Genomic DNA, 131,493 nt, shown 5'->3' with positions numbered 1-131,493 from the left:
CACTTCTTTGATCAAATATCTCCTACTTCCTGGAATGCCAGCTCCACTCCTCCCCTAAAGCAACCAGCTATTTTCAAAACTATTCATCTTTCAAGATTCAGTTCACTGATCAGGTCCTCAAGCACCTCAGGAGAATTTACTCCTCTTTCCTCTGTGCACCCGCTGTCCCCAAAGAGCCGTCACCAGACTCATCTGTTGACACATCTCTTATGGCATATACACCTCCAAGTAGACTATAGAATTTAGATATTATGCTTATTGCTAGTGGTCTATCTGTCCTCTAATATAAGTTTCATGAGGGCAGGGCTGTGGTTTTATTTAAAATCCTATTTCCAGTACCTGGAAGAGTGCCCACCACACATTGGGGCAGTCAATCTTTGTTGGATAAACAAGTAAGTAAATTCATATTTTTTTAAGAACTATAGGGCAAGAACTATGTCCTATTTATCTTCCTAGACAATACAACATAATGTACAGTCGACAAATGTTTATGGAAAGAGAACGTAAAGAAAGGGAGAAAGGAATGGATTATTTGACAACTGGAAAACAATGTCCACATTAAGGGCTTTTTGTGCTGCTAAGGAAAGGGATCAAATACTAGACAGATAAGCTGGGCCTATCAAATGCGCCCTTGAATATCCATAGAACACCTACTCGTACATGTAATAATGTATCAGATAGGGAATGAACTAGGTATCTAAGGTCCTTTCCAAGTCTGGATTCCACAGTTCCCAGGTGGTGGAATTTACCTGTCTTCAGCCAGCCTGCTTTTCTCCCTTCCTCCACCCTCAAAGCTCTCCCTGTGTGGGTGGGTAAACTCACTGGCACATTTTCTCAGAGCCCTGCACTGAAATTCATTCAGAGCCAGCACCTTGGACTCATTTACAAACAACGCATGGCTCACACAGAATCTCTTCACCCATCTTGGGCTTCCAACTCTTAACAACATTCATTCTACCCTGTTTAGTCCAAAGACAGCTCTCCTTGACAGAGAAAACAGGAAAAACAGCAGGAAACAAGTTCTGCTTTCTTCACGTTATCCATCAACATCACACCATTGGCCGCAAGCAACACGGCCTGCCTCTTCCTTCTTGTTCTCGCTCTGAAGTTGTAAGTCCTCCATTATCCTGCCCTTAACTTTTTTTTTTTCTTTCTCAAAAGCCTCAGCACACTCTGGCCTTTGGTCCTTCTGTTCCCTGTTAACTGGCCATTGCCTCTCTTTCACATAATTTTTGGTGACAGGTCTTTCCACTTTTTGGTACGTGCCCTTTTTAAATCTGAGTTTCTCAGAGAGAGTGCTTCCATGTTGGCTCTAGATGCCCTCACTTTTGGTCTTCAGCATGGATAACGTAATTGCAAAGACAGACTATAATTTTGAAAGCTTACCTATCCCTTTGAATTCCTCCTTCAGTAATAGAATGATAACCATCTTGTCTTGAATTCATTGAAATCTGCCTTCTCTACGTGTTGAGTACTTGTGTTAGCATTCCAAGCTTTCTGTCTGGCTAGCAGAAATCCTAAAATGCCACAACTACTTCCTCACAAGATTCCCATCACTTCCACGATACCATGAGGAAGAAACTGTATCCTGACGACAGAAATTACCACTTATCTTTGAGTCTCCACATCCCATATTCAAAACAGACCGGAATATAAATACCGTATTTAAATTTTGATCTCTGATCTTTCCTAATTCACAACGTTCCCTTTCAAATATTCCTCTCTCGTCTGTTTCTGCGGCCCCAATACGGAGGCACAATTTCCGTTCCATTTCGGCACCATTATGGTTTCTTACTCGTAGTAATTAAAAGGTCTAACCAGTTCGTAATACAGTGGGGATCACTCACGCAGCATTTATGTAGAAACGGAGACGTCTTCCCTCTGATGACCGGACAGTTCCTACAGCTTGGCTGCAACACAGTTCTTTGGGCGCAAGAGAGGCCCTGAGTGCATGCACGCAGCTCTGGGAGGCGAAGCAAAGGAGTCGTAAGCAGCAGCTTGCTGGGACACGTGAGTTGCAGCCGACCAGTCTCCCTGTAGCCTCTGCTCCAGAAGATGGCACAATGACATGGCAATACATGTACTGAAAAGGTTCCTCGGTTTGCCTTCATTTGCCTTTAAAACCCTCACTTTTGAGCATGTATTTCTGTGAGGGGAAAAAAGAAATTATCTTCCTATGATCCTTTGTAAGCTCCACCGTTAAACAGTGGACTGTTCAAAAAGAAAACGATTCCAATGCAGGGCTTCTTCCTGAAAGAAATACCTAACTTTCCGGAAGCCAACCAAATCGTCAAGTTAAAAATAAGCTCACCAAATTTTTAAAACATTTAACAAAATCACTCTGACGAAAGAATCTCATTTTTTTTTTTCCAGCTTAAAGTGTTTGGAGAGCACAGGAGTTCTCCCGTGTAACAACACACAAAACGAACGTGAGTGCTCAGGTCTATGCCAGGAATGGAATTAAGACCAGCTGCCCCATATTGTCCATAACTACCCCCAGCGGATTTCATTTTCTTGTGATGAGTCAATGGACGGCTTGCTGCTTTGCACCTTTTAAAATCTATCAGTGCAGGGGGGTGCCTAGGCCCTTAAGCAACTGACTTCAGTTCAGGTCATGATCTCTGAGTTCCTGAGCTCAAGTCCCACACTAGGCTCTGCCCTGACCTCTCTTCAGGTCCTCTGTCTCCATCTCTATCCCCTCCCCTTGCCGACTCACATGTGGGCTCTGTCTCTTAAAAATATATAAATATTAAAAAAAAAAAAAAAAATCTAGCAAGCAGGAATCTACTTCTAGGTTCCAGTTCAAGATGGTGGCTGGGAAGACTCTGAACTCCCCTCCACGGAACACACCGAATCACACCTATTAACAGAATGACTGGTCCGGAAGCAAACCGAGCACTGACTGCACAGCTGCTGAACAACCAGGGAAAGAACAGCAGGAGACACAGAGACGTGGTAAATAACTTACCTGACCGGAAGCCCCACCTCAGCCCCGCCCCCTGACACTGTGAAGGGCAGTGGGGAAGGAAGGAAAGTAAGGGAGGGATCAGAAACAGGTCCTTCTGGGCACAGGAAAAAAATGGGGTTTAAAAGAGGAACTAGCACAGAAAAGAGTGCTAGAGCTCGGCCAAGCGGTAGAGGAGTGATGGGAAAGCTCTCCAGGTACACCCTTCGTCGTCCCACCTTACCTTACAAGCCTAGACCAGAGCACGGTGGGGGACCCCCCAAGGGGTGGGTCCGGTCCTCTCGGTGAGCTTGCAACCGTAGCAAGCCCAGGGTCCATAACCCCACATCAGCCCACCTCTACAATAGGGCACAGAAAAAGCAGGTGGTGGGGTTAAAAGAGCTCGGGAGCTGTAGGAACACTCTCTCCCCTGTCGCTTTAAAAGCCCAAACTGATGCAATAAGGAGGGGGGTCCCAACACCGTAACTGATGGGTCAGATCTCACAAAAAGCTTGCAAACCTCCGCAAGCCCAGGCATTGCAGGCCCACACCAGCCCAGGTTGTACTGGGACACCGGAAAAGGCCAAGGTTTCAAAGGGCCAAGGAATTGCTACAACGCTCTCTCCCCCTCCCCCTTAAAAGCCCCAACTGGAGCCGGGTCTGGCTGCCATGGGGCTTTCTAACCCTTCTAACCTGCACTTTTTAACCCTCACAGGGAGCTTGCCACCTCAGCAAGAACAGGGCCCTCAAGCCTACACCAGCCCCAGTCGCGCATGCGCCAGCGCTGGAGAACCGCGGAGGTGGGAAGCCGCAGTTTAAAAGGGGCGAAGAACCCCGGGACTGTTCTCGCCTCTTGCGCCTTAAAGGGCCAGACCAGAGCAGGGTCCAGCACAGGGTGAGCTGTGAGCTTGCAACCTCAGACAAGCCCACACCAGCCACCCTGTAGTGCTAGGGCACAAAAACAAGTGGTGATCTTGTGGGGGGTTTACATTTTTACTTTATTTTACTTTTAAAAAAGTTTTTTTTTTAATTTTGGGTTTTTTTGGGGGGGGGGGTTGTTCTTTCTTGTTCTGTTTTTCTTTTCTCTTTTATTTTTTAATCCTCCCTATAAAAAGTCACAGTTTAAAAGAGTAACTAGTACACACGGCCACAGCTCCAGCCAGCCAGCAGTCACAAAGCACACAGTCTGCAGGAGGGACATCATCCACAAGACCACTCCTTCAACTTTAGGTGGAGAAGCCATTTTGTCTAATCCCTAGAACCAAACACATAAAGACAAGCAAAATGGGGAGGAAGAGGGGCGCCTGGGTGGCTCAGTCGGTTAGGCGGCCGACTTCGGCTCAGGTCATGATCTCACGGTCCGTGAGTTTGAGCCCCGCGTCAGGCTCTGTGCTGACAGCTCAGAGCCTGGAGCCTGTTTCAGATTCTGTGTCTCCCTCTCTCTGACCCTCCGCCGTTCATGCTCTGTCTCTCTCTGTCTCAAAAATAAATAAACATTAAAAAAATTTTTTTTTTTAAAAATGGGGAGGAAGAGATATATATTTCAACAGAAAGAACAAGAAAAAAAAAAAGCTCAGAAAAAGAACTAAACGAACAGAGATAACCAATATGCCTGATAAACGATTTAATAGCTGTAAAGATACTGCACTAGAGAAAAGAATGGGAGAACTCAGTGAGACCTTAAATAAAAAGATAGAAAATATTTAAAAGAATCAATCAGAATTGAATGCAGTAACTGAAGTTAAAAAACACACTAGAAAGAACCAACAGATTAGAGGATGCAGAAGAACGTATCAGTGATCTGGAAGACAGGGAATTGGAAAGCACACAAGCTGAGTGGCAAAAAGAAGAGAAAAAAAGAGGAACGTTAAAAAATGAAGGCAGATTAAGAGCTCTCTTAGACAACATCAAGTGAATACATTACAGGGGTCCCAGAAAAAGAAGAGAGAGAGAAAGGTGTAGAAAACTTATTTGAAGAAACAATAACTGAAAACTTCCCTAACCTAGGGAAGGAAATAGACCTCCAAACCCAAGAATCTCAGAGTTCCAAGTAAGATGAACCCAAGGAGCTCTTCTGTGTCTCCCTCTCTCTCTGTCCCTCCCCCACTCACACCCTGTCTCTCTCTCAAAAATAAATTAAAAAAACATTAAAAAATGGTCATGACACAGAAGAAAAATATGAAAAAAGGATGTAAAATGATAACATACACATAAAATGTAAAGGGAGTAGAAAGGGAAGAGAACTAGAAGAACTATTCTTTTTTTTTCTTTTTTGGATGTGTTTGAATTTAAATGACCATCAAATTAATATGGACTATTATTTACTTAGGATGCCATTTATAAACCTCATGGTAAACACAAACCCAAAACCCATGATAGATGCACAAAGAATAAAGAAACCCAAACAAAACATTAGCTACTCATCTATCACAAAGAAAGACAGCAAGAAGAAAGGAACAAAGAATTATAAAAACAATCAGAAAAAAAATTTTTAATGCCAATAAGTATATACCTATCAATAATTTAAATTTAAATGGCCTAAATGCTCCAATCAAAAGACAGAGTAGCAGAATGGATAAGAAAACAAGACCCATATATATGTTGCCTACAAGAGACTCACCTCAGACCTAAAGATGAATATACAGACTGAAAGTGAATGAACAGAAAAACATTCATCATGCAAAGGTATATGAGAAAAAATCCAGGGTAGCAATACTTATATTAAACTAAATAGACTTTAAAACACTGTAATAAGAATCAAAGAAAGGCATTACATCATGATACAGGGATAAATCCAACAATAGGATAAAACAATTGTAAATATCTATGCACCCAACACTGAAGCACCTAAATACAAAGCACTTAAAGCAAATATTAACAGACATGAAGAGAGAAACTGATGGTAATACAATTATCAGTAGGGGACTTTACCACTCCCCTTACATCAATGGATACATCATCCAGACAGAAAATCAAGAAGGAAACAATGTCTTTGATTGATACAATGGACCAGATGGACATAACAGATATATACAGAACATTCTATCCAAAACCAACAGAATGCACATTCTTTTCAAGTGCACATGAAATGTTTTCCAGAATAGATCACATATGATGCCATAAAAAATACCTCAATAAATTTAGAAGATTGAGATCATACCATGCATCTTTTCTGACCATGATGGTATGAAACTAGAAATAAATCATGAGAAAAAAAATAACTAGAAAAAACACAAACATGCAGAGACTAAACAACATGATACTAAACAACCAATGGGTCAATGAAACAATCAAAGAAGAAATTTTTAAAACACATAGGGACAAATGAGAATGAAAACTCAGTGATTCAAGATCTCTGGGACACAGTAGCAATGCAGGCCTACCTCAAGAAATCAGAAAAATTCAATCTAATCTTCTAAAAGAACTAGGAAAAGAAGAACAAAGCCCAAGGTGAGTAGAAGAAATGAAATAATAAAGATCAAAGCAGAAATAAATGACATAGACACTAAAAACACAATAGAAAAAAAAATCAGTGAAACCAAGAGCTGCTTCTTTGATAAGATAAAATTGACAAGCCTTTAGCCAGACTAATCAAGAAAAAAAGAGAAAGGATACAAATAAATAAAATCTGAAATGACAGAGAAGTAAAAACTGATACCACAGAAATGCAAAGGATTATAATACTATGAAAAAGTATATGCCAACAAACTGGACAACCTAGAAGATATGGATTAATTCCTAGAAGCATACAATATTCCAAAACTGAATCAGAAAGAAACATAAAATCTGAACAGAATGATTGCAAGTAACAAAATTTAAATGGTAATCAAAAACCTACCAAAAAATAAAAGTCCAGGACCAGATGGGTTCACAAGTGAAATCTATGAGACATTTAAAGAAGAATTAAAACCTATTATCTTCAAACTATTCCAGAAAGTAGAAGGAAAATTTCCAAATACATTCTATGAGGCCAGCATTATCCTGATACCAAAACCAGACAAAGACACCACAAAAAAAGAAAACTACAGGCCAATATCCCTGGTGAACACAGATGCAAAAATCCTTAACAAAATGTTAGCAAACTGCATACAACAATACATTAAAAAGATAATTCACCACCATCAAGTGGTATTTACTCCTGGGATGCCAGGATGGTTCCCTATTCATATATCCACGTAACACATTCATATAAACCACAACAACAAAACAAAGCATAAACATTATATGATATCCCAATAGATGCAGAAGAAGCATTTTAGAAGATTCAATATCCATTCAGGATAAAAACTGTCAATGAAATGGAATTAGAGGGAATATACCTGAAAATAATGAAGGCCATATATGAAAAACCACAACTAACATCATCCTTAATGGTGAAAAACTGACAGCTTTCCCTCTAAGGTAAGGAATAAGGCAAGTATGCCCACTCTCACCATTTTTATTCAACATAGAAGAAGTCATAGCCACAGCAATCTGAAAAGAAAAAGAAATAAGAAGCACCCATATTGGTAAAGAAGTTAAACTGTTACTATTTGCAGAAAACAGGATAGTATACATAGAAAATTCTAAATATTCTACCAAAAAATCTGTAGATTGATTTGGGTAATATGGACATTTTGTCAATAGTAATTTTTCTAACTTGTGAGCATGGGATATCTTTCCATTTGTGTCATCTTCAATTTCCTTCATCAGTGTTTTATATTTTTCAGAGTACAGGTCTTTCACCTCTTTGGTTAAGTTTATTCCTAGGTATTTTATTCTTTTTGGTGCAATTATAAATGTGTTTTATAAAATTTCTTTTTCTGCAACTTTGTTGTTAAGGTATAAAAATGCTGCAAATTTCTGGGTATTAATTTTGTATCCTGCCATTCTACTGAGTTTGTTTATTACTCTAGTAGTTTTTTGGTAGAATATTTAGAATTTTCTACAAGAGAAACAAAAGCAAAACTAAACTATTGGGACCACATCAAAATAAAATTTTTTGTATAGTAAAAGATCTGAAACCATAAAAATTCTAGAAGCAAACACAGGTAGTCATTTCCCTGACATTAGCCACAGCAACATTTTTCTAGATAGGTCTCCTGAGACAAGGGAAACGAAAGCAAAACTAAACTATTGGGACCACATCAAAATAAAAAGTTTTTGCACGGTAAAGGAAACCCTCAACAAAACAAAGACAACCTACTGAATGAGAGAAGACATTTGCAAATGACATTTCTGCTAAGGGGTTAGTATAGAAAATATATAAAGAACTTATACAACTCAATACACACACACACACACACACACACACACACACACACACACACAGAGCAATATGATTAAATATTGGGCAGAGAACCTGAATAGACATTTTTCCAAAGTAGATATATACAGATGGCCAATAGATACATGAAAAGATGCTCAACATCAGTATCAGAGAAATGCAAATCAAAACCACAATGAGATATCACCTCACACCTATTAGAATGGCTAGAATAAAAAATACAGGAAACAACAAGTGTTGGTGGGGGATATAGAGAAAAAGGACCCCTTGTGCACTGTTGGGGGGAATGTAAATTGGTACAGCTACTGTGGAATACAATATCAAGTTTCCTCAAAAAAAAATTAAAAATAGAAATATCATATGATCCAATAATCCCATTATTGGGAATATACCCAGGGAAAACAAAAATGCTAACGTGGAAAGATATATGCACTTCTGTTATTTACCATAGCCAAGACATAGAAGCAAACTAAGTGTCCATTAATAGACAAATAGATAAGGAAAACGGTGTGTCTGTATATGTGTGTGTATCCATACATGTATGTATATACATATACACACACATACACATACTATGTGATATTACACAACTACAAAAAAAAGAAGGAGATCATGCCATTTGAGACAACAAGGATGGACCTAGAGGGTACAATGCTAAGTGAAAGAAGTCAGACTGAGAAAGTCAAATACCATAGGATTCCATTCATAAATGGAATCTAAAAAAATGAACAAAAAGCAGAATCAGAACTATAAATATAGACAGAAAATGGATGGTTGCCCAAGGGTGAGGGTATGGATGCAGGGCAAGGGTAAAGGCGAGAGGGAGACATAGACCTCCAGTTATGGAATGAGTAAGTGACAGGAATAAAAAGCAAAGCATAAGGAACAGGGTCAATTATATTCTAATAGTGTAATGAGACAGATGGTAGCTATACCTGTGGTGAACATAGCATAATACATAAACTTGTCAAATCATTAAGTTGTACACCTGAAACTAATGCAACATTGTGCGTCAACTATAATCAAATAAAAAAATTAACTAAAATTTAAAAAAAAGTCTATCAACATAAGACCAAGAGGAAACCACAAAGGAAAAAAGACTGATATATCCAAAGACATAAATATTTAAAACTCAATACTAAGTCAAATAATGCTGTATTAAAAGATCCATAAAAATTAGAATATTTACAACACAGTATCATTACATAGATCTTTTATAAATCAACTATATACAGGGGCACCTGGGTGGCTCAGTTAAACATCCAACTTCAGCTCAGGTCACAATCTGATGGTTCAGGAAGTAGAGCCCTGCATTGCGCTCTGTGCTGACATCTCGGAGCCTGGTGTCGGCTTCAGATTCTGTGTCTCCCTCTCTCTCTCTGCCCCTCCCCCACTCACACCCTGTCTCTCTCAAAAATAAAATGAAATAAAAATAAAAACATTAAACAAAAATCAACTGTATACACACACACACACACACACACACACACACACACACACACACACACACACAGAAGATACAGAATGACCAGTAAACCTGTGGAAAATAGAACGGTTAAGCTCTCCAAATGACGTGTTTTTTTGTTGTTGTTTTTTTGCCTAGGATATAAGCAATGACTTACAAACTACTAACAGTATTAGCTATAGGGCATGCCTCTGGTGGTAATAAATATTTGTGCCACCTTTTGAGAAAGTAATTTGACTACCTACATTAAAACCTCTATAAATGCGGATTACTTTAAACCACCAATTCTAATCAAGGTGTTTGTCCTTATCCAATCCTCAGACAAGTATCTGTATGGATTTTTATTGCAGGGATTTTGATATACAATCATACAGAAAAGTATCTGAAAGGGTGCATGCCAAAATAATAACTGTGGTTATTTACAAATAACCTGAAAAAATCACTAGTTTTTTGCTTTTTATTACTCCTCCATATGTCTACAGTTTCTGTAACAAACACCTCTTTTGTAACAATTTGTCTCATTTTTATTCTCTTTTTCAGAAGAAGAAAGCACTTCAGAAGCACAGAAACTGTGATGAGAACTTTGAGATTCCTTTCCAAAGTTATCCACAAGTCAAAATTTTATTCCAATTGATTCAACAGGGCAGATTAAATGTGAAAAGCTGATGGGAGGCTCCCTTACACAGCAACTCTTGTGTCTTTTCTGCTTCCTTCCACCTACAGAGAGAATTGTTCAAGGAAGATGTTTACAACCCCATACATATTCTAGATAATTTTGGCCACGAAGTCACAATTTTCCCTACCTGCACAATGGCACAATGGCACAATGGTTTTTTTCTTTTTTTAGTGAGACCAAAGACCTGAACAAAATCTTCACTTGGGGAGGCAGGATACAGCAGGCAGTGGAAGAGAAATTCATGCCAACTGTCCTGAGATCCACTAACGTGAGAAGGCATCGCTTTCCCCTACATCAACTCCAGATTACATACTGGAAAATAGCAGCAAGTGAAGAATGTTGGCCCTAGACGCAAAAACCAGAACATGACTATGGACTCTGACGTAGCCAGGCTGGCAGGTGTAGGGCTTAAATGGCGGCATGCCACAGCAGTAAAATGCCTGCAACATTCACACGTTTACAGTCGTTTTGGCGATGCTTCCAGCCCAGGCTGAGGGATTTCGTTTTCCCCATATTAGGCAATGACAAAGACTTCAAATGGACCAAACATTTTATATTAGCGTCAACAGCACTAACGCAGCTTCAGCTGGCAGAAGAGAGGAAAACCAAGCGTATCTACCTTATTTACTCCAGAGAAGCTAGCTGAGCGCCATCTGTTCTCAGCCCCCACCACCCCCAATGCAGCCCTTTCTATACTATACCTTTGTCCTGCTTCGATGAGCCCCCTCAGTCTTGGCCTTAGAACCTGAAGTCCCCACGCTTCCCTGGATACACATTTGGAAAGTCAATTTCAAGAGTGATTGGCAGCACAGAAGATCTCTTAATGCTATGAAGTATTATTAGTTTTGGGGAGATTTCCACAAGATGGTGGCATAGGAAGATCCTGAACTCACTTCCTCCCAAGGACACACCAAATCTACAGCTACATACGGATCATTTTTTTTTCTTTGATAAAGATCTGAAAACTAGATGAACTGCTTCTCCACAAAAAGGATAAAAAGACCAATATTGAGATGGGTAGCAAAGTACAGGCACAGTCTCACCAAAAAACCCCACCCCCAGCTTGGGACCTACAATAGGGATCTCACCAGCCTGGCGCTTCTGCTGGAGTGAGGGGTTGGTCCCAAACCCCTGGGATCTGCACCAGAGAGATGAGCACCCGCCTCCACCAAATATCTGACTTAGAAAATCAACAGGGCTGACATCCAAGGGACTCAAAGTACTGTAGGAGACTGAGATTTTCCATGTAAAGGGCTCAATACAGTGTCATTTGTCCCAAGACCCAGCAGGAATAAACAGCAGTTTGAAAAGCACCTAGACTATACGTGAAAGAGACACATTTACTAACCTAAACATAGCTGCTGGAGGGGTAGGAGACAGCTGAAACTGCCCCCAGAGATGGAGGTGTTGGCAGATGTCATTTTTGGACCCTCTGTCTAGCCCGCTGGCACAGATGGGTGAGCCTGGACACAGAACCCTCCCAGCACTTTGCTAAGACAGCCAGAAGCCAGTGGTCACAGCACTATCTTACCGCCTTGCTGACGCCAGAGAGCACAGGTGGCCATAGCATTCCCCTAGTCCCTGGCTGGAACCGGCAAATTTGAACAGTGGCAGCATTCTCCTGTTCCCCAGCTAAAGTCTATGAAGTGTGGAAGGTTGCAATACTCCCCCAGTCCTTGGCTGGGGCTAACAAGTGTAGCAGTCATGGCATTCTGCTCCCAGCCTAAAGCTGGTACATGCACACAGACAAGGCACTCTGTCACTGCATTTCTGAAGCCCCTGGGGCGCATTCAGTCAAGACATTTTCTGAAGCCAGAGAGCATTCCCCACCCCACTTTCCACTCCCTAGCTAAAGCCAACAGGGACACACAGGAATTCGCCTTAATCACTTGGCCCTGGTGGCCAAGGAGGCTAGCATTGTGAGCTCCCCAGGAATAGAACAATAAGAAAGACAGTTCTTGGAAGCCCACCACCCCCAGGGTACTGTACAGATGGCAGACTGAAAAACAATCCAGTCTTCCTATGAAAAGGCTTATTTACTTAGCTTGGAGCTTCAGCCTGAGGGACAGGCTTCCAAAAAAAATTGAAGACAATGCTTTCAAACTCATTTTATAAGCACTACCCTGACACCAAAACCAGACAAGGCCATCACAAAAAAAGCAAAATTACAGGCCAATGTCCCTAGTGAACACAAATGTAAAAATGCTCACCAAATTTTAGCAAACCAAATCCAACAACACTAAAAGGATCATATACCACAATTAAGTGGGATTTATTGCAGCGATGCAAGGATGGTTCAACACCCACAAATCAATTGCAATATACCACATTAATAAAATGTAAGATAAAAATATGATCATCACAGTAGGTGCAGAAAAAGCATTTGATGCAATTCAACATCCATTCATGATAAAACCTCAATAAAGTGAGTATAGAGGGAACATTCATAACCCACAGCTAATATTAGAGTCAATGGTGAAAAGCTGAAAGCTTTTCTTCTAAGATCGAAAACAAGAAAAGGATGCTCACTCTCCCCCCCCCCCTTTTATTCAACATAATATTAGAAATCCTAGCCAGAGCAATTAGTCAAGAAAAAGAAATAAAATGCATCCAAATTGTAAAGGAACAAGTAAAACTGTTACTATTTGCAGATGATTTGATATTATATATGGAAAACCCTAAAGACTCTATCAAAAAAAAAAACAACTATTAGAATAAATGAATTCAGTAAAGTTGCAGGATACAAAATTAACATATAAAACTCTGTGGCATTTCTATGCACTAATAATGAACAATAAGAAATTTTAAAAATGATTCTATTTACAATCACATCCAAAAAATAAAATAGCTAGGAATAAATTTAACCAAGGAGGTGAAAGACTCATACACTGAAAGATGTAAAACACTGATGAAAGAAACTGAAGACAACACAAATAATGGAAAGTATTTTGTGCTCATATGTTAGAAGGAAGAATTAACATTGTTAAAATGTCCACACTACCCAAAGCAATCTACAGATTCAATGCAATCCCTATAAAAATTCCCATGGCATTTTTCACAGAACTAAAACAAATAATTCTAAAATTTATATGGAACCACAAAAGACTCCAAATATCCAAGACAATCTTGAGAAAGAACAAGCCAGAGGTATCAGGCTCCCTGATTTCAAACGATAATACAAAGCTGTAGTAATCAAAACAGTATGGTATTAGCATAAAACCAGACACATAGATCAATGGAACAGAACAGAGAGCCCAGAAATAAGCCCGTGCATATATGACCAATTAATTTATGACAAAGGAGGCAAAAATACACAATGGGTAAATGACTGTTCAACAAATGGCACCAGGAAAACTGGAGAGCTACATGCAAATAATAATGAAACTAGACCATTATTTTATACAATAAACAAAAATTAACCCCAGATCAATTAAAGCCTTGAATATAAGATGTGAGACCACAAAACTCCCAAAGGAAAACTTCTTTACAGAAGCTTCTTGACATCAGTCTTAGGGATATTTTTTCTGATTCCAAAGGCAAGGGAAACAAAAGCAAAAATAAACAAATGAGACTACATCAAATTAAAAAGCTTCTGAATAGTGAGGGAAACCAACAGAATGAAAAGGCAACCTACTGAATAGAAGAAGGTATTTGCAAATCATGTATTTAGTAACGGTTTAATATCCAAAATATATAAAGAATTCCTCAAAAGCTCAAATAAGAAAAGCTCAAATAAGAAATTGGCAAAAGAGTTGAACAGACATTTTTTCAATGAAGACATATAGATGGCCAACAGGCAAATGAAAAGATGCTGAACATCATTAATCATCAGGGAAAGGCTAATCAAAACAACAGGAGATATCATTTTACATCTGTCAGATGGCTACGACCAAAAGACAAGAATTTAGTGTTGGCGAGGATGTGAGAAAAAGGGAAACTTCGTGCATTGTTGGTAGTGATATAAATTAGCTCAGCCACAATGCAAAACAGTATGGAGTTTCCTCAAAAATTTATAAATAAAACCACCATATGATCCAGCAATTCCATTACTGGATATCTATCTGAAGAAAATGAAAACACTAATTGGAGAAGATGTATGTACCCCTATGTTCATTGCCACATTATTCACAGTTGCCAAGATATGAAAAGAGGGACACCTGGGTGGCTTATTTGGTTAAGTGTCTGACTTCAGCTCAGGTCATGATCTCACAGTTCATGAGTTTGAGTCCTGTGTCAGGCTCTGTGCTGACAGCACGGAGACTGGAAGCCTGCTTAGAGTTCTGTGTCTCCATCTCTGCCCCTCCCCTGCTCACAGTCTCTCTCTCTCTCCCTCTCTCAAAAACAAACATTAAAAAAAATTTTTTTAAGATATGAAAACAATGCTTAAATGCCCATCAATGAATGAATGGATAGGGGCACCTGGGTGGCTCAGTTGGTTGAGTGTCCGACTTCGGCTCAGGTCACGATCTCGCGGTTTGTGAGCTCGAGCCCCGCGTCGGGCTCTGTGCTGACAGCTCAGAACCTGAAGCCTGCTTCAGATTCTGTGTCTCCCTCTCTCTCTGCCCCTCCCCCACTCACACTCTGTGTCTCTCACCTTCAAAAATAAATAAACATTAAAAAAATTCTTTAAAAAAATGAATGAATGGATAAAGACAATGTGGTAGATGTATATAACAGAATACTACTCAGCCATAAAAAAGAATGAAATCTTGTCACTTGTGACAACATGGATGGACCTTGAGGGCACTAGTCTAAGTGAAATAAGTCAGAGAAAGACAAATACTGCATTATTTCACTTGTATGTGGAACCTAAAAACCAAACAAATAAACAAAACAAACAAACCCAAACACACAGATACAGAGAACAGATTAGAAGTTGTCAGAGGAGTTTTGGAGAAATGGGGGAGTGGATGAAAGGGATCAAGAAACACAAACTGGCAATTATAAAATAAGTAAGTCATGGAGACAGAATGTACAACATGGAGAATATACTGAATTATATTGTATTAACTTTGCGAGATGATAGAGGGTAATTAGACTAATTGTGGTGATCAGTTTGCAATGTTTACAAATGTCAAATCACTAAACTATACACATGAAACTAATATAACATTGTATGTCAACTACCCGTCATTAAAAAAACAGTATTAATTGCCCACCTGCAAAAATTATTTGCTCTTCCAACTTTCATTCTACGACTAAATGCAATGCTTTCCTATATAACATGGAGTGGGGTGGAGCATAAAGCATGGAAAACCAATATTCTTATACTCTAAGGTTTTTTAACTTGGTTAAAGGTCACAAAAGTAGAATAGAGAAGCCTACTGAATTAGCTATCATAAATAATAAATAGGTTGCATAGAGAAAAGACAGGATTCCCAAACACCTATAAAGCACACTTTGTATCTACATCTGTATCTAGTTGATTTTCATATAAACAACATCCTTTCAGGGAATTAACTGAACCGCTATGAAAAAGCAGAGGAACAGTATTAGTAAGTAAATCAAGACCAAAGGCATATCCGATAGTGATTAAGGTCTTACAATTAATCTATATGAACTATGAAGAAGAATATAAAAATGAGACCCATCAAGAGAGAAAAACTCAAGAGCCTTTCATTAAAAATAAAACAAACCATTTACACAAAAGTATTTCAAAATTTATTTAAAAGCATGTTCAAAAGAATATAAAAGATTTATTTTTTATCTTTTTCTAAAGTTTGTACCCTGGATTAAGTAGAGCTTAAAATCCAAAAAAATGCCCAAGATTCCCCAAACCTGATCTGAGAATTACGTAAGAGTTAGCTACTCAGAGAGATAAGCCTGTAGCACCCATATAGCTCTTATACACCTGAAAGCAGCAAATGATTCCCTCCTTTTTCATCTTACTAACATGGCTGTAATTATACTTCCAATAAGATGTGAAACCAATGAGAAAAACAGTGCGACATTTCACTGGAAGTAGAAATTAAGTATGAGCTCAGCAATCAGCTCCTGCAAGCATGTGTAAATAATGACAGGGGAAAACGGGTCATTCCCACGTGATCAGCTGAGTGAGTGGGCAGTTGAAGTCAAGGTGAAAACAGTAAGGATAAACAAAGCAGCATGAAGGAAAAGCACTGAGTGATGTTCTTCAAGGTCCGTTGACAAAGGACAGATGTAAGTAAATATTTCTCATACATCCTGGAAGCAAAAGAAAACAAAAATTAGTGCAAGCAGCAAAACAAAATTCAAAACCTTTTAAAGTCCAATCTGAAGCTCCTTCAAAGAATACTCTTCTTACTATATTGAGTTTAATGCCTATTTTTTAATGATTTAATGTCCCAGTGACATGTTTTAATTTTCAAGTCCCATTGCATTGGATTCACAAAATAGTCTCTGTCAACAATGTAATGGCTTGTTGAATGACAGCTCATCAGCTGTGTTCTTAGAGATAGGCTAACATAGGTCACAAATAATAGTGTTCACAAATATTGTCACCCACCTCCATAGTTACAGCAAGGACAGGACAAGCACAGTGTGAAGCAGAACAATTTAAATGGAAATGTATGGAGTAGAATGGCGCCATATTATACAGCAGAAAGCTGACTTCTAAGGGGACCTTGAGTTAGGGAGATGGACTAAATGAGTTCCCTCTGCCCCCTACCATGTGCAAACGATCAAGAATTCTCCATCAGGCTTCCAGAATGCTGGGGCCAAGTTACACTTGGCATTCAGACTATTGCTGTTCTAACATTCTGGGAAACTAAAATCTCAGGTTGCCTCATAGGTCATGGCAAATGCTCAAATGCCCTTGAAGACATAGGATTTAGGGTTCCACAGCATTTCAAAGGGTCTCACCTACTGACATCAAAGAGAATTTGAAGTGATTCTTTCAACATCCTACCCTACGTACCTCATGAAAAGTAGAGGGGTCGAGAAAACCAAAATGTTTTTAAATGTAACAGCAATTTTAAATTATCAAAGAAAAAATACATATATATAAAGCAATATGAGAAGAATGTGACTTAAATGTTAAAGATTTAAAGATAAAGATCAATCTCATTTGTCTACCCAAAATATACTTATTAAAGGCCTACTACTTAAGTGCTTATATGATGTTTCAAAAATCAAGTTTTTCTCTCTTTGGCTTTCATTATTGTTTTGTCATATTTTCTGCCTTCTTCCTTTTCTTCTTTTTGAGCCTTTTACTGATTCCAGTATTTCCTCCAAGCCCTATCTGTGAGCTCTTCTCGATCATTCCCAGGGTAGCTCAAGTGTCAGCAACCAACTTCTAAATAAATGACACAGTCTAAACACCTCTGTATACTAACGTTTTGTCCACTTATTTACAAAATCTTCATATATGACTTCTCTTCTTTCTTTTGTACGGTGTCCTTTGATGAACAGATGTTTCATTTTAATGCATATTTATCATTAGTTTTTGGTTTATACCTGGGGTCTTACAAAATCCTCCATTTTGTAGTCTATTCTAAAATTTAAAAAGTCTTCATTTCTACTTATAAGCCTTAATCCACCTGGAATTAACTGGTTACGATGCCATGTGGGTTCTCAATTTGTCCTGCCAGCAATTTGTTAAACAGTTCATCTTCCCCCAATGATGTGCTCTGCCTTCTGTCATACATCAGAATTCCAGAAATGGCTGGGTCCACCTGGGCCAATTCCAGACAATATTAAATATTTAACTAAGTCCCCATACATATTTCTTTATCTTTAGGAGTGAATTGGCTATTCTTGGTTCTTTGCTTTGATTAGGATTTAATGAAATCTATAGATAATTTGAGAGCTCATTCCTATTTCTACCCATTAAACAAGGTATAACTTCTTCATTCATTTGTTCCTTAGGGTCTTTCTATAAAAAATTTATATATATTTTTAAAGGTTATGTGCATTTTTGGTTTATCTTTTTATTAAATTTTTTGTTTATTCACAATGTATAAAAATGAAGTGAGTTTTTACATATTGATCCTGCATCTACCAACATTGTTGGCTCCTCGTTTATTCTAATAACTTAAATATCAATTCCTTCAGATTTTCTGAGTAAATGATTGTATCATCTATTAATTATAAATGTTTCTTTTCCTTTCAACCTTTATATATGATTTAAAGGAAATGCTTTTGATGTATTTTTATTATAGGATTTCGATCAGTTTATTAGCTAAAGAAATGTCCTTTCTCTTCCTCCTTTGTTAGCAATTTTACCACAAATGAGTATTGAAATGTATCAAGTTGTTTCTTTTTCCTGTATCTATTGAGATGATCATATGGTATTTTTCCTATAATTTATGAGATAAACCATCTCAGTTTTTTTGTTTTTTAATTTGTGATAAATCTGTCAAAATTTGTGATATTTTCAATCTGTTTATGAGTGAGCTTACATACATTTTTTTTCTGTATAGTGTTTGTGTAATTTTGATTCAAGTTATATTCACTTGCTTAATCCTTTGAGAGAATATTTTCTCTTTTTTTCATTTATCTGGAAAACTTTCTAGACATTTGAAATTATCTGTTCCTTCAACATTTCATACAACTTTTCTGCAATATGTCTAGGTCTGGTTTTTATTTTATGAAAAGACAGTGACAAATTAATTTAGATAGTGTTTACATCATTTTGAATTCTCACCAACAGTGTGTGAATGAACCTTTATCCCCACAGCCTTGCCAACAGACAGAGTATATTGCCAAACTTTTGTTCTTTTGCCAAAATAATAGATGAGAAATGGTATTTTGATTTAGTTCCTAATTCGAATTCCTTTTATTGTGATGAGTTCATTGAGTGCTTTAATTCCAAAGATTAAATTTCTTTATTCCTAGAAGTTCTATTTTGTTCTTTTTTCAAATCTTTTTGTTTGTCTTTGTCTCTTGTTTTCCCTTATTGTCTCAAATCCAAAATTTGGTCCATTGAATGTTTTATACATAGCTATTTTCAATTTGGTATCTAAGCATTTTGATATATCAAATCATTTGGTCCTAAATCTTTGTTGTTTGGCCAACCTTCAATCACAGCCACCTGTTTCCTTGTGCCTGTGCTAAGTTCCAATTAGTGTTTTATGCTTGGGATACATCAGTGAGCAAAACAATCAAAGGACCCTGATTGACACAATACGGAACATGCATTATCACAGGGAGAGACTAAGAGTAAACAGTCAACAACACATATAAGCAAATAATATTAGAAAGATGTAAGAAATTGCAGAGTGCCAGAGAAAAGGAAGTGGAGGTTGGAAAACGTATGGCTAGAGCCAGGGATGAGGGCGCAGGTGGCAGCATTAAATAAATGGCCAAGGAAACCTCAATGGGGTGGAATTCTACAAAATGCTTGGAGAATAAATCATATGGAGAAAGGTACAGAAGGAGCAGCCAGTGCAAAGGCCTTAAGGTGAAAGCATCCAGGTCCTTAAGTTTTCAAAGAGAAGCAAGAAAACTAGCATGGCTGAGAGGAATGAGAAAGAAGGGCAGTGGCAGGAGAGCACCAGTGGGGTAAAGTGGGGTCTAGATCAGGTTGCACCCCGTAGGTGACTATATGGACTTTGGCTTTTACTCCATTGGATTTAGAGAGTCATGGGAGCCACTGGGGTATTTCAAGCAGGAAAGTGACAGGATCTGGCTTCTGTTCCAAAGGGATCACTCTTATATTGAGAATAGGTTCTAAGTGGCTAAGTGTGGAAGCAATGAAACCATCTTGGAGACTTTTTCGAGAATCTAGATAAACATAATGGAGGTTAGAAGCAGGGTAATAGTGGTGGAAGTGGTGAGAAGCTACTGGATTGTATATATTTTGAAGGAAAAGAAAAAAAGATCTGTTGATGGATCAGTTATGAGACGTGAGATGGGTTGTACCATTATATAAACAGCAAAGAGAGCAGATGGAGCCTTTGGGTAGAGCGGATCAAAGGTTTCCTTAGTAGGACAATCACGTCCTACCAAGTTTTAGACATGTGAAGGTTGAAATGTCCATTAGACATACAAGTAGAGATGTTGCGTGGACAAATCGATAATGCAAGTCTGGAGTCAAGGAAGAGGTAGAGGCTGGAATTAGAAATGTGAGAGTAATAAGGGGTGCCCGGGTGGCTCATTCGGCTAAGTGTCTGACTAAGTATGACACTTAATATGACCAGGTCATAATCTCGCGGTTCTCGAGTTCAAGCCCTGGGTCAGGCTCTGTGCTGACAGCTCAGAGCCTGGAGCCTGCTTCAGATTCTGTGTCTCCTGCTCTCTCTGCTCCTCCCCTGCTCATGTGCTTGCTCTCTCTCTCAAAAATAAACATTAAAAAATAAAAAAAAAAAAAGAAACACGGGAGTAATAAGCACAAAAATTGTATTTAATGTAATGATAACCAATAAGGCCACCAAGGTATTAAGTGAACATAAAATTCAGAAGGCGGTCCAAGGTGGATCTCTGAGGTGCTCCAAAGGTGAGAGGACAAGATGCAGGGGATTCAGCAAAGGAGAATGAAAAGGAGTAGCCACTGAGGTTGGTGGAAACTCAGGACAGACGAGTGCCCCAGAAGCCAAGTAAACAGTTTCAGAGAGGAGGGAATGACTCGCCGTGACAAATGATGCTGGTACATCAAAAGACGAAGATTGAAAAATAACCACCGGACTTTGTAATGTGGACATTGTAAATGACCATGACAAGAGCATTATGGTTGGATGGATAAGGTCTTAATTCTGATTTAAATAAGTGTAAGAGAAATGGGAACAAAGAAATTAGAAAAGCTAAAGGACAGATACCTCTTGGAGTTCTGCTTGAAAGAGGAACAAAGAAATAGAACAGTAGCAAGAGGGAGGGGGATATCAATATAATTTGTGTCTCTATTTTATGCTGATGGGACTTTTCTAGTTGAGATGAATATTTGATGATTCGGAAGAGAGGGGAGTGTCATTAGAGCAAAGTCCCTCAGTGGGTGGAGGAGTAAGAATCTGGTCTCCAAGGAAAAACAGGCATATAGGTAAGGAGGTCTATAGGGAGGTGGAGTCGGGAGCCTGAAGAAACTCTCATCTTTGTCACAGCTTCCTTCAAGTAAGGGAAGAGCCGATAACCACTTTGGACTTGGTTCTGATTGTCCCACTAAGGAAACTTTAATAGCCTTCACTCTTATCATGAGAAAATGATGTTCCTTTCTTTTTACCCATGAAGAATCTAAGCAGAGATTCAGAGCTCACTTCCATAAGGCCTACCAATGGTCGGTGGTGAACCAGATTCCCAAATTCTCATTCCCTTAACAGCAGTTCATGTGGTATTCATTTACTCTCTCCCATTATCCTTCCCGCAATCCCAGGTATTTTTCTAAGTAGTTTCTAAATTTTGAGAGTTGGTAGAGGTAGAGGAGAGAACGTGCAGAGAGTTCCCAAGTCCTGTCCAAAATCAAACTTCCAGTCGTGTTTCACGACATACAAATTCCACGAATTTGGATAACGTCTCAAACTCACTCACAATGCCCCATTTTCCACATGACTCCTACTCACATATTCTTACAAGGAAGTCAATAATTTGTAAATTGTAATTCATGATGGAAAGATACTGTGTGTTGATTCTTTTCTTGTTCTTCCATCTTGTCCCTATTCTCAATGCCACAGTGATACACGTGGGCACGCGTCATGGAAAGACATGCCCAGTGTATACACTGAAGAGAACTGTTAGATCTATCCATCAATTTTAACTACTAAACGCCTTTCAAGAAAACATCCATAAGATTTCCAACAGATTGTCTTCTCAAAAATTATCTTTTGTCCATCAAATATTTATTAAAGGGTGATCTCTAGAGTTTCCGGGCCAGCAAGCACTTGTTTTGTTGTATTTTACCAGTTTAAAGATCTCTACCTGTTCCATTTCTTTTAGTAGGTACATATGTACTTGGCTTAAATTAAATTATAAAACCCACTATAGTTAGTTTTGATTCTGTATGCATTGCAAACCCTGCAATCATACATTCAGAAGATCTGGTGTGGGTTCAATGATATATTGTGCACGCAAAACACATTAAACACATATTACAACACAGTTGCAATGTTTTCTTCACAGAAATCCAGAAAGACATTTCATTCTCAGAAAGTGCCTTTTGCTGTAGGGTTTTTTAAAAATCATTTTGTAGTGAAAAATTAAATACTGGTTTCTTTGATGTGGTAGTTTCACCGAAAGACTATATTACTAGAGAATGCTTACTATTTTTATAACCATATTGCACTTAAAGTCTTCTTGAAAAAATTTTTTTTCATTTGTTTTTGTTGTAGGGTCTGGGAAAGGGGTGATAAAAAAAAAATCCTTACAGTCCAGGCAATTACCCTGAGAGCAAAGGGCAGGTGTCATTTTTTATTGTGATTGGCCAGAGCTGAAACCTGGACTTTCTCCTTCTCTCTAGAAACTATTGTGGAATTTACAGTAATCACCCTGGCTGACTGCCCATCACACAGCTGAACAGCACACCAAAAAAATAATACCTTGGGAGAAGGCCCAACATATTTTTAAAATTCTCATTGTTTTTACTTTTCAACTTTCAAAGATTTTTTTTTAAGAGACAAGAAAAAACTCACCCAGCTGTTACCACTATTCATATTCCAATGGCCTCCAAAGTGCTCGAAGCCACCTGGTTGACTTTTGCCTTGGAGTCGGTCCAGAAAAGCATTATTTACCCTTTAAAACAATGAAAAATGTGTGTAAGTGGAAAGCGTGCTACAGGGCTGAGAGATTTTTGAGAACCTAAGATGCTGTATGAACTGACCGTGGGGATTGCTTTCCCCTACCCCCACCGCTTAGAAGAAATCTATAGAAACTTCTTCTCACATTAACCATATGACAATATGACAGGCTGTTAAGAGCCATCGGCTGGAGCTGGTGCCAGATGTGGGCAGAGGGGGAACAGTTCTGAACTTTAGAGCTTCATTCCCTCATCTTCTACCAGTTCAACAAGAGCTTTGTTCCTGAGCAACTGTCTCCTTGCGGGCCATGCCAGGTGTGAGCTCCGGAGGCTGAAGGAAGACGGAAGCTTCAGCAAGACCTAAAACGTGAAGGGGAACCCGAAGTAGCTCTGTGGCATTGCTGCTGCAACACAGATGTCCCTCCCATATGCCCTGTACCCCACTGTCAGTCTCACTAAAGTAAATCCTGTAAGTGAAGAGTAGAAGGAAAATGGGAAGAGAGTATAAGAAAGGGGAAATATCAGAAGAGGGAAACTCGACCTTTCAAAAGAAAGAATGGGCAGAGCTTTCCCTCGTGTTTGGTGATACTTGCAGCAACCGATTTCAGAAATTAAATTTAACACATAGGAGGTGAAACCTTAAGGAAAGGCAAGAAAATGATTATCATAAAGGTCAGAATAACCATACGGTGATGGTTGTATTCTACTTCTGGAACTGGCTACTTAGAGGCTCCCCCTATAATTAATCCATGGACTTTCCTGTGTGTTACATATTACAACTTTTGAATTAAAAAATGTAAATTAGGGGTGCCTGGGTGGCTCAATCAGTTAAGCATCTAGCTCTTGGTTTTGGCTAAGGTCATGATCTCATGATTCATGAGTTCGGACCCCACATTGGGCTCTGTGCTGGCCGCATGGAGCCTGCTTGGGATTCTCCCTCCCTCTCTCTTCCCTCCCCTACTCATACTGTGTCTATCTCAAAATAAACAAACAAACTTAAAAAAAAAAAGTAAATTAAAGGCAACACCATGCTCTCAGTTGCCCATGTATTGTTGAGTCTGGGACATGGAAGCTGAAGAAACAATGCTGTAATAGGTACCCTATGATGTCAACTGATTCTTGAGGAGTAGCGTCATTAAGACCATAAGCTTCTTGGCAGAAACAGGTCTGGCGCACCTGGGCGGCTCAGTCGGTTGAGCACCCAACTTCAGCTCAGGTCATGATCTCACAGTTTGTAAGTTCAAGCCCCATATCCGGCTCAATGCTGTCAGCCTGTCAGTGCAGAGCCAGCTTCAGATCCTCTGTCCCCCTCTCTCTGCCCCTTCCCCACTTGTGCTCTCCCCAAAATAATAAAATATTTTAAAAGAAAAGAAACACAGTGCCTGATGCATAGCAGCAGATCAATATATGTTTATGGAAGGAAGGGTAGGCAGGCCCCATTCACAGCCTCCTTTTCAGTCATGAAGATTAACAGAAAGTAGTCATGGTAGGTGGCTATAAGTCAATGACTGGGGAATTTGGGAACCTTGAGGATAATGACTGCTGGGTGGCAAAGCCAGAGGCTGGGTTTGTTTTGTGCCTAGCTAAAATGTTCAGTGCTAGCTAAAATGCCAACTGCACGTTGACCCAGAATGCTCTCTCTGGCTTACTGGGTTGCTATTTTCTCAACAACTTCAAGACCTATCAGGTGGTAGTCACATCTTAGCTGCTAGAAAGGTTTTTCTTTTTTCCTCTCTCACCATAAAGTATACCCAAGTGCCATATTCTAGTCAGCCTGGTTCACTGAAGAGTATGACATTTATGTCCCCTTTTCTAGACTTCTCAGCATGCAGATTGAACAGTATGTTACTGAGCTAGAGACCTGAATATTAAGAGAAATCCGACCCTTAAAAGTAGATCTACCCCCTATGATCAGTAATTGTGCTACTGGGTATTCACCCAAAGAATACAAAAACACTAATTCAAAGGGAAACATGAACCCCTATGTTTATTGAAGTATTATATACAATAGCCAAACTATGGAAGCAGCCCAAGTGTCCATTGATAGATGAATGGACATACATACACACATAAGGGAATATTATTCAGCCATCAAAAAGAATGAAATCTTGCCATTTGCAACAACACGGATGGAGGTAGAGTTATAGTGCCAAGAGAAATAAATCAGAGAAAGACAAATACCATGTGATTTCACTCATATGTGGAATTTAAGAAACAAAACAAGCAAAGGGAAAAAGAGAGACCGAGAGAGAGAGAGAGAGAGAGAGAGAGAGAGGAAAACCAAGGAACAAGCTCTTAACTATCACGAATAAACATGGTTACCAGAGGGGAGGTGGGTGGGGTATGGATAAAATAGATGATAGAGATTAAAGAGTATACTTATGATGAAAAAGAAAAGAGAGAGAGAGAAAACGGATCCTCATCCTCCTTAACCACACAACCAAGGGTATTCTGGATTGCCCATGTGCCTGGGACTGTTTTCATCTAGTATTTTTGTCAGCAAAGATGGGCTTTCCTTCAACATCCCCCATCCACCCCACATCCAAACCACTAGAAGTTTTGTTGACTCTACCCGCTAAACACATCCTGAATTCACCCCTTTCTTTCCATGGCCATCATTCTAGTCCAAATCATTATCCTCTCACGCCTTGCTTTTGCTTCCACTCCCACCCTCTATAATTTGGTCTCCACACAACCACCTGACTAAATTATAAAAGAGATCATGCCTTCCCTTTGCTTAAAACCCTCCTATGATTTCCCATTAGTCTTAGAATAAAATCACTGGCTTCCAAAACCTTGTACTTCCTGGCTCCCGCCAACCTCATTTCACCGTATTCTCTTCCTCACCATCTACAATCCAATCACTAAAGACTCAAACTCCAAAGTCACTCCCACTTTAGGGCCTTTGCATTTTCTCCCATACCAGATAACAGGGGACATCTAAGTGTATACTTTGGACCCCAATCTCTATGTGATGGTCTCTTGTCCTTTCATGTTACCTCTTCATGGAGGAACTATGACCTCCAATCTCTCCCTTAATCTCACCCCGGATGTGTTCCTCACGGTACATATCATTGTCTGAAATACCACTGCTATCAACTTGTTGACTTCTATTTCTCGTCTCCAGATTGTAATTTCCATGCAGTCAGGGATGTTCTCTGCTATTTTACGCCTGTTCCCAGGGCCTAGAACAAAGCCTTCACACAGTGTGCCTTGATACGTAAAAGGTGAATACATGAATCATGCAGGTGCGTGGTCCCCACATCTGTCTGCTTCTCTGACTGTAGTTGCATCGTGAAACCCCCAAAGGTGGTGAGTACAGGCTGAAGAACAGCCCGTCGTCCACTGCTCTCAGTTTGCTCACACACTGGGAGGACTGATGGCTTGTCATGTACGCAAGTGGTATGATTCACCTCTGAGCACCAGTTACTAATAGGACGTCACTTACTAAAGAGATTGAATTCTCAATAGGAATCAAGAAAAACAAACGAAAGAAAAAGTACCTGTTTATATAGTTTTGTTTACTAGCGTTAGAAAGTGCATGCCCTTTACTGCAGTACTCTGGATTTTCTTCTAAGGGTTAATATCGATAAAAACCAGGGCACGTGGGTGGCTCAGTCGGTTGAGCGTCCGACTTCGGCTCAGGTCATGATCTCACAGTTCGTGAGTTTGAGCCCCGCGTCAGGCTCTGTGCTGCCAGCTCAGGGCCTGGAGCCTGCTTTGAATTCTGTCTCTCCCTCTCTCTCTGCTCCTCCCCTGCTCACACTCTCTCTCTCAAAAGTGAATAAAGATTTAAAATATATATATATGTATATGTGTGTATATATATATATATATATATATATATATATATATATATATGGATAAAAACTACTTAAGGATGGTTCAAGTTTCAATGAATTGATTCAATTCACTCCAGTTTGTAGCTCATGGCCCAGATCCTTTCAAGTCCTTGACCCTCATGCTCTGTCTTTTCTTTCTGAGGTTTCAACTTTCTTCTCTTACTCAAAAAGTTATGATGGGTCAGGTCAGGTGCAGCCAAGCTCAGTCAGTATTGGATACACTGAAAAACTTGTGAGGAATACCATAAACTTTCTCTTATAACACTCACCTCTAAACAGTAGAAAGCACATTGTCTTTTTGACTCCAATAAAATTATGTCCCTGGAGAAAATCTGACTTATGTCACACACACACACACACACACACACACACACACACACACACACAGAGTTGGTGTTGCTGCCCTCAGCAGAAATGGTCACAGCATTTTATTCGTTATAAGACTACCAAATGAGTATTTTCATATAATATGGGAAAGCTCACTATAAACTCTAAAGCCCAATACAAACACACACTGTCTTCAAAAACTGATTGAGAACATAAAATATGTGTGTAAAACCTTGATCAGTTATCTCAAAACTGGTTACTGAGTTTATTGCCCAGAGAGATTTCCTATTAAATTTGTATCTATATTTAACTAGAATCCATAAAAAGAGAAAATAAAGTATAGAAAATAAATAGTCCCCCCCCCAATATTTAGGTATGCAGCAGTATGGAAATACACTTAAAGAATGAGGGCCAAGTTTCCTATAACAAGAAAGTAATCTTTTCCACCTCTGATCAAATAACTTGCATTTTTATTGGAGGCCCATTGAAGATGAATTTCTTAGCAACAGGGCCTATTAATGTGACATATCACACTATCTTTAAGATGTTTAAAGCTTTACAATCCAATCAGTCCTCAGAAATAAAGAGAAATAAGGGGGGGGGAGAAATAAAGAGAAATAACTGGCTATCACTAACAACCAGTGTTAAAGAAATACACTATTTAGTTTTAAATTTTTTTAATGTTTATTTATTATTGAGAGACAGAGAGAAACAGAGCATGAGCATGGGAGGGGCACAGAAAGGAGGAGACCCAGAATCCGAAGCAGGCTCCAGGCTCTGAGCTGTCAGCACAGAGCCTGACACAGGGCTCAAGCTCACAAACCGTGAGATCATGACCTGAGCCGAAGTCGGATGCTTAACCAACTGAGCCACCCAGGCGCCCCTATTTAGTTTTTTTAATAGAAAGAATTTTAAACAGAAAATGAGAAAAACCAATAAGAGACTAAGCTAGTTTATAACCTACTTTATTAAAATAAAAACAAAAACAAAGGTAGCAGTAACCGTTACCCCTTACCTAACAAAATAGCCTAACCAGTGTCTCAGAGTTTTGATGTTTTCTTTTAATTGGAAAAAAACATATAAATTCACATTTGACATTTTAAAACTATTTGACTGGATTATGGAAGCACAACAATCCAGTCAAAAGAATATGAGTACCCATCCATAGTTCACAGCTCCAGCAGAATCGGGAGCTTCCGTGAACACTTTTTAAAGTCTCAATTACAAAATGAAAGCACCACAATTTAAAACCACACATTAGCAACAGTGGGAAGGTTAAACCTGTAAGTGAAAGCACTCGGTTTTAGAAAAAGAATTTGCTCCTTTAGATCATGAGAGCCTCTACATTAAATACTTCTGAGATCTTCAACCACACTGCAGTAAACTGGGATAAGCCAAGTGCCCCCAGGAGAATCCTAGAATAAGGATAGATATCTATCCTTAGATATCAGGTATCTATCCCTGATATCTATCTGGTATCTGGTATCTATCCCTAGATAGCAGGTATCTATGATATCAGTATACCAATGTGAGTCAGTATACCAGGCCAATATCAGTATGATATTTTACTGGGTGTTAGGAATAAGACAGAGAGTACTTGAAATTTGCTTCGTGGTTCTATTTTAAGCTATTTTCCCCAATATGTTAGTCAATATAAGATAGTTCTTGTCTGAGCTTTCGTACGAGTATCTCACCATCTGGATGAGTTCAATTATTCTAAAATGGTCTACAAACAGTAAAGGATCATCTCAAAGTATTAAAATGCTTTGTTCCCTGGGAGGCAAATTAAGTAGAACCCAAATAAATAGCTTGAGAGCATGATTCTGTTTTCTAGTGTGAATTTATGCCACCTATCCAGAAAAACTGGATTGTGTGTGTGTGTGTGTGTGTGTGTGTGTGTGTGTGCGCGCGTGCACATGCGCGTAACAGTGGGCATCCTCATATACATATAATACCCCAATAATATAAAGATTAAAAAGGTAATACACGTTCTAAAACACATTCAATATAACTATAGTGATGTCTTAAAACAACTGCAGAAACTTTATAAGTAATTGTTTTAACCAAAGATGCTAATTTTATTAGCCATTTATACCTCTTGTGTTCAGCCTGGTGGGTTTTGGTTCTCTCTTCCTCCTGTTGCTGCCGGTTAAATTCCAGTAATTCACTCTACGAACAATAAAAGTTTTAAAATATGGCTTTCAAGTAACATGGTTGTACAGAAGATACCCAAATCAATTACATATTTAACCTTAGCTGGTATAATATTTCATTTTTGAAACTTTTACTTAAGTACCATTTCCATGTGAATTTTCTTATATAACTAGGTAGCAAAAATGATTGTGCCTCAAACAATAGCTCTGTGAGTGTAAAATCGTAAGATTAAAAAGCCAGTGTGCGTGCTCAAGATATTAGACTAATAGGTACAACATACACAGAGGAAAATGCAATGTGAGTCAAACTCACCTGTGTCTTACAAAGAAAAATCAAATTAGTTCTTGAAGAAATGCCACACAGTACTATTTCCGGGTATTTCTCTAGCATTTCTTTCCCCCAAAATTTATAGTAACTTGCAAATAAATGTTGGACTCAATTTTGTAGTACAATTCCATTGGTAAAACATCCTTCATCCTGGAAAATAACCAACTTACCGATTATTGACTCGTTACTTCTAATACCAGCAGAACTTAGGGCTCCCTGGAGGGGTACTTTGTTTCAGGTAGGAGATCATGTTACTACAACTAGATCTCTGCTTCTGACATTCCAATTATTCTCTTAGAAGAGGCAACTTCCAAACTTTGTTACTCTGTTTCTGATATTAAACCAAAGAACTAGGTGCCAGGATTTCTCCAGTACTCAACTGCCTTCCTTGAGGCAGACTGATTTTTAACCTCTTCTCAAAAGCAGAAAAAGGCAAAGGGAAGAGAGTTATCAGGACTGTGTCATAAATTAATGCCTGAGTCAGAGAATTTTCTGGTAGAGAAAATACTGACACGTCTTGATAAAAACATACCAACACATGTATTTTTAACCCTAAAACTTCCTTAATTAAAAGTATAAAGTAAATCCAAAGTCCAGACTGACATTTTGTATTTTTTTTAACTTTATTCAAAGGCCTTCTGACATGCTATAGTCCTCAAAATAAAGACACTGGTTTTATATACTGTGATATTCCACATATATTACTTGTCAATCCATAAAGCACACTATTTAATTCTAATTCCTATCTAGCACCATCAACAAGGGAAAAAGAGTTTTCTAAATAACTGAATAATATTCACTCAACTATTCTACAGGCATTTATGCAAGCTTTGTGCTAGAGACTCACTTTTCTACAATGGCATGAAGTCATTTATTTCATTTTATTTTTTGTCACTATAATACATGTACCTAGTTTTAAAAGTCTACCAAGCAACGTGCTGGTTATTAATACTACCAAGGCTTATACAAAAATAAAAGGTGGCACATGGGTGGCTCAGTCAGATAAGCGACCCACTAATTTTGACTCAGGTCATGATCTCACAGTTCTTGAGTTCAAGCCCCGCATTGGGTGCTGCACTGGCAGCCCAGAGCCTGCTTAGGATTCTCTCTCTCCCCTGCTGTCTCTGCCACTCCCCCACACACCCTGTCTCTGTCTCTCTTAAAATAAATAAATAAACTTAAAAAAAAAAGAAGAAGCTCCTGTCCTCCCCATCAACCACAGAATCTTTCTTTCTTTCTTTCTTTCTTTCTTTCTTTCTTTCTTTCTTTCTTTCTTTCTTTCTTTTTTAACATTTATTTATTTTTGAGAGACAGAGTGAGGCAGAGTGAGAGTGCAGGAGGGGCAGGGGGGGTGGCACACAGAATCCGAAGCAGGCTCCAGGCAGCCTGGAGCCTGTTTCCGATTCTGTGTCTCCCTCTCTCTCTGCCCCTCCCCTGTTCATGCTCTGTCTCTCTCTGTCCCAAAAATAAATAAAAAAAAAAAAAAAAAAAAAAAAAAACAAAAAAAAAAACGTCGAAGCAGGCTCCAGGCTCTGAGCTGTCAGCACAGAGTCCGATGTGGGGCTCAAACCCACAGACCACGAGACTGTGATCTGAGCCGGAGTCAGACGCTAAACCAACTGAGCCACCCTGGCGCCCCTCCCACAGAATCACTTTCAATTCCTGTGTGTAGTTTCACCTCTCAATTGCCTCCTTCTTAATAGCATGCAAAGTCTTCTATGTCTTAACTTTTAAAAAACATATCTTTTGACTTCCTGCTATGGGAGAAGATTTATGTCTCTATTACTACCCCCATCCCAGTCCCAACTTCCCCTCCCAAGTACATCACCTTCCTCAGCCCTCATCTTTACCACATTTTCCAACATTCACTGTGGCAAGGGAGGGGCTCCTGGGGTCCTACAGGTCCTCATTTAGACTTCCAATTCATCATCATCTTTTCAACCCCAGCTCTGGACGCACCAGGTGCCTCCAATTCCAGAATGGCACTGGGACTGCTTCAACTGGCACCTCACTACATCTTGCAAATGGGTTTTGGCTTTTTCTGCTCTACTTTTCAGCTCCCAAAATTCTGCCGATTTCTTTTCTTTGCTGCAATTGCTGGCCTGTTTTGTTTTTTTGTTTTTGTTTTTGTTTTTTTTGGTTTTTTTTGCTCTTCCTGGCTTATGGCTTTAATTTTTTTTTCCTTTATCGTCTTTTCGATGGGATTTGGGGAGAGGGGGACTGGAGGTAAGCAAATGAAGTTTTTCAAGGAACAATGCTTAACCAGGACTTAACATTTGCAAACAAAAATGTTACCAGAATTCTGCTATTTGTTCCTTACAGTAATTCCCAAAGGTAGGCAGAAAAATAAGGTATTATCTGATGAGTGAATGAATTGAGTGCAGATTATGCTCGTTTTACAGATGAGGGAAAAAGATCAGAAACTCAGTTTAACTTATCAAGAGCTAAATGGCTCATTAGTAGCAAAATAAAGACTAAAGTTTAGGCTTTTTTTGTATCTAGTGTCTCTTGCAAGATGCATCCAAAACAGGCAGTTAAGATTAAGGATAACTCGTCAGGAGTTCATCACACTCAAGTATAAACGCCACACCCAGAAATATAGCACCCACTGACACTCAAAAGTTCTAACAGAGCATATCCAGCCTAAATCAAAATCCCTCTTGCCAAAGGATGCCAACTCTTCTCACATGCATTTCTCCAACAAGCAACTTCTGATATCCAGCCCATCCTAAGTTTAATAACATGAATTCTGAACAAATTAAATTCTCATCAGCTCGAAACATGAGACAAAAACTATACAAGGCATATATTCTGAGTATATGTGAATACTATTATGCATTGCTTTAAAATATTTTTTCAGCCTTGGCAAAATGATTCTGAAATTCATCTGGAAAAAAGCTAATAGGCAATCATACCATGAAAAACCGAAAAGAAAGGAGAGAGATCAGCTTCGCCAAATATGAAAACATATCATGAAACTGCGGCAATTAAAACAATCTGACTGAGGCCAGAAACCCGTGGGAATGTAGTTTACCATAAAGTTGTATGCTAAATGCATGCAGGAGAGCCAATTCAACGAATGACAAGGAACTAGCCAACTGTTGTGAGAAAAATTAAAACTAGATTTTTAAAATATCAAAATAAATTTTATAGAGGTCTAACAGTTGAACTAAAAGATGGAGCCACAGGGGTCTTTAAAGGAGGCAGAGGTAAATTTATTTATAAATGTGGAACAAGGAAGTTTCTGAAATCATCAAGGAAAATTATTGATAAATGTGGTTGCATAAACAATTCAAAGCTGCCACTGGGAAAAATTCCATAAACAAAATTAGAAAACAAACAAAAAATTTTTATAACCCATATAGGCTAATTCAATTATTCTTTCATTCACTCAACAACACCTGAATGCTTATCATGAGCCAGGTGTGGATCTATGTGATGGGGATACAATAATGAACAAGACAGATGAGATCCATGATTAAGAGTTTCTACTCTAGAAAAAGAGAAGCCCACAAACAAGTGGGAAATATATCCAGTTGTAATCCTATGCAGAGGATTGAACACACTGAGGTGAGACTCAGTTACAATTTTAGATCAAGGCTCAAGAAAGGTCTGAGGAGGTTGATAAGACTTCATCTAAACTAATGAGAAAAAAAAAAAAAAACAAAACACAACAACCAAACAGAAAAAGAACTAAAGGATGGGAAGAGAAAATTCACAAAGTACAGATTGCTTATAAATTCAAAATGGTCATCATCTTCACACACAATCCAAGAAATATCGGAACAAGGAGAGAAAACTTTTCTATCATACTGGCAAAAACTAGAAAAGATTGACAGGGAATCAAGTACACTCAAGCACTTTGGTGGTACATCTAAATTAGTGAAAACCAATTTAGTTTTTGAAGGACAATTTAGCAACAACAATCAATGTAAAACATACACATCCTTTGAAGAACTGTTCAAAGATATACGTATAGAGATAGTCACAGTTGTATTACTGAAACAGTAAAAGTTCAAGAGAAAGTCTCTGCCCATTAATAAGGAACTGGACCAGAAAGTTAAACCATCTACATAATGGAATACTATGCAGGAGGTACAAAGAATAAGGTAGATGGGAGAGAAGGAGAGGTACCTATGGGGGGATCTTTAAGATACATTAAGTAATAAAAGGTTCAGAGAACAAACTGATGGCTGCCAGAGTGGAGGGGTTTGGGGTTGGGCAAAATGGGTGAAGGCTCCCGGTTATGGAATGAACAAGTCATGGGAATAAAAAGTACAACATAAAAATACAGTCAATGATATATTTTTTAATTTTTTTAATGTTTATTTATTATTGAGAGACAGAGAGAGACAGAGCGTGAGCAGGGGAGGGGCAGAGAGAGAGAGGGAGACACAGAATCCGAAGCAGTCTCCGGGCTCCGAGCTGTCAGCACAGAGCCCGACGTGGGGCTTGAACTCACACGCCGCGAGATCATGACCTGAGCCGAAGTCGGACACTTAACCAACTGAGACACCCAGGCACCCCCAGTCAATGATATTTTAATAGTGATGTACTGGGACAGAGGGTGGCCACACTTGTAATGTATAACATATAACTTTATAAACTTATCAATTTACTAAGTTGTGCACCTAAAACTAATGTAACATTGTGTGTCAAATACTCAAAAAAAAAAAAATTTTATGGGACAAATAAATAAAATAAATAGAAAAAAAGGTAGGTTCAGAGCACTTTTCTTGGGACTGTTCCGCGTAAATAGAAAAGATACACATATATCCATTTCAACTTTTATCTATAGATGTGTATCATATTTAAAACAATTTTATAAAAAGAAACATACACCAAAATGTTAACTGTGATTATTGCTGGGGAGAGAAGAGTGGAGTGCATGGGCAGGGCAGGAAGCTTTAACATCGTATATAATTTTTGCTTTCTGACTTTTAATCCATGTGCATATATTACTTTCTCATACCAACCACAGAGGTTTATCTGTGTGGGAGACCATTTCCGGCTCTGTAGGTTTTCCTCTATTTAAAAATCCTAATGAGGGCCACCTGAGCAGTTCAGTCAGTTGAGTCCAACTTTGGCTCAGGTCATGATCTCGTGGTTTGTGGGTTCGAGCCCCACATCGGGCTCTGCACTCCTTGGCATTCTCTCTCTCTCTTCTCTCTCTCTTCTCTCTCTCTCTCTCTCTCTCTGCCCTTCCCGCAGCTCTCTCCCTAAAAATAAATAAACGAACTTTAAAAAAAAAAATCCTCATCAATTCATACAGTTTTTAATACATGAAGGTGCAAAAAAGCAAAAACACTACATTACAAAGCCAAGAACTGCCAGGCAGGAAGAAAGGGGGACGGGAAGAGAGTGACATGCATCATCCTATGACAGAGCAAGGCCAGGGAGAGGAGAAAACCCAGAGCAGGCGGGAAACCAGGGCAGAGCTGATGAGGCATCACCATGCAAGAACATTGGTCCAGATGGCAGCGGGGAGGCTCTGGCGTCACCGCACTCAGGGTTATTATTCTATATCTAGCAAAGCGTATTTACTAGGAAGAGGCTGGTTCTCCTTTGGTACCACGAAGGATAATTTCGACTAATTCATTTGTTCTGCTGAATTGATAGCCACTGCAGATGCATCTGCATGCCTTATAAACACATCCTCGGTTCATTTACTGGCTTCTCATACAGAAGTGCAATATCTAGTTGGACAGATACAAATAAGTGGTTCTTGTTCCAAGGGCTGAGCTTTGGACGTTAAGGAAATCAAAATGCCTTAAGCAGGAGGAATGTGACACACGGCATCTGAGGCGCTGTCAAGTCCTGTCCCGCTCCACACCGATTTGCTAAGCAGCGAGCGTTTTCCAGACACCTGGATTCATGCTGAAGGTACAGATGCAAACAGACACAGCTCCACCCTGAAGGAAGCCAAAGTGCAGTGAGGGAGACAGACCCAGAAGCAACGATGAGACAGAGCCCAAAGAAATGTATTGCTGAACACCAGTTCAAGCAATAGGGCGTGGGGCTACAAAGGAAGGGATGCCGAGAAACAAGGAGTAAATGGTGCTGGGTGTGGCTCAACAATGCAAGCATGTCGTGAAGACTCCCAGAGGAAAGAGATCACGTCTCCCCACGCTTCCCACGTCTCCCTACGTTAACAGAGCTCCATCTTAAGAGGGCACTAAAGTAATAGGATAAATAAAATACCATTTTGGAGATGCTAACAGCAGAATCTGCTGTGAACATTGGCCAAAGTGGTGGGAGGAAATGCAGACAACACAGCCATCCATGCCTCTCCCTTTGCTCACGCTTCTGGGGTGTGTGTTGGGCGGGGGGGTTGCTCTTGCCAGAGGATGGGCTACGGGGCTGGGGAGCTCTAAGGATCAGTGCCGGGGCCCAAGCTAACAGCAAGAAGTAGAGGGCTCACCACTTCCTGCCAGAGGTTGTAGAAATCACTTCTCTGTGGTCCATTGAACCAAAGGGTCAACCACACAACAGCCAGGTGTGTGAAAGTTGGGCACTGGAGAAACCTGATGAGGCCAGAAGGAAAGGGATACTCCAGAGGAAGGCTCTCGTGCAGTAACTGAAGACGAAGATAGGGTCATTTTGAAATCATGTCTGAATCCCAGTGAGGCGCGTTCCGACATGGTTCAGCTTGACCGCTTTATGTAAACATTGAAGTGCCATCGCCTGGCCAGGACAAACTTTTCCCAGGAGAGGATGTTCTCTCAACTCAAGAGGAAGAGGACAGTGGAAGCAGGAGAGGTGATGTCATGTTAAAGAACCCCTTCCTTTGAATGTTTTTTAATAGAAGAGAGAGAGCTCCAGGGGGAGGGGGCAGTTCAGAGAACTCCTGCTTTTGGGGCCCCCCACAGGAATACCTTTGCCCAGAAGGGCAAAGATGGCCTTCACTGGGGAACAAAGTGGAAACTACTTCAAGAAATTAAGAGGAGATAACCAAATCAGAGGAAGTAAATATTAATGGGTAAAGTAGGGGAGTCAAAAAATAGCAATAATGGGCATTCCCCTTTTACTAATTATTGTTAGTTCTAGCATTTTAATCTAAAGACATATGGACTTCCAGCTACTAATAATCATTGAATCACACAGCTCTCTCTCAGCCCAGAAATATTGCCTGTCAACTTTCTTCTTTTAAAAAAAATATTTCTCATAAAAGTTACTTATTCATTGTAGAAAGCGTAGAAAGTACAGAAGCGATAAAGCCAGACATAATAATCACTCATAAAATCTCTCTACTGATAACATGTCAGTGTATTTCCTTCATCTCTTGATTTATACACACAGATTATAACTTCCTATCAGCACCCCAGGTCGCATTATCACGTGCTTATCACGTGCCAGGCATTAAGATAAACTTTCTACAATCTTTCTCTCCGCTGACCCTAGAAACAGTATCACGGGGCAAATAACTCTCGTACGTAATAAAGCTTAGGGGGATGAAATAATCTGCACAAAGTACAAGAAGAAGAGGCAGCCTTCAAAATTCACCCAGAGTCTATTTTTAATAAAACTTATTTGTTTCATTTTTATATGGGTGATCACATTCCCATGTCATTAAAACACAGCAGTTGCAGGAGGGGAAGGAAAAAAAAAAAAAAAAAGAGGTTAGAGCGGGAGAGAGCCCAAGCATAAGAGACTCTTAAAAACTGAGAACAAGCTGAGGGTTGATGGGGGGTGGGAGGGAGGCGACAGTGGGTGATGGGTATTGAGGAGGGCATCTTTTGGGATGAGCACTGGGTGTTGTATGGAAACCAATTTGACAATAAACTTCATATATTGAAAAAAATTTTTTTTTAATTTAAAAAAATTAAAAAAAAAAACCACAGCAGTTGCGCCATGGTATTCTGAACTTCAAAATCCTCTCTTACCTCTTGAACAAATGGTTTCAAACTTTCCAGTAATATCATTTTGAAAATAAACAACACTGTATGTACACCTTGTGTTCATCTCTGACCTCTGATTATTTCCACACAACAAACTTACACCTTTTATACCTAATACTTTCACATTTAGGAAACTATAATTTGATATTGTCAAAGAGCCCTTCAGTTCACCTCTTATGCACAGCAGTACAAGGGAGTTTCAGATATTTTTAAACAGCTAATACCTTAAGCTCTCCTTGCCCCAGCACACACACAAATTATTATCCATATTCTGTAAAGCTTCTTGTTTAGTCTTGTGATTATTCTCATGGTTGAAATGTAGAAACAGTCTTTTCAAACCACCTCATTCCCCTGAAAATTTTATTGGAGTTGCACTAACCTCACAAATTAACTTGAACAGAACTATAGTTATGACAATATTGAATTTTACCACTCGGAACCATCACCCATCTCTATATTATTCAAACTGACACGATCATAGGAAAGTTCTGGGGTTTTTTCTTGGCTTATTCACTTTTTTTTTTGGAAGGGAGGGAATGGAGTAATTTCTTTACATAGTTGCTTTTTGATAAGGACTTTTTATTCTATTATATTTTCTAATTAATGTTTGCTGATATTTGAGAAAGTTGTTGATTCCTCTATTTTATAGACTCTCTTAGGCTGTACAGGCAAATTGCTCTCACCCAAAAATAATAACTTATTTCCAATAATTAGAAAAGGTCCGTTTTGTATTTTTGCCTTATCAAGTTAGCTAAAACAATTCCCAAACTTTGTTCCACGCTATGTTAAGAGTTTTCAGCTTAAAAAAAAATTTTTTTTCCATCAAATAACTTTAACCCATGAAGCACTAGGTTAGAATTTCCAGAACAATACTGGTTGGTAGTAGGTGTTGCAGATATCCTGATACTGTTTAGTGCTCTAATATTTCACCATTGAATTAATGTTGGTTATTGGTTTGGAAAACTATATGTATGTTAACACAATCTTTTAAATATCTAGTTGATGATAATTTTTTTTGTTGTTAATTAGTAGTAAAGATTAAAATTTATCAATGCTTGTTTTTGTTGTTGTTGCTAAAATCCAATGGATTTTCTTTCATAACCTACCCTACTGGAGAGAAAAGATATAAAAAGTTATAACATATAGCTAGTCATCTTTATGTTCTTAGAATAAACCTTACTTTGCCTTAGTAAATTATCTAAGAGAAAAAAATATCATTAACTAAAGTTTTCTTTCAAATGTTAATTTCTACAAGTTTCCATGTTTGTGCTCCCTTTATCAGGCTGTGACATACAGAGATTCGAGTTCAATATTAATTCTACATTAATCTCTTTCCTTGCTCAAAAACCATTTGTAAAGCATAGGAAAAAAAAACTGTTCCTTGAAAATTCCAATGAACTTGCCTGTAAAATTTTCCAAGTTTAGCTTGTTGAGGGAGAGTAATTCTCATAAAACTTTACAGATCACATGCATTTGCAATTGTCTGTATGTATTTTAACTCTGAGTCATTTTAGAGTTTTATATTTTCCTATAAAATCTTTCACTTAATCCACATATTCAAATTATTAGCATACCATTATCTCTAGTAATATAAGCTTAATCTTTTCCAAATGTACGGTCCTGGCTCCTCATTTCTAATGTTGCGTATTTGCATTTTTACTCATCTCTTCTTGATTGGACTTGCCATAGATTTGTTCATTTTGCGACCTTATCAAAAAACAAACTGTTGGATTTTTATAACAGCTGTTTCTTGAGGTTGTTATTAATTTATGTTTCTTATCTTAATTACTTCCTTCAGTGTCGTTTATTGTTCTTGTTCTAAATTCTTAGATTGGGTGCTTAATTCATTTCTTTTTTAGTACTGATTGGATTTAAAAGCTATGATTTTTCCTTTCTGAGTACAACATCTCAAAATACAACTTTGCAAGCACGCCCCATAAAATGCTGTCATAATTTTTTGATATATTCTACAATAATTTTCTCTGCCACCCAATTATTTCAGTGTTTTCTTACTTTTTGGCTTGTTTTTACTTTCCAAATGGCTACACAGAAGTCAATAAACATGCAAAATCGGTACGTGCAACTGGCCTATCAGAAGTTTAAGTTCCTGAATGGTAGGAAGGAGGCAGGATAACTTACACAGGGAAACAAGTGTGTAGGATAAACTGGACTGAGTTAGCTGTGCTTCTGAAAGAGCTCCAGGAGGGAATACTGAGGTGGTCATTAAGAGGATGAGTTGGAGAAGTGCAGTGAGAGCAGCTAGGAACGGGGCCCTTTCTCCTCCCACACTTGCACTACACAGGAGACAGCACGGACATGGCCCACTGGCTAACCAGTGAATAGAGGAGGGGTGTCTGGGCTCAGAGAAACGGGACGATGTCCCTGACGCCTACTGACTATAGGAGGAAAAGAGGCTACTCCTCCCAGAAGCCGAGCTCCCACATACCCCACTTGACAGCACGCCCGAACAAAGAAGATAACCAAGAATCGTACATTTAAGAAAGAAAACCACAGGAGATAAAACTTAAAATGGAAAGGAAAAGAGTACAGTTAAAATAGTAAATCGAAAACTTTAATGTTGGTGTAATTACCCTCAATGAAGAGACTAGAAAGAATATGGCACTGTTAAAACATAACATGGTCATGAACAAATCAGCAATCTTGGTAAAGAAACAAATTCAATACATGTGCCAAATAGGCAGAATGGAAACTTATGAAATAAATTAGTGAGCTGGATGATCTAATCAAAGATTTCTCCCAGAACACAATGAAAAAGGCCAAACGGACAGAAAGTATCAGGAAAACAATTAAGATATATAAAGAACAGATTTCCAAAATCCATTTGATACACATCCCAGAAATAAAGAACAGAGACGATAGAGTAGAATAAACATAAAAGAGACATTTCCCTAAAGTGAGATATATATTTTGAAATTAAATGGGTCAAAGGTCATACAAGATTAAAAATAAAAACACTGAGGTGGAGGGGCCAAGATAGCAGAACAGCATGGAAGTTTTTTTTGTGTGTCTCTCATCCCTGAAATACAGCCAGATCAACACTAAACCATCCTGCACACCTAGAAAACTGATTTGAGGATTAACACAACAATCCGCACAACCTGAACCACAGAACTCTGCAGGTACCAGCAGCATGGAGAGGTGAACCAGGGGAGACAGCCGCAGAGGGCAGGGACCTGTTTTTGCTTGCAGAGAGAGGACAGAGAGAGGGGTGAGCATGGAAAGCACCCCCCTCACTGCCCCCCACCCCCCACCCCTCACCCGAAAGCGGCTAGAAGAAAAGAAAGAATACACAAGGCACTGGGAAAAAAAGGGAGAAAGGAGAAAGGAGAGAGTTTAAATCCCATTAAGACTCTATAAACAGGGAGTGCAGAGTCTGAAACTCCGCAGCTCGATACTGGTGGTGCTCTGGTGGGAAGGGCAAATCTCCAGGAGCAGAGAGCCAGGTCCGAGGGGTCCTCAGGCCACACGGGCAGAGGCAGTTGCCCTGCTGGGAGGGTATCTGGTAGAGGCTATTCAGCAGCCCCACAGGCAAAGGTCCCAGTGAACCCCAGAGAACAGCCACATTACCTGGTGCTGGAACAAGGACATTAAGGGGGAAACCTGGCACCAGATGTGTGTTGAGATTTTCCATAACCCCAAAACACCGCTGCTACATGATCGTGGAACTTTTTCTTGAGTGGGCTAGCACCCAGCCGCAGTCTCTGGACATCAGCAGCGCGGTCTCCCAAATGTTCCTGGGGGTTGGCTGGTACTCGGCTATTGCTTAGTGAGACGCTCCCATAGAGGGACTGAGCAGGTCAAAGCCACAGTCCCTCAGAGGTGAGGTGTTGGGAAACTCAGCCGCAGCTGAGATAAAACTTAGGAGGGAAGTGCCGCCTGGCAGCCTAACAGATTGGTCACAGACAGTGTAGAAGCGGGGAGTGGATGGAAGCCAGAGACAAAAGAGCATGATTGCTGGTTGAGGAGAGCAAAGAGTTCTAATACTAGAGACTGGGTAGCTGGGTGAGGCCATTTTTCCCCCTCCCACACATGCGCATACACATCTTACAGGTGCCACAACAATCCACCCCAGTAAGCTGAGCAGCAACATCTAGTGGAGAATGGAGCCATTACACTAAGCCCTGCCCAACTTGGCCAACCTTGCCCTTCAGGAACAACACAAGTCTCTCCACCTGCTTAGTTTATGGACTACAAAGTGCTTCATAGTTCGACTTCTAGGGGAAATTGATGTAATTTCAATTGTACTTCAGTTTGTTTGCTGGTCCATCTATTCAATTTTCTTTTCTTTTCTTTTCTTATACTTGAATACAGAAAGAGAAAAAATTTATTTTTTATTCCCATTTCTAAAAATATTTTTCTTTAATTTTTTTCCACTAAATTTTTTCCTTTTTTGTAAATATTTCAAATTCTATTTTTATACTGCCACAATTTCATTTTATTCTATTACACTGTATTCATTTTTTCAAATTTTCAAACATTTTCCTTTTTTTTTCCTTTTCTTATCTTTCCCTTTATTCTCTAATCTATCAAGCTCTTTTCAACAACCAGACCATAACACACCTAAGATCAAGCATCCTTTATTTGATTTATTTTGTGTTGTTTTAATTTTTTAATTTTAATTTTTTTTTACCTTATTAATTCCTTTTCTTCCTTCAAAATGACAAAGTGAAGGAATTCACCCCAAAAAAAGAATAGGAAGAAGCAATGACAGCCAAGGACTTAATCAACACAGATACAAGCAAGATGTCTGAACCAGAATTTAGAATCACAATAATAAGAATACTAGCTGGGGTTGAAAACAGATTAGAATCCCTTTCTGTAGAGATAAAAGAAGTAAAAGCTAATCAGGATGAAATAAAAAATGCTATAACTGAGCTGTAATCTCCATGGATGCTGCAGCAGCAAGGATGGATAAGGCAGAGCAGTGAATCAGTGATATAGAGGACAAACTCATGGAGAACAATAAAGCAGAAAAAAAGAGGGAGACTAAGGCAAAACAGCATGATTTAAGAATTAGAGAAATCAGTGACATTAAAAAGGAACAACATTGGAATCATAGGAGCCCCAGAAAATGAAGAGAGAGAAAAAGGGGTAGAAGGGTTATGAGGGAAAATCATAGAGGAAAACTTTCCTAACCTAGGGAAAGACACAGACATCAAAATCCAGGAAGCACAGAGGACTCCCATTAGATCCAACAAAAACCAAACATCAACAAAGCATATCACTTCCAAATTCACAAAATACTCAGTCAAGGAAAGAATCATGAGAGCAGCAAGGGAAAAACAGTCTTTAACCTACAAGGGAAGACAGATCGGGTTCAGAGCAGGCCTATCCACGGAAACCTGGCAGGCCAGAAAGGAGTGGCAGGATATATTCAATGTGCTGAATCAGAAACATATGCAGCCAAGAATTCTTTACCTAGCAAGGCTGTCATTCAAAATAGAGGGGGAGATTAAAAGTTTCCCAGACAAACAAAAATTAAAGGAGTTCATAGCCACTAAACCAGCCCTGCAAGAGATTTTAAGGGGGACTCTCTGAAGGGAGAAAAGACTGGTGGGGGGGGGGGGGATGATGGGAAGCAACAAAGACTAGAAAGGACCAGAGACCACCACCAGAAACTCCAACTCTACAGGCAACATAATGGCAATAAATTCATATCTTTCAGTACTCACTCTAAATGTCAATGGACTAAATGTTCCAATCAAAAGACACAGGGTAACAGAATGGATAAGGAAACAAGATCCATCTATGTGCTGTTTACAAGAGACCCACTTTAGACCTAAAGACACTTTCAGATTGAAAGTAAGGGGATGGAGAACCATCTATCATGCTAATGGTCACCAAAAGAAAGCCAGACTAGCCATACTTATATCAGACAATCTAGAATTTAAAATAAAGACTGTAAAAAGAGATAAAGAAGGGCATTATATCATAATTAAGGGGTCTATCCTCCAAGAAGACCTAACAATTGTAAACATTTATGCTCCAAATGTGAAAGCACCCAAATATATAATTAATCACAAACATAAAGAAACTCATTGATAATAATACCATCATAGTAGGGGACTTCAACACCCCACTTACAACAATGGACAGATCATCTAAACAGAAAATCAACAAGGAAACAATGGCTTTGAATGACACACTGGGCCAGATGGACTTAACAGATATATTCAGAACTCTTCTTCCTAAAGCAGTGGAATACACATTCTTCTCCAGTGCCCTTGGAACATTCTCCAGAATATATCACATACTGGGACACAAAGCAGCCCTCAACAAGTACAAAAAGATTGAGATCATACCATGCATATTTTCAGACCACAATGCTATGAAACTCAAAACCAACCACAAGAAAAAGTGTAGAAAAGTAACAAATACTTAGCAACTAAAGACCAACCTACTAAGAAATGAATGGTCTAACCAAGAAGTTAAAGAAGAAATTAAAAAGTACATAGACCCAATTAAAATGATAACACCACAGCCCAAAACCTCTGGGACACAGCAAAGGCAGTTATAAGAGGGAAGTTTACAGCAATCCAGGCCTTCCTACAGAAGGAAGAAAGGTCATAGATACACAACTAACCTTACACCTTAAAAAGCTGGAAAAAGAATAGCAAATAAAACCCCAAACCAGCAGAAGACAGGAAATAATAAAGATTAGAGCAGAAATCAATGCTACCAAAACCAAAAAAAAAAAAAAAAAAAATGATAGAACATATCAATGAAACCAGGAGCTGGTTCTTTCAAAGAATTAACAAAATTGATAAACCCCTAGCCAGTATGATCAGAAAGAAAAAGGAAAGGACCCTAATAAATAAAAAGCAAGATTTAAAGAGGAGAGATCACAGCCAACACAGCAGAAATACAAACAATAACAAGAGAATATTATGAGCAATTATACACCAATAAAATGGACAATCTGGAAGAAATGGACAAATTCCTAGAAACATATACACTACCAAAACTGAAACAGGAAGAAATAGAAAATTTGAACAGACCCATAACCAGTAAGGAAATCAAATTAGTAATCAAAAATCTGCCAAAAAACAAGAGTCCAGGGCCAGATGGCTTTCCAGGGGAATTCTACCAAACATTTAAAGAAGAGTTAACACCTATTCCCTTGAAGCTGTTCCAAAAAATAGAAATGGAAGGAAAACTTCCAAACTCTTTCTATGAAGCCAGCATTACCTTGATTCCAAAACCAGACAAAGACCTCACTAAAAAGGAGAACTATAGACTAATTTTCCTGATGAACATGGATGCAAAAACCCTCAACAAGATACTAGCCAACTGCATTCAACAATACATTAAAAAAATTATTCACCACGACCAAGTGGAATTTATACCTGGGATGCAGGGCTGGTTCAATATCCACAAAACAATTACTGTGATTCATCACATCAATAAAAGAAAGGACAGTGCTCGCTTCGGCAGCACATATACTAAAATAAAAGAAAGGACAAGAACCACATGATCCTCTCAATAGATACAGAGAAAGCATTTGACAAAATACAGCATCCTTTCTTGATACAAATCCTCACGAAAGTAGGGATAGAAGGATCATACCTCGAGATCATAAAAGCCAAATATGGAAGACCCACTGCTAATACCATCCTCAATGGGGAAAAACTAAGAGCTTAAGGTCTCAGTTCCATAAGGTCAGGAACAAGACAGGGATGCCCACTCTCACCACTGTTATTCAACATAGTACTGGAAGCCTTAGCCTCAGCAATCAGACAACACAAAGAAATAAAAGGCATCCAAATCGGCCAGGAGGAGGTCAAACTTTCACTCTTCGCAGATGACATGATACTCAATATGAAAAACCCAAAAGATGTCACAAAAAACTGCTAGAACTGATCCATGAACTCAGCAAAGTTTCAGGATATAAAATCAATGCACAAATCTGTTGCATTCCTATACACCATTAATGCAGCAACAGAAAGAGAAACCAAGGAATTGATCCCATTTACAAATGCACCAAAACCCACAAAATATCTAGGAATAAATCTAACCAAAGAGGTGAAAAATCTACACACTAAAAACTATAGAAAGCTTACGAAAGAAATTGAAGAAGACACACACACACACACACACACAAAAGGAAAAATATTCCATGCTCCTGGATAGGAAGAACAAATATTGTTAAAATGTCAATACTACCCAAAGCAATCTACATATTCAATGTAATCCCTATCAAAATAACACCAGCATTCTTCACAGAGCTAGTATAAACAATCCTAAAATTTGTGTGGAACCAGAAAAGACCCTGAATAGCCAAAGAAGTGTTGAAAAAGAAAACCAAAGCTGGAGGTGTCACAATCCCAGACTTCAAACTGTATTACAAAGCTGTAATCATCAAGACAGTATTGTACTGGCACAAAAACAGACACTCAGATCAATGGAACAGAATAGAGAACCCAGAAATGGACCCACAAACGTATGGCCAACTCATCTTTGACAAAGCAGGAAAGAATATCCAATGGAATAAAGACAGTCTCTTCAGCAAGTGGTGCTGGGAAAACTGAACAGCGACATAGAAGAATGAACCTGGGCCACTTTCTTACACCATACACAAAAATAAACTCAAAATGGATGAAAGACCTAAATGTAAGATAGGAATCCATCAAAATCCTCGAGGAGAAACCAGGCAAAAACCTCTTTGACCCTGGCTGCAGCAACTTCTTATTCAATATGTCTCCAGAGGCAAGGGGAACCAAAACAAAAATGAACTACTGGGACCTCATCAAAATAAAAAGCTTCCACAAAGCCAAGGAAGCAATCAGCAAAACTAAAAGGCAACTTACAGAATGGGAGAAGATATTTGCAAAGGACATATCAGATAAAGGGTTAGTATCCAAAATCTATAGAGAAGTTATGAAACTCAACACCCGAAAAACAAACAATCCAGGGAAGAAATGGGCAAAAGACATGAATAGACACTTCTCCAAAGAAGACATCCAGATGGCCAACCGACACATGAAAAAATGCTCAACATCACTCATCATCAGGGAAATACAAATCAAAACCACAATGAGATACCACCTCACACCTGTCAGAATGGCTAACATTAACAAGTCAGGCAACAACAGATGTTGGGGAGGATGCGGAAATAGAGGATCTCTTTTGCACTGCTGGTGGCAATGCAAGCTGGTGCAGCCACTCTGGAAAACAGTATGGAGTTTCCTCAAAAAATTAAAAATAGAACCACCCTATGACCCAGCAATTGCACTACAAGGTATTTATCCAAGGGATACAGGTATGCTGTTTCGAAGGGGCACATACACCCCAATGTTTATAGCAGAAATATCTATAACGGCCAAGGTATGGAAAGAGCCCAAATATCCATCAATGTATGAATGGATAAAGAAGATGTGGTGTGTGTGTGTGTGTGTGTGTGTGTGTGTGTGTGTGTGTGTGTGTGGAGTATTACTTGGCAATCAAAAAGAATGAAATCTTGCCATCTGCAACTACGTGGATGGAACTAGAAGGTATTATGCTAAGAGAAATTAGTCAGAAAAGGACAAATATCATATGACTTCACTCATATGAGGACTTTAAGATACAAAACAGATGAACATAAGGGAAGGGAAGCAAAAATAATATAAAAACAGGGAGGAAGACAAAAGATAAGAGACTCTTAAATATAGAGAACAAACAGAGGGTTGCTGGAGGGGTTGTGTGTGGGGGGGAGTGGGCTAAATGGGTAATGGGCTTAAGGAATCTACTCCTGAAATCATTGTTGCACCATGTGCTAACTTGGATGTAAATTATAAAAAATAAATAAATTTTAGAAAGTAAAAAATAAAATAATAAAAACACTGAAATTTCTTACTACTGGGGAAGGAGCCAGGGGAAAGGAAGGAGGAGAGGAAAGAAAAGAGGAAAGGTAAATAAATGGAACAGAGAAAATTCAAAGAGTCAAAAAAAAAAAATAAAGAACAGAAAACAAGAAAATATAGCTACAAAGTAAATTATGTACCAAGAATTGTGCAAAAGCACTAGTAATCACAATAAATGAGAATATACTAAATAAAAGAGACTATGATACTGGGTAAAAAGAAAATCGGCCACTTTTTATCACTAGAAATATAATTTAAACCAAATGACACAGAGAGGTTCAAATTAAGTGATAGAAAAAGGTATCGCCAAATTCTAACAAAAAAGCTAGCAGAGAAAATATTAGAATCAGACAAAATAAAAAGACAAAAAAAGAAATAAAGCTGAAAATCACCGAATAGGAAGACTAGTCCATTTCATATTGATAAAAATCTGAACTAAATGACAGGTTTCCTGTAAGTCTCATTGGTTGGAACTATTTCCTATGTCCATAGCTGAACCAATCACATTGAGGAGAATGGAACTCCCAGGAGCAGTTAGACCCTTTTGGATTGGATCCCTGGACCCGGGAAGTGCCTGCCTTCTCTGAAACATGGCCCATGCCAAGTAAAATGTATACTGAGGAAAAAAAAAATCAGTGTTTTAAGAGAAAGGCAGGCAATCGATAGCATTCAATACATCACCCTGAAGTTATCACAACACACAATTTATCCCTTCACAGCATTAATTACTACAAAGTGATTGATCACTATAAATTTAAAAATATAGTGTTTTATTTCTCTGTCTCCTTTTAATTGTCTATCTCCTCCATTAAAAAGTAAACTTTGGGAGGTTAGGGTTCTGGTCTATCCTGCTCTAGCATCTTACAAAAGACTCCAAATATAATAGGAGCTCAATACATGTTTGTTGATTGGCTGGCTGGCTGGCTGGCTGAATACTGGGATAGATTACTCTGAGGTAGATCCACCAGAGTAATAGAGTGAAAAAAAAAGCCAGAAAAGGAAAGTTTTAAAGTGGTATTAAATACTGTTACAGAGTTAGAGAGAGAGACAGGGATTGCAAAAGACCACTGAATTGAATGGTCAGAAGGGATTTACCTTTGGAGAGCAGTTTCAGTATGATCATTGCTAAATATAAACCAGAACATAAGGAACAAAGGGCAAAATGGCTAATAAATATGTGATTACAGGAAGATTACCTTTGTCTTTGTCTTTTTTTTCTGGTAGAAGAAGAAAAGATAGTATCTCTGAGGATAGCAGAATCAAGGAAGGGGTTATTTTAGAAAGACAAGAGTAAGTGTAACTGTTCACATACACACACACACACAAAGTAGTGAAAAGAGAAGAACATATTGAGTGTATAGGGGGAAAGGGGAATTATAAAAAAATTTCTAGAAGAAACTGAATCAAATGTAAAATATTGAAAGGGTAACCTTAAGGAAGAACCTACTGTTCCCAGAGTAATGAAAGAATATGAAAGAGACACAGAACAAAATAAATGTGCTATCATCTCAACCTAACCTAGGTTATTTGCTGATGACTCACTTCATAGCGGGAATTCACTAAATATTTGTTGAATGAATGAAAAGAACAAACACATGAATAGATGTTATGTTATACATGTTTTTTTTCCTGTATCTTCTTACCATAAACATGATCCTTATTTTTTAAGCTAAATCATTGAAGTGATACGGAATGAGACTCTACCAATCAAGAAATGCCCTTCTGTGGACATGTAAATAATAGAGTGGAAAAAAGAAGAGAAATAAAAATAAGGTAAATACCCTTATGTATTCTACTGATACTGAAAACTCTAATGATGGAATTATGTGTATGTCAAAGTTATTCATTTTACTGAAAGCTACAGTAAGTAAAGGGAAATAATTTATGCAAAAGAAACATACGCTCAGTCAATAACCAGAAAATATGTATGTATCAATATTTGTCTAACTCTAGAAGAAAAACAAGATTAAGAAATAAAAAGCTTAATTCTCACTGTTTAAAATAACTGCTCAACCTGAAAATTAAATCCCAGATCTGATTTTCTAATCTGTTGAGCATTCTCTTTGTGAAATGTTCTACTTTTAATGGTTTTCACGTTCCAAATATGCCCCCAAACTTTATAAAGTACTATTTAAAATTCACTAGAAGTTATTTTTATATAAATCATATCCTACGCTGACTTCACAACATTCTCGTCAGTATCTAAACACCTCAGGACTTGATATTGACTTCGAAGGTCACAGAAACAGACTAACATTTACATATCACTTGACAGACATTATTGAAAATACACCACGAGTATATACCAGACTTAGCTTCTATGTGCTAATTACTGCTGACTGTTACTATAATATTATTTAATTGTGCTTTCATTATGAGGTCTTTGTCAAAACAAAGATATTAAAAAAACACCAAGGAATAAAAATGTTTTCTGGTTTCTTCCTTTTTTACATAGTAACTTAATAACTAAATACACAACTTACATTATTTCCTTCAATGATTTAATTATTACCTCCTAGGCACAAAGCAGTTGAGTGACACAATCATTTAGACTGCATGCTGGCAGAAACAACAAACAAGGAAGGGGTGGACCACTGTTGGAAGGAGGGTAGCACTTAGAAGGGTCAAATTATAGCAGTGACGATACATACAGCCTATTTCATAAAACGATTTTACACACAATTGCTATAATAAATTATGTTGTGCAGCAAAGGCATAAGGAAAATAATTTGAACTGAATCAAGGAAATCAAATGGGAGTTAGAAGTCAAGTTAATTGTACAAATGAAGAAATGGCTTTGAGAGAGATTCTGGACGAAAGGACAGGATTTATCAGCCACCAATATGGCAAGTTGGAAAATAATGATGGGGAAGGTAATGGTGTCCAACTAGCTGAATAGTCTATTTTGCTTCTTTAAAGGATCTGGAATGAGGTGGTGCCTTGGAGCTAACCACTGATCATCATCTGATCCCTTGCTGAGGAGCCGCTGGCCCCATCTGAGCAGATGTAGGAAAGGCAGGTATGACCATCAAGTCACAATATTGAATGTTTTCAGTCAACATACCAGAAGTTTTAGATTCTAACGAGAATTACCCTTTAAGTGCTCTTCTTCCGAAGCTCTGCCTTCATTTCCCTGATTTCTGTTGCTCAAAATAATTTGGAATACCTCACAAATTCGTATATATGTGTGGAGTATCTTTTGTTGTATAACAGGTGTATTTTTAGGTGAACATTTAAGCCAGTTTCATAACTTTGTATGGATATCTATTATTCATTATTCTCTGGACATGATTTGTAATTTCATACATCTTTGGTTTGAAAAAATGGCAGTGACAGTGATCACATTTTGCAAATCAGAACTTCTCTGCAAACTGCTGGCCTCCCTCCAGCACACATACTAGATGGCAAACCCCATGAGGCTAAGTGTCATGAGAGTTTTGACCCAAAGTTTTGACCACACCCCACCATACTCTTAAAACACACCAAAATCTCACCTTTTATATTTAATGGGTTTTTTCACAATTTTCATATATATAAGTATTTCTGTTCAGAAAACCTTAAAAATTATCTAGTACTACAATCAAACAATTAGCAGTGAGCAATAAGGTCTTGTGACTACCTTCTGACGTTGTTCCTCCTTCATCTTTTGCAATTTCTTATTTTCTTCTTCCTTTAGAGAATCCTTGTAAGCCCAGCTTCTGGCCTGTGAATGTATAGAAAAAAAAAATCATAGGAAAAACATCGCCACCACAATTTACTAGTCTCCCTACCATGGGACTGGTTCTAATAACTCAACCTCTGTACTAAGCATACACTAAGCTCTCCATACACACTTGCTTACTGAGTGATTTATGCATATCGTCTGAAGATGTCCCTGGGGATATATAAAAAGAAGGCTAGTATAAGCATAATCATCCAGCACATTTTAAAGGATGATCTAAATGTTTGTTTAATTAAGCCTAAAAAAAATGTCCCCTCAGAGATAATCAACATGGTTTATTCTTCTAGTGATAAGGATTGAAACAGAGGAAAGTTAAATATGTTTTTCAAGGATATTCCAACTAACTGGCAACAATTCTAACTAGACTCTGGTAAGGAGAGAGCACAGAGATCCAACTGGACTCAGAATAAGCTAACCAAGGAAGAGGAGACTTTACATCACTTACGGCAGTGTCAATGCATTAAACTGCCAGGCATTTTATTTCTATTATTTTATTTAACCTTTAAATTCTATGAAGTAGATATTATCCTCATGTTGTGAATAAGGAAATGGACTTGGATACGTGAAACAACTTGACAAGATCATGAGGCGAAGATGGATCTAAAACTCCTGTTTACCTGACGCTGAAGCCCCAAATCCACTGTTCTCATCCTTGCCTGGAATGTCCTTCCTTCAGCCCTTCGTACTGCTTTGCTGCTCAGCTAAAATGCTGCTGCATCCAACATATAGAGAACTCAAACAATGCCTCACACATGTAGATTCTGGAAGGTGGGCCTTGCCCAGCAAAGCTATATTCTTCTGTGTGTGTGTGTGTGTGTGTGTGTGTGTGTGTGTGTGTGTGTATAATATATATATAATATATATATAATATATATATAATATATATATATATTCCAAGTAGCTGATCATTTAATATCAGAGAAAAGCAATAGAGACAGTGACTTTAGAAGCACTGACATGCCTACTGCTCATTAATGGTACCCTATTAAATAGCTTGTCAACTGGTGACTGATACCATAGAATTCCAGAGATGCATTTCTTTCCAAGTCTGTGCCTCCCTAAGCAGTACCTGAAACTTATTTTTATTTCTGAGAAGAAAAACAAAGGCTGTTCAGGAACACAGGAGTCATTACTTCTGGCTGAATTAGAGTCTCAAGGGGCGGCCTTAGGAGGACCAACACATGCAGTAAGGTGTCCTTCAGCCCCACTGACCCACCATGGCGCGGTTTCACACACTGGCAAAGTGACCATGCATTCTGGAATTTATGAGATTCCAAGTCGTTTGTCTGTTCATTTGTCATATGCTTTCTCTGCTCACAGTGATTTGTAGCCCACCCTCTGCGGGCAGCCTGATAAGCTAATACGTAGGAAATTCCACTGTTGTCATAAAACTACCAGCAGGCATCATGGCAGCAGACGACATATTTCAGGCCTAGTTCTTCACACTAATAATCCATAAAGCTTATGAAGGCTGGTTCCCGCCTTTTTCCTTACTATAATTTTTCTCAAGCACTTCTTAATTCATTCCCCCATTTATGTCACTGTAAAAACCCATATTATATTCCATCAAATAATAGGCACTTGCCAGAAAGAGGGGAGGCTTTCGGAATGGGATCATCTACAGCACTACCAACTGGAATGTTGGAACTCCAGCTGTGTTCAGCAAGTCCTCACACATTCAAACCCTGCTTCATGGGACAGACAAACATATCCTCGGATTTTCTCTTATCTAAGTCCTAAACACAGGAAGACTGTGATAAGACACTCAAAGTGGAGAGTGGTTCTCCAGTGATCTCTTCCCTTTACACTAGAGAAAGCTAGTCTTTGCCACAAATACTCCACATACGACCTCAAAGAGGAAAATGGACCAGGGGACACAACTTCTGCTCAAGAGATTAAAAGCAGTAGTAAAATACTTGGTGAAAGCAGATGTGATGGCTTAAGTGAGAACCTAAATTCTATTTGCATACCTTCCTTTTAAAGTTCACCACTTATGGACCCCTGAGTGGCTCAGTCAGTTGAGCATCTGATTTCCGCTCAGGTCATGATCTTACAGTTCGCGGGTTCGAGCCCTGTGTCAGGCTCTGTGCTGACAGCTCGGAGCCTGGAGCCTGCTTCGGATTCTGTCTCCCTCTTTCTCTGACCCTCCCCTGCTCGCACTCTGTCTCTCAAAAATGAATAAACGAAATGAATGAAAAAATTCAAAACAAAAAATTTAACCACTTAATTGGTCTTTTATCAGAATATGGGTGCTAGTTTTTGACTCAGAAGAAAAAAAGGAGGGATTAGACACAAAATGGCATTTAAAAGGGCAGTCACATGGCACATCAACTATGAAGAGTTCAAAGTTACTTGCTTTCTTAAGGCTTACCGAGGTAGGATTCCCAGGCAGGACAGGAAGTTTCTGTTCAAACATAACAGGGGGGAAAAAAACCTTTGATCACTATTTTTCTCAGTTCTAAATCCCAGAAATTTCTGTCATTGTGATCACGTACACGAAGTATTACTGTATTGAAAACATTGTATTCACTATCACTAAGTATTAGTATAATACTAATACTAAATTTTTGTTATTCAATTAAAATACACGTTTTTACTTGCTTTACCCCAAAAGCTATGCTTATAATACGTCCAGTCAACAAGTAACATTTAAGCCTCTATGTGCAGGCACTGTCATAAGACATGATCTCTCAGACAGCAAGTCACTAATAGCCTAGTGTGGAAGGCTGATAGGAGGACTGAGGATTGAAACACAGCGTGATGGGTATTATGACAGAAGAAGCTAAAAAGGACATTTAATTAAACTGGATCAAGAACACCTCCTCAAAGTGGGTGACACTGAGTTGTGTTTTAAAGAGTGAATAGGAAACAGACTCAGCAGGGGGAGGGGCAGTGTGTGAACAAAGGAAAAATAGCATTGCAGTAGTTTGTTAAGGGTTGCCGTGAAGTACCACAGTCCAGGAGGCTTAAAAAACAGAAATTTATCGTCTCGCAGTTCTAGAGGCTTGGAGTCCAAAATCAAGGTATCTGTGCTGTTGGTTCCTCCTGAGGGCTGTGAAGAAAGGGTCTAGCCTCTCTCCTTGGCATGTAGATGGCCACCTTCTCCCTGTGTCTTCACATCATCTTCCCTCTATGCGTGTCCATCCCAAATTTCCCCTTTTTATAAAGACATCTTTCCTGTTGGATTACAGCCCCTTCTAATGACCTCATTAGAGGTTGATTACCTCTAATAAAGACCCAATCTCCTAGAAAGGTCACATTCTGAGGTAGTGAGGGTTAGGACTTCCACATATGAATTCTGAGATGGCCTGGGAGATCACAGATCAATCCCTGACAAACATTAAGTCCCCACTTCAAGACGGTGGAGTAAAAATGTTTCTGCACCATCCTTCTCTCGAAAATTATGCTAAATTTAGGGCACCTGGGTGGCTCAGTAGGTTAAACGTCTGACTTCAGCTCAGGTCATCATGATCTCACAGTTCCTGAGTTCAAGCCCTGCGTCGGGCTCTGTGCTGACAGCTTAGAGCCTGGAACCTACTTCAGATTCTGTTTCTCCCTCTCTCTGCCCCCCTTCTCAAAAATAAACATTAAAAAATTTTTTTTAATTATGCTAAACAGAAGAGAAAATGAAACAAGCTCTACATTCAGAAACCAAGAGACATCTGTATTCTCAGACAAAAATCTATGAAGACAAAGTAGATGAAGAAATGGTAAGTGACTAAGAGGAAAAGAGAAAAACAGGAGGTGTTCTGGTAGGGATGTAGGATACCCACAAGAAGCCAATATTCTCCACAGAACAACATGAGGGCCCAAGACATGCATGGAACAGCTATCAAGGATGACAGATGGATGATAGGAAAGTACCTACGCCAGCTCCCACCCTGAGAATTCAGGCGCTAATTCTCCCAACCCAGACAGTAAATCAGAAGTGTATTCTCTGGATAAACTAAATCGGACACACCTAGCACAGAAGGTCACAGTGGTTACACCCAGGTTGAGAATGAAAGGCCTGTATAAAATGCTGCATACTAAGTGGTGAGCCTCTGGGCCCCCTTCTCTGAAGACGTCTTCTGCTCCCCGCACGGTTCCTTCCGAGAGCTAGAAGGGGATATTGCATCCATGAAACAAAAACAGGTTGCTATTTTTTACAAATTCTTTTTACAGAGAAAAAAGAAGTTCTGAAAATAAAAAGATCTTCCCTCCCCTCACAAAAATGTGACCAGTAAAATATTTAGGAGATACTCAAGAAAATGTGTGAGAAAACAGAAAAAAATATACATGTATGTACACACACACACACACACACACACACACACGTCTCTACCCCAGTTCCTGGAACATAGCTCCTCAAACTTTTGTGATTTCCTAGGCCGTCAGGGCAGTAGGAGCATCTTTCGTTCGAATGAGGCTCACTGGGTGCGCTCCTGAATGGGAACTGGTCACCAGAAAGACTAAGCCACAATTAGAAGCTTGGAATTTCCAGACCCAACCATCCCCTCCAATCCTCCAGAGAGGGGAAAGGGGATGGATATGGAGTTAATAATTGATCTTGCCTGTGTGAAGAAGCCTTCACAAAATCCCAAAAGTACTTGAGGGTGGGGAATTTCCAGTTAAGTGAATACATTCACACTGCGAGGGTCACCATATCCCAACTCACAGGGACAGAAGCACCTGCATTCAGGACACTCCCAGACCTTGCTCTAGGTATCTCTTCATCTTGCTGTTCATTTGTATCCTTTATCATATCCTCTAGTAAACTGGTAAATGTAAAAGTTTCCCCAAGTTCTGTGAGTCACTCTAGCAAATTAATGGAACCCAGGAGGGGGTCATGGGAACCCCCAATTTGTAGCCATATTAGACAGAAGTTGTGGGTAACCTGGGGACCTACTACTTGTAATTTGGCATCTTAAGGGGAGAGCAGGGTTGCGGGTCCCTTTACCTTGGGAACCTCCAGATAGACAGTGTCAGAACTGAATTAAATTGTAGGATCCCCAGCTGGCGTCGCAGAATTACTCAGGGTAAAGCAAGTCCCCCCACATCTGTTGTCAGAAGTGTGCATGTGGTAGTCATGTGAGAGGAAAGGAGACACTCAGTGGGGAAAGGACTGGGTTTTTTTTTTTTCTAACCCAATATGCCAAGAAGTAGAAAAAAATGTCAGAGATAAATTAAAGGAGAAAAAAAATTTTTTTTCACAAAAATGAAGATAAATCCAGGAGGCCTAGGATTTCAGTAAGAATTCCTTAGAGAAAATGAAGAGAAATAAATCAAAGAAATAACACAAGAAAATCACCTAGAACTAGAAATGAGTTTCCAGACTGAAAATGAATATTAATGACCCTCATACTAAGGCACGTCATTATGAAATTACAGAATACCAGAAAAAAGAAGAAGATACTAAAATATTTCCAGGGGAAGCAAGGAAAAGCCCTTATATATAAGGACTGAAATTCAGAGGGCCTTGGATTTCTCAAGAACAAATACGCGAAAGTAGAATAGAAAGGCCTTCAAAATTCTGAAGGAAAATGATTCCCAATTTGGATTACTTACCAGCAAATTACAAGCTAAGTGTGTGGGCTGAATAAAGATACCTTCAGATATGCAATGACCTGACCATACATCTTCTCCTGGGAAGCTACTAAATAATATGCTCCATCAAAACAAGGAAATAAAACAAGAAAATAGAAGACAGAAGGCCTAGAAATCAGGGGACCCAACATAGGAAAGCAGTAAGAACAATTCCCAAGATGACTTTAAAACAATGATTCTCATCCTAGGCTGCACATTAGAATTACCGGGGGAGCTTTAAAAGCCCTGAAGCCCAGGCCACAATACAGCAGGATCTCTGGGGGTACGACCCAGGCATCAGTGAATTTTAAAGTCCCCCAGATGATTCCGATGTGTAGAGGAGGTTGAGAACCATTCTGTGAAAGCAAAGTCCCAGAACAACCGCTGTGTGGGAGGCCAAATGAACCACCAGCCAGGTTAAGGCAGAAGAGGGATGTTTCCAGAAGGGAAAGAAATCCGAAACTGACAAGTTACCTGACAGACACAAGACGGAAAACTGTATGGAAATCTGCATCAGAGACACTTTGTGGAACGGTCACAAAATCTGAAGGAAGCCAGTCAAACGTTCAGAGGAAACCAAGCAAATGTTAAAGCAAAAATTTTAAGAAGTCGTAACAGAAAGAAACGGTGAAGTATACTAACTGGCTTGGCAGTGAGAAAAAAATTCATGTAGTCATGACAGTAAGAGAAAGCCTGAAATACTGAATAATTAGGGGAATGGAGGGGAAGGCATACATTAACAAGACCTGAACTTGGTTAGCCAAGCAACAGCAATACATACATTGAAAGGCACGTGGATCCACATAACAAAGAAACCGCTTAGGCGAGTGTGGTGGGAGGAATAATGGCCCCCCCAAAGATGCCCACTTCCCAATCCCTGGAAGCTGGGAACGTCACCTTATCTAGCAAAGGTGACTTTGCAGAAATTGAGGATTCTGAGATGGAAAAGGACCCCGGATGATCCGGGTGGAATCACAAGGGTCCTTGTAAGAGGAAGGCAAGAAAGCCAAAGAGCAGGAAGAAGGCGGCACGAGGAGGAGGGCAGAGGTTGGACGCAGCCACATGCCAGGGGGCGAGAGTGCCCGCAGCCAAGGAGAGCTAGGAGAGGCAAGGGACAGGTTCCTCTCTAGAGTCTCGAGAAGAAGCCAGCCTTGCTGACACCTTGATTTTACCCCCTTCATACTCATTCCAGACTTCTGACTTCCACATCTATAAGACAATACATCTGTGCTGTGTTGAGCCACTAAGTCCTTAGCAATTTGTTGCACCAGCGATGGAAAATTGTTTTATTGAGCCATAACTGACATGACATTATATTAGTTTCAGGTGTACAACATAATGATTCAACGTTCGTGTGTGCTGCAAAATGATCACGGCAATAAGTCTAGTTAGTATCCGTTACCACACGTAGTTACAAAAGTGTTTTTCTTGTGATGGACCTTTTAAGATCTCTCTTAGCAACTTCCAAATACGCAGTACGGTATTGTTAACTGTGGCCACAGGCTGTGCATTACATCGCCAGGCCTTATTTTATTTTATTTATTTAAAAAAAATTTTTTTTAACATTTATTTATTTTTGAGACAGAGAGAGAGCATGAACAGGGGAGGGTCAGAGAAAGAGGGAGACACAGAATCTGAAACAGGCTCCAGGCTCTGAGCTGTCAGCACAGAGCCTGACGCGGGGCTCGAACCCACGGACCGCGAGATCATGACCTGAACCGAAGTCGGACGCTTAACTGACTGAGCCACCCAGGCGCCCCCAGGCCTTATTTTATAAGCAATGGGAAATTAATACACAGAGTTTAAAATACTGGGAGCGGGAGTGAGATTAAAGGAGTGCAAGGGACACAGGCCTTCAAGTGTTGGCTTTTTTTGAAAAAACATGTGGCATGTGGATAAAAATTAAACCATCCGCACGAGGAGTTCCAAGCAGAAGTGAGAGGAAATGGCTGGAAAGGCACAAGCTATAGAGCAGCGCTCCGCAGACATTAATGTGTGCACAAGTCGCCACAGACCGTGTTAAAATTCAGCTTCATACTCAGGACTGGAGTGGCGCCTGAGCTTCATCTACACCCCTCTAGGCTCCCGGGTGAGGCCCACACTACTGATCCATGGACCCTACTTAGAGCAGCCAAGACCTAGATTCTACATACAGAAAGGAGTCGTGAGGGAAGGGAGGAAGGCAGAGGGCAGAAAGGGTTCTGTGCTCAAGCTAAGACATTCTGACTTTATCCTTGAAGATACAGGGAGCCACGGGCAGTGGAACAACCGGATGAGATGTTTTTAAACGACTATTCGCTGTAGAGGAGGCGGCAAGAGGCAACAAAGCAGACTGGAAACCATTTAGTGTACAACCAGAAATATTCAATGATTATGACTGAGGAAGGCGGCCTATTTTCTGGCACTTCTCACAGGCACACACACAGTACAGAGAACTGTATCAATCCATGTGTAAGTAAACACTGTAAGTATCTTTGGTCTGAAGTTCTCTTCCGTATCGCTTAAAGGAATATTCTTGCCGTCTTTTCCACTGATGTAATTATAGACTATGTATTAAATTCCCAGCTGCCCATGGAAGATCCACACGTAAATAAATGTAATAAGAACAACTTTCTCTGAGAAGGTACATTATGTGAGAATTAAATTTTTTAAAAAAAACTTGAAAGCTTGTAGCTTATCACACCCCCATAGAAATGGGGGTCACACAGCGTTGACATTCTATACATTGACCACAGTTAAGGCAAACTACAGGTGTCTTCCTTCCATGTTACAAAAGTGCATTGTAAAGGCGTGTCATTCCTAAAGCATTAGAAATGGTTCTGCAAAGCATTCTCAGAGGAATTCTACGCAGATGGATTAGACAGAAGAAGAGTACAATATTGGTAAAAAAAAAAAAAGTCACTTAAATATATTGAACACCAACAAATTATTAATAGTTTGCTGTCGAAATGGGAGCAGCTATTGAATGCAGTTCATAAAGAATCATCCTGGGTCCAATGCTGTTCCATATTTTCTATTAATAGCTCTGAGGATCTTGTGACTAATGCACTAATCAATCCACAGAAAATGCAGTCCTGGGAGACATTAGTCATGTTATGGACAATATTAAAATTCAGGATGATCTTGTTAAATTGAAGAAACAAACCAAAATCAATAGGCCAGGCACACACGTTCTGCCGGGTGTTTCGTAGGATTCGGGAAGCCTTCAAACAGAGTCAAGACCATCCTGGCAGCCAAGCACCCAGTTGATAAAGTTATCCAATTCCTGTCTTCTCTCCCTCCCTCACGGCCACAGGGTATCTGGACAGACGTCAAGGACTGTCCCTACACAGGATTTAGCTCTCTACCTACAGTTTTCAAGTCTGTCCTTTCATGCCCTGCAGTGAGAGAAGAGAGGACAGATGTGACAGGACCCATGGCAAATCTTAGACTTTGGAGCACCACCTTAGAAGTGGGGGACGAGGGTGGGGGGAGGAACATTTAAACATTTGTAAGTAAGAGTACAATGAACTTATCCCAAGGAGTGTCATAATAGCTTCTTGACATGTTAAATCATGGTCACTAAAGCACACACTTTTAAAAACTTAAACCCATCCTTTCTTTCAGCTACAACCATTTCCAGAGGCATCCTGAATTATACTTACTTTGTTGTCCCCAGTTAACCAGTCAATAAGCAAGGCCCTGCCAACTTCACCTTTTATTTTTTTTAATATAATTTATTGTCAAATTGGTTTCCATACAACACCCGGCGCTCACCCAACAGGTGCCCTCCTCAATGCCCATCACCCACTTTCCCCTCTCCCCCAGCCCCCATCTCCCCTTAGTTGGTTCTCAGTTCTTAGGAGTCTCTTATGGTTTTTTCCCCCTTCCCCTCCCCCATGGTCTTCTGTTAAGTTTCTCAAGATCCACATATGAGTGAAAACATACAGTATCTGCCTTTCCCTGACTGACTTATTTCACTTAGCATAATACCCTCCAGTTCCATCCACGGTGCTGCAAATGGCCAGATTTCATTCTTCCTCGTTGCCAAGTAGTATTCCATTGTATACATAAACCACATCTACTTTATCCATCCGTCAGTTGATGGACATGTAGGCTCTTTCCATTCACCTTTTAAATGGTTCTCTGACCTGTGCTCTCATCTCCATCCTCCCATCCACTGCCCTATTTCATGTCTTTATCATTCCTTACCTGGACTAACGCAGAGCCTCTCAGAGGCCTCTCTGCCTCTCCATTCCCTCAGAGCCATCCTTCACATGGTTACCAGTGTGACCCCACTAAAATACAAACCTGACTTTGAACCTTCCCTGTTTGAAAAGTTTTAGTGCCTTCAGCACTCACAGAATGAGGTCCAAGATCTCCAATGGAGCATACAAATTTCTGCAGTGGTATTCTGCTGGCTTCCCATGTGAGGTATTTCTGGATGTCTTGATGTCTGGGGGACACCTCTAGCATGTTGTGCCCACATCCTGCAGTACCCACGGCAGCCCAGACAATGAACTGTCCCACCCAAATTACAGTCCTTCCAGGCAGAAACTGTATGCACTTGGTAGACCTTACGTAACCTTACGTAAACATAAAATTTGGAGGATAGATAAATGGATGGATGACTGGATGAGATCAAAGGCTTTTCAAAGGGTGGTGTTTAGTCCAGGTGCCCGTAATGTAGATAACCAAGTGCAAGCATTGTTTTATAGCTCAAGGAAGCAACAGCTGAAGTTAAGTTTCAGACCAGGTCCATCTGCCTTTAGTTCCAGCCATCTATTATACACAGCTCACTCTGTGCCCTTAGCCTTCATTCACCAAATGCCTCTTTATAAAGTACCAGACAGCAACCCTGCATGGCCTCCCACTTACCCAAGTTGAAGACTGTGGGTCATGAAGAGCCTTTTGACAGGTACTTCTGTCTGGCGACTCTGTGTCCAGTCTGCTCAGGAACTCCGCAGTTTTGCTAGCAGGGACACAAACAGGTGTTAGGGCCTTCATAAAAACAGAAATATCATCACTTATCGTGCCTCTGGATACTAGCCAAGACATTCACTGGGTGATGACTTAAAGTGTCCTGGGTAGAACAAAAGGTTAGTGTGAGAACAAGGTCGCGTAGAAAACCAAAATAAAACGCTACCATAAGACCGCCTTGTTGAAGAACATTCATCTGAAAAGTATAAAATTAGGTTTGTGGCATGTGAAACTGGGATTTCATTTTTATCTCCTTGACATGGAGATAAATGCACCCTCAGATTCTACAGTGTGGGGTCCTAACTTCCCGTCTCAGTATTTAAAGCCTGACATTCAGACCGCATGATAGAGCCGTGGCACGTTGGGTCCCCTGTGAGACCGCATTCCACGCTGGTTTCCTGTGGCCCTTTGCCTGCTTTCTCCTCTCGTTGCCCTCATGGCTTTGGCTGCTCTCGGGATACAGGCCCTCCAATCCTGTAACTCTTAACCACATATGGATCGTGGAGCCCCTATGGGATTCTGAAAGCAGTTATGGCCCCTTACACAGACACATGCACACATACACACCTTCGCATTTGATTTGTACCTTCCATGGAAGGTAAGAAATGCTGCTGGTTCTGGCCTGCATTTCCGACATCTCTTGTTAGCTCAGAAAGATTGGCCGAGAAATAGCCTCAGTTTTAAGAAGGTCTTTGTTTTTCCCTTAAAAACCCCAAACCATCACCCCAATTTCTCCTCTCACCTATGTCAAGCAGAGAACACTAGAATTGTTCCCTAGACCTCATTTCAGACTTCCCCATTTGGCCTACCACTGATCTCCGTTTCTTTGTCCTTTCCCCATGTAATTTGTGGGATTTTTCCCCCCTTATTTCCGATGCACAACCAAATACTTCATTCATGGAGGCCTAATGCATATTGCACCAGCCTCTTGCAGCCCTCTCACTGCCTGCCTCCTTCCCTCAGTTACCCCTCTTCTTCCCCCCTGATATTTTAGTCCTCAACTTGTCAAGCACTTAAGATACGGACACCCAAAAACGCATCAATGGTCTGGTAAAAATAAATGGTATCCAGTGGAGGAAAATCAAAACAAGGAATTCAAAACTAAACAGGGATGCCAACATCACTTCAAATAATTACTTAGATAGAACATGGCATTTGAACAAGGTCAGAAGCTTGAGCTGGGAAAGGAAGAGCAAAAAGGTAAGCGACGTACATCACCCTGAGAAACATAAGGCTTCGGCACTGGAGACAAACAGCCTCTCCATTTGTCTAGGATTGCTTATCTTGCCCAGAATAGACAAGGAGACTAATGAAGTCTCAGAGCCTGGAAGCTGCCCCACTGTCTGGGGCTTTATGAAGTCATCAGTCAAAAGTGTTCAAAGAAGAGAGTTGCCAGAAGTTTGGATGAGATTTCTGAATATCCTGAGTTCAGACCTAGGAAAAGCGGTGAAAAAGAAACACTGCGATAAACAAGGAAAGAACCTCAGACCAAGTTGACGGGCAGCCCCACGTTGTGTTCTGACAGTGGTTTCTTACCTGCAGGTGCCTAGGACAAAACTGCCTGCGTAGCCAACCACTAGCCCTGGCCCTTCTACCAATTATCACTGCCCCACTTATGCCACAGGATTAAATCATAATGACAGGGCCACAGGACTGCTACAGGAATTCAAGTACGGGTCTGTGGAGAATGTGGATTATTCCCAAAGATGAACCATATTGACAAGCCACGTTCCAAGTTACTAAACTAACTGACTGGTATTTCTCAACTGTCAGTATAGGCCTAGGTATAGAATGTAATTTCCATATGTTGACTAAACTGACCTGGGATACTTGTAGGCAATTATGGTCACATTTAATAAAAATAAAATACAGAAGAACCTTCTTGAGGGCAAAAGTGGGCGAATCTCAGAGTGCCTGGGTGGCTCAGTCGGTGAAGCATCCTACTTCAGCTCAGGTCATGATCTCATGGTCGGTGAGTTCGAGCCCCACGTCGGGCTCTGTGCTGACAGCTCAGGGCCTAGAGCTTGCTTCAGATTCTGTGTCTCCCTCTCTCTCTCTGCCCCTCCCCCCAGGAGAATCTCCTGGTGGGAAGTCCAACAAGACTGAGAACCCTGACTGCAGCACTAGGTCACCTTTCCCTTGGGAGTTTCTTGCTCTTTGTCATCCCTGTGACTCTGCCACCTATAGAAGGGATGACCCTTTTTTGTTCATCATTCTGACATAAGCATAAATACAGGACTCCTTCCTTTACTCTCCACAGAGTGGATGAACCAATTAAGTCAGACTTGGTTTAGAAGATTTAGTTCACTCACATCCAACTTAAGATCTTCAAGGGTACTTTGTGTTTGTTGTTAGGGTGATTCCCATAGTTTATCCTAACCTCACTTCCATGCAATTCAGATGCAGCAGAGACTGCTAAATGTCCATCAAATTCATGTTCTCTTATTCTAGTGACACAACTTGACTACATACCCTGGCCTCCCTTTCAGTTAAGGTTGGCCACGGGGTTGAGTCTTGACCAATAGACTGTGAAAGGAAGTGATGCACACCCCTTCCAGGACTAATTACAAACTTCTTACACATGCACCTCCATATGTTTTTCTCTTTCTGGCTGGCTGGAGTAAAGACAACCCCCAACACAAACCCAGAAGTTGTATATTGAAGGTAGGAGAGCCCATATGGCTTGGTGCCTGAATATCTGAGTGGAGAGGGCCTCCACCCAAACTTGTTCACCCATTCCTTAAATGAGCAAGAAAAAAAACAACATAGTATTCAAACTATTCTATACTTTAAAGTCTGTCACAACCCCTAGACTACCCTAATAACATAAGAAATATGTACAACACAGCTAAGGAAACAATCAGCAAGACTAAAAGGCAACCGACAGAATGGGAGAAGATATTTGCAAAGGACATATCAGATAAAGGGTTAGTATCCAAAATCTATAAATAAATTATCACCTCAACACCCAAAAGACAAATAATCCAGTGAAGAAATGGGCAAAAGACATGAATAGACACTTCTCCAAAGAAGACATCCAGATGGCCAACCGACACATGAAAAAAATGCTCCACATCACTCATCATCGGGGAAATACAAGTCAAAACCACAATGAGATACCACCTCACTCCTGTCAGAATGGCTAACATTAACAAGTCAGGCAACAACAGATGTTGGCGAGGATGCAGAGGAAAAGGATCTCTTTTGCATTGTTGGTGGGAATGCAAGCTGGTGCAGCCACTCTGGAAAACAGTATGGAGGTTCCTTAAAAAACTAAAATAGAACTACCCTATGACCCAGCAATTGCACTACTAGGTATTTATCCAAGGGATACAAGTGTGTTGCTTTGAAGGACACATGCACCCCAATGTTTATAGCAGCACTATCAACAATGGTCAAAGTATGGAAAGAGCCCAAATGTCCATTGATGGATGAATGGATAAGGAAGATGTGGTGTGTGTATATATTTATATATACACACACACATATATGTATATATGTATATATGTATACATATATATGTATATATATAGTAATACTCCATTGTGTATATGTGTGTATATATGTGTGTGTGTATATATATATGTATATGTGTGTGTGTATATATATATATGTATATATATATATATTGTAATACTCCACTGTGTATATGTGTGTATATGTGTGTGTGTGTATATATATATGTGTATATATATAGTGTAATACTCCATTGTGTATATGTGTGTATATATGTGTGTGTATATGTGTGTGTGTGTGTGTGTGTACACACATATATACACACATATACACAATGGAGTATTACCCGGCAATCAAAAAGAATGAAATCTTGACATTTGCAACTATGTGGATGGGACTGGAGGGTATTTTGCTAAGTGAAATTAGTCAGAGAAAGACAAATATCATATGATTTCACTCATATGAGGACTTTAAGAGACAAAACAGATGAACATAAGGGAAGGGAAACAAAAATAATATAAAAACAGGGAGGGGGACAAAACAGAAGAGACTCATAAATATGGAGAACACACTGAGGGTTTTGGAGGGGTTGTGGGAGGGGGGCTGGGCTAAATGGGTAAGGGGCACTAAGGAATCTACTCCTGAAATCATTGTTGCACTATATGCTAATTTGGATGTAAATTAAAAACAAAAATTAAGAAAAGAAATATGTACAAGAGAATCATTTCTCAATTAAGTGATCAATTCCAAAAGTGTAAGAGGCAGCCAAGAAGAGTTGAGGAAGATGAGAAACAAGGATTCTCAAGGATTCAGCTAAACAGCTATTTCAGAACTTTAGTCAGGGGAGGGGAAGGTGGGAAAGGGGCTTCCTTCTGGAGCTGTCTTCCTGTTAGGCCTAGGAGCTACCTAGGCTCAGAGCATAAAAAAGCATGAACCTTCCAAATACTGGGGAGGGTGTCTTACAAAACTGGTCCTCTTATAAATTGCTAATGGAAGGGAAAATTGGTGTTACCACTTCAGGGAGTAATTTGACAGTGCTTAGTAGAGATGAGTATGTGCATAATGCCTAGGTACCAACTCTAGAGAAACTCTTGCATAGGTATTTAAAGACACCTGAACAAGGTCATTTAATCCAGCACTGCTGTAAGAGTCCCAGATATAGAATTTAAAAAAAAGGTGGGGGGGGCAGCGCCTGGGTGGCTCAGTCAGTTAAGCGTCTGACTTGGGCTCAGGTCCTGATCTCACAGCCCGGTTATCAGGCTCTGTGCTGACAACTCAGAGCCTGGAGTCTGCTTAGGATTCTGTGTCTCCCTCCCTTTCTGCTCCCTTCCCTGCTAGTGCTCTGTCTCTCACTCTCAAAGATAAATAAAACATTAAAAAAAGAGAGAGAGAGAGAGAGAGAGAGAGAGTCCCAGAGATAGAAAGAAGATGTGGAGTGGGGGCGAGGGGAAGATGAGAATGGAAAGGAAGAAGAGAATGAACTAGATCTACATCAAGAATCGATACGGTGAAATCTCAAAAAACAGTATCCAGTTGGGGTGCGGGGCGGGGGGGGCGGGGGAGGAGTTGTAAAGGTATGAGACAGTGATCAAAGTATCTGAAGGACATAAAACAACAGTCTGTACCTTGTGTGGATTCACATATATGTAATAAAATTGGAACAATGTACATGATGAGAAAAAGAAAAGCAGCCCAAGATATTTAGGAACTGTTCTGACACATCTTAATCTCAATGTTATTACAAACTAATCCGATGTTTACAGCTAAGCCATGTTGTTCTACTGATGGACATAAATGGTCCCACAGAATATCCACTTTACCCAAGTAGACCTCACAAATTACCAAATATCCCCCATCTTGCTAAATGAATGCAGACTTCCTTACCAATTACAGTGTCATAGTCATCTAGGCTGTCCTCCCTATAGGTAACATTTAGTGAGACATCCAATCACAGAATTGTCCCCACATGCTGACAACACACAATCTAGAGCAATCTCCTGCTTCTTTAGACCCTTCCCCAAATTACCTAACTGAAACCTAAATCCTCATCAGTTATTTCTAACACTCTTACTGAGATATCCCTCCATTTCTTACAGTGTGTGTTTTCCCTATTTTCTTTTTTAGTTGTTTGTTTTTGGGAGAGAGAGAACACAGGTAGAAGAGGGGCAGAGAGAGAGAGAGAGGAAGACACAGAATCCGAAGCAGGCTCCAGGCTCTGAGCTGTCAGCACAGAGCCAGACGTGGCGTTTGAACCTATGAGACATGAGATCATGACCTGAGCTGAAGTCTGACACTTAACCGACTGAGCCACCCAGGTGTCCCATGTTTTCCTTTTTTGTAATAAACCCATAATGTTCAACTACAGGTATGTCCCTGCTGGTCTTCTGCTGAAGGGCACTGACAAATGTTACACACCAGAACACTGTTGCTGTTAGAGAAAAAATGGAGGGAAGGGATGAGAGTGAAAGGGTAACTAACACTTTAGCCATCACTATACCATTTAATTTCTTTTTTAAAAATGAAACAAATGTAGGCAAAATCGTAAGTGTGACCTTAGTGATTGATACATATTTTCTGTGATTTTGCAATGCTTCTCAAAGAGAGAAAAAGCATACACACTATTGTGGTGCTTATGGGGAAAAGTTTTGCAGATACCATTCTGGATTCCTTAGAGCAATAATTTCCAAAATGCCAACGGGAAGACCCACGTGTGGCTGACACCATAAGAACCATCTACGCTGCTTCTTGTTAAGCCCTGGACTCAAGACTTAAACTTTCCAATTCAGCATGTCTGGTATCGGATCCGGGAACCCGTGTTTCTCAAAAGCACCCCTGGTGATCTTGGGATCTACTATAGAGGTACCGATGGATATTTAATATGCGTAATTCTCTGAGGTCCACATGATTCTGACTTAATGATTAAATCATGCTATCACACACATTTGGAAACACAATCTTAGCGTGTCTTAGGAATCCTTCTCTAGGAGGACTAACAATACATTCTTCCTGTCTTTCACAATAGCTTCACAAACCTGAACTTGGCCACTGTGAGGTTTAGGTGAGCAAGTAATCATTCTTACATTCACATACGCATTTGCGCCAGCAACAAATTCTTCCTCAGTCTCTGCTTTGTGCTTAGTAATATGGGTTATCGAATAAACTAAACTGAGATGGTTTTGACTGAGTCAGTTTCATATAAGTGGGTGTGAACAAAAAACATTCATATACTTATAAGCACTCAAAGCTAAAATCAGTGGGGAAAAGTTTGAGGATAACAGGATATTAGAATAGTCTTAAAGTATTTCACCCAACTACAAAATATCAATTACAAAGGGAAAAAAAACAATTAACTTTACAGTGGAGACCACCCTGACCAAATAATGAAAGTTAGTATCACTAGTAATGAGGACATCAACATCATATACCCTCTTGATAGGATGCTCCAAGGACACAGGATCACCTCTTAGTATGCTGAAAATTAAAACCTCAATCTTATCATAAGAAAATATCAGATAAACCCAAATTAGAGGTACATTCTACAAAGTAACTAACCAGTACTGACTGAAAGTGTCAAGGTCATGAAACATAAGGCAAAAATGAGGCACTGTCACAGACTAGAGGAAACTAAAGAGTCATGACCATTAATTATATTATGTGATCCTGAATCAGATCCTAAAATAGAAAAAAGAACATTGAGGAGAAATTGGTGAAATCCTAATAAAGCCTGTAGTTTATTGTGTCAATCTTAATTGCCTAGTTTGATAAATGTACTATGGTTTATACAAGATATTAACATTAGGGGAAGCTAGAAAGTCTCAGTGCAAAACTCTGTATTATGTATTATATAACCTTTCTCTAAGCTGAAAATTATTTCAAAAGAAAAAAAAAAAGGAATCTCCCTCAGCTCTCTTCCTTACCTGAAACCAAGAGAAGACAAAACCTAAAGACAGCATTTGCCTCCTAGTTCCCTAAATGGAGGCATCTTATTTCTCATACATTTTCCTCAGTGCCTGGAAGGGGGGTGGGAACACAGGCCTCTTCTTTGCTCCTCATGTTACTTCAGACAATTACTTCTCCCTCCATCACTTGCAAAAAAAAAAAGTCTGTTCCGGTTAGTGCCCTTGACATCAGTATACCCTACATTCTTCTCCCCTCTTTGCTATTACACACTCCAAACCATCTGGTCCGAAGCATCTCTCATTCATCACGACCAGGCTTCCTCCCCATCTCAACTACTGTTGGAGACATGGATGTCCCGGATCTCCTCCTTGCCTTCCAGCTCCCAGGCTCCACTTTTTATTTTCTCATCTCCAACACCTCTTCAGTCTGCCTCAGCCACACTCCTAGAGTCCTACCCTAAACTCTACCGTCATGAACAAGTATCCTCCCTCCAACAGAAGAACTGACAAACACCACTCTTGGACAGAACTTTCTATCATTCCGTGTTCTTGGCACAAACATCGTCACTCCAACAATTTTCTGGGATTTCCAAGCCATCATTCCTCCCTTTTTCTCACCATCAGTTCTTACCCATCTCTATTTATTGTGCAGCTTAGAGCCCACAGTGCATTTTTACAATCTTTCCTTTACAAATGTCTTTGACACTCTAAGATAAAGTCAACCATCTGCTTTCTCTGCATGGGCACCAGAGCAAGTGAATCAAACTTGGGGAAAAATAACCTATCAGGTGTTTGGGGATGGTAGACATGCAGGAGGATGGGGGCAGGAGTGTAGACAGACTTCACATGAAATTCATGAATACAGACATCACTCTGACCAGAGCCAACACCAACTCCTGCCTGGACTACCGCCATAATGTTGTCTCTAGCTTCTCCATTTCCATTCTTGCCTCCTCAAATCTATTCTTGACACAGCAAACAGTAATCACTTCTTTAAAAACAATAAAACAGCTTCTGAAGGTTTGCTCCTGTAGCTTAAATAAAACCCAAACTATGTGCCATGGCCTGCATGATTTCTCTGGCTCCTATCAATCTTGTCAACTTCATGATCTCTCTTCCCCCACTTCAACCCAAATATATCAGCTTCCTTTCCGAATATACTGGGTGCTGCTCCCGCAGCCTAGGACCCACTTCCCTGGTTCTCAGCAGGACTTGTTCCTTTCTCATCCCTCCACTCAACTGTCATTTTCTCAGAGATGCAGGTCTCCCCTACATTCTCCCCTCCCAGTTTCAGTATTCTTGATCACTGGTAGAGATCATTATCTTCCCCTATGTTCTCTCATAGGAATTATAGTCTGTTATCCTATATATTCCTTGGTCATTTGGTTTATTATCTGAATTTCCACACTTGGTCATGGGGCTAGATTTGCTTTATTCATCATACATGCCTAGAACCTAGTAACCTAGTATAGTGCTTGATCTATAACAGGCGCTCACAGTTGAATACATGAAAGCCCATTGCCTAATGCTAGATACTATCAATACATTTACATTTTGACCAGTGTCAAAATAAAATTTTTTATGTTTCTCTGATCATCAGTGAGGCTAAATATTTTTATTGATGTTATATCTCTTGTCTTTTAACTGCTAGTTCAAGCCATTTGTCAATTTTTCTAGAGTTGTCTTTTTCTTACTAATTTATAAGAGTTCTTTATGAAATTAAGCCTTTGTCCATTACTCTTGAGGCAAATATTTTCTCCTAGACTCACTTGTAATACTGTTCACTGTTGTCACCTACCACAATTTTTTCCTGCAGTCAAATCTGTATTTTTCCTTATGGCTTCTGAGTTATGTGTGTGACTTATGATTATGGGGGTAGAATCTCCTTTCCAAAAACATTCTTCATCATATTCTAATTGTGTTGGCTCAATACAATTTGTCAAATTGTCTTTTTGACACTGATTTGAAAGGATACTTTTATCAATAGCTGAAGTCCTAAATACTAAATGCTCTTATATTCATGGGCCTGCTTCTAGATTCTTTCACTGAATAGATTTATTATAATGCCAATAACACTTTATTACTACCATACTTTTATATTAATACACATGATACCTGGTACAACAAGCCTCTCCCAACCCCATTCAATTTCTCTCTTTCAAGTGTATCGTTTTTTTTAGTATTTTCTCTTTAAACTTGATTTATCAAATTCCACAAAAGGTCCTGTTCAGGAGAACTATCTTTATAATACTGACTTTTTTTTCCTTCTAGAGTTAATGGTCTACATTTATTTTCATCTTCTTTTAGGTATCTTATGTAGGATCTATGTATTCGACTCACCTGTTTTACAGTGGATGATAATTTTAAATGGGCTTTTTCTTTAATTATATTTTTTAATGAGCTTTTGATGGTATAGAAGATAGACAAATATTTGCATATTGGCTTTAGATTCATTCATGTTAGTTGAACTGTTAGTATTAGGTCCAGTAACTTTTTAGTTGATCCCTTCGGGATGGTTTAGATGGATAATCAGAGACACCGATCTCTTTCTTTGCAATATTTAGATTATTTCTTTGTTAAAAATAGAAACAGTCTCTAGTTACAGGGCAGTAATAACAAGCATTCTCATCACCCTGTTCCAGACTTCACTGGAAAAGCTGGCTTCTTTCTTAGGATTTCAAATGAAATCTAACACCTTCCTTGAAGGTTTAGTAGAACTCACTGAAAAAACAAAAACAGAACAAAACAAAAACCCAATTGGGCTTTTTTTTTAGGTAAAAGCCAAACTGTATTTTCTCTTCCACTTCTAGTTATTACTCTATTCAGGCTTCAAGTCTAGTCATGTATATTTTCCCCAGGAAATAAATGAGGAAATCTGGGTGACAAAAAATTAACAATTAGAAGTAGGATAATTAGGAGTATTTTGCTCTTCCAGAATTCTGGTTGTACTTCCTTTCTTATCCTTGGGGCTCTTCTTTTTTTATTTTTAAATCAGACAAGTTCAAAATCAGCCTGAAATTTTATAAGAATTTTTTTAAAAAAGCAAAAAACTAGTTTTGGGGTTAATTTACAGATGATAAATTCATTTTCTACATCATTAAAACCAATTTGGGGGGTGGGGGTGCCTCGGTGGCTCAGTCAGTTAAGCATCTGACTCTTGATTTCAGCTCTCATCTCTTGATTTCATGATCTCATGGTTCCTGAGACTGAGCCCCACGTAGGGTTCTGTGCTGACAGCACGGAACCTGCTTGGGATTCTCTTTCCCTCTCTTTCTGCCCCTTCCCTACTTGCACATGTGCTCTCTCTCAAAATAAATAAATAAACATTTTAAAACTTTTTTTCCTGTATTATCCTTCCTTCTACCTATTTGTACTTATTTTATTGTTCTATACTATCTTAATACGACGTTTAGTTTGTTTCTGTTTTTACTAAATGATTTTAAAACTATTTTCTAAATAATTTTATAGCCACATTCTATAGATTTATATAATATGGGATACTTTAAAACTTGTATTCTTTTATCCCCAAGTAATTTGTAATTTCAGTTTTGGTTTCAATTTGTACCCTAACAGTCATTCAGAAAAGTGATTAGAAAAAAATTTATGTGAATAGACATTAAATTTCTTTTTTTTGCTTATTTGAGTAATCTCTACACCCAATATGGGTCTCAAACTCCTGACCCCGAGATCAAGAGTCACATGTTCCTCCAGCTGAGCCAGCCATACATCCCTGACATTAACATTTCTTATTGCTTAAACTATGATGTTATTACATTTTCCTTAGGAATGGTGGTTCTCTAGGATTTGGGAGTACTGGAGGGATTTTCTGAGAAACTTTGAAACCTTAGTCAAGGCCAATTGTAGTTACATCAATATTTGTAAAGATTTTGTTTTTTCATAAACTAGGTACAACACTTTATAACTATATAATCATACTGAGTGGTTGTTATTCAAATCTTCTATTCCTTGTATCGTTTTTTGGTTCACATGATCCGCTAATTTCAATGGAGAATTAGTTAAGTAAAAAGGAAAATCTGAGGCGCTTCGGTGGCTCAGTCAGTTAAGCGTCCAACTCTTGATTTCAGCTCAGGTCATGATTTTGCGGTTCATGAGTTCAGGCCCTGCATCGGGCTCTGTGGGCTCAGCACAGAGCCTGCTTGGGATTCTGTCTCCTCTCTCTCTGCCCCTCCCCCGCTTATGTTTGCTCACTCTCAAAAATAAACTTAAAAAAAAAGAGAGAATGTGACAAATCCATTATCTATATTACAGACTTTAGCAGTTTGTTTTATAGGTTTCAAATTGATAAAGACCCATTATTCACATTATCTTTTGGCTGACAGCTGACATATTTTATCTCTATAAAATACTCTTCATCCTGTTGAATGCTTTTCACCTTGAATTTAATTTTGTCTCCTATTAACAGTGATATTAATTAATCTGCCTTCTATTGTTAGCATTTATGGTTATACTTTCCATTCCTTTATTTTCATCTCTTGTTTTATGGCATCTCTTCTTATAGTAGCAGATAGCTAGAATTTCATCTTTTTACGCCACCCGAGAGTGTTTCTTTTAATAAGGAGATTTGGCGTGTATACCTTTTCTGTGATTGCTGACTTGTTCATAGTTCTTCCTCTTTTCTGCCTTATGTTACGATGATCAAATTTTCGTTGTATTCATTGTATTTCACTGTATTTTTTCACTTGTTTTTATGTTATATTTCCTATATCCCATATAATGAAACACATAAAACACATATTAGTCTTCTATCAATATGCGGAATTCACAAGCCTTCACTCGTACAAAGAAAAAAATACTCAACGTTACTTCCTATCTCCTCTTCCTTGTGCCTTTTGTAGCACTAAAATCCTCTATATTAATTTGATCATGCTTATTCTTAATTTTTAGAAAAGAGAAAAGTCTATCACATACCTGACTATACATGTCACTATATTCTTTGTTCACAACTGTTCTAATACCTACTCCCTTCCCTTTTCTTGGATTCATTCTTTGTTTGGTGGGAGTTCATTTGGTGTTAATTTTTTTTTTTTTCAGTAAGGATCTTAGAACTCACACAGAAGTGATAAAGTTGGCTCTGCAGCCAGCTTTTCTGAAGGATGGAGGGGAGGTGCACACATGTCCCCCCAGGTATACCAGGTCACAGTGATGAGATAACTAAGGGAAACTAGTTTATAAAAGAGACATTAGTCAACTCTCACCTTTTACTAATTATTAATTACATATTGCGAAAGCTAGAAGCTGTCCCTGACATCCAGGAGCTAGTCTAGCACTCAGAGCTAGGCCTTGGTGTTCTCCTGGTGAAAGCAATTCACACAGTATCAACATCAAAAGAGTCACCCTGGGGCTGTGATGGATATTGACAAAAATAAGACCCCCTCATTAACATGTCTGAGCGAAAAAAGATACATGAACCTGTCTAAACCACCAAAGTGACCAAACACCCCCAAATTCCTACCTGATTTGTGTGACAGTGCTTCTTTATCAATTACATTACAATTGCAATTAACCACTCAGGTCTTCCCTCCTTTTAAATAAAATAAAGATACCTAATCACAATCACCCCTGCCTCCTGATAACGTTCAACCCAGAATGAAGCCCCGTTTCCGCAAAGTCTCCTGCAGTCACCTGACACAGGCCCAAATCTTAGCATGTTCTGACATCTTCTTACCATGGTGGCCCACAGTTCCCCCAAGATGCAGCTAAGAAGTTTAGAATTCATTTTATAAGCAATGGGAAATAATACCCTTTTAGAATAGGGTAGTGACACGATGAAAGCCGTGCTTTAGAAAATGAAATCCAACAAAACATGTAAGATAACTGACAGAAAAAGACAGTTGGTGAAGACAGCAGTGAAGCCATTCGAGTATGCCAGGGGATGACAAGGAGACAGAAGCCATAAGGCAAGTGGAATGTGAGGAATACCTATCGGAAGGTGGTGGCAGTGGGAATGAAAAAGTTGATGTGTGCTGGGACATCCACAGGAAGAACGGACAGTGGTAGAAATATTGATACGGTCTTAACCATCAGCATGATTTAACATTCAGTAGGCAAGGATTCTCTCAGATCAGATTTCCCATAAAATATTCAGTCTTATTCTGAACAAAATAGATAGGGGATTTTTGTATCTATAAGTTCACTTCATTAGCATAAGATAGAAAGTTATGAATAGGATGACTTTCAATTCACCTTACTTGGATTATAAAATGTGAAGTTGGATTTAAGCCTACCATATGGATAAGGGATCGATTTAGCCCTTAAGTGTCTTTTGCAAGCTCCCATGAAGGGCATTAGAAGTTTTGTGAGCACATTAGAAGGCAAACTTGGGGCCTAAGTGTGCATATTCAGCAGACCTGCCTAGATCCTCCATTCTTAGAAAACTAAAATAGATGAAGATGTGCCTCTTAGGACCTAATCACACTATTATTCAAATGGAAATAAAAGAGATGCATGGTTCCGATGGTGGAAATGAAGTAAACTTCCCAACATTTCAATCGACAGGCTGAGCTCAAGGTAGTGCTTGGCAGTTTAGGAATAGGAAGGTCCTGTTTTGGAATGAGCTTGGTTCCAAGAGCTTTTTCAACTAGTTTTTTAAAGAACTAAGCATCCCCACCCCCCCCCCGCCCCATCCCCTAGAAATATTGGAAACAGTACGTAGGAGCAGAGTACTGCCTGGAAAGATCACAAAAACCCACATACCCTACAGTAAGTTTAAGTGTGGCACTAACCCAGTGTTGGGACTGGAAAAGGATAGCATTCATCTATGATGAAAATCAGAGAAAATCAACTTATTTCCTCAGTTTTTCTTTCACCTACCCTAGGCAAAATGTACATCTTGGTAGAAGGAAACAGAAGTCAACACTGGCCAAATCTTGCTCTCTGAACTGAACTTTACCCCCCCCCCCTTAACTCCAGGGCTTATCACCCCCCACCCTAGCCAGATATTCCTGACCTTCCAACTATATCATGCCTCTCAATGACCTATTTTTCCCCAGCCCCCCTGGACCCCCAAATCTCAAGACCAAGATTTGGCTGCATCACTTATGGTCTTAGGGACTTCAGGTAATTTACTCAACCCTCCATCTGTAAAATGAGGAGGATATACCCCTCATAGGGCTGATCTGAAAGTTAGATTAAAAAATGCGTATAATAGGGGCGCCTGGGTGGCTCAGTCGGTTAAGCGTCCGACTTCGGCTCAGGTCACGATCTCGCGGTCCGTGAGTTCGAGTCCCACGTCGGGCTCTGTGCTGACTGCTCAGAGCCTGGAGCCTGTTTCAGATTCTGTGTCTCCCTCTCTCTCTGACCCTCCCCCGTTCATGCTCTCTCTCTCTGTCTCAAAAATAAATAAACGTTAAAAAAAAATTAAAAAATAAATAAATAAAAAATAAAAAATGCATATAATATACCTAATACTCCTGATACTCCAGAGGCTCTCAGCAATACAGCAGCTTTTATTATTATTTTGCTTATTTCAAAGAGCCAAGCATTTTGTAGTTAAAAAAAAAACTGTGCAAACGTATAATCTATTACATTAAATGGTTATTAGATATGAATTAACATTTCAAATGTTTGGAAGATACCCAATTGTTAGCTCTCCAGCATATCCTTAAGAGAACCTTGTTTTTTCCTAAGACCCACACACAAAATGTATCCCATTGCTCCCACCCTATGTGAGCCCCCGCCACTGGTTAAATAGGCTCAAAATACAAACTTGTCTCTATATCTATGTAAAAAACATAATTAGAAAAATGACTAGAACCCCCCAAATCAGCTACCATTCAAATTTTTAAATGTGGAGATGTATTTACTCTGTGTTTTAAATCACCTATATCCCAACGTCCTCCCTTTGATATTTTTTATTTTTTTTTTATTTTTGTTTTTAATTTTTTTTTTTCAACATTTTTTATTTATTTTTGGGACAGAGAGAGACAGAGCATGAACGGGGGAGGGGCAGAGAGAGAGGGAGACACAGAATCGGAAACAGGCTCCAGGCTCCGAGCCATCAGCCCAGAGCCCGACGCGGGGCTCGAACTCACAGACCGCGAGATCGTGACCTGGCTGAAGTCGGACGCTTAACCGACTGCGCCACCCAGGCGCCCCCCTTTGATATTTTTTAAAAAGCACAATCAAAAGTTTATTAACTATCACCTCAAACCCACCAGTAATAATGATTAATAGAAAAGGCCTTCCTGAAAAGTGCCACATTTGACTTTTTATAGGTAGTTACAGAGAGTAAAAATAATGGGGGAAACTACACCAAGGTTAGATGCCTATTTTTGCCCTTTGCTTTTCATGCTCAAGAATCCTAGAACTAATTCTAAATTGTGAAATGAATCTGTCCCCAGCCAGGGTAGCAGACTTAATGCACCATTAATCTGGTCTGCTCTCAGCTGCCAATTGAAATAGTCACAGTCCTTCGATTTTTAAGGAAAAGACCGTACTGCAGAAGTACATTCCAGAGGTCTTTTCACAAAAGCCATCCTGTGTGCTCCATCTGCACACGCAATCTGCTTGTGTATTTCCAGCCAGCTTGCATGGGCAGATTAATGCGTACAATTAGAAAGCAACCTCACAGGCATTCAATAAACTGCCTTCATTATTACACTCAGGAGAGTCCCTTTGGATGTCAATAAAAGCCTAGTTTTCTGCCTGTTAGCTAAATAATTGACAACACTAAAAATAATCAGAAGCAAATGAACGAAGTCAGGAATAAGGTGTTAAGAAAGAGCACATTAAGATTCTCATGGTGGTGCCCCAGGATACTATCGTGAGCTTTTTCTCCAGCAGCTTAGATTTATAGTCTGCTCGAGTCCATGGATGCACTCCTCTACAACACACACACACACACACACACACACACACACACACACACACACACACACATACCACCATTCCTGGTCTGCTATTTGAACCACATATCACAGCAGGCTGAAACTAGCAAGGACATGAGGTATTGACGGGTTTCAAAGAATTTTAGCTGTGTTCTATTTTGTGTTCCTTGGTTTGACAGCTTCAGGATAATGTAAATTTTTTGGTGCGGGAAGGGCGCATTGGGGAATGGAGAGTAGCCTGGTTGGTCTGGTGAAATCTTTGTGCTATTAAAATTCTAACAGTTTGGGACGCCTGGGTGGCTCAGACGGCTGAGCGTTCAACTTCGGCTCAAGTCATGATCTCACAGTTCGTGGGTTTGAGCCCCACCTCAGGCTCTGTGCTGACAGCTCAGAGCCTGGAGCCTGCTTCAGATTCTGGGTCTCCCTCTTTCTGCCCCTCCCCCGCTCACGCTCTGTCTCACTCTGTTTCTCAAAGATAAATAATAAATGTAAAAAAAATTTAAAAAACAATCCTAACAGTTCTCCTAGACAATTTTTGTACCATAAAAAAATCGATTATAAGAAGGTATGATAAAGGCTTGTTATACAGAGGGTCCATGTTTTCCAAGGAGTCCCTTTCATATTTCTAGCTATATAATGATCATTCGTTTCATGAGCTATTAGTCTTTTAATTTCAAAAGTAGTTCAAAACAAAATACTCTTCAAAAAAAAACCCTCACATATATTTTTTACGTTTCTCAATACGCTTTAAAAATCAATTTGAGATACTTCTCATTTTTGCTCAACTCCTTTTTCCTGGTTAACTGGGACTTTCATGATAAGCAGAAGAAAGAGCAAGAGTGAAATGTGCGTGTAATTGAATTCAGCTCCACTGATGGTATAGGAGGCGGCTAAGGGTAAAACTTTTTTCTTCAGAGAAAAAGCGTGATTGATCTCCAGTGTTTAGTAAAACACACCTCAAGAATCTGGAAGACAGGGCGTCTGGGTGGCTCAATCAGTTAAGCGTCCGACTTCAGCTTGGGTCATGATCTCACAGTTCGTGAATTTGAGCCCCGCACAGGTATCTCTGCTGCCAGAGCAGAACCTGCTTTGGATACTTTGTCTCCCTCTCTCTGCCCCTCCCCTGTGCACACATGAGGTGGGGGGGGAGGGGGCTTCTCTCTCTCTCTCCCCCTTCCCCTCTCCCTCTTTCCACCTCTCTGTCTCTCAAAAATAAAAATAAAAAAAGTTGGACTATGAAAGAAAGGTGACTGAGTATCACAACCTCCCATGTCCTTTCAGACTCTGAGAACCTCTTATTCTCCACTTTACCATGTTTAAAACTCTCCAGAGAATGGGTTTGTTCAACTTCCTTGTCCTGTACTTAAGACCCCTCGTTGGCAAGCAGGCCTTCCCTTCTCCAGCCTAAAACTAGAATGACACGGGATAAATACATTTGTTCTTATTGTGTCTCTAGGCTACAACTGTACCCTTATTTCCTTCAACTCCTCTGGTTGGCCTAGAAATACACTCATCCATCCTCTAAGCAATGAAGGGAAAGGCAATAATACACCCTTAATCTATTGCCTCCCTCCTGCCAGCTCTAAGACAGTTCATCTTTCCTGGTGTTTAGCTTCCCACTAGCTCCCTCACCCCCATGCCTATCTTAGAAGAACAGCGGGGAAAGACACGCTATGGAATCAATGACTCAGATGAGGGCAATGCCTATTTTAACTTTAAAAAGATGACGTTACTCATTGGCACTTGTCCCCAACCCACCCCATCTCCCATTTTGTGGCCTGGGTAGCAGAGGCCAAGTAACCTAATTTCCAAGAAGCAAAGTAAAGCCCTGAGAAACTTCTTCCCACTCCTCTCTCTGAGACTCAAAGCAAGGAGGAGCTGCTGAGGATAGAGGCAGGATAATTGCGGCACAAGGAGAAAAACAGAGGACCCTGTACTTAGAAGAGCAACACGTGTTAGGGCATCACATATGCTCACACCCACATTAGAATGATCTGAAATTCTGAAAATGAGGTACAATAATGGGAAGAGAGAACAGGAGGAAGTCAGATGATAATCCATCTGAAAGTGGAAGCCAATTGCCAATTCTGGGTGGGACCAGAATCACTACCCAGTCTCTACAAAATATAAGTTGTCTGATCCATTCAACAAGGACTCCTGTAAGTTTCATTTCTGTCTCCATAGAATTCAGGTACTTTTAAGCCATTTATGTAAACTATTTTATTTCATCCTTACAAATGGCTTATGGGAGAGATACTGGCATCCCTATTTTTTTTATTTTTATTTTTTATTTATTTTTAATATATGAAATTTATTGTCAAATTGGTTTCCATACAACACCCAGTGCTCATCCCAAAAGATGCCCTCTTCAATGCCCATCACCTACCCTCCCCTCCCTCATACCCCCCATCAACCCTCAGTTTGTTCTCAGTTTTTAAGAGTCTCTTATGCTTTGGCTCTCTCCCACTCTAACCTCTTTTTTTTTTTTTCCTTCCCCTCCCCCATGGGTTTCTGTTAAGTTTCTCAGGATAGACATAAGAGTGAAACCATACGGTATCTGTCTTTCTCTGTATGGCTTATTTCACTTAGCATCACACTCTCCAGTTCCATCCATGTTGCTACAAAGGGCCATATTTCATTCTTTCTCATTGCCACGTAGTACTCCATTGTGGATATAAACCACAATTTCTTTATCCATTCATCAGTTGATGGACATTTAGGCTCTTTCCATAATTTGGCTATTGTTGAGAGTGCTTCTTTTCAAATATTATCTTCCTTATATCAGTGTTTTGAAAGTCAACATTATCAGAAGTACCTTGGATTTTCAAAGAATCAGCCCTCCAAGTTATTTAGAATCAAGGATTTCTCAAATTTAGCAGTATTATTTCAAATCAATGAAGAATACTCTGGTGGGTACAGAGGTATCCAAACTCAAACCTTACATAATGACAGAGTTCAATTATAGAATTAATATAACAGCCCATAATCCAATACCAGAGGTCTTGGAAAGTTACCTAGAATTCAAAAGCAGAGTAAACAATGTCTGTAAAGGTACAAAGTTCTGAAGATACAAACTTACTACTGCTGGTGCTCTCTAAATGCTTCTCTTCTGAGGTTTTCTTGAAGTCTTTTTTTCTCCTCTAGTTTATTGCTCTGAAATTGCAAGTATCAAAATGCAATCTATTAGGGAAACTTGAAGCAGAATCGTGGTATTAAAGTTACCCAAGGTCCCAAATCCTTAGGTTCAAGTGGCCTCAGTTATTCAATTTGGTACCTACCAGGACTTCCAAGATGTGCCCTTTCTTTTTCTTTTTCTTTTTTTTTAGTATGAAATTTATTGTCAAATTGGTTTCCATACAGCACCCAGTGCTCATCCCCACAGGTGCCCTCCTCCACACCTATCACCCACTTTCCCCTCCCTCCCACCCCTCTTCCCCCATCAACCCTCAGTTTATTCTCAGTTTTTAAGAGTCTCTTATGGTTTGCTCCCAGATGTGCTCTTTCAACCCATCGTCACTATTTATTGAAAGCGAGGAGTCCCAAGTTCCTTCCATGGTTCCCCTCTCCCAACTTGATTGGTATAATCGCAGAATCAGTATTCACATTTTCATTCTTTACTTCAAATGATAGCAACATTTATATTTTAAGAAGTGTTTTCAAGATGTTTTAAGGGAAACATGAAATTTCCACACCAAGTATGTTAAATGAAAATTATAAGCAATGGTTAAGTAGTTCATAAAAAATTTATACATATAAACCCACATCCCACTAAAGCATTCGGAAAAAGATTTTCAGTAAGCCAACTCAAGTCCCTTCTGACTCAGAATCATATACTTAAAGCTGTTGAGAGACTGAACAGCAAATGTCATAAAAAATGGAATGGAAAAGAGTTCTTTTTTTTAATTAGTTGTTTGGAGAATCTAGAAACAAAGGACTTCATATTTGAGATTACAGTCACCAAGGCTCTGGCATATTTTAATCCAATTTAAATAATCCTGGAGCTTTTTGTTCACTATGACATAAACTGTTGTGTTTTTTTTTTAAACTTGCCTATGAAAAACAAGTAAAGTTCTTAGAAAACAAGCTTAATGGGGAGTTGAAACAAATTCTACACACAGGAGAGACTTGAACTTTTAAATGAATCCAAGGGAGACAGCAAGCAGCTGGGTTTGCTTTAATAAAAGGAATTGGATTTTCCTGGCAGGAAGACCTGTGAAAAGGGAATAATGGAACTCATCATTTCTAAACCCTGACATTAGTTTGGCTCCCATCTTTCAAAGAGGGGGGAAAACAGTTCATATTGTTCATTTCCATGAAAGTCTTCATTCACACAGAACCATTTACTGGTCCCATTTTGAAAAGGGAAACAGAGGATTTCAGTTTCAGGAAAAAAAAAAAAAAAAAAAAAAACATACACGAAATTTACTGCCAAAGGAACCAATTAGAATACAAAGCAATTGGATTATTAATTAAACAAGTTCTAGGAAGCAAACAAATAGAGAATTGTGAAAATAAATCAACAGGATCTCAACCTAGAAAAAAATCCTGACTCATGAGACCAAAATGGTAGACTGTGAGGAGCCCCTACATCTCTGGAAAAAAGTGGGGGGCAGTAAAAGACGGTAAGCAAGCAGTAGGTACTCATTAGACTACTGTTAGAAATGCTACTTCAAAAATGGCAAGAAAACCACACAAGGATCTGGAGACCGGGGCTCCTTTAGCAAGGTCACAAAATGGAAACTCAGTTTTAATCTTGTCACTAATAGATTAGCATTGAATTCAACTCATGAATAACTGATAACTTTTAACTCATGAGTTATTCAGTAGCTAAATTCTGTCCAACAAAGGTCTGTTTATCTCTCAGAGGTTGATGGAGAAGTACTACAAAATACCAGAGTATCTGCAAAAAAAAATTATATTCAATACCTAACAACGTAGGAGCTGTTTTAGTATAATAATCCAAATACTTAAGTTTGGTCATACTGTTTAGGTCTTTTCATTTTGCACAGAGTTAAGAAGTCATCCAACCATACTTATACATATATACACAAGTATAAAATGTCTAGAAGCATGGGGTCTAAAAGAAAAAATTTTGTAACCAGCTCTAGATTCATCCTCGCTGAGTGCCCTTAAACAAATCATTTAATATTACCAAATCTCATTTGCTCAAACATTTATCAAATGCCTATTATATGTTTGGTCCTATGTTAGATGCTGAGAATACATATGAGCAGAGTAGTGCCTCTTCTGGAAAATTTCAGAGGCTGGCTGGGAACGCAGACAAGGAACCAACGATGACAGTCTGTAAAATATGTTGGGGGATTAGAGGTTTGCAAATAATATGAACAGAGAAAAAGCACGGAAGTAGGTACTCTTTCAACAGTTCCATGAACATTCATTCAGTGTCTACTAAGTGGCAGACCCCACCCTGGGCACAGGAGCCAAGTTGAGTGACATTCAGAATGTAGTTTCTAACCCCTAGGTTCATGATGAACTCTGTGTTAAGAGTATGCTCATTTCTACAGAGAGTGGGCTCATCCATAGCTTTGTTCAGATTCACCAAGGGGTTAATGACCAAATTAAAGGATACGAACCATGGTCTAACGAGAGGTAGAAATTCTAGACAAATCTAAGCAAGTTTTCCAGGAGGAGGAAGAGGTGATGGGAACAGGGCTTAACTTAACTCCATTGTACAGATTGCTCACTACCCATGGGGCCGGCAAAGGGATTGGGGAGGCTAAAGGAGGGCTGGCATTCAGCTCACCAAACCCTAGATCCCAGCACAGGGTGCTTCAGCGCAGCACAAGTATCTTTTTCTATGTTCCACAAAAGTACTATCAATCACCAACCTGAGCACCCACAGAACTGACCACCTGGATGAAGAATCTGCTTGTAATTTGCACAAAGGCAATGATGGGCTAGTGGTGGCCCCGGAGAGGGAAGGGATATTCCCATAACTTACAATTTTTTCAATACACAAAGGCATGAGAGAATTAGCCAATTTAAGGAAGCCTGGAGCAGCTCATGGATAAATTAAAAGGTGTTCGTAGTGACACGGTGGACGATAAGGTTGAGGAAAAGGGAAGGGGTGGTTACAAAAGAATTTATATGCCAAGTGAAGGAGTTTGGGCTTCAGTAAAGGCAATGATGAGCCATTATGTTATTTTAAGCAGGACAGTAAGCAGCTCACTCTGGAAGCAGTGTAGACAAGTGAGCTGCAGAAAGCACCACAAACATAAAAACCAATGGAGCGGGTCTCACGGTAATCGGCCCATAAATTAGGAGTCCCAAATTAAGGCAACAGGGACAGAGAAGGACGGGCAAATTCCAGAAACATTCAGGGGCCAGATATAATAGGACAGGGGGAAAAGAAGAGGAGGTGGACTACATCCATAGAGAATGGGTGAGGCAAGGGGGAATGGTACAGGGTGGCCTTTAAGAGCATCAGAATGAACAGAAGTTTCATTTTGAACTTACTGGATTTGAGCTCTACTTGGGGAACATCTGGAAAGAACTATCGAGCATACGGTATAATACATGGTTCTGGGACTCAGGAATATGGACTAGAGATACAGATTTCAAAAATCGCCAGCACAAGCAATAACTAATCCTTAAATGTGTAAAAGTGAGGACTTTTACCTAAGACTATGGTGGCACAGGCACAGGGATGAGAGACGGCCCCACAGGTGGCACCTGGATAGAACATCAGTAGCAGAAAAACACGAGGGAAACGGATCTGGAAATCCAGAGGGGTGGAATTTGAAGGACAGAGTACTTAACAGTTATGATATTACGAAGAGTTTAAGTAAGGTAGGAATTAAAGAGTCTCCATTGTTGTTGTTGGTGGTGGTGGTTTTTTCAATTAAGAGCACCTCTGGTGTTCTTAGCTAGATCAGTACCGTGGAGTACTAGAGACAGAAGTCAAACTCAGTCCACCAAGGGACAATTAGAGGGGAGAACACAAAGACACCAGGTTCCTAGGCCAGCTGTGCTCAGCATCACCTAAGGGACATTTTTCTTAAAACAAGAGATTCATTGGTTCAGGTGATTGCTAGAAGTCAGTCCACAGACTGGCACTTGGGAACCAAATGTGGTAGAAAGGCCTTCAAGCAGCTGAACCACGATGCGTGGCACAGAGGAGTTGAAAGGAAACCAGAACAGGGAGAGATCCTTTGTTTTTAAAAGAAGAGATCTGAGCAGGATTTTACACCAAGAGACTGAGGGAGTGGGGGTGGGACAGGGACAAAACAGGACAAAAGGAGGCTTAACCGATGGGACAGCAAAGTTCCTGAGGAGATGAAAGAGGAAAAAACAAACACAGGTGGAAGCATCTATCGTAGCAATGAAGAAAACACTTTCTTATTTCTCCTGAGATGGGATAGGAGTAAAAACAGCGAAGGAAGAGTAAAGGAAACAGGAAGATAAAGGTGCTTATGCCTGATGGACTTTTTTGCCTAGCAAGTGAGAGAGGAGATGGTGAGCTGAAAATGAAAGAAGACAGTAAGAAGAACATGAGGAGAGGAAGATCTTGGTACTTAGGGGTGGGCCAGGAATGCAGAGTAGGTATTGTTAGAGACCCAGCTGAGCGGGAAGCCCACAAATCTGGTGGGGCAAAATTACAACACACACACACACACACACACACACACACGTCATGTGTGTTTGTTTCTCGCCAGCAACCTCGTTCGTGTAGGTTTAGTAAAAGTGAAAAAATGGAACCAATTCATATGTAACACAAGAATAATTCTTGGCCTTCCACAAAACAGCTTGATACAACAGAGTCAAATGAGATCGTGTTAAAGCACTTCTTTTCCTTTACAATGAATTAGGTTAAGGAACCCCCAGTCGGTGATTACTACTTACTAGGTGTTGTACTAAGGGCTTTGCACATACTGTATCCTCTAAGCCTTCCGGTCCACTGTATTATTACTGTACCCATTTTGCAGATAAGGGAAGTGAGGCATAGAGAAGCTAACAGCTTACCTTCTTAGTACTACCTCTATATTTCAAAGACATACATCCCAACGTTAGGGGATTAACAGGATCCTACTAGATTTTAACAATAGGCGCTAACTGCCCACAGTAATTCATCCACCATGAAATGCAAAACATAGGAACCATATTTCTGGGAAATACTAGTGTTCCTTGAGATGTCAGAAATGGACATTTTTCCTAATTTATAAAGACAATATTGAAAGTGGTTCCTCAGTGTGGCTTTACCCTGCAATCTGTCTTAAACTGTTAGCCCTTGCTATTACATGCTTGCTAGAAATAGTGACACATGATTGCTTAAAAATGTGTATAAGTATGCATCTCTGCATCTACTTATTTTCTACTCGTTGCTTCCTACTTCAGTTTACAGCATGAAAATTAACTAACAAGGTTTCTCAGGGCCGGCATAAAACCTAGTGACTCCCGGTGCTCCAAATAACTATCAGCTTTATGACTTTTGGTTGAGCGGAAAAAAACAAGGAGAGTCATCAGGTGCCACTCAGATCTCGGGCTGGCTTCTGCCCTTTCTGACGTTATGAGACCCCAGGAGGTTCTGTGTATTAAGTGAAAGTATTTACAAACTAGATGCCACTGTGTAATATTATTTCAAACAGAAGTAGAACAAAGGCAGAATCAGAGTAATCCGGGAGGTAGGGAGGTTCTTTAACACGGAACCGGAAGGTTTTCATTTTGCAAGTTTGTGGGGGGGGGGGGGGGGTTGGAGGAGGAATCGAAGTATTACCTAATTCATCAATAGGATTATGGGGGGAAACCGCAGTGGAGGTCTGCTCCCACAGTGCAGAATTGTAGGTAAAAGGCTTTCTGGGAGGATTATGAAAATCTGTCTACTTATGTTGCAGGATCCAGTGGCAAAGAAAGTACTTATACCCCTGTATGTGTAGTCGTATGTACAAAGTACTCGTACACTGCTTTTATGTAACGACTTCCTTTCACTCTGACGTTCTAATTTTCGAGGTATTCTCTCTGTTTCATGGAATTCCAGAAAGAGAAATGAATACATCATTATGAAGCCGCATTTGCCAAAACTTAGTGGCTTCAAAAAACACGAGTTTACTAATAATCTTACAGCTCTGGAGGTCAGAAGTCCAAGATGGTCTCACTGGGTTAAAATCAAGGCGTCAGCGGGACTGCTTTCCTTCTGGAGGCTCCAGGGGAGAATCTCTGTCCTTGCCTCTTCTAGCTTCTTGAGGTCATCTACATTCCTTGGCTCGTGGTCCCTTCCCTCTATCTCAAAGCCAGTAGCGGCAGGCCAAATCTCCCCCTGCTAACATCTCTTCACGCTCTCAATCTCCTGCCCCCCTCTTCCAAGTTAAGGACCCTTGTGATTACACTGGACCCACCTGGAGAGTGCAGAGCTCCACCTGAAGGTAAGTTGATTAGCAACCTTAATTCCACCTGCAAATGTAATCCCTCCACTTTGCCACGTAACGTAACATAGTCCTAGGTTCCAGGGATTAGAACGGAGGGGCAGGGGAGGGGTCATTACTCTGCCTACCACATGAGCTATAATCTAGTTTTAAGTCAATAAGTATCAGACATATAATATGCCAGATACTTCATGAAACTGTTGCCCTCCTTAGCCCCCAGGCACTTGGCTTTGGAATGTGTGTGGTGGGGGGAGATGAGCGAGGCCCTCTCTCGCTTAGGGCCAAGCAGGGGTATACTGATAAACTCAGCAACCTCCTCTAGCAAAGAGGAGGAGGGGAAAGTTGATTTGTAGCGTTTACTGATTTCCCTGGTGAAAATACTCCCAACAGGGAGGGTTTCAAGCTACCACAGTGAAGTCAACTAGTTTACAAAAATCCTGGAAATGTAACAATCCACTCTCACAGGTGGATTTGAGGAGGCTCTCGTACACCAGGGGAAGAATACATAACATCAACCTAGTCTAGGACTGGGAATAAAAGTTTGACTAACGTATCCTAGTGCCCTTTCCAAATTTCCCCTTCACCTATAGGGCTAACTCTTCCTGAACCCATTGACAAGACCGGATAGTAAAGGGCTGGCTGCCTTTCACAACCTTCTGCTTATTAAAGATCAAAGAACACCCCCATGTGCTAGCAGAGAATAGTCTACTTGACCCTCACTCACACACAGGTGGTAAGCAATTAGAGGCCCAGGGTTGGGGGGGAGGTGACCCCTCTTGGGAGAGGGGAAAACTGAAGGGCAACAGGGTTAAGACAAGAGGCCAAGCTAGGGGTTCTCAGGTGGCAACAGGCTGCTCAGCTTCTACTTGACTCGGAGTTCCTGGACAGTAGCCATTCGCCTGGGGAGGAGGGCGGTATTTTGCAGGCTGGTGTCCATATGTGTGTTTGCCATGCATTTTAAAGAATAAATGCTCCATAAGCACAGCCATTATTGCTTCCCTTGGCCATTTTCACACTGGCAATGTGAAGTATGCCATTTCTAGATGGCTAATGTCCATTTTTCTTTTATCTGACACACGCTACTAAATAGGCTCACATTTACTATGAAAAGCCACAGATTTATGTACAATAAGAACAGCTAGGTCACGGTGGCAGCGCAGGGCAATTAACCAAAGAAATCAGGTCCGTAGAAGGACCAGGGGAGGCTGCTCCTTATCTTGTTATGTAGATTACATTAATGCTCCTCGATTTTATATGCACAAGAATAAACTGGGAAGCTTATTAAAATGCAGGTTCTGGTTCAAAGGTTTGGGGATCTCAAGATTCTGCATTTCTAACAAGTGATGCCCATGGGGCTGGTTCAAGGAACATCTTTTGAATGGGAAGGATCAACATATCAACTTTCTCTCCCCATCTCTCACTTTTGGACAAAATTATACCAATAATCATTACAATTATCACATTAGAAAAGCAAATCCAATTAAGATTTCTGTAGTTAATGATTGTTATACACCTAGTGTTATAGTACAACTTGGAAAGAGGAAAATGCTGCTTTTACTCAATGTTAAATAAGACCATTTCAGGGGCACTTGGGTGGCTCAGTTGGTTAAGACTCTGATTCTTTTTTTAAGTTTATTTACGTATTTAGAGAGAGAGAGAGAGAGAGAGAGAACGAACCAGCAGGGGAGGGGCAGAGCGAGAGTTGGGGACATAAGTCTGACAGCAGAGAGCCTAATGCTGGGCTCATCATGATCTGAGCCAAAGTCTGACGCTTAACCAACTGAGCCACCCAAGCATCTATCTAACTCTTGATCTCAGCTGAGGTCATGAATTCCCAGCTCCTGAGTTGAGGCCCCTCGTTGGGCTCTGTGCTGACAGTGTGGAGCCTGCTTAGGATTCTGTCTCTCCCTCTCTCTGCCCCCTTTCTCTCCCCCACCCCCTCTCTCTCTCAAAATAAATAAATAAACAAGCTTAAAAAAAATGAAGACCATTTCGGCCACTAACATTTCTGAATAGTATACATTATTTGATCCCATGAAGAAATGAGCTATAAATAACCCACAAGTCAGCTAAGTATGGGTATTAAATGACAACTAGTAAATGGCTTTTAGAATAAGAAGTTGCAACACAGTAGTTCTTCAGGATCTACAAGACTCTTAATTCAATTCCTGGTGATGATCTGACGATTTTCTTAGTTCCAACTGAAATGCAGAAGGACTATGTAAAGGGGCCGTCTCCTCTACAATCACAAGACCAAAGTGTGAACTTCCCTTTGAAGAAAAATTGGGAGGGGGCGGTTGGATGAAAAAGCATGGGGAACAGAGAGGTTCGAAATCATGTTTTTAGAGATTAAAAACAAATTAGTGTCACAAAAATCTTTTGAGTGAAGGTGTAATAGCTGATCAATTGGAAACAGACTGCCAAATCAAATTTTGTGAGCAAACTTCCTATATTCTTTTGTCTTACACCTCCAGCATCTCATTACAGTTCCGCATGCAGAAGTCCAGGCTTCTCTCTACCCTAGAGCCCACATCTCTGCACTTGACAGATGTTCCCGGAGCCGTGAGGGAAGAAGAGGAGGTGGGGCTTAGTGTAGAGGCATGGCAGAGAGCTGCCCGAGATCATACAACATAACAAGACACCTTATAAAGAAAGACAGTCTGCTCACCAGCCAGGTAAACGGCAGGTAAGGCTCATACACTCTCATGTGTTTTACAGGCCATCACCTTTCGGCTTCATTAACTGTGACTGGTAAAAATATCCATTGCTTGGTAACCAGGCTTAAATTTTGACCAACCCTCAATCTTGAAAAGAAAAAACGAAAGGGAAGGAGGGAGGGAGAAAGAGCTGCAGAGCCAGACAGGCAGGAGGACAGCAAGAATAGGAAGTGTGTTTCCATGACTTATATTTGCAGCAGGTGCCATACTTGGTGGTCAGTATCATGAGCCAACCCCTCGCCCCCATACCTCCAATACTTAAAACCTACTACAGCTTAGGACCTTGTGGGAATGGGAGGAGGAAGAAGGGTGGGGGTAGAACAACACTACATTCTTCCTTCTTCTGTAGCAGAAAAGCATGTTTTAAGAGATATTTTTTGCCTAGCTCTGGAAAGAGTTATCAAAACTAAACACATCACTGTGAGCTTTATCACGTCACTAATACTGAAATGCAAATGCAAATGCAAATGCAAATGCAAATGCAAAAAAACACTTTTTCCTGCACCGGTAAGAGAGGCATGTTCACCTATCTAACACTCACCCTGGAAAAGGCAGTGCACCATGAATTGCTGGTGTTACTAACCGCTTTGCCTTCTGGTCAAATACACAGCCACTACTTGATCACTTGCCTGGGAGGTGAGATTGTGTGGTCACTAAGAACTCCAGCTCTGAGGGGCACCTGGGCAGCTCAGTCGGTTAAGCATCCAACTCGTGATTTCGGCTCAAGTCACGATGTCACAGTTCCCTGCGTTTGAGCTGTGCTTGTGCGTCGGGCTCTGCACCGAGAGCACAGAGCCTGCTTGGGATTCACCATCTCCCTCTCCCTCTGTCTCCCACTCTCCTTCTCTCTCAAAAGAACTAAACAAACACAGGAAAAACAAAACAAAACAAAACAAAAACCTAGCGCTGAGGTCAGTCTGCCTGTATTTGAATCCTACTTCTCCTATCTACTGGCCGTGAACCCTTGGGCAAGTTACCTACCCTCTCTGTGTTGGTTTCCTCATTTGTAAATGCAAGTAATAAGAATAATCTATACTCGTAAGGCTGTTTCGAGACTTGAACGAATTTGCATACGGGCGGTGTGCAGAAGACAGCCTGGCACACACAGGGAGCCTTCGGTCAGTGGTAGCTCACCATCCGTTCCACTATCTTACCTTCTGTCTCTGAACTGCCTTCATCTGTTGTATTCTGGCCTCTTCCACTTGCTTCCTGATTCTTACAGATTCTTCTCTCTTTAGCTAAATTGTATTGAAATTACAGAGGACAAAAAACAGTTACTATTTTTCAGTCTGAACCTCTGGAACACGAAATTATGATGAGAGACAAATTACAGTATTGTTTGTGTTCTACCTCGCCATGATGATAGGCTGGCATTTCCCACTACTAAGATCACAGAGAATTGTCAGGCTGCATCTCCTGTCCGTGACATTTCTCTCATGGTTCTTCCTTGGTCTCTGTCTCTCTGTCCTCCCACCCCACCCACCCAGGTTGGGGAGGAGAGACAGCAGATGATATTTCCTTATTATAAAACTCATATGCCTCATTATTTTTAAAAAGTCACTGGCATCTTCAATCTTTTCTGTACTACTTTTGTGCAAACCCATGTTCTTGGTGCAAAACCTTCAAAACGTGGCAGGGGTTGAACTATAAAAAATAAATCCCTTTGTGAAGGGTCCTGCTGACTGATGTACAGCTTGGATAAGAAGTCTAGAGAGTCGTCTCTTCATTTACTTCCTGACTTCTTTGATTTTGAGAGTTTCCTTTTGTAATCGGTTTCAAGGTTTTATGCTTTTGGTAAATGTATTATTTCATGGCGACTGAAAGTGCCAGTACTCAAATTCCTTGCCAAAACTGAACTAAAAGAGATGGATTCTGACCTTTTGTTGGTATTTCGATTGCATCAGTTGGAGTTGTTGTTTCTGCCTGACTTCAGCTTCTGATTGGCTTCCACCTACAGGGAAAAAAGTCACAAAGGTGAAACATGAATATTAAGCTGAAATGTCAGCCATCAGAGACTAATTAATACATGATAAGTCTACGCCATGAGTTTCTTTAACATTTTCGTGCCCCTGGAAATGAGGATATAAACAGTTTTCTTAACAAGACATTAGAGGATGGGAATTTCTTAAAAGAGAAAACATGCTCTGGACAGAGCATGGTACCATATGCCTAAAAGAAGAGGAGAATCCTACAAAGGTTTTCAGTCATGTGGGTAGTCACGTCTTCACTTAGACTGAATTTACACCTGATGGTACATGCTAAATAGTGCCGGTCTTAAATACTCTAGAACAGGGGGATCTGGGTGGCTCAGTCGGTTAAGCGGCTGACTTCGGCTCAGGTCATGATCTCGCAGTCCGTGGGTTCGAGCCCCACGTCGGGCTGTGTGCTGACAGCTCAGAGCCTGGAGCCTGTTTCGGATTCTGTGTCTCCCTCTCTCTGACCCTCCCCTGTTCATGCTCTGTCTCTCCCTGTCTCAAAAATAAATAAAATGTTAAAATAAAAAATACTCTAGAACATTCCTCCTACTTGAGGATGGCCATTCCTTAGCCTACTCAGGCTGATGATGCTTTGCTTTGCTTGTCTTGTCTTCTCCTGACCCTACTGCCTCATTCTTTAGTAGCGTAGTGTAGGATATCCTCAGGGGTCTTGCCACCAGAAAATTACATAGTCTTTATAACCAGGTTTTTAAAACTACTAATATTTTAGTTAGTGACTGTCAATCCATACCCCTTAGTTTTCTTTCTTGAGGTATTCAAGAGAAAAATATGGAAGTGAGATTATTTGCCTATTCTCTCTTAAACCTAAAATAATTCGGGGACAGAAATCCTTGCAGCTTGCCAATCATCTAAGAATTGCCGTTTAGGGATTTCTTGGTGTTTATGCAAGCTTGGTATGTGTATTATAAAGATTCCTTTGAAATGATTCTCTGGTGCTTTGGTCACTAAAAGTGTCAGTTCTCTGAAAGATTCATTCGCACAGAAGATGCATTAAAACAATTTGCATCCACTGTAGTTTTTGTAATTGAACTGATAAACACACCACAGAGACATTTATTCTGAGTCCCCAAAGATATATAAGGCCTAGTCGGTTGTGGCCCTTCGGTCTCTGTTGTGGGGAACTGGGGAAAGGGAAAGAAACAGTGAGGAATATGGAAGCTATTATCTAATGTTACAGCCACTGTCAGTATCTCCTGGAACTATTCCAATATTTTAAAGGGTAGATGAATAGGGGAGGAGTGGAGAGTTAAAACAAATAAAGAAAGGGGCTCTTAGGTGGCTCAGTTGAGATCCAGACTTCAGCTCAGGTCACGATCTCACAGTTTGTGAGTTCAAGCCCCATGTGGGGCTTGCTGCTATTAGCACAACGCCTGCTTCAGATCCTCTGCCCCCCCCGCCCCTCCCCCACTCATGCTCTCATGCATGTGCTCGCTCTGTCTCTTGCTCAAAAATAAATAAAAACATTTTAAAAAAGAAATAATGAAAGTCAGATGTCTAAGAATGTGAAGGCTTTGTTCCAAACTCATCTCAAAGTTTCATATATTCTAGGATTTTCTTTTTTACCTCCTAGGCGCTCATGAAATACAATGGAATGATAGTGATAATACCATTACGTTCACCCATTAAATCATTTCCGAATTAGCTTATTTTTACCTTTGTCCTGGAAAAAATACTTTCCTAAAACTATTGTGACAGTAAGTAGCCCCTGACTCTAATGCATTTGTTGTTAACGAAATCTGTGGGAACCGCGTATCCAGTCTTTTCAGTTCCCAGCTGCTGCTGGAGAAAGGAAAAGCGAAGAAAGGATGTGAATGATTCCCATTAGGTGGCATCCCTGTTGAATGATTCAAACACCAGGCACAGGCAGCCCACACAATTCATCACACTGGCATGTGCTCTGGGGGCCCAAAGGTCTCTATCTGTAGAATGAAAACACAGGTGAAGTTCTCTTTATACCCACCACCGTGTCCCCAGCTCACTCTCATCTTCGTTTTAGAATTGAATCTCCATCTGTTTTTTTTTTCCCATTAGCATTCAATACTGCCAGGATTAATATGCTTGTGATAGCTTTTACTCCCATCCTGTCTAGTGCTATGAAAAGGCATATGCAGCGTCCCAGGTACTTTCTTCAGAAGTGATCCTCTAAGAGACTCTAAATTATTCAGCAATTAAGCCATCACTTTATTCCCACATAACTGGGGCATCATACATTTGCTTCTCACAGAAGATCCAAAACAACATACCTGCATACCTAAGAGTTTCAAGTTTAAATGCATTGTATTCCAAGCAGCACAATGACCCCCAAACCAATAACGCACGTTCAAAGACAGATGCAGGCAAGGCGCTAACAGGATCCCTGGGTGGCCCTGTCTCCCCAGATCCAGGCACCTGGTTTACTAGCTTACCTAAGCGCCTTGGGACCAGGGTAACAGGCTTCGCTCGCTGTTGTTCTTTCCACTTCTCAAGATTTTCCAGCTCTTTCTCAGCAACTAAGCCAGGTGAGAAATGTCAAATCATCAATTATTAGAATGTGAAAAGAAAACAGTTCCGTTGATAGCACAAGAAACAAGCATCAGAGGGCAATTAACTCCATGCAAGCATGAGTGCACAAAATAGCCAGGAAAGGAAGGCACCCTTTGGGGCGACGCTGCGCCCACCCCTGAGGCTCTCTCTCTCTCTCTCCAAGAGTATGAACTGAAAGTCCAAATTTGGAAAATCCTGACCTCTTACTAAAATAAAGGAGTTTTGTTTTTCCTCTCATTCTGGCATTTTTAAAACCCTAGATCCAATTAGCTTTTTGAATTTTCTATAGAGAGTGTGTATAAAACTAGAATATTCGTATGTCAGTAAGAACTCTTTGCACACAGTAAGCAAAGCCCCAGAGAATTCTGATGCCCACAGCACTGTGTTTCGAACGTCCCCCAAACTTACCGCAACTAGGGGTGAGGGCTCCAGCCCCTTGCATTCCATACCACCAGCCAGGAAAGCCTCCTCTAGGTGGAGCAGTGCTCACTGCCCAAATACACACTCTGCATGACAGCAGGGGGCGCCCGAGATACTAATTCTGTTCTTCAGTGCGCATCCAGATCTCCCCCACCTTAGACCCCATTGTTTCAAACGTCCATATGTAGTATTTTTAATTAGAGGGGGGGAAAAAACCTTCTGAAACATACCCCAAATCCAGACCACACTGAGGCATAAATTCCTGGAAAGTATTTAAATCACAAGCTCGTAAAATGCGAGAACCTTTGGGACTCAGTTGGGTCGCTGGTTCAGTTGCTGGCAATACCCACAGTCTCTGTCTGCATAGCTATGACCGTCATACTCTGCATTGATGCAGGTGTACCACCCAGGGTGCAACATGTCTGGTGGAGAGTCAAGTCTCTAATTTAGACACCTGCTTCCCTGTTGTGCCTGTATGTCCATTCTTAGTCACAATATTAAATTTCCTATCAAGATCTAATAAAGGAGAGGGACACCTGGATGGCTCAGTCGGTTAAGCGTCTGACTTCGGCTCAGGTCACGATCTCACGGCCTGTGGGTTTGTTCCCCGTGTTGGCCTCTTGTGCTGACTGCTCAGAGCCTGGATCCTGCTTTAGATTCTGTGTCTCCTTCTCTTTCTGTCCCTACCCTACTCACACACACACACACACACTCTCTCTCTCTCTCTCAAAAATAAACAAACATTAAAAAAAATTATTTTAAATTAAAAAAAAAAAAGATCTAATACATGAGAGCACAGAATGTCAGTGCTAGCCCCACAGCTTGAATTGAACAGGCCTCATAACTTCTTTGTGCACTGGTTGAACTTGAGTTCTCCATCTACCTCTAAGTTATAATGCTGTAATTTAAATGGCAGCATTTATTTTACGGTACAACTTCAAATAGGCTATGTACCCACTAGGTACAAGAAGGACAAAAATGAGTAAAGTGTAGTCCCTGCCCTCAAAGAGGTTGTAATCTAGAACAAGGAAATGGACGCTTTCAAATAAAAACAGCTGAGGGCAGACTCTGATACTTACAAAATTATGGGAGCACAGAGGTTAAAGAAAAATTCCATTAAGAAGGGATGGGACAGGACAGATCAAGAAAGGGACAAATTATGTCATGATCTGTTTCATATATAATTCATCTGCTCTGCAAGTATTCATAGTCCTGTAAAAATATCTGCAGTCAACCCAATTTCATGGGAACTAGATAATTTATTGGCAGTAGATGTGAAATTGTTTAAGTCCAACAGAAATCTGAGATTTGCCATTGTGCTATGAGTTCTGCTATTAACATAGAGAAACTAATTTAGAAGGATTAACAATAGAATAATTTTAAAAGCTATAATTAAAGCTGCTAAAGTTAAAAAAAGAAAAAACTCTGTAAGATTTGGTGAGTCTATACGTATCAGAAAATAAAACTATAAACCAAAGTAAATCAATCCTACTCTATAAGATGAGAAGCATTCTGAATGTTAAATGAATAAATATACATACTCCTTTGTATCTGATTTCTTCGGTTTTCATTTGGTGTTATCAAGGTATATGCGCCTGTGCTGGAATAAAGAGGAAAAAAATTGATTATCATGAGAAACTAATACATATAACTTCCAGACATTCTTGCTGCTAATACACTGTATTTATGATCATCACCATCAAATAGGTACTGTGGAAGATAATCTTCTTAAGACCCAGCTCTGTTCTCTGGGAGGTGACAATCTAGTTGTCAAGTAAAACAAGTACACATGGCCAAATATGGAAATATAAAGCAACTGATCAAGACCGACAAGGGACTGCTTCACAGTTCGCTCTAGTAAACTGTCTTTGTAGGGATCCACCGTTCCTCCAGGTGGCACTCAGGGGCAAGTCCCTTTGAGATGGCTTTGGCCGGGCATTCTCTTCCATCATGACCCACATTGGGAGTACAGAAAACATGCATGCATTCTTTGTTCCTACAAACTGGAAATACATGCCACTTGCAACGCAGCCACCTTGTCTTCATGACCCATCTGAGTGGCCACGTGGCCACATCTTGTGCTTCCAGGCTTTGACTCTCCTAGGCATGGATCTACTAGGTCTCCTATTCCCCTGGGGACACAGATAGAACAGAATCAGGAGCTCAGAGCAGCATCCTTGAAGCATTTTAATTCATGGGGTGCGGATCTGGGAAGATGGCATTTAACCAAATATACACAACACTGAGATTCCAGGAGGCTGTTAAAATACTGTGAGCTTTTGAGGGCTGGAACTGGACTGATCTGTACACACCCAGCCTCTGGCACAATGCCTGGCACAGGGTACCTGCTTGATGACTGTGGGCTGAACTGAAATGAAATGATGCCACAGACCCAGTCTGTAAATCTGTTTGGCAGGGGAGAGAGGCTCTTCTTTGAGATGATGGATGTGGCCCCACAAGAGCACCAATACCTCACAGAGCAACAGACTGCAGCATATGTGTGGGTACAATTTTAAGGGGAATGCTATGAATAATCAGCTTGTAAGTGAAGGTTGTTTTTTTTAAAAACCCCAGATACTCTTAGAATTCTCTCTCTTCAACACAGAATGTACAATTTCAAAGGACAAATTAGCAAAGATTGAACAGTAGAGGCCAAAAGTGCTGATTAACAGAAGTCATTTCTTCCTTATCTTGTTATTTTCCTAGCAGTGAGACTTCAGCCTGCTTCAAACTGGGCTTTAATTTTAGACTTGTAAATGGGAAGTGTACAATCACCTTTGCATGCAAATGGGGCTGCAAGATGCCCAATTACCTAACATATATCAGCAGACATTGCATTTGTAGCCTCACATGCATACAACGTTATGAATACAAAATGAGGAGGCTGCTACTGAAAATTAATCCCTTGTCCATTGCATATTCTTTGTTCACCCTAAGAAAGATTTTTCACTCCTCAATTCATAGGAGCTTGGGAGCTGCAATTCTGTGGGTAATGGCTGCACACTTGAATATGATGCAATGGTGAGCCATTGTACTTAAAGATGAAACGCAAGGTACTGGATTTAAATGCTCGCCGTGACATGATTGCACAATCCTTCAAGTCTAGCAACATCGTGGCACAGAGCTTCTCGCCATCCCAGGGATTTGACCCTACTCAACATCGCGGCACAGAGCTTCTCGCCATCCCAGGGATTTGACTCTACACTGATCAGCAGTTCTCAAACTTTAGCACGCATCGGAATCACCTGGAGGGTCAGTTAAAGCGCAGAGTTCCTGATTCAGTAGGTCTGGGGGCAGGGGCGAGGGGTGAGAACTGGCATTTTTAACAGTTCCCAGGTAATGTTGATGTGCTTTTTTTTTTTTTTAACATCTATTTATTTTTGAGACAGAGAGAGACAGAGCACGAATGGGGGAGGGTCATAGAGAGAGGGAGACACAGAATCTGAAGCAGGCTCCAGGCTCTGAGCTGTCAGCACAGAGCCGGACGCGGGGCTCGAACTCACGGACCACGAGATCATGACCTGGGCCGAAGTCGGACGCTTAACCGACTGAGCCACCCAGGTGCCCCAATGTTGATGTTCTTGATCTAGGGACCACACTATGAGAACCACTGCTGTAGATCAATCAAGTTATATTTGAACATTTAGACTGATGGGAATTCAGGGATTAAATCATTGATAAAGATATAGATACAGATACACACCGAAGGTCACAAGGTTAATTAAGCAATGGTACTCAGACTCAAATGCAGGACTTTTGTTTTAGATTGGTTGGGTGTTTGCAGCTAACCCTTCAGCTTGACGCAGAGAGTAGAAGATATGATCGTCACTCATTTCCAGCCTCTTGGTAGACTTCCAAAGTAACCTACTTTACTGAGCACCTATTTATGGACTCACATTAAGGGGTTTATGAAGAATGAAGGGAGATATGAAAAAGCAGACCAACCACTTTAATGGAGCTTATATTTTAGTTAGGAACAATTTCTGAAGCCTGTGGAGCAAACCACAAGAATATCCAAACAAGTGTCAAAGTAAGAGGACATTAAGTAGAAATTCAAGGTGGGGGACAGTCACAGAGGGAAAGAAATAAGAAGTATAGCCAGCTGAGGTTTAAAAGACAGGGTCTTGAAATGGCCAAAGAAGGGTTCCTTTGCTAGGGCTTTACCAAGAGCAGCTTCACAGAGAATTTTCCAAGTCCCACGGGCCTCCCTTATGCCCAAAATTTAAATTTCGTTAAAGATCTGAAAAGAAAAATCATGCTATAGGTAAAAGATCTTATTCCACAATATCTAATCTGAATATGTTCAAGTCTGATAACATCACAGTAGCATCTTTAGTTTTAGGAATGGAACTGCGGTCAATCTATTGCAATTTGTGTAGCCTACAGTGTGGGGCCATGAAAAGAGGGAAAGAATTATCCAACCCTAAATTCAAAGCCTGTTAACTTGAAAGCCTTTTAACATAACCCCAGGCTCAAGGAGAGGTCCCAGTAATAAATGTTTCATGTTAGAGAATTCCTTAATAACCTTCTTAGTAACATTTTCTCGGCTGAAATTGCCAAATCTGAAACATAATATTCAGAAAAAAGCATGGCAAGTATTTGGGCTTCTAGTCCTCTGACTTGCTATGGAAAGAGGAGCCTACTTCTAAGGATCTGCTTTTTAGGTTTTTTTATTATCATGTGGCAGAGAGTAATGCCTTGGTAGATACAAATATCTGTCCCTTCTCTCCTCCCTTTTTCTTGACATGAATAACAAGTATAACTTATTCATGTTTTCAGCCAATTAATTTCCACCCACAGCAAGGGCCTCTGCTGTGTTAACCTGCATGTCTTCCCTTTCAACAGCCTGACTCTCAAAGATGCTGATCCAGACAAGCCCAACCTACCTATATTTAGTATTCTGGGCATTTCCCGATTAAGCAACATTCAAGCCACTGAAGTAAATGTATATCTTTGAAAATGAGTTTCCTTAATTACCTCATTGAAATTTAATGAAATCTCGCAATTTGTAAGATTATTTTCACTTTCTAACAGCACACATCCAGGAGACATACTGAGGGAGAACATATAAAGAAGAGCAGAAGACAAAGAGAAAATGTGTTCTTGCACCATACAAAAAAAAAGAGAGAGAAGAAAAATATATTTAAGAAATGGTTTTCTTGCAAGGTCTCTCCTGAGCTACACAATTGCTTCTCTCGTGTCCATTCTTGCACAATTTTTATAACATCTCATCAATAAGCGCCCTATGAAAATGTTATGCTGAAGTTATGAAAAATATCTTGGCTGGCTAAAAGTATTACATAAATATATCCCCTGGTGTGTACAAACTGCAGCAGATGTAATTTAAATTTCTAATTAGGAACAACACTGGTTTGACTGAAAAAGAAACATAGGAGCAAAAATTCAGAAACAGAAGATTAAGTAACAAACAGATCTTTTCAAGCAGTAAAGGAGACATGTAAAGTCTACCATTCTTCAAAAAACTAGTTTGAGGTTTTCTCAGTTCAAGAAAACCTTAACCTTGCATGGACTTGAAAAAAAAGATTTTTGGTTAATCAAAGGCACTGGATTTTCTTGCTATGGCTTTCCATATTGGTTTTTGTTATATGACCTTCAATATAGGCATCTGAAGCTTACTGTTTTTAGCCAACATGTGTCAAAACTTGAAGCATTCAGGTTTCCAAAAGTTTAATAAACAGACCATATTCCCAAGAAAAACAAAAAATAACAAGATCCGGCTGAGTAAATCATACTTAACCACTACACCTGTTACACCAACCCTGATCCAGTACTCCACAACTCCAGTGAGGAAGGGCTCATGAATTCTTTGACCTCAAAATCTGCAGAGCCCAAAACATTGTCTACACATCCAAGAAGCTGATGTGAAGCAAGTTAGTTCTTGAACTCACAGCTTCTGGTGGACAATTGAATAGATACCCAGAGGGCAGAACAGACACCCAGAGGGAAAAGATACGCAAGAGACCACAGGTCATCAGCACCTTTGTGCATAGAATAACTTTATGGAAAGTCGAAAAGGTGTACACACACACACACACACACACACACACACACACACACACCCTCCATCCCAGCATTCCTATGTAGGCTCATGGTTTAGTGGGATATGGTAAATTTATGCAAATGAGAAAAAAGTGCTCCTTCTTTCAGGTAGAGGTAACCCTACACTAGGGTGCATGGTTTGGTATGTATTTCAGCTCCAAATTACTACCTTTGCCAGACAAGTTTGTGTAGTTACCAACCTGCACAACCATACAGGGTAGACCTGAAAGATGTCACATTTCATCACTTAAAACACATATACAGACATAAATGATAAGGGCTTTGAGAAAAGCAAGAAGGATTCACTCTAAAGATACAAAGAATATATATGAAACATAGTATCATTGAGACTCACCATCTTTAAGAGGCCAAAAACTAATGATGGGAGTGGAGATGGGGACCAACTGTTAGGTATACTTGCAAAATGTATGAAATTGAATTCATATTTTCAGAACATAGAGATGTTGGATCTGGGACTTGATTTGAGCCTACTTGCAAACTACTTGCTTAACCTAACAAGCTAACCTTAGCCATGTTACTGTTTCATAGATACTGGCAAAAGCCACGAGACTCCTGGGTCAGAGATAAATGCAAGGCATGAGGGATTTTTATCTAAATCTCTGCATAAAACATTTAAAAACAAAATTCATCTTTTATTTCTGATTTTGAAAGACATATGCTTATAGAAGAAAATCACAAAATATATTTTTCAGTATTTAAAAGGCACTCATAATCCCACGCCTCAGAGATTACAATTAGTTTCATTTGAGTGAATTTCAGTCCAATCTATATTCTGTACATATTATTACACCATTGCAAACATATTTTAAGTCCAATTTTATGTCTTACTTTCACTTGTAGGTGCTTTCCCAACTATTCATGTAACAAGCTTAATGTTAGATGGCTACATAGTATTTCACAACATGGATGCATCATAATGTAGCCACTCAACTATGTCAGGTGTTTCAATTGTTCACAGTTTTAAACAATACTGCACCATGTACAAAGCATAAAAATACAGCTTTGCACAGAATATTAACCAGAACGTGGGGCGCCTGGGTGGCTCAGTTGGTTAAGCGGCTGACTTCGGCTCAGGTCATGATCTCACAGTCCGTGAGTTCGAGCCCCGCATCGGGCTCTGTGCTGACAGCTCAGAGCCTGAAGCCTGTTTCAGATTCTGCATCTCCCTCTGTCTGACCCTCCCCTGTTCATGCTCTGTCTCTCCCTGTCTCAAAAATAAATAAAACGTTAAAAAAATTTAAAAAAAATAAAATAAATAAAAAAAAGAATATTAACCAGAACAAAACTCTAAAACAATAAATAAACAATAGTCCTCAAAAATCAATACTTTGAACAGGAATGTGGACATTTAAATTTTTCTTCCTTAGCTATCTCATTTGCATTTCCAAAATCCCAGAAACAGTATGATCAAATGATTAATTTCTGTTCTGGTGCCTGACTCTCCTCAATTCTTAAACTAGGAGAGATGCTGGCCCTACCCAACCATTGATTTTTCACCTCCTTCTTATTAAATGGCACCTTTGTAGTATTCAGCTTCACAAAGTACCCAATTAAAAGACTACAGTCCACAACCTTTTTTATAGCTAGGTGTGACCATGCTATTAAGTTTGGGAAACCTGAAATGTAAGGGGAAGCTATTGAGAAAGGTTTCTAGGAAAGCTCCTTTAAATGGAAACAGGCAGGAAAAGCTTTTTTGTTGCTTTCTCCTACCTGGAAGGCTGAAGTGGTAGCTGGTGCTCAGACAGGTATCTTGGTCGATGAGGCAACTTGAATATGGAAGATATGCATCAGAAATGGCAGAAATGGGGCACCTGGGTGGCTCAACTAGTTAAGCATCTGACTCTTGACTTCAGCTCCAGTCATGATCTCACGGTTCCTGAGTTTGAGCCCCACATCAGCACGGAGCCCGTTTGGGATTCTGTCTCCCTCGCTCTCTGCCCCTCCCCCACTCGCTCTCTATTATCTCTATCAAAATAAATAAAAATAAATGAAAAAAAAAAAAGAAAGGAAATGGTAGAACTGAGGGGCACCTGAGTGGCTCAGTCAATTAAGCATCCAACTCTTGATTTTGGCTCAGGTCATGATCTCACGGTTTGGGAGTTCTAGCCCAGTGTTGGGCTCTGCATGGACAGTGCAGACCTGTTTGAGATTCTCTCCCTCTCTTTCTGCCCTTCCCTCGCGTGTGCATGTGCGTTCTCTCTCTCTCTCTCTCTCTCTCTCTCTCTCTCTCTCTCTCAAAATAGATAAACATTTTTAAAAATGGCAGAACAGAAAGACAAAAGCAATCTGGTGCTCTGGGACTATAAAACCTCCACATTAGTGGTAATCTATTGCCAAACTGCCTGGCTTTAAACCCTAATTCCGTTATGTTCTAACTACAACTTTGGGCAAATTACTAAGTTTTTCTATTTTTTTCACCTGTGAAATGGGGCTAACCACTACCTACTTCTTAGAGTACAGACATAAAGTACTTAGGACAATGCTAGAAAATATATGTTCTATCATGGCTTCCTGTTATTTGTACTACATCACCCGTAGGCTAGCTACCTTCAGACCTCTCTCATAGGCGAGAAACAAATAGACAAAGCCATCTCTGCTCAAGGCACCTAATTGGAGATATTGTATTATATGTAATTGTAATATAATAATTACATATAACCTATGTGCAATATGACACCTCTTTTACCATATGTTAATAAAACCTAGCCCTGAATCATATGCTGCGATTCCATTTCTTTGCCCCATCTTCTTCAACAATGTATGTGAGTTAGTTTTTCTGTCTTTTTACCTCCTGGTTCTGGCATTTGCCACTCACATCTATATCCTAGTTCCTGATTCTTTCCTTTCATCCATGTCTTAGGAGTCATAAGAACCACTACATGAAACAAAGTAGTGTTGATAAATCTCTCGTTAAAGATTAGTATATAGTCTTCTGTAAAAGACAGCATGGTTCTGAGCCCAGGTTTTTTGCTAAATTATTTATTGAGATATAATATTTTTAGGCAAACTGCACAAATCTTAAGTATACAGCTCCATGACAAACTTCCTTTTAATTTATCCAGATTCCAAAAGAATAAAGGAAAAAAGAGAGAGGCATAAAAAACTTTAGAATATTACCTGAAATTATTTTTGTATCTTAAATTTTAAGCCTATAAGCAAAATTAAAATATTAGTAAAATGAAAACCCATATACTATTTACTTATATTTACCGTTTGCTCACATTTGGCCATATTTCTTTCACTCCCTTCATGTTTATTTTTTCTGAACCATATAAAAGCAAGCTGCAGAGTCATTAATGCATAACCCTGAATACTTTAACCTGTGTCTCTCAAGAACAAAGACATTCCCCTACTTACACATTAAAAACTATCACACCCAAGGAAATTAATATTACTATGTAGTCTCTGTACAAATTTCTAAACTGTTCCAATTTTTTTTTTTAACTTTTAACGTTTATTTATTTTTGAGACAGAGAGAGACAGAGCATGAATGGGGGAGGGTCAGAGAGAGGGAGACACAGAATCTGAAGCAGGCTCCAGGCTCTGAGCTGTCAGCACAGAGCCCAACGCGGGGCTCGAACTCACGGACCGCGAGATCATGATCCGAGCCAAAGTCGGCCACTTAACCGACTGAGCCACCCAGGCGCCCCGAAACTGTTCCAATTTTTTAAGTATTCTTCCCTACCCCCACCACACCCTGGATCCAATCATGGATTACACACGCCTGTTTTTTGACAAGTCTCTATAGACTCCTATAATCCAGGACTGTTTCCTTGACTTTTTCTTCCTTTCATGACTAACAATTCTGAAGAGTCCAGGTGTGATGGTTAACTTTGTGTGTCAACTTGACCTGGCAACAGGATACCCCCGTGTCTGGCTAAACGTTATTTCTGGGTTGTCCATGAGGGTGTTTCTGAAAAATGTAAGCATCTGAATCCATGGTCTGGGTTGTCCATGAGGGTGTTTCTGAAAAATGTAAGCATCTGAATCCATGGTCTGAGTAAAGCAGATGGCCCTTCCTCTTGGGGGGGGGGGGGGGGCATCATCCAGTCCCTTGAGGGCCTCAACAGAACAAGGAAGGCAGAGGAAGGTGGAAACCAATCTCAACCTGACTGCTGAGCTGAGACATTGATCTCCTGCCCTTGGTACTCCTGGTTCCCAGGCCTTCACACTTAGAGGGGAATGTACACCATGGCTCTCTCGGTTTTACAACTTCCAACTACACAGTGGCTTTCCTGGGTCTCCAACTTGCAGATGACAGATCGTGGGACCTCTCAGCCTTCATAATTATGTGAGCCAATACCTTATAACTTTATAATAAATTTCTTTATATATATGAAATAATAATCTCTTAATACAAACATATATAATATATAAGCATATTACATATATAATACATATTATATATGTAATAAATATTATATATTTATAATGATAATCTATATAATATATAGTACATATATGTAATCTATTAGTTCTGTTTCTCTAGAGAACCCTAATACACCAGGTAAACTGTCTAATAGAATTTATAGAATGCCTCACAATCTGAATGTGAAACATTGATGACTTCCTCATGATTAGATAGTCAGGTGAAACGTGGGGGAAGAGTACTACATAAAAGATATTATCCAAGATTCCATTGTTAGAACAAGGACTGTTTCCTTGAGCAACTAAATAATAAATCAATGTGAGAATAGAATCTGCCTGTAAGTTAGCGGGCAATCACATTTTAAAATAAAGATTAGAAAGAGAACATATCTTCTCCTGCCTGTCACCTTCTATTGGCAATAGAAATCAGAAGGCATAATGGCTCTAAGACTTTCTACTTGGCCTAAAGAGTCAAAAAGCACAGCCTACACTTTAAAAATAAATATGTCTTGGGGCACCTGGGTGGCTCAATTGGTTAAGCATCTGACTTCGGCTCAGGTCATGATCTCACGGTCCATAGGTTCAAGCCCCGCACCAGGCTCTGTGCTGACAGCTCAGAGCCTGGAGCCTGCTTCAGATTCTGTGTCTCCTCTCTCTGTTCCTCCCCCACTCATGCGCTCTCTCTCTCAAAAATAAACATTAAAATTAATTAATTAATTAATTAAAATGTCATCATATCAAACCATTTGAAGTGTTTATTTCTAAGGATTAGAATTGCGGGGAACTTTCACTTTGTATATTATTTTTGTAATGTTTGAGTTCTTATAATAAGCAGACATAACTTTATTTTTACAATCAGGGGAAACATTCCAAAAAAAAAGAATTTTTCAATGAGGAAATATTTAAAATTAAGACTTCAAGCAGGGGCTCAGATTTGCTTACAAGATTAGGTGGCATAGGATTTCCACTCTCTGGTGCACCAGTCAAATATACGCTGGGCAATACTAGCCCTTGAGTTTTAATGATGATAAACGTCTTTAGTTTTTCTATCGGATTTTAATGGACTGCCTTTTAAGTTTCATATTTGGGGGGAAAATTATGAACATTACAGAACAAAGGAAGATCGTCATTAGCTGATTCTCTGATACAGAACAGACCCTTCAAAAGCAGTCTTCATCTTTGATGATTTTTTTTTTTCCTGTTAAGCTTTTGTTTCAGATTCAAATACATTCTGAATAGACGCAATTAACCTTAACAATATGTATAACCTTACAGCATTCTACTGACTTTGAGTTAAGTAACCTTACTGTGTAATTGAACTAAGTTTCTTTTTTCTCATTTCTGCTATGCGTCTACTGATTATTGCAGGTATTATGTATTTTCAGGCTTTCATCATCCTGTTGATTTATTGTTTCACTGTTTCAGCTGTCAAAAAGACTTTTTGAGAAATGCCCACTCATTTTTGATATTGTATTTGAGCAAAAGTGATTGCGCCCCAAGACTTGGCGGACTGCCAGATGTATTCCATACCGAGGGGTGAAATCCAGTGCAGAAAAGTTGGAAATTCCTTCTAAACACAACCATAATTTCGATCCTCCTGTCTAAACAGGAAGAGAAAGTGGATCTAAGCAAACCAGACTGTCTCTCCTTTCCATCCACCCCAGCAATCTCTTCTGCCACGCACAGAACCATGCTTTTCACACTATACAGGTAACCCACTAATGGGTCATGAAACCAATTTAACGGGCTTATTTTTAACAAATGAGTGTAGAAAAGGTCAGTGTTCATCACATAGAAGAAAGGTGAGAGTTGTTTTGTGAAGATTCTTCAGTTATATATAAACTCCTACATACCCACACCTGTACCAGATCATGAACGTCAGATGCATTGCATACACTAGCCTTTGGTCAGAAGTCTGAAAGATCACTGGAAGTCAGGATGCTGTTTAGGTTGCTCATAAACAGAAACAGTAAGAGAATTATTTTAATGCAAGCCCACCAAGCTGCCATTTAAGAAAAGCAGCAGAGACAAGAGAACCCCCACAGAAACTTCATTCTTGCAAATGACTTCTTTGTCCAAATAATTTTAAAGCTGTACATAAAGGTCACATTACCGTTTGTACTATGCCACTCCCTTTAGCCTACAGAATTTCTATTTTCTTGATGTGAAAATATGACAATTGATGGAAGCTTAGCTAGCTGCGCTCCCACTCCTTCCTCCCGCTCTGTATCATGTTCGGGATCTAGACTTAGGTAGATAGACTCAGGTTTGAGTGCTGCTTCTTTTACTAAAAAAAAAGCCATGAGACTCCGGGACATCACTTAATCTCCAAAGACTCAGTTTCCTCAACTGTAAAGTGGCAAAGTGTTTACTGTATCAAGAAAAAGCAATTATAGGACATGCATAGTACAAGGTCTAGCACATGGTTAAGAGTTCAAGACATAAGAGTTCAAGCTATTGATTGTTATTTCGGTTTTATTCTCTCGGGGTGCCCACTTTGACTATTCTAGGTCACAAGTAATTTACTTTAAGCTACCACAGTATTGGAATGCTTTGCCATACAGCTCATTTCAAAAATAAGTCAGATAGGCAGAGTTCTCCTGATTAGTTTGCTAGTAGAATATAGTAATCATTGAGACACCTAACAAGCTCATTGAGCCATATAATTATCATTAAGAGTTAAACACTGTTGTTTTACAAACTTTCTGAATGCTTATGAGCCTTGCCTGAAGATTGAGTTATAGTCCTCTAATGAATAGCCATCTATATTGAGCCGTCAAGAAGATTACTCATCGGAATCAATCATAGATTTTTCTCTTCCCATGTACTATTATTTCATAGCACTAAAAGGGCCTGGAGCTCTCCATCCCCAGGGAGGAATAATAACCTGATGCTTTCATGCCATTTAACATCTATAAACAAAAGCTTACTTTCTCAGAGTCATATGAGGATTCAGAAGAGAAATTTGGGGCATTGCGGTGAAGAAGAAATAGTGAAAGCAGTTCTTATAAGTTTGTAAAAACTTGTACTTAATTTAAGACTATTTTATGTAGCCAGTTCAGAATCAAGTGAGGTGAGTCAAGAACATAAGTTTTTCATGATCTGTCTTAGACCTAAGACATTATATTTCAGGATTCAGAATATACTCAACAATTATTCCAATAGTGATGCTCATAAAAATTGAACGCTATAACTTAATGACTATATGATCATATATTCCACTTTATACCCCATCCTATATCTATAAAATGCTTAATACTAATGTTTCACAGTGTTCTTTAAGGAGAAAAGAGAGAAAAATTGGGAAGTGGCCATTAATAAGTGGTCTTATCAAGCCATCCTTTATTTCCCTTCACTGTTCCTTGAGACTTTGAGGACAAAGGGAAAAGGACAAAGGGTATGAGTTACCAGGTTTATTTCCTTCCCTGGAGCACAGCAAACTGGGAAAAGTATTGAAGTTTTGAGTGAGGAAATGAGGGAACTAGAACTGCAAAGGGAGGAAATAAGAAAAAGGAGTGAGTTTCCCTAGTATACTCATATAGCACTTCAACAGCATCGAGTCTAAGCAGTTAGTAATCAGGGCTGTGGTGTATCTGAGAGGCTGTGTCAGCTTCGGTCCTCCAATTCGAAGACATCAGGACAGGATTAGACATGCAAGATGTTTTGGAGGAAAACGCTTAGGAAGGACCAAAGTGGAATGCACACGGGTAGGCAGTGAAAGCCTCAAGAACATGAGCAGGTCTGATACCTATGAAAGGAGACAGGGGAGGCGGGGATTGAGCGGGAAGAGCCTCCGACTGCTGTATAGTTCTGAGAAAATCTTGGAGAGTTCAGTGGGGAGTCTTCTGGCAAAAGCTGCCCAATAGAGAAGTCCCACATAGGCCAGGAACACGCTTACATGAGTACCCTGGAAAGTTCGGACACTGGCTGGAAGGGTGCAGAATAAGAGTGCTCTCAGAACAAAGGGCATAATGGATGGTGGCAGCTGGGGCTAACAGTTGACTATGCTCCCCACAGTAAGTTCTTTTGAAGGACATCTGAACAGAAAGTTTCCCTGGCTGTCATAGGGGCCACATAAACTCCTGTGGTATAATAAAAGATAAATACTTAGACCTTAACCCTGGTTCCTGGCACAGATCTCCAAAAATCCTTGGGATTCCACGTGATAAGAGTGTTGATTATATGCTAACGAGAGGACCCCAGAATGCTTCAGGATAGGAGTGATTTGCCAGGAAAACCAACCATGAGATTAGAGGATGATTTAATCGACTATGCCTGTGTAATGGAGCTAAATAAAAATTCTTGAATAAGGACTGAGGAGCTCCCAGAATGGTGAACACATCCAAGTGCGGAGAGGGTGGCCCACCTAAACAGGGCATGGAAGTTCTGTGCAATGCCCCGCCCTCCTACCTTACCCTTGTATCTGTCCCATTTGGTTGTTCCTGAATTGTATCCTTAATAATAAAACTGTAATCGTAAGTACAACAGTTTCCATGATTTCTCTGATTCGTTCTAGAAAACTAGGGGAAGAGAGGTCATGGAAACCTCCACATCTGTAGTCAGCCAGGCAGAAGTGTGGGTAGTTTGGGGACCCCATTTGTGGCTGGTGTCTGAAACAGGGGCAGTTTTGTGAAACTGAGCTCTAACCTGTGGGGTCTGCACTAACTCTGGGTAGTGTCAGAACTGAACTGAACTGAAGCTGGTTGGTGCTGGAATAATGTGTTTGATGTCAGAAAAAAAAACCACACGCCTCCTAACCAGCCTGTAGACTGCAGCGCAAACATCACTTCTTGGTAACGCTTCTCCTGCTCCCAAGACGAACTCAGACCCTGGCTTTCCTTTATAGTGCATATACTGTTATTCCTATAATTAACTAATAACTGTGTACCCCATCAATTAGACTATAAGCCATATAAGGGCTTATCTCTTGTTGAGTAGTTACTTGTCCCTGAATTTGTAATTAAATATCCAGAGCTAGATATCCTCTCTTCTTACAGGATTGTTGTGAGGACTGAGTTCATATACATAACACACTTACACATGTTAACTGTTACATGTGTTATTTTATTGCTTATCTTTAACTCTCTTCAGTTCTCAGCATAAAGTAGGCCACAAATATGTTAATTTATATACAAATTCAGTTCACCTGATGCTAAAGTAAATTGTATAGCAAAATTCCACATTATAGGTTCATTTTCAGAATATCTTTTTATTTACTTTAAATGGCATCAAGCTAAAGGACTATTTCCGGGTATGATTATAGACAAGTACCTGAATTGAGGGAACCCTGTGTTGCTATCACAAGCAAGAGTCTATTGCCCAGAATTGGGTAAAGTCAGGTGAAAAATCTCCTTCTTCATATATAAGATTAAACCCATGCTTTAATCATATACTTATCTAGAAATTATATAAGTGAGTGGGAGATATTTACAAAAAAGCAAAATATTGGGGCGCCTGGGTGGCTCAGTTGGTTAAGCATCCAACTTTAGCCCCGGTCATGATCTTGTAGTCTGTGGGTTCGAGCCCCATGTCAGGCTCTGGGCTGACACTCAGAGCCTGGAGACTGCTTTGGATTCTGTGTCTCCCCCTCTCTCTCTCTCTCTCTCTGACCCTCCCCTGCTAGTGCTCTCTCACTCTCTCTCAAAAATAAACAAACATTTAAAAAAATTTTTTTACAAAAGCAAAATATTGAAAGGGACAGTGAAGGTAAATTGTTACTTTGGATTCGAAGTATATATAAGCCTTTCTTCTCTTTAAATCTGTGTAAATTGCTTATGATACCTAGGGACAAGATAAAAATCGCCAACTAAAAATAATTGGGAAAGCCAACATGAATTAGCACTTATAATTATTTAAATCCAAACATAGTCAAGAACACAGCCTTGCCTTAGAGTCTATTTGGAGGTTCTCAGGAGTCATTTAAAATATTAAGAGATCGCCTTAACATCTCCACATGGAAGTAGGTGTTTTGAACCAGTGTGTTTTTACAATGTACAAATACTCCGCTTCAGGGTGACGGCACAGTACTTGATCAATTAACATCTGTTAAATGAATTTAAGGTTGTCAGCATCCCACATTTACTGGACATTTCCTTCCTGCCAGGCACGAAGTTCTGTTCTATGCATACACCTACACACAAATAAAGAAGCCCTCAGAGGTTGGTATTATCTCACTTTAAGTAATGAGGAAACTGAGGCATAAAGTACTTGAGCACCTTGCTGAAGTTCAGAGAGCAAGTAATGGCAGAATGAGAACATGGAGTCTGGCATCAAAGCCCATGCTCCTGTGCCCTCACTGGCACTTCCCTAAGGAATTAATGGAAAGATGTGCACAATACAAGGTTAAATCCCAATCCTTTGTCATGTAAATAAGCGCATATTGAGAATGAACAAATGAAGCTTATTAAGCACTTCATCCTTCCTTTTTCTCTACTTCCCACCAGAAAATGCTATAATTCTGCTCCCCAAAAAAAAAAAAAAAAAAAGAATAAAGCCCTCTTTTAGGGTTTGTGTGTGCATTTTACTAAGATATTATTTACCATTCAACCATTTTCCTTGGTTTTCCAGTTCCATTAAAGGAATATAAGTGAGAGTAAACAATAGAAGTGACTAATGGAGATGTAAGAATTCGGAGTGGTCCAAACAGGATCTCCTCTACTGAACACCTAAAAGGGAATGACTCTTACAACGCTCTACTTATTGCGACCGGTTCGCATTTTTTAAAAATAAATAAAAGAGCTCTGGGAAAGCCAACTCTCCCATGTACTCTCTAATGGTCTATCGGCAAATCTTAAAAATCACAAAATAGTATGCAGTGAGGTCTTCAGGTATTGAGGCCTGGACAATGAATTAGAAAACCGCCCCTTTCCGAGCAGTTTGGTCCAGCAAGATTCTGGGGATGTTGACAGCCAAAAAAGAAAAAAAAAGGAAAAGAAAAAACAGATAGATGTAAATGCTAATATTTATGAGATGATATGAGCTTGCAAATAAATGATTGTATCTAACTAGATGCTCTTTAACAACAAAAAGGCATGGAAAGGGCGTTCATCATCAACCTGAGACTGTATGCCCATGACCTCTGCTACATTAAATGCTACAGCTTACTGAGATTACTTGAATTTAATGAACCTCTATCGTAGCAAGACACCTCTCATTCCGCAAAGGTGACAAATGCGGCAATCTCTAACTGCAACCACCTGGGTCACCCACCCCATCTAAGGGCAACCCTAAGTGGAATAATATCGAAAGCCCAGTACTCATGACTTCTTTCAAAGTTAAGGGATGAAAGAAAAGTTACTGTTTACGGGTCATATGGTGATACACTGTTCCTTGGCAACCAGCAGGCCTTTTGTGCGACTACAAGTTGATGGAAAGGGGGGAACTGAAAATGAAACTATGCAGAGGATTCCAATGCACAGAAGCAGCACTTCCGGAGCCCTGTGTAGCCATACTATCCTGTTAAAGAAGCTCCTTCCATTGGGAGGAAAGCGAGGATCACTGACGCGGCGTAACAAACGTTTTCAGGGTACCAACTGTAGACTCTGAACCAAAGACCAAGATCAAGGTTACCTATATGACAGGAAACCCTGCGGCCACTCTCGACCTCACCCGGTCCCACTCCTCTGGTCCTAAGAGGTCATTTATCTGGGAACTTGGTTGAGATGCAAGCGTGCTCCCAGAGCCAGCAATTGGAGCATCTACCCCATAACACATTCCCTCTCCGCCCTTGCCCTGGCAGCTGACGCGGAGACACCACTTAAGGGCATCGATGGTTTAAACCAGGAAGGAAAACAATAATTCATGCTAAAGAGTATGAGTTCTGGAGACACCTGTAAAGTTCGTAGGAAGCTCAGGCGAGTTCTCCACACGTCTTTTCAATCCTGTAGCCAGTCACGAGAATCGGGGAAGCAATGTTCTTGAAAGGAACGAGAGCTGTTATTTAGCAAAGAACCGCAGACTGGCACACTCAATTTATAAGGTAGTAATTCCTGAAAGCTTTTGGGTAGGCAAACGAGCCTGCACTCTCTCAGAAACCCCGTTACTGGGCCCCCGTGGTTTCAAACTCCGATGATCAAGAAAGTGCTCGCGAGTCTGTCTGAGGTCTGGGCTCCCGCCCCCAAGCCAGGTTGTCAAGTACTTACCACCGCTGGCCGGCGAGCCGTGGGCTCTCCTGCGAAGGGCTCTGGGCGGTCGCCTGCGAACCCGGTCTGGGACCTTGCAGCTGGCCCGGCTCCCGAGGCCGCCCGGGGGGGTCCCGGGCCGGGCTGGGGGCCGGGGGGGCGCCGAGCCCGGAGCCCACCACCCGAGTGCGGGTGAACATAGCTCTGAGTCCGCGGGTGCCCGGCCGCTGCTGCGGCGGGGACGCGGGCTGGGACGGCTCGGAGTCTCGAGATGAGATTCGAAAGGGCAGGGGCAGCGGTTTCAACAGCTTGAGTTTCGATTTCCCGCCAGCAGCGGCAGGTGCGCCCGCCCCCGGAGGACTTCCCCATTCGGGCTCCACTCGGGCGCCCTCTGACCTCAGCGCGGGTGAAGGCTCTCGCTGCGCCGCCCTGGCGGGGAGGAGTGAGCCTGCTCCGCCCCTACCTGTGGTGGTTCAAGGTCTCGCAGCCACCTTAGAGGATAATGAAGAGACCTGTGATCAACCACGGACGCCTGATGAGGAGGTAGCCGCAAGGGGACTAGAACCCTCAAAGATACTTTAGGGCTGTGTAATAGGTAACCCCTAATTTGAGGTTACTGCTGGAAATTTGAGACCCTGAACAATAGATTAACCTTGGAACGCCAGAGATTAGGTGAATAAATGAAATCATCTGAACAAAATTTTGCCTTACGTTGTTGTGCACATACTTTCAAGTTAAAGGAAATGTGAAGTGGAATCAAAAGCCAAAAGTGAAATCAAAAGCCAAAGAAAGCCCAAAAGAGGGGAAGCAAGCTCTTGTTATTTATGATGGCGGCATTAGCGTTTGTTTACGTGTCTCCTACCACATAGGTTATGGGAGGGAAGAGATTTCTCTCATTTTTGTATAGCCAGCATTAGGACAGTCATGATCAACCCACTACACATCAGAATCGTCTGGGAGCTTTCTAAAAATAGGGATGCTGAGACTCACCCCCCAGACCTACAGATACAGAGTCTTGCAAGTCCAAATTTGGAAGGAAAAAAATCTCCATTCCATAGTCAAATCATTGCCCAGTGTCTTGCACAGACCGGGTATGAAATTAATACTTCTTGAATGTTTGATCAATTACTTAGCAAGGCTGCCTGGAGAATCATTGCTGCCTAGCCCTCAGCTTGCCCAAGAATTTGCATTTCTTTTTTTTTTTTTTAATGTTTATTTATTTTTGAGACAGAGAGAGACAGAGCATGAATGGGGGAGGGGCAGAGAGAGAGGGAGACACAGAATCGGAAGCAGGCTCCAGGCTCTGAGCCATCAGCCCAGAGCCTGACGGGGGCTCAAACTCACGAACCGTGAGATATTGACCTGAGCTGAAGTCGGACGCTCAACCGACTGAGCCACCCAGGCGCCCCAAGAATTTGCATTTCTGACAAGTTTCCTAGAGATACCTGTGGGGCTGGTTTGGGACCACCTTTTGAGAACCCTGCTGTGGGCAATGTGGGAGGCACAGAAGGTTTTTCCGTAGGGCAGTTATGTAATAATATGTTTGAGAAAGTTCTATCAGCAATGTGAAAGACAGATTGAAAAATGAAGAGGCTGAAATCTGAGAGAGAAACTAAAAGCCTAGTTATTATAATCTAGGTGGGAAATCTGAGCTAAGGCAACAGCATGGGAAATAGGAAGGAGGGGACAAAACCGTGACATTCCAAATGAAAGGTTAACATAGTTGGATTAAAAAAAAACAAAAACAAAAACCAGATGCAGAAGGGACCTGAGCTCCAGAGGTAGCAAATGGGACAGATGGGGAGACAGTTTGTACGGTACTCTGAAACCCAGCTCTGCCACATACCGGTGCCATGACCAAGGACAAGTCACTCAATTCCCTAGAGGCCCAGTTTCCTGATCTGCATTATGTGGAATGAAGTTACAATATGTACCTTGTGGGATACTGTGAGGAATAAAGAGACAATCCACATCAACGCTTCTCAAACGCAGTTGATTTTGCCTCCAGCAGACATTTGACGATGCCTGGAGACATTTTTTGTGAAGCCTAGAAGGGGGAGAGGGGTATGTCTACTGGCATCTAGTGGGTAGAGGCCAGGGATGCCGCTAAATATACTGTAATGGACTGGGCAGCCTCCCAGAACAGAGAATCATCCTGCCCAAAAAGTCAATAGTGCTGAGGTTGGAAAATCCTGATCTAGGTAATATGCCTAGCTTAGAGTCCCAGTAACTTAATGGTTGCTGTTTGATGGTAACTATAAGGTTTTAGCTTTGTGTATAGGAGGAAAGCGGAACCATTCATCAGTAACCAAGAGGAGGGACAGGTTTCTGGCAAGGGTGAAAGACTTTGATTGGGGAACTTCCGGGTTGTAGGTGCCTGCAGGGTGAGAAAAGCAGTTCCAGAGTCCCCCCAAAAGTGGATCTGGGTGATCTTCCTGGAGGCAATTTTCTTCAGATTGTCAACTGCTGGGAAAATACCACTGGAACTTTTATTTCAGAGGATAAGAAAGAAGTTGTTTTGGTGATTGGATTCAATTCAAAGTTTGAATAAAGGAAAATCAGTTCTTCTAAAGGAACTAGTACGAGTAATGCTGACTTCAAGGAATACACTCGGTTGACCGTATTTATTTTAAAACCCGACCGCGTAGCACACCCAAGTTTCAAACATGAAATAGAAATAGAGGATAATAGGCAAAATCTAGATTGCTTATTCTGTTCATTTGTCATTTTGCTACATTCCTAAAGTGTTAAAAAATGTGAATGTGGTTTATTATTGCAGTAGACATTACAGGCTCCTTTAAGATACTTGAGAGTGGGTTATCTATTTGCATATCACATATTCTTTCACCTTATGTGTCTGTGTATTTGTCTGAAGATATGGGCTGGCCTTTTACTAGGGTTGCTCAGAGATGTGTGCCTCTGCAGCAATGGCTAGTGGAGAGAAATAGGGAGAGTGGAGAAGATTCTGGATCCCCACCCCTGCCTCAGCCCTTATCTCTTCTATTTACTGGATTGCTACCTGATTTTGTTTGAGTAAGAGCTCCATGGCTTTGAAAGTTCAAGGAATCATTGTACTAGACAATTACCTGTATATTTTAAGGGACAAGGGGGATTACCTGAAATCTAGGGAGATGGTTAAATGGCCTGAAATTTGGCCAATTAAAGATTCCCTTAGGAAATGGCTTTCTTTTAAAATGTAACTGCATCCGGGAAATAATCATTTATTCATTCCTTAGGTAAAGGAGTTTAATCTAAGCAAAAGATATTTTGGTTGGGGAAGAGGGAAGCTAAAGTGGAAAGAAAAAGAGGATTCAAAAGGATACACAAAGGAAAACGTTGTAAAATGAGACATTGATAGGAAATGGCAATTCAAGGCTACAATGAGCAGTTTTAGCCCAGCGTGCTGGGATAAGATTAAAGATAAGATGAAATCAAAAAGAAACTTCACCAATTTGGGCTTATGCTAACATATCCAAGTATGTCTTTTATCTTCCAAGGATCTAAATGAAGATACATATCTGGTTTTTAAATTAGTTGCCTTCGATTACTCTCTCATTAGTGTGAATAAATACAGACATAGATTCTCAGCTGTTTCTTGTCATAAAATGTCTCAGTGAAAAATCTTAGTTTCTAGGGGTACCTGGGTGGTTCAGTTGGTTAAGCATTGGACTCTTGATCTCAGCTCAGGTCTTGATTTCAAGGTCCTGAGTTCAAGCTCTACCCTGGGCTCTGTGTTGGGCATGAAGCCTACTTTAAAGAAAGAAAGAAAGAAAGAAAGAAAGAAAGAAAGAAAGAAAGAAAGAAAGAAAGAAAGAAAGAGAAAGAAAGATCTTAATTTCTGAAAATTCCAAAAAGTCATGCTTCCTTAAATTTGATTCTGCAGTAAAAAGTTAGATTAATCCAGTAGGGTGAGGACAGCAGTTAAAGATTTCATTTCTCTCTTTCAACAAAGGATCTACGTGAATCAGTGACTACTTTACTAGGCACTCCTCATTTTGTGTGTGTGTGTGTGTGTGTGTGTGTGTGTGTGTGTGTGTTTGCATAAGAGCATATTTGTGGCAATATCACATTTTTTGGAAATTCTTTAAATTTATGCCATAAATCATGGAATGCTACAATTATAAGTCACCTTAAGTTCAGGTAATAAATATTTATTAATAATAAGCACAGACCATTCACTCCATCAGACCCAGCAGCTACAGTGGGGAACAGACAGAACCTTCTTATGCTAACCCCTTGATTAAGATCACCTCATTTTAGACAGAAGGAAACAGAGACTTAGAGAAGTCAAGTGACTTCCAGTATTGTGTGACAACTTTGTGGCAGAACCGAATTTAGGTCTTCTGAGTCCACATAGAGCTTTCTACATTTTGGAAGATGATTGTGACAATATATATCTTTTGACAAAATCCAGAATTTGGAATGCTTTTCATTTGTTATAATTTCCCCACGAGCAGCTGTGTCTTATTTCCCAGAACGGTTATGGCAAAGTCTGTAAACCTATTAGAATCAACATTAATAAAAACCGTTGCACTCCAACAGTCATCCCTATAATTATGTGGTCAAATAATCTTTACAATAGACAGTGCTTTGTACAACTTGTCAAATTTTTGTGAATAGAAAACATGCTAAATTTGGGTTAGAATTCCTCTTCTTTAACTGTGTTAAAATAGTGAGCTTCATAGTGTAGAAACGGAAAGATGTACATTTGTTCGCTCTGTTTTTCTGATGACAATGAATACTGTCACTTGGGGAAATGAGGAGAAATGTGCTTTTAATAATATTTGCGATCTTCCAGAAGGTGGCTGCATTTCTTTGTTTATAAATTCATATCTGAGGAAAGCGTAATGGCTTCCATCTCTGAGTTGTCACACTGTATGGTAGCTGTCACCAGACCTCTGCTGGCTACAGGGATGAAAGAAATTTCCCTTCACTGGGGAAAGTTCTGAAGACTCTGTCAGTGGCATGGGAGAGAAATTCCCCTGAAGAGTTTCTTTAGCCATGATAAATGAACCAAACAGAAACTTTCCATAGCACTACCCATTTTAAACCCCACCACTATGCCTTTTCCAAAAATGCCCTCTCTTAGGGAACTTCTGACTGTCCTGACGTCTTAACTCCAAGCCAACTCCTGTGGGTATTCACATCCTTTGTAAGTATAGCCAGGTATGTAACACAGAGTATGGCATAGGGGCAAAGGGCAGAAAGACCTGAACTTGAGACCTGGCAGAGCCATTTAAGAATTCTGTGACCTCGGGCAAACACTGAAACTCTCTGAGCTTTGGTTGCTTCATTTGTAAGATGAAATATTAATCATAATCAGACCAGCTGTCCAATCTACCTTCGGGGGTTTGTGAAGGCCAAATGAGATAACATTTGTGGAAGTGGTTCGTAAATTGCACCTTGATGCCATATAAATGGAAGATCGTGTTGTGGCTTTTTTTGAGCTGTCAATGCAAGCACTTTATATGTTTTCCAATAATACTTAAATTTGTCCTCAAAGAGTTCTTAACTTTAGTTCTACCAGCTCCCAGCTTTCAATTGCTAAAACATCATAGAGCTATATCCTCAGTGTGTTTTACCTTGAAATCCCTTTCAGAATAGAAATAAAGCAGTATATAGTTTTACCTACCAATATATAAACGCCTGTCACAGGAGTACAGTCCCCAGTGAAGCTGGAATACCATTGGCATAACTGGAAGGCCCTGAGCACTCTGTAGACATTTTGGGGCAGTATTCCATCCCTAATATCTTCTGGCAGCCAACAAGAGTTCCATTTCTATGGATAAAACTTAGGATCCTCCTATTTTACTTTACTTGTAGAAAGGAGTCATGTTAGAAATTCCCTTGGCCTTGCAGGCTTCCAAGAGTGCGATGTGGGGTAGGAATTCCCTGCAGGCATACCACAGCGGCTAGAGTTCAAGACTCTCCTGAGTAGTCCTCAGCAGCCACCCAACTATATGGCTTCTCTTTTGGGGCTCCAGTAAAACAATCTCTGACAAAGGGAGGGTGATGAAAATGGTTACAATAATGAAGTTTCATGCAGTCTGAAGAAAGGGAGTGAATCCCGTGTTATTCAACAAGGGTTCAGCATGCGCGCTTCAGGCTTTGTCAGATCGACCTGTGTTTAGATCTTGTCTCCACTACTTATAACACGAGAGACTTTGGGTGAACCACTGAACATCTCAGGGCTTCAGTTTCTTCAACTATAGAATGGAATGAGTTCTAAACCTACTGAAGATAGTTGTCATACATGTTAGGTAAGCATAAAGTGCTCAGTACCGTGTATCCAACATGGTATCCTCAATAAATATAATGATCAATACTATTTAAATTCGCAGGAGCACCTGGGTGGCTCAGTCAGTTAAGCCTCCAACTCTTGGTTTTGGTTCAGGTCATGATCTCTGGGTTCGTGGGTTCAAGCCCCACGTTGGGCCGTGCTGACAGCACAGAGCCTACTTGGAATTCTCTCTTTCTCTCTCTCTCTCTCTCTCTCTCTCTGGCCCTCCCCCCTCCTCAAAATAAGTAAATAAACTTCAAAAAAAAAAAAGAAGACAGCCAAATGGCTAATAAATATATGGATATGCAAACTGAAATTACAATGAGATACCTCTATACACTCAACAGAATTACTAAAATGAAAAAAAAAAAAGCTACCATGCGTCAGGATGGGAAACTGAAATTCTGGTGCTCCACTAGAGGACTGGTAAATTAGTGCCTTTTTGGAAAATTGGCAGAACCTTCTAAGGCCGAGTATTTTCATACCTAGACATTCCACTGTTCACGTGCTCACCAAGTCCAGTACAAGCATGATTCATCAGAGTTTAAAACAGAAACTATTTACATACCTATCAATAGTAGATGGATTGTAAATCAAACCATCCTGCTGTATACTTTGAACTTATACAGCGACGGATATCAATTACATCTTAACAAAACCAGAAAACTACGCGAAATAAGGCAAAAACAAGATAACCGACGAATAAATGGTGGTATATTCCTACAGTGTAATACTACATATGAGAAGTTCTATAGTCGTCATCCTAAAGGGCTAGTTGGCCATTTCTCTTACTTCCTCAAGCTCTTTTCAGGCATGATGGTGTTTCTCTCCAGCCCCTCTCACTCACGTCACCTAGATTAAACTACAGGTTCAGCTGCAATAGTCGAGACTCAAAATAACTGTGATTTAGCAGCTTAGAAATTGTCTCTTAGGTGCTAGTCCCAGCACACGCAGACCAGGGCTGGCACAGTGATGGTGTTACTTACTATGGTGTCAAGGGTCCAGGCTTCTATTGTGTTGCTCTGCCTTCTCTAGGGTGCTTCCCTTATCTACATCAAATGCATAAATAATCCAGCCAGTGAGGAGGGAGAAAGGGAAACTGCAGGGTGAGTTTACCTCTAGGTGTACAACCCAGAGATTGTACTCATCACTTTTGCTCACACTTCACTGGTCAAATTTAGTTGCACAGCTACACCTAGTTACAAGAAAGGCCAGGAAGTGTAGTCTTACTTTAGTCACCTAACACACATTTCTTGAGTATCTAGTATAAACCAGACACTGAGGCTACAGTAGTGGATAAACCCAACAAAAATCCCTCAGGGCACCCGCGTGGCTCAGTTGGTTAGGTGTCCAACTTTGGTTCATGTCATGATCTCGCAGTTTGTGAGTTCCGGCCCCGCGTTGGGCTCTGTGCTGACAGCTCAGAGCCTGGAGCCTGCTTCAGATTCTGTGTCTCCCTCTCTCTGCCCCTCCCCTGCTCCTGTTCTGTCTCTCTCTGTCTCTAAAATAGATAAACATTAAAAAAAATCCCTCTGCCACATTCTTTCATTCTAGATGGGCAACTCACAAAGCAAGTAAGTAAAATATGTAATGTGTTAGATACTGTTAAATACTGAGGTAATCAGGGGCGCCTGGGTGGCGCAGTCGGTTAAGCGTCCGACTTCAGCCAAGTCACAATCTCGCGGTCCGTGAGTTCGAGCCCCGCGTCAGGCTCTGGGCTGATGGCTCAGGGCCTGGAGCCTGTTTCCGATTCTGTGTCTCCCTCTCTCTCTGCCCCTCCCCCGTTCATGCTCTGTCTCTCTCTGTCCCAAAAATAAATAAAAAACGTTGAAAAAAAAAAATTAAAAAAAAAAATACTGAGGTAATCAGATTTCAAGCCAGCCTCCAGTGATTCTCGCTTCCTACCCCAAATTTGGGGTAAATTGTAATGCAGCAGGAAACAACTTATAGATTATAGCACCTGGAAGTGTGGTGCAGTCTAAAATGAAAACATGGGCTTGGCTTCAGAACTGGTCTGAGGGCAGAGGCTGGAAAGTCTTTGAGGAAAATGCTGGCACAAGTTTAGGAACATTATAGAAGGGGTCCCTGTTATTTGGTGTTAGATAGCAGCACCGTTACCTGTCGTGACATGGGAAGTAAAGGTACCTAATGACCTAAGTGAGCTGGGTAAGGAGATAGCCAGGCAGAAGGTGGAAGGTCCTGCCTGATTCATTCTTGCTGCTTATAGTAAGATGTGGGAAAATAGAGATAACCTAAATGAAAGGTTATTGCCCCAAAAGGAGCTAGGAATTGCTGATTTTGGTAGTTCTCAACCTCTGTAAATGGCAAACTATGCTAAGGTTGAGAATTGGCTCCAGGAAGAGATCAAATCAGAGAACCATCATGAAAGCCTGATTTAAAGTGGAAAATGCGAGAGTGGCTATTAATTCCTTTGTTAAGACATCAGAACGATCCAAGGAAATAAATATCTCAAGGAACCATTCAGTCAAAGAATAAAACTTTCAGAAGCTTATAAATGTTGTCCTTTAACAGTCTGGCAGAAGACCAAAGAAGACAGAAGACAAGATATGGTTTTTGTCCAATGGGATAAGCCCAAGTAAGATTTATAAAAAACCCCTCAGACTTTTTAAGACAATTGCATTTTCAGAAATACCACCAGTTTGGACTGAAAGGGACAGATTCATGATGAAATGAAAAGTCTCATTATGACAGAGATCAGGCGGGGAACACCAGCAACCACATACATGGGTTGTTTTTCATGGAAAAGGAAAGATAACTCAAAGGGCAGAACTTAAAGCCCACAGTGTGTAGCCAAATGCCACAAACAATTATTCTCATGCCTTGAGTCCTAATCAAGAAAGTACCAACCCCTATCTTGCTGGATTTTAGAATCGCTATAGCCAAATGGCATCAACTTCCTCCCATTTTTCCCCTTTGAGTAAACACCTATACTGGTTATCCTATGCACATCCTACCATTTTATGTGGGATATGTTGGAAGCAGATAACTTGACCCTTTACTTCACAGGTCTCAGGTCAAGAGAAACCATACTGGATGAGCTATACACAAGAACTACATGTGTGGAGTCTCACCTGCACCAGACTTGCTTTAGATAACAAGAGTCTAGATTTTGAGCTGATGCTGTAATGGCATGAGACTTGGGGGGAGGGGGTCTTGGGAGGAGATGAGGATAACTTGCATGTGAACCTGTGGGGACCAGTGGTCGTATTGTGGTAGCTGGTCTCCAAGGTGGCCTCCAATGATTCTTGTGTTCTGCTATTCTTGCCCTTAAGTAGTTTCCTCCAACTTTGAAGACGACCATCTGGTGTAACGTCCAGCCCCTATCAAGATGACTCTAACTCTAGCTGACATCTTGGTGCAACGTGAACAAGAACCACACAGCCAAGCTGCTCCTGAATTTCTGCCTTCCAGAAACTGTTGGGGGAAACACATACTGAATGTTTTTTTTAAGCCACTATATGTTGGGGGTAATACATGATGCAGCAATGGATAACTAATACAAGTACAAGGAGAAAAATTAAAGTGGAAATTGAATGGGAAGTAAAATTTGTATGAAATTTTAGATAGGGTGGCCAGGGAATATCTTCTTGTGACCTCTCAATAGGGATCTCAGGGATGCAAGGGTACAGGAAGAGCGTGTTGATACTCAAAACATTGAACAACCAATATGACACAGGTACTGACCAATCACAGCATATGTCCCACCCAATAAAGGCTAATACAGTTCAAAAACATTCCCTAGGGCCCCATGTTGAAACCCAGCTGAATTTCAGCCTTGAGCAAATGGAATATAGTCAAATATCCTGAAGTGAGAGAATGTCTGTCTTTGATAAACAACAAAAAGTTTGATGTGAGCAGAAGGAGAGAGTACTAGGAAATGAGGATAAAAGCCTAATATGGGGCCAGCCATATAGGGTCCTTTAAGTTATAGTAAAGCTTTTGGCTTTTACTCTGCGTGAAATGGGAAGCATTTGGAGGATTTGGTGCAGGGGAGTAACATGATATAGCATGTTTTAACAAGGTCACTCTCACCGATATTTTGAGAATAGATACGAAGGAAAGCAAGAGTAGAAGCAGGGAGGCAAGTTGAGAGGCAGCTGCAATAATCCAGATGAGAAATGATGTTGGCTTGTACCATGCACATGTGCACACACATACACACACACACACACACACACACACACACACACACACACACACAGTAGAGGTGGTGAGAAATGCCTAGATTCTTGATATATTTTAAAAGTATAATGAACAGGATTTTAAGTGTAGGATGAACAGAAACAGATTGGATTTGACTTGTAGAAAAAGAGTCAAGGATGATATGTAGGTTTTCAGCCTTAGAAGATAGAGTTACCATCAATGAAGTTAGGGAAGGCTGTGAGACGGGTGTTTCTGGTATTGGTGGTGAGGAAGGGTATTGTCATGAGCTCACTTTTGGACATGTCGAGTTTAGACATCCAAGTAGAGTAAGCTGTTGAAGTTCAAGTGTGGGTTCAAGGAAGATGTCCAGACTGAAGATACAAGTTTGGAACTCATTAGCTTATAAAGTGTTTTTTTTTTAATATATGAAATTTATTGTCAAATTGGTTTCCATACAATACCCAGTGCTCATCCCAAAAGGTGCCCTCCTCAATACCCATCACCCACCCTGCCCTCCCTCCCACCCCCCATCAACCCTCAGTTTGTTCTCAGTTTTTAACAGTCTCTTATGCTTTGGCTCTCTCCCACTCTAACCTCTTTTTTTTTTTTTTTCCTTCCCCTCCCCCATGGGTTTCTGTTAAGTTTCTCAGGATCCACATAAGAGTGAAACCATATGGTATCTGTCTTTCTCTGTATGGCTTATTTCACTTAGCGTTACACTCTCCAGTTCCATCCACGTTGCTACAAAAGGCCATATTTCATTCTTTCTCATTGCCACGTAGTATTCCATTGTGTATATAAACCACAATTTCTTTATCCATTCATCAGTTGATGGACATTTAGGCTCTTTCCATAATTTGGCTATTGTTGAGAGTGCTGCTATAAACATTGGGGTACAAGTGCCCCTATGCATCAGTACTCCTGTATCCCTTGGGTAAATTCCTAGCAGTGCTATTGCTGGGTCATAGGGTAGGTCTATTTTTAATTTTCTGAGGAACCTCCACACTGCTTTCCAGAGCGGCTGCACCAATTTGCATTCCCACCAACAGTGCAAGAGGGTTCCTGTTTCTCCACATCCTCTCCAGCATCTATAGTCTCCTGATTTGTTCATTTTGGCCACTCTGACTGGCGTGAGGTGGTATCTGAGTGTGGTTTTGATTTGTATTTCCCTGATAAGGAGCGACGTTGACCATCTTTTCATGTGCCTGTTGGCCATCCGGATGTCTTCTTTAGAGAAGTGTCTATTCATGTTTTCTGCCCATTTCTTCACTGGGTTATTTGTTTTTCGGGTGTGGAGTTTGGTGAGCTCTTTATAGATTTTGGATACTAGCCCTTTGTCCGATATGTCATTTGCAAATATCTTTTCCCATTCCGTTGGTTGCCTTTTAGTTTTGTTGGTTGTTTCCTTTGCTGTGCAGAAGCTTTTTATCTTCATAAGGTCCCAGTAATTCACTTTTGCTTTTAATTCCCTTGCCTTTGGGGATGTGTCGAGTAAGAGATTGCTACGGCTGAAGTCAGAGAGGTCTTTTCCTGCTTTCTCCTCTAGGGTTTTGATGGTTTCCTGTCTCACATTCAGGTCCTTTATCCATTTTGAGTTTATTTTTGTGAATGGTGTGAGAAAGTGGTCTAGTTTCAATCTTCTGCATGTTGCTGTCCAGTTCTCCCAGCACCATTTGTTAAAGAGACTGTCTTTTTTCCATTGGATGTTCTTTCCTGCTTTGTCAAAGATGAGTTGGCCATACGTTTGTGGGTCTAGTTCTGGGGTTTCTATTCTATTCCATTGGTCTATGTGTCTGTTTTTGTGCCAATACCATGCTGTCTTGATGATGACAGCTTTGTAGTAGAGGCTAAAGTCTGGGATTGTGATGCCTCCTGCTTTGGTCTTCTTCTTCAAAATTACTTTGGCTATTCGGGGCCTTTTGTGGTTCCATATGAATTTTAGGATTGCTTGTTCTAGTTTCGAGAAGAATGCTGGTGCAATTTTGATTGGGATTGCATTGAATGTGTAGATAGCTTTGGGTAGTATTGACATTTTCCCAATATTTATTCTTCCAATCCACGAGCAGGGAATGTCTTTCCATTTCTTTATATCTTCTTCAATTACCTTCATAAGCTTTCTATAGTTTTCAGCATACAGATCTTTTACATCTTTGGTTATATTTATTCCTAGGTATTTTATGCTTCTTGGTGCAATTGTGAATGGGATCAGTTTCTTTATTTGTCTTTCTGTTGCTTCATTGTTAGTGTATAAGAATGCAACTGATTTCTGTACATTGATTTTTGTATCCTGCAACTTTGCCAAATTCATGTATCAGTTCTAGCAGACTTTTGGTGGAGTCTATCGGATTTTCCATGTATAATATCATGTCATCTGCAAAAAGCGAAAGCTTGACTTCATTTTTGCCAATTTTGATGCCTTTGATTTCCTTTTGTTGTCTGATTGCTGATGCTAGAACTTCCAGCACCATGTTAAACAACAGTGGTGAGAGTGGGCATCCCTGTCGTGTTCCTGATCTCAGGGAAAAAGCTCTCAGTTTTTCCCCATTGAGGATGATGTTAGCTGTGGGCTTTTCATAAATGGCTTTTATGATCTTTAAGTATGTTCCTTCTATCCCAACTTTCTCAAGGGTTTTTATTAAGAAAGGGTGCTGGATTTTGTCAAAGGCCTTTTCTGCATCGATTGACAGGATCATATGGTTCTTCTCTTTTTTTTTTGTTAATGTGATGTATCACGTTGATTGATTTGAGAATGTTGAACCAGCCCTGCATCCCAGGAATGAATCCCACTTGATCATGGTGAATAATTCTTTTTATATGCCGTTGAATTCGATTTGCTAGTATCTTATTGAGAATTTTTGCATTCATATTCATCAGGGATATTGGCCTGTAGTTCTCTTTTTTTACTGGGTCTCTGTCTGGTTTAGGAATCAAAGTAATACTGGCTTCTATAAAGTGTTTTTAAAGTCAAGTGGTTGGATGAGACTACCTAGAAAGTGAGTTTAAACAGAAAAGAGAATTTGGGTGTCCTTTTCCCTAGTTTTAAATTATAGAAGGAATTTTATCACTATGGAAGAGAAACATCAATATAGAAGGAGAACTAGAATTCTCTCCCTGCTTACTCCAGATCTAGGCCCATGAGTTAGTAAGAATGTATAGGTATCCAGGAGTGGGCATTAGTGAGTCAGGCCAATGTTTTGGTGGTGTGGGGTGAACACTGAGAGTGTAAGAACAAACAGACATACCCGAACCTCTGAAACTCAAGTCCGATCAGGAACACAATCACAGACAAGGTGGAAAAGCTGTTGACCAACACTGCAGTTGGTGAACCAACTCTTTATATTCTAGCTCAGTGATTCTCAATGTTGGCTATACTTTGGAATCACTTGGAGAGCTTTAGAATCACTGAGGCTTGGGTGCCACCCCAGATTTCCAATTTCATTGGTCTGGGGTACGGCATGGACACTGGGGGTTTTACATACTTGCCAGGGATTTCCATGTACAGCCACAGTTGAGAATCAACACTGTAGATGAAAAACACTACAGTTCATAAGGCATCCTTATCAGCTCCTTTAGGAGCAGCTCTTGGCTTGCTTTTTGTCCAGAAGGACATTACAGAGAGGTTACTAAACTGTAACAAAACAACAGCTTAGAAGGCTGAAAAAAAAAAAATATATATATATAGGGAGAAGTCTTGAACTTATATTTTGTATTGCTTCCCGTAGGTCATTTCTCAGAACATTAGGCCTAGACTAGGTGCTGGCTGCTCGCAGAACAACAATTCGGGTTTTTTTTTTTTTTTTGAGGTTTGTGATAGAGTAGGTGTTGTACCACATAGAGCAGACTCATCGGCTGGCCTGTGAACAAAGGATAACAAAATATGCACACAGAGTGTACTAAAACACAGGCTGTTCCGTGAATGGAATACCTGACACTTTTTAGGAGAATGTGGAAAAGGTAAGGATATAAACATTGTTTATGGATGTAAGAAATTTCTGGTTCGACAGTGCTTTCAAAACTCCTTCTGAACACACATCTGGGAAATCTGTTTGTCAGAGATTCTGTGGGTTCTGCTTGGCCCCCGTGCAGCTGACCCTGAGAAGCTCACACTGTTCTTGTGGCTGGAATATGGGGACGTCAGCTTGATGACATTTTTGTGGCACAGTGTTATAGAAATAAAAGTATTTTGAAGAGCAAGCCCACATCAGCCATACTCCCTTGTGCATTCAATAACTTATCACGGCTGTAAAGTAGGAAGAACAAGAAAAATGTGCGGAAAGTGGCACAGTTCGTACTCTGTCAGTACTAGATAGGGGTTCTTTACTGCTCAAGGTAGATTAAAACAACCCAGTAGATTTGGTCTCAAAACCTCACATACTCACACAGAGGCTGCCACAAAACACGAAGTCGGGACCCTAACAAAAAACCAATGTTTTGTATTTCCTAGTTGTGTGTGTCAGCAATGCTTTTCAGACGCAAATGGCCTTGCATCATCATGCTGTTATTCCCTTCTAGGGGGTGTATTTAATCCAAGAAAATAAACATGCTCCTCTCTCTCTCTGCCCCTCCCCTGCTCGTGCTCTGTCTCTCTCTGTCTCAAAAATAAATTAAAAAACATTAAAAAAAATTTAAAAAAAACCATGCTCCTGAGTTACGGAATATGCCAAGAGGAATGTTCAACCCGCTGGGAAAATAAATGAAGCAAACAAAAGTATTCTGTTATGATAGTAATAGGTGGATTCGTTCTCTGGTACCATCAACAATCTGTGCTTCAAACCAGGTGTTTACTTCTGGCTAGGATGTGTTCCAAAGAGATGACTGACACGGGTACTTTAGGAATTTTAAACAAGAAAGTTCCCCATGTTGTCTCTTCTTAAAAGCGGCATGACCTTGAGCGAATTATGCGACTCTCTGAACCTGTTTCCCTCTGTGCGAAACCACTCTTCCCCATTTGCTTTTACATGACTTCAGGGCCAAATGCGATCCTTCCGCACTGGAAATCATAAAGGTTTTTTTTTTTTTTTATATATAGTTATTACTTAACAAGTTAACAATGGCATACCCAATAATCTGGATCTATAAATAGTATTGTAAGCATGCAGTAGTGTGATGGTAGCATTTTTACGGATAATGTAAATGTTCTCTGCAGGAGAGTTTCAAGGTTAAAAAGAAATTTTCCATTTATTATCTCATTATTTACCCTGACACAACCTGTGAAGAATGTTAGTTTCTTGATCTTTAATTTCAAGCAAGCAATTCAGAACTATTGCATAAGAATTCTTACACACACACACACACACACACGTGTGTGTGTGTGTGTGCGCGCGCGCACACATTTACATATACATTTACTGGGTGCATACTGCTGTGTGTCAGACATGGTTAGGCATTTTTACCTGTGTTATGTCAGTTCCCAAAGTGGGCTTCAAATTGAATTCCTCTAATTCTCTACTACCCTCTGCACTATCTTACTCTGCTTCATCGTATTGGGCATTTTAAAGGAGATACTATCCAGTAAGAAAATAAAAATTAAAAGATACTGTCATAGTCCGTTTGGGCCTACTATAACAAAATACCACAGACTGGGTGGCTTATAGACAGAAATGTACTGCTTACAGTTCCAGAGCCTGGAAGTTCAAGATCAAAGTGCCAGCATGGTCAGGTGAGGGACTTCTGGGTAAGACTTCTTGTTTTGTATCTTCACATAGCAAAAGGAGCGGAGAAAGCTCTGTCAATCTCTGTTATAAAAGCACTAAGCCCCTTCATGAGGGTTCCACCTACATGACCTAACTGCCTTTCTAAAGGCCTACCCACTAATGCCATCACCTTTGGGGGTTAGTATATGTGCTGCCGAAGCGAGCACACACCTTTGGGGGTTAGGATTTCAACCCTAACACACATATTCTGACCACAGCAGACACAGTGACATCACTTGCAAGACTTCCATTGGTATGTGGATAAAAGATATGTGCCTAGGGAAATAACAAATATTTTTACATGTACATGGAAATACATTATTGTATAGCTCTTTCAGTTCCTCTTAAATATCCAAGTTCAGAAAATCATATACATAAGATGCTGCTGTTAATAGCAAGCAAGTGATTTGATTTATCTTAGTTTCCTAGGGCTGTTGTGACAAAAGTACCATAAACTGGGTGGCTTGAAGCAACGGAAATGTATTCTCTTACATTTCTGGAGGCTGGAAGCTTGGAATCAAGGTGTTGACAGGGTTGGTTCCTTCTGGATACTCTGAGGGACAATGTGTTCTGTGTTTGCCTTCTAGCTTCTGGTATTTGTTGGAAATCCTTGACTTCTAGCTGTATCACTCCTATCTCTGCCTCTGCCATCACATGGCCTTCCTTGTGTGTCCATGTGCCTCTAAATCTCTCTTTCCTTATAAGGACACCAGTCATCGTATTTAGGGCCCACCCTAACCAGTATGCCTTCAATTTTACCTTGATTATATCTACAAAGATCCCATTTCCAAATGAGGACACATTCACAGGGATAGGGTTAGATCTTCAACATTATCTCTTTGGGGGATCGCAATTCAACCTTCAGCAACACACAGCCCCATTACACGTAAATACTTGAGCATGCATTTCCTAAAAATGGAGACACTCTTCGACATAACCATAGTATACACATAAAAATCATGAAATTAACATCGATAACATACTACCATCTAGGCCACATATTCCACTTAAATTTTACCACTTGCCTCAAAAAATCCTTCATAACTAAGCAAACAAAGAGCAAACGTTTTCCCCATGCCCCCTTTCTTCGTGATCAAAGATCCAGTCTAGAACAATCTAGCTGTCGTGCCTCTTATCTCTTTCAAGCTAGACCTGTTCCCAATTTTTCCTTGTTGCTAGTGACCTTGACATTTTTTGAATTTTTTTTTTAACGTTTTATTTTTATTTTTGAGACAGAGAGAGACAGAGCATGAACGGGGGAGGGGCAGAGAGAGAGGGAGACACAGAATCGGAAGCAGGCTCCAGGCTCCGAGCCATCAGCCCAGAGCCCGACGCGGGGCTCGAACTCACGGACCGCGAGATCGTGACCTGAGCTGAAGTCGGACGCTTAACCGACTGAGCCACCCAGGCGCCCCATACCTTGACATTTTTTGAAGAGTACAGGCCAGTAATTCTGCAGTGTTCTTTGCAAAGGTTTGTCTGATGGTTCCTCAAGATTCCAATAAAGCTATGCATTTTGGCAGAAATACAACAGAGGTTGTCTTTTTTCCTCAGTACATCAGATTGGGAAATGCATTATGGCAGTTTATTCCAATATTGGTCATGCTATTATCGTTTGCTGAAAATAGTACATGTTCAATTTCTCCATTGTATACTTAATGAATAATTAATAAGCAACTGGTCTGTCATTTGTGGGAAGATACTCTGAGACTATGTAAATATCCCTTTCCTCATCAGACTTTTACACACTGGTTTTAACATTCACTGATATTTTTTTCCTGAGTCATTTGTGATTGCAAAATTAATCTCTGGCTCCATCATCTCTTCAACACTTATTAGGTGACATTCTGCTTTAAGGAAGAGTTTTCTCTTTTCCCTTATATATCCATTTATACAAATAAGGAC

General features: G+C 40.2%; 1 protein-coding gene across 3 annotated transcripts; it reads right to left on the bottom strand.

The window, feature by feature from the left end:
* Positions 1-16,017: 16,017 nt before the first annotated feature.
* Positions 16,018-113,754, bottom strand: EPSTI1 (epithelial stromal interaction 1). Of its 3 annotated transcripts, none has more exons than XM_042926514.1 (12): positions 113,473-113,754; positions 96,424-96,482; positions 94,345-94,428; positions 91,820-91,893; positions 91,097-91,180; positions 80,925-80,998; positions 61,543-61,636; positions 53,492-53,524; positions 51,019-51,102; positions 29,253-29,326; positions 22,885-22,984; positions 16,018-16,534 (listed from the first exon to the last, which is right to left on the bottom strand). In XM_042926514.1, the coding sequence occupies exons 1-12, from the start codon at positions 113,649-113,651 to the stop codon at positions 16,526-16,528; spliced, it is 948 nt and encodes a 315-aa protein (XP_042782448.1). In that variant the 5' UTR covers positions 113,652-113,754; the 3' UTR covers positions 16,018-16,525. The 3 variants fall into 3 exon arrangements, with proteins under 3 accessions (XP_042782448.1, XP_042782359.1, XP_042782464.1); XM_042926425.1 differs by having other exon boundaries at positions 53,477-53,524; positions 113,473-113,750; XM_042926530.1 differs by lacking the exon at positions 53,492-53,524 and having other exon boundaries at positions 113,473-113,750.
* Positions 113,755-131,493: the final 17,739 nt, after the last annotated feature.

The sequence above is a fragment of the Panthera leo genome, chromosome A1, assembly GCF_018350215.1.
Source record: "Panthera leo isolate Ple1 chromosome A1, P.leo_Ple1_pat1.1, whole genome shotgun sequence".
Classification (NCBI taxonomy): Eukaryota; Metazoa; Chordata; class Mammalia; order Carnivora; family Felidae; genus Panthera; species Panthera leo.
Note: the sequence above shows the minus strand (reverse complement) of the source record. Positions and strands in the feature narration are given on the sequence as shown.

Excerpts from the sequence above, each read along its gene's own strand:
- EPSTI1 (XM_042926425.1), bottom strand. The coding sequence starts at position 113,651 with ATGTTCACCCGCACTCGGGTGGTGGGCTCCGGGCTCGGCGCCCCCCCG. Across the intron at positions 91,894-94,344 it reads CCTGGTCCCAAGGCGCTTAG|GTGGAAGCCAATCAGAAGCT; the intron begins GTAAGCTAGTAA and ends TTTTCCCTGTAG. Across the intron at positions 80,999-91,096 it reads AGGCAGTTCAGAGACAGAAG|AGCAATAAACTAGAGGAGAA; the intron begins GTAAGATAGTGG and ends TTGCAATTTCAG.